Source organism: Neodiprion virginianus, chromosome 1, assembly GCF_021901495.1.
Source record: "Neodiprion virginianus isolate iyNeoVirg1 chromosome 1, iyNeoVirg1.1, whole genome shotgun sequence".
Lineage (NCBI taxonomy): Eukaryota > Metazoa > Arthropoda > Insecta > Hymenoptera > Diprionidae > Neodiprion > Neodiprion virginianus.
The window spans coordinates 21633368-21774549 of NC_060877.1; the positions used below are offsets into that span (position 1 = coordinate 21633368).

Here is a 141182-nt window from a genome sequence, read left to right on the forward strand (position 1 = left end):
TTAAACAAAGACTAGTCACATTTTGTCTGAAATCATTAATAAGAACATAACAGTTTTAATAAGTATATGTATAATTATAAAGGGAAAAAAACATCTACGACGATCAAATTTATGTAATGAAAACGTGGTACAACCGTCTGACAAAATTGTCACCAAAAAGTCAGCTTGCTTCGCTACCAAAGAACTCCAGCACCCCTTTCAATAATAACAAAAAAAGGTATAGGCTGGGTAAAAAAAAAAAAAGGGAAATGAAACTATTATTACGTTAAGAAAGACTAGTCACAAAAAATTGTCGATTAAAATTGAAAAGAACACTTATATATAATCATCCGTATTTCAATCACGTGAACGATGCTCTTGAAAATAATGGATGTTTCCAATTTCATCTTAACAAATATATATACACCTCTGAGTCATGTATTTATTTAACATAAGAAAGGAAAATATACATAGTTGACTGAAAAAGAAGGAATTTCACTCTAACTAGAATTAAAACAAAATTTGATCAGGGTTACATCCATCGATTTCATGCCTAAATAATTTTATTTCTCGTTAGAACCCTATATCCTTAATAATAATAAGTTTTCTTTTTCTTCTCTTGTGTTAACGGAATATTTATTCTGATAGATAACAACCGGTACAAGTAACAATTTTGAAAATTTCAATGAAGTCTCCCTCCAAATTCGTAAACAGAAATTATGAGACTTTTAGTAATAGAATTTTTGTCCTCTTTAATTAATCCGTGCATTCGAATTTATACGACCCGAAAGAATGAATATTCTGGAAACAAAGAATGACGTTCACACAGCTTATGCGATTAATCAAAACAATATTGTAAAGATTCTTTTTGCTTACAGCGTACCTTACAAAAAACAGAATTTTGGAAACATAGTAGGCTATCTTAATATATATAAATCTCGTGTCACGATGTTTGTCCTCAATGGACTCCTAAACCACTTAACCGATTATAATAAAATACGCACACCATGTGCAGTTCGATCCAACTTGAGAGATAGGATAGTTTAAATCTCAAATTATAGTCGCAATTTTAATTTATTGCTAATTATTTGTCTGTTATTATTCGACAGTCACAATTATCTGTTAACTCCGAATGATTCTAACAGATGTCGATACCTTTCGACTGGGTTGAGTAAGTAATCAATAGATGGCGCTGCTACGGTAAATCTACGAACGTGTCATATAAGCTACACTAGCAACCCATCCCGGCTTCGCACGGGCATATAATAATATAATAAAAGAAAATACACAATGTTTACAGTGAGTTTCTAGAAAAATAACATTTATATTATTACTTAATATTATTATATGCCCGTGCGAAGCCGGGATGGGCTGCTAGTAATATTATAGGTTTTAGTGTGTGTATCACATACTAAGACGATATATTCCACAAAGATAAATAATATGAGCACATAAATAAATGAAAAAATAAGTGAATAATCATGTAAATAAATAGGTGACACATGAACACATAATGAATTGCAACCATTGAAAACTGGGAATATCAGAAACCGTAGGGTACAATATTTCCATCCTTCATGAGCCTTCCGTAAGCCTGATGATTCCGTGGGTACTCGTAGTTGATGTCGAACGAATCTTGACCGGGACGTTCCACTTGACCCGTTCCCACGGGATATTGCTGATTAGCCGTCCATCGTTTAGCAAGTTCAAATTTCTTCCACTCATCAGCGTACACAGGATTCGAAACGCTGTCCTCGAGCAAGGCATTGCGGGTGTTCTTGATGGGAGCAACGCGGTAGCTCGACCGCATGGTAATAAATTTGCTCTGTTGCAATGGATCCGTTATGGTTTTATTTTTTTCCGTTTTGCGAGGCGTCGACTGACTTTCCAATGTCACCTCTGCTGAACCGTTACCAACGTTGGGCCTGTAGATGGGACTGACGATTTGATACACGGGAACTTGCACGTCGGTTCTTTGCGTCTTCTGGTGATTCGTGTTATCAGAATCTGGCTTATCGACCGTAGCTGCAGGTACGCCACTCGTTTTAGTGACTCCTGGAAGCTCTATTTGCGAATCGGAATTTGAGGTAGATGGATAGGCGTCGAGACTACGACCCCATCCTCCTGATCCACCGCTACCCCCACTATCCCAGCCTCCAGCTGGTGCTCCATAGCCACTCGACGGCGGAGGGGCACCATAACTGTCCATCGGAGCTGCGCCGCCGCCGCTGCCACCCGCGGATTTTGTTAGTAGAACGATCTCCTTTAGCGGGGCGCTGCCTCCTGGGAGAAAGTAAACGATGAATTAAAGAGAACTGTTTGATCGAATGTCGGTAAAGTGATTGTTCTTGAAGCCGTGAAAGGCAGTTCGAGGACAGCATTTATATACAGCCATCGCTGAGGTAGGAGAATGCGGTGAGCATTGACAATGTCAAGGGACGGCGGGCAGTTGTGCCGATAAAAAACTAATTATATAGCTTGGTAACTGAATATCGAGGGACAGTAGGTCACTGGGTTAACAAAGATTTAATTATGTGACTTTGCCGAAGGACTCAAATCTCTTCACAGTTATTCATATTTTACTTATGCACATAATGTGCGTTAGGATTATCTTGAATTTCGTCGAACCTAATCAGTTTGACGAAGATGACAAACCGGGTTTCCGCTGGCAGTGAATTATTGTCTGATCATGTGACATGACACTTGCGGGAAGTGAAAACGACGTGACATTAAATTTTGGTTTTTTTAGTAAGCTTACCACCTCCACCTCCCCCTCCTCCTCCCTGCCATGGACCACCACCGCTTCCCCCACCAGCACCGCCCTTTTTCAAGTCCATCAGCTTCTGAATTAGCATCCATTTTGAAATCATCAATGACATTCCAGCCATCATCATACTTTTCATTGCCGTCATACCCATCATCCCTGTATGATATGAGTTGTTATACTTTGGTTCAAATTGAAGATTGATAATGTGATTGAAGAATTCATACCCATCATTTTCATCTTCATCATCATCAGCATCATCATCATCATCTTCTTGCATTTACCACCGCCACCCTTACCCCCTTTGCCAGCTTTTCCTCGACCTGGTCGTGTGAAGTCAATAATATTTTTGGATATTTGAGTAGCGTACAACACCCAGCACGTGACATTTCAAAAAAGTAATCGTACAATAAGTTATACACGTCTTTAATCATCCTTACGCGATTTTTCATTTACTAAAACCTAATTAGTTCCCTTCATGACTAGTATGTACTATATGTGTCAGCTGTAGTTTACGTACCTTCGACCAAACCAGTCTCATCGAACATCACATCAATCTGGTTTTTCTTCTTATTTCCCTGGATGCTCGGTAGATTGATCCGTAAGGCAAAGACGTCAAAAAAAGAATCGATATCCCGGCTAATAACGTCACTCATCTCATGGTTGAGATCGAACGATCTGCTCTCCCCAATTTCTTCCGCAACCTCCTTAGTTCGAACAAGTTTTACCCAATTCCCAAGCAACGTGATCTCCTTCAGACGTCGAATTTGGTCCAAGAAGTTATGAAATCTCTGCTGAACACAATTCAAAGATAGGTCCAAAACGCAGATACCAATATCTTTGGCGGGAAAGCTGGGAAAATCGTCCTCTCGATCGGTATGATTGCGAAACGGAACGATTTTCAGGTCCAGCTTGATGCCGTTCTTCTGGTATTTGAATATCGGTCTTTCCGTGGGTACCGGTGAATCATAGGGTTCAATATCTGGCTCATAATCCAACGATTGTATTTCGTTTCCCGTAATTCGGCCAAACACAACACCGTCAACGAAGAAAAGACACGCGGTAAGGAAGAGAATTTTCATGTTGTTTTCCGGTGACTTGCGGGCGACTGGAGCTGCTTCAATGTCACGGTGTCACTAGCGATCTTTACGTATTTCATGACCATTTATATACAATGGGATTTATGTCATTCGGGCATCCTCCTTGATTTTTTCCCTCGTTATTGTCACGATTGTCATTTGCTTCCTCTAAGTGAGCCGTACTTCGTACAAACGGGCAACGGTTTCGTGCGCAGTTAGCGTTGGCGGTTACTAAATTATATGACCTTGCAAAAACATTGCGTACAACGGCGCCGCTATGGTTAATATATTATTAAACATCATTCGCCAAGAACGATTCGCGCACAATAGCAGGCTAGCATGTCATCAGCCCATGATACCGCATTGTAGTTGTTTCCGTGAGAGTATTCTCGTAAGTTCGCCAAATAGGAAAGAATACATGAGGATTTTATTAGTAAAATAGTGTACAAAAATGAATTATCGTAACAAAACTATTTATATGTATTTATAACATGGTGATAACGATCACAAATCTATACAACAATTATTATTACCGTAGGCAGAGAGTCCTCTGTAATAAATAACACTACAATTATACATAAATAACGGGGTATCTTAAACTATTTTTGGTCATTGAGCATTCTTTTCGCAATTAGTTCTGAATCGATCGACGATCCCTGACATTTCCGTACTTCAACACGGCGTCCTGCAGGGAGTCATGAACGGTATCGAGAGAGCGTCCGTATCCGGAGTGTCCGTAACCATGGCCATGGTGTTCCTCAGAGCTGTGAGTATGTGCTGACGAATATACGGGCTTGCTAACGATTTCGTATGTCGTCTTCTTCTCGCCACCGCCAGCAAGTGATTTGAGACCAACGATTGCTGATAGCATAAGTGCCATGAGACCCGTCATCAAGGCCTTACCAGCGAGCAGAGCCAGAGCGCCGAATCCAACCGCACCAAGGGTTCCCTTCATCATGAGAAGACCGGCCATCAGGCCGCCCATGCCACCCTTGTCCTTTTTACGACCTGTAATAGAAAAATGATACCGTTGAAATCAGTTGCGAACAGTGGAAGGCGATTCATGAACATGACTGTATTTGCGACTCATACCTGTTTCGACGTTCTGATTTCCGCCGAAGCCCAGCTGACTAAGAGCCTCTTCATTAAAACTGCGAGCAGCTTCGAAGGTCCTGGGGTCGAATAGTTTGATCGAGATCGCATGACTGTTTAGGTAGCTTCCGACCTTGTGAACTAGAAACGCGTCAAGTCTCTTGTCGACGTCATTCGGAAAGTCCCTTGCAAGATTTGCGACGACTTCCGAGGCCGGAACATCCTTGGAATTAGTCTCTTTGACCAGAGAGACCCCTGGAAGTATTCCAAGGTCCTTGGTCTCTGATAACTTGTCCACGAAAGATACCACGTCCAGTTTCAAGCACGTTGCACTGTAGGATTTGTTGCAGTCCTTGTTCAGGGAGGAAGATAGGGTTTCCGGAGATTCCTCGACCGATTGTCTGGCCGTACGCTGCTCAATTTCCGCGTACGAAGCACCAAGGAGTGCCAGGAGCGAAACCACAACTAACCACTTCATCGTGAGAACTCGATATATTTACTATTAATGATATCACCGGATTGGGATCGGTATTGAATGATGAATGGTTATGATCGGATGAGATGCGTAGAGTGCACTGAATATACAGCCGAGTACTTGCCAGTATATATAGCAAGACTGACTGTCTTTTTTCTCGCTTTTGTCCGTTCATACATTCTCTAGAGCAGAGCACCACTCTTGCAACTCTCTTCTTAGCCACGCCGTACCGAGGCGTAGGACGCGATAGTGGGGCGTCAAATAGAGCGGAGAATTCAAATCTGAGTCAAAATTACAAAAAACGTGACGCGTAAAAAGAAAATGAAAACAAACGAAACAAAGAGAACTCTTTCAAGTGCTCGAACAAGTATTGTCTGATTCGAAACAGGCGCTGAAGCCTTCCACAAGCGAATTCCCTTCAATTGCGCCTTTGACTATACCAGGCAAGCTAAGTCGGCGATGCCAAGTGAAAGAGGAAACTATGGCCCGTTGCCCATGTGATTCGAGACGCGTTGACGATGAAACGCATTCCATAATTAATTACTGCAAAAGCAATGTCCGCATTTCCGTGAAACACAAGCATAAATTTATTGCTTTCTTGTTTTTCCTCCCTGTAAATCGTAACGGGATACGATACCGAGAATTTTCTTTCGTCCTTTTTTGAATTATGAATCACGAAACCGGGCACTGAAAATAGCATCGTCGCTTTGGAAGGTGTCGAATAAAAAGTAGGAATAGCGACGAATAGCGACAAAACTTTTGACGGGTGACTTGCCATACGAATAACATAGCGCGCTGCCAACTAACAGGCTGTAGCGATACTCTCATTGTCAAGGTTTAGTGAAATCGGTAACAATAAGGTGACTGTTCCCATTTTCTCCTAATTCCACATTTTTCCACTGACCGAAATACTGTTTCATTTGCGTCCAATCACTTGGTCCACAACTCACTTTCTTACAAGTTCGGAAAAGGCTAATAATGATCCGGTCCATGCATATCTGCACGGTTGTAATTGCTGATACTGACATATGACCAAGTCTATCGTACAATGAGAAGAACACAGAAGAGCAAGGAATGAGATCACGTGGAGAAAGACATTCTTAAATTATCTTACTTCCTCTCACTGCTTCAGACATGTTTAACGGCGATCGAGTTTTTGTGCAAATTACTGCACAAAGCAAGCGTCTCTCTATTTTTCAATTTTAGTTTATTCGCTATCGCGAAACGTTAGGAATATGTTAAGCACGATAATAGCGGGAAAGTGTGATAAATTGCGAAATATGTTGTCTGGGTTGGAAAAGTGCTCATGGGAGACAGATGAGGGGAGTATATGACCCTAATGATACTTGAAATTAACCCAGTTTCCGTGGAAGCCCTCTCTTGTGTATTTTGGCTGATCATCGAACCGTTGCGAGCGAGAAAGTGTACGATTTCCACGCAAACAGAGAAGTGCAATAGTTGTACAGCTCAGCAGTCTTCCTTGTTCCTCGGTCGTGTTTCCTTGACCACCTATTTCTGAACGCTATGTTCTTTTTGCGATCATTCTTATTTCGTCAATAAACGCAACTGGGTACTTACACTACTTACAATTGATCTAGTTGCACATAGATATGTATATCAAGGCTTGGCCTTCACCGTCTCGCATGGTCAGTGACAGTAGCTGCAAAGGCAGCCACTGGCTCGCCGGCCCCGTCAGGCCGTCGGGCCCCTTCAAGTGAAGGGTAACGCAACCGTCTCATCGGACTCTCTTTGCGCTCATATTTCTCGCAACAACTGGGCCGATCTGTCTTTCGATTCAAGAGACTCTCAGTCCTTCCCATGGCCCTGTTGTTCGTCGTAAAACTAACTTTCAGATAAAACCTAATTGGGAACTGCCGCGACTCTGATCACCTTAGTTTCTATGTTCACTCGAAACGCTTTGTGCGGAACCCCACCTGATCTCTTCTGTAGTCAGTCAATTTTACAAAACCGCGATTGTCTCGTTACGAGACTAGTGGGAAGATATCGTCATAAATTTATTTCTAAGTTAATCAACAGGAATATCATGAGCAAACTCCAATTAATTCTAAAAAAGCATATGGATTCTTTACTCCGGCAAAACGATGTCTGTAAAACAAATAGATATTTAGGTACTGTAAAACATGCTTGCATTCGTTTATCAACGACGACTCAGCATTGTTATTTCGATGAAAGACTTATAGACAGCAAAACGTTGCAATTGTTATTTCCTTGGTACCTAACCTCCGGCGATTTCATTGAATTTCGTTGCTTTAGAAAAATACAGTCACTAACTAACTTTGGTAATGTCAATGTGTTATTTTTGCATCTATTTGATGTACTCACAGTGTTTAGGGACGACATGATACAACGCGAGCAGTTTTAAGATCAATTATAAGCGCTTAATGAACACTGGCATGTCGGTGAGAGCAGCTCTCTATGATCAACGGAAGTTAAACCTACCCTCTCCAAGTGAATTAAACTCGCAGAAGCGTGAAGTTATAGTTTTTGAACGAAGCACACGCGAGCCATGCAATAACCGCTCTATTTACCGGTAATTCAGCTTTTCCTGCTAATTAATCAGCGATTCAAATTGTTGGCACGAGTCCGCGTGCTAAATTTCCAACGCTGACAATCTGAATCTATCTTAAGAAAGCCCGTTTTCCCGGCAGAGATTCGTTCTAGAGATTCGGTGGGGCAGAAACTAGCGTCGTTTCTTCGGCGATCAGTAATCTCATTCTTGAACCGCTAATTCCGCAGAAACAAGATACGTGAGCATAGAAGATCGGGAGCACGCGAGCTTATGTTTCCAGGATGCATATCTAGTGCAATTCCAAGGTCAATCTGAGAGATGAAACCGAGACTGCAACGGACCGTGTAATCAACCACATACAATAAAATTGTAGTCCTGTATTGTGATATTGATGCTGGATAAGTTTTTTCAAATTTCAAGTCTGCTGCAAACAGTGCTACATACGATTGCGGACAGTGTCAACTCCTGATTGATTCAGAAAGTAAATTGCTATTTGAATCCGTGATGACTGATAATAATTTGATGAGAGAATGTAACAGCCGATGCACCTTGCTTATTTGAAGATGGTTATTTATAGCTAAAGCACCATTGATGGACGAAGTTCATTATCAATCATTAAAACTAAAATGAATTGACTGTATTAGCTCGATAAATTACACCTTTCAGTCCGTCAATAGCGGAAGGACATGCATGCTGTCATTCAGTCTCAAGAAAAATCTTGCAACGTGCAATGCCAATTATATAGCAATGCATCTTAAATGGTCGCTGGTTGATTACGCTAATTTTTGGTACTTATGGAAATATGTAGCATTGTGAATTTAGATCCAGACTTTATGAAAATTGTCTGAGTTTATCGATCATCGGCAATTAATGGTAATTGCCTGGATATAAAAAGACTGTCAGCCGATAGCAGAATTCCTAGAGCACGGCACAATTCGTCTGATTGATCGCTTTCAATTCTTAGGATTTGGCACACTTGAGAAAAAAAATCACGATTGCATAAATCGAGAAATTGTGGAAGCCTAGTTGCTTTACTGAGAATTGGTCACCTCTTCATTTCTGTAAAATTTCCATTAATTTATGGTAATCGACCAACTAAATCAGGTTTCAGTATTCTGAATTTATGTTCTTACAGCTATTACTCTTTTTTCTACTTAACTTGAGGCGGGGTGCTAGAAGGCTGAGAAATAAATTTTTTAATCATTTTAAAATGTGACTGAAATCGAAAATTTTGCTTTTTATTAGGTTAACTTCTGTGTCATTGCCATGAAAATGTATTTCTGCCAAACGTGAAACACAAACTGGAAAATTTTCCCCTCGGCTAAAATCTCTTCGAATAAGATCTCTCCTTCCTAAAATCTCCTTGGAAGATTATCCCTGGCTGAAATCTCCAGGATATTGAATAGTAAATTAATTAACATAAATAAATTAGACTAATATATATACTTAGTGTACGAAAAACCTGATGAAATCTGAAATAAATGAATAAATGAAAATGAATGTCCGGGGAAATTCTATGTTGCCGGGCATCATGTCTGGGGGAATTTCCGAGTGGGGCAATTATTACTGGGGGGGGGATTCATTCGCTTGGATATTGTCCGGGAAATTCGTCCAGGGAGCATCAATCCAGTGGTGTTCAGTCCTAGAACCCCATATTAGATATACAATCGTAATTTTAAATTTAATGGGGGACTTCGGTGAAATTTTTGCCAAAAATAATTTTTTATTTATCAACTTATTTGAAAAAGACGTATAAGAAAATCCGTGACCCAATTTTTAACTTGTGGTAGTATAGGCTTTGAAAAAAAATTGTAAGCCTCCTGCGGTAAAACTGAGGTTCTACCCACCGCTGTCAAAAATTCCTTGCGTATACACTTTTACTGCAAAAGAATAAAAATTTTGTTCAAAGTCTGTTCTGCCAGAATCTCAAAATTGTTGTAAAGCTTATCTGATACGACAATTTTCAACCGATAATGAAAGTTTCACCAAAGTCTCCTCTTAAGACAATAAAATTTTTTCAACAGAGCCTCAGTAATTAGTTTTACTTACGTGCATGGTGGCAATTGCATGGTACGACATGTTTTCATGGTAAAAATTGCGGCAATGAGGGCCTTATGTACCCAGAAACAGCATATTCCTGTAGGATAAAAATGTTTCCAGATAGCTACTTGCAATAAAGGACATAAATTATTTTTAATTCAATAGAATGTCTGCACGTTGATCAATACGTAGACGTTTGAATCAAACAAAATATTTCGCGAAGTTATTAATTATTTAGCTTATACAATGGGAATTGGAACAATTTCAAAAGTGTATTTATCATTATACGCTGAGTGGCCTGGGAGGTAAGTATTTTCGCAAGACGTTAGTAAAAATTAATACCAGACAAGTCGTGTTTTATGGACAATATATTTACAACAACAATGAGCTCGAGTGTCTGGTGAAAAATTATAAAACAGTATAGAAACTCATTAGAAATTGTTTTCCACGAAAGAACTTCAATTCAAAGCCCAAAGAAATTAGTTACAGTAATCAAAACGGTCGTTAGAATTCTTCAAAAGCCGCTTATTATTGTGTGATGCTGACAAGTAGGTAGGCGTGCTTAGTCGACCGTGAGACAAGCAGATATCACGTGCTCACAGTGAGAATGCTGAAGTTACTGAACACAAAATACAGGATTCTTGATGAAAAATATGGTATTGTTCCTAATTTTTATCTATCAATTCATATAAATGTGTCTAGAACAAATCTTTTTGGTTGCTTTACGACGTCTCAAAACAACGTTTAGAACACCTGCTCAAGTATGTCATTTGGCCTATCAATTTAAATTTTAGTTTCTTATCTCTTCGGCCATATGACGCGTATAAACAGACATGTGCAATCGGTATGTCATGGAATTCGTCAAATAGCGGGTACAATTTATGTCAAACTCTCAGAAGCTAGAATAAGTTGCACATAAATACAGAATTTGTACGGAGGCGGAGTGTATGAAAAACTGCTAGTATATTGGGGATAACCAAAAACCGTTTGAGATTCATGAGCTCTACGTTTTGACAAATTGTTTCATAGAAAGATTAGAAAGTGAATAAATTTGCTGAGTAATTTATAAATCAAAGCAGTCAGGCACATCTTTCGTAAATCAAAAAAAAAAAAAAAAACGGGTAAACGCAGGCAAAGTATTACAAAAATTGTATGTTAGATTAATGAATTCTCAATGACTTAAGAAACCATTTTGAAAAGAATTATGATTGAGTGAGTAAAATAACCACCGTTTTATGAGAAGCCACCACGTCATTCGCTGCGGTACTTCAGATATCATTGTAACTATAGTATATTAACTGGTATAGCGATTGTGGATCTTCTCCGAGAAATTTGTGTTTGGCCGCTACCTTCAGATCGTAAAAGAGAAACGCTTGCTGCATCGGCAAGACCTGCAGATGATCGAAATGTTCGGTAAGTTACCGACATCTGGTTAAAAAACTGATCACGAAAACAAGTTCGCCACAGTTGTTCTTTTAAATTCGATTTCAGCAGCCTACGGCTTGGAGGTAAAAAGAATGCAACTTCATAGTGATATGATACTAAGATTAGTAAGTACAGGCAATCTCTCGATCTAGTTTAAAGTGCGTACGACGGTACCGGAACATGAACCAGTAACAACGGTCATTTTTAAACCTCCATGAATACCCTACATATTCTCATCCCACAAGATAAGGCTCCGATCATAATTTCATATGTAGGTCATCGGATTATACGGCTCTTTCCAATTTGCGGAGGATACGGTTGAAGTGAACTTGGATTCTTATGTGTTGCGGTATGGCATTCCTCGCTTTAAAGTGACTTAAGAGTAGGTATTTTACAATGTAGACCAAGTATAAGGTCACTGAACACCAAGATCAGGTATTGATTGTGATTTTCACACTTGATTATCATGATGAAATCCCACTTCTCTCTACGTTTTTAACAGATTCATTCGTATTAACGATATTTCTAGACTTGCTGATATCTGAAAGGGATAGCAATCATGATTTTAGATGTCTTACAATTATTATTGGGACATGACGATGACTGCTGGTAATACATTAAACACAGCTGAATCTGTTTGTAATACCAATAACGAAGAGGTGCAAATTTATTTGTGAATTTCTTCTTTCGTTCTCTACCAAACTAACGGCTAATAGTACCGCAATTTTACGCTACGAGTTGTAAGCATATTTTCTTACTTTCAACGACTCAATTACCACTTAGATTCACTTTCTGTAAGTGTTCCAAATTTCAAAGTTAGTGTGATATGTAACTAGCTGTACATGTTTCTTTGCTAGCTGACAAGTTTCTTTTTCAATGTAGTGACAGCGTCAAATCCGGTAAGTGTATTTCTTAAATCCTAATTTGCATATTATTGCACAGTCACGTACACATATTTTTAAAGTCGGTATCATCACTTTTGTATAATCTAACCTGCCATTATCTAAGTTTCACAGATTAGGTACATCAGTAAAAGGTTGAAACAATAGAGACAGCTTACAGCATGCAGATATTTCTGACATTCAGGTCGCAAGCATAAATCAGAATCGAGACTTACAGGTCGAAAACTAATTCTGGAAGAGGTGCTTTAATGTGTTGCTATATTTTTTTTTTGTAGTTGTTCCAATTTCAATTCACACTCAGTATCTTACCAGATTATATTCAGCCAGAGCCTGATGGGAATCAAACGTCATCTTCAGACTAGTTATCCCCACAGGCTTGTTTCTCTATACGATACTTTGTCTTTCTGATACGCAACACGATCCACTTCAGAATTTTGACTGCTTATCATACTAAAGGATTATAATGTCAAGTAATTCTAATATATTACTCTTTTAATCACACAAAAGTATCGAATTTCATGATAGTTTCGTATCTGTGTTTTGCCATTGAATATCATTCATTGTCAGTGAGGTATCATGACAGGTTTCTACACAATGTAAAGACCGATCGAAATAGCAAAAATTGAAAATATAATGTGCTCATGACTACTTATTCAAGTTATATGAAAAAAGCTAAAGCGAAGAGCCTGGGTAATGAATCCCCGAATGTCATGGTATGATAATATTTGAATAAAGTAAGAGGCAAGAGTGCAGCGTAGGTACTTTTATGAATTATAGAACCATCGAAATAGTTTTGGATAGTGCTCCCCACCTGGGCATCGTAGATTGAATAAAATGATTAAGGCCTTGATAAGTTGAACATAAGTCTTCAATTTTACGAAAAAATCAACAACTTGACTTTGTTTCGTCTTACTCATAATAATTCGTTATTAAACAACCGTTGGCCATAGTAGAAGAATGTAGGGCCGGGAGTTGATATTTTACACGCTGGCAGAGTAGGTGTAATAAAGTAGTATGAATATCTGATGTTTGACCCTGAATCGCTAGTATGGCTGGTGCATTGATCTCGAGCGCGTGAAGTGGTGCCAGCACCTGTCGTCTCCGCAGGTATTATATACCTGCGGATCTCCCACAACTACAACCAATTCCGTTAGGCGGTTGTATGACGCAGCAGTTACCCCACCACAGCCTGAAACCTGTTCAGTGAGCAAGGTGGAGAAGTAGATGGAGTAGGAGAAGGTGAGGATGTAAAAGGAAATGGTACGAGCTGCTGCTCCGAGGCAACGACCCAGTGACCCTCATCACCGAGCTGACCAAGACTAGGGAACGTAGAGTACCAATGAAAACCAAGGAAGCTGATCGTGACTTCACTGAAATTCACTCCCACCTTGGGTTCCAGACTTGTGGCGTTCCCCACCTTGAGACGAATGTCCCAGTGACCCGTTTTCCGATGCCTACTCCAGGACGTCGTCCGGGGCGCCAATGAGAACCTCCGAGCACTCACACCACCGCAGAAACCCCAGCCAATTATGAATCTCTGGAGCTAAGACCCGCCTCCAGGTACTGAAAGGGTGTTAGTTAACCCTTACTTTCACGGTGATCAACGGAAACAGGACTGAAATAGCTGCTCGTGGTGAGAAGCCAGGCTTACGTGGATTCGCTAAAAAAATTGGGATACCGTTCCTTTCCATACTTTCCAACCAATCGGACGTGTGCTGAGATGACCTAATTAGTTGACCAACCACAAGGCTTGAGTAAAAGTTCTTGACTTTTCCGACAGAGGGTAGAGTCATCAGTACCTTCTTGCTACTTCTGAAGAATGACCGTTTCTCTGGGGAGCGGACCACAACAGTCAAGACCATAGAATCCCTCGAAAGAAGCAAATATGGAGAAAAATAAAATAAAAGGACTGCACTTTTACACAAATCTCTTTATTCTCATATTCAATAAATATATCATAACTTAGAAAATAAATAATACAACTGTGAAACATGATAGGTACTAAAAGAATGTCTTATATTGAATTGGGGCACTGATTTTTTTAACTACAGTGGTCGAAACTACAATCAAGTAACGCAAAGGCGTCTGGGCTCACGGCACACCTTGGTAACCCTGATAGCCCTGGAACTGATCGACGTATTCGGGTACCCAGCCTCGGTAGGGCTCGCTTACTTCTTCCTGAGACCTGTGCCAATGATCGTGTGTATGTATGTCGTGTGGCTTTATGATGCCGTAGCTGACTCTCGGAGGCAGTGGCGGAGGCGTAAGGAGAGCTTTGAGAGCTAGAGCACCGGAAATTAGAAGAGCGGCGAGTCCAGTACCCAAGCCCTTAATGCCAACAAGACCGATCAGGGTGATGACGATTGGTAGAACAATCATAGCCTTCAATTTCAGAGCCAGTAGAACAGGAATCAGGATTTTCTTGAGTTTGGAACGTCCTGAAGAAAGTAGGGAAAACAGATATTATCGTAAAATGCAAAAAGTGAGTAAAGATAATTTCGAACCACTATGCATATGGGGTACAATGTATCGGGTATATCCTGGCTAGAAAACCCATAATCTCATCCCCACCGTCGCTCTCGGAATCCTGAAACCTACTTTCTTCGAAGCATGCACCAGACCTCCACTCTCTACGGCCAAGGTCAAGTCGCCAGTATTTTCTCTCTGCGTCTCTATCCTCGAGGCAGTGGTAATCGACCTAAAAACCTACCTGGAACGCGTACCACACGTCCCTCTACCTGGAGAACATGGTAAAGCATGCTTCGCCAAGAGTTTCACCCTTCTTAACTATACCGACGACAATGGTGGGAGCGCATGTGGGTCAACGTGCCGTTACCACGTGCCCGGAGCATCGGGGCTTACTTCGGTTTATCTTTCTCCTTTTTCTTCTTTTATACTCTTTACCATTTTTATCTAGTATCGATCCCTGATCACATACGCGTATGTCTCTACATCTTAGCGTCACTCTGTTTCGGCTGCCTCGTATATACTTTGTCGGTAAAATAAGAAGATGTGGATTTGAATACACACAGGGCTAATAGAGCAGCAGCCTGATCCACGTGTTAGAAATCGATTGCAGCCCGGTCTTAAGATTCTAAGAACACATCTCATGGGATCCGATGTGATGGAGAGTAGGAAGAAAAAAAATCTTCTATATCATCTCGAGGCACATATTAAAAAGGTATTATCCTCAATCTTAGCCAACCAGAAAGGAGGATGCGGGAGAATACACTTGTCAGCGAATTGTTTCTCAGGTCGATGACATACTTACTATTCATTGGACGATGCTTTAGAAAGGTCTAGTATTTAAGAATACGATTTAAAGGGTTCTTTCTCATTCCGCGCTCGGCAGTCGCGGCCATAACTATGTTCGTAATGATCGAGGATCCTTTAAACGAACATCTAACAAGTCTGATATTAATCTATAATTTTATAGGCCGGTGGAATTTCATTTAGACGATGATGCACCGACGTTTTATTCCTTTTTATTCTCTCCTCGTCTCCGTCTCTTGCTCTTTGCCTTACTAGAGCATGTATGATATGCAGTCAATTTATACCCTTGGAAAATTTTTTGAAAGCTGTATCGATTTATTTGATATTCTTTTTTATAGGTTGTAGCTTTTTTAGTTGAAAATATAGTAATAAATGCAATAGCTCGTAGGTACTTTTAAGTTAGCTAGTGAAAAATTGGTGCTTTCTCTTTTGCTAATAGATTATAAACTCGGGTCTTGACGCGATTGAATGAATACGAACAGTAATTGTACGATTTCACACGCTAGCCATGCTGGATTGTTCTATATTTACTAAGGTCGCCGTATGCTTCAAAATATCATTTACCATGCGCCTGTTCTGCAGTCTTTAACGTCAGAAATTTAGTTAACTATTTTTTCTTTTATACTTAACTTGGACTGTTCGGTTAATAGATCCGATTTGACTACTTCTACATTTGAAGCTATTGCAAACTTATCCAACTGTTACATATACGAAGAAAATTGAGAGTATTTTCATATAATCGATAAATGGAAAATCTTACCCTCTGAAGCGCCTTGAGTGAAGCTTCTGAGTTCTAATTGAACGTCTTTTTCGCCAAGAGCTCTTCCGAAAAGATCAGCAGACGAGCCGTCATGGGGAAAACTAAGATGAATTTTGCGGCTTTGCAGGAATCTGTCTACGCTGCTGAGAAGTGGGTCTGTCTCATATTGACTGACTTCAGAAGCGTCGACTGGTATTTTTTCCAATGTGATCATGTCACCGTAAATACGAATGGTATCTTCGCCATTTAGTTGGTCCATAACTCGGGTTAACTTGTCTTCGGCACAGCGCATGTCGTTCTCACATTCCTTTTTTGTCTCCGCATTGACAAGGGCAAGGCTTACAGTAAGCAGCGCGATTTCCCACTTCATTTTTGCTAGTGTGATAATTTTCTTACTTATTTGTTACTGAATTAGACTAGAAAATGAACCGTTAATGCCGGTGACAATCGATGGTTCTTTTTGACTGTTCTGCCTTCAGGGCAATTTTTTCTTATATATCGCAGACCGGACAATAGTGGGGCTATGGTGGACTATTTGGCAGACGCTACCGACAACCGTGGTGTCAAGAATTTTAATTCCTATACGTTCTGTCCGTACCGCGATGCATCACAATGTGTCGGATTTGTAATTGATGCCAAATTAACCACATTTTCTTTTTTGCTGAACAGTCGATGTTCGCAAATATTCTATACAATTCTATTCTATACAAAAATATTCTATGCGATTCAACCGGTAACAAAATAAAAATAACCGATCTTCAGCAGTTCGAAATGTATTCATACTCCGATTTAAACTTCATCGATTTCCTCTTGACTTCTTTTTATTATGCGCATTTTGTTTCTTGAGATGAATCAAGGTGTCCATAACAGTAAGAAGACAAAAATAACCGATCTTTAGCAGTTCGAAATGTATTCATACTCCGATTTAAACTTCATCGATTTCCTCTTGAATTCTCTTTATTATGCGCATTTTGCTTCTTGAGATGAACGAGCTGTCGTATTAATGTATGGTAATTATTCGGATGATAGAGAAATAATGTCGTGTAAATGTGTGAAAATTTTTAAATCGTATCCGCTTATCAGTATTACATTTTTGTGACGGAAATTAGTTTTCTGTGACTGTCGTGACATGGTATGCAAAACGTTGGCCCGAATCTGATAGTAGGAGGCTTTCAGAGAGAGCTGTACATATCCGAATTGAATTGCTTATGAGGCAGCTGCTACAAGCTAATTAGCATAAACATATTAGCCGCTACAGATGTACGGGTGTCAATATTACATTATATATTAATAATACCGCGCTGTGTGGCAGATTCTGTAGATGACAAATTGCGACATTTAATAATTTTAATAATTTATTAAATAGTATTTAATTACAAATTGTCCCATAAATAGTTATAATATATTATGCTAGCAGTCGAGGGTGTAACCTAAATTTATAATTACAAATTATATTCGTGTATACGTGTTGTATAAATATGAATGAAATGACATTAGTTTTATGGCCTCTCTGTTACATGGCATGCGTCAAAAATGTGAGGGATGCGGCAGTACTGTTTTTCCTCCGGACCCATTGACGCCGTTTCGTTAATTAAGAATAATATAAATATAATTGTAACAATGTTGATGCTAGAACTAATTATAAATTTTCACGTTTAAATATTATTAATAACGTATTCCTTTCAGTCCACTGGCAAATTTGAAGAGTTTGAGGTCTTCGCCTCTGCTCTGTACCAAACTATGTACCAATAGTAATTCCTGTGTTCCGATTTATCGTTCCATCGTTCGTTCTTTTGCTTGTCTGTCATTCCATCCGTCCATTTATTTTTACATCCAAATAGTCGAGCGGTGGTTGATATAGCATTTTTACTTAGCTTCTTCGGGAGCTTGCCCACCGTAGGCAAGATGCTGAGCATCATTAGAATCGAAACTTCTATAATAACCCTGAGACTGAGAAGATGAGGGAGCTGACGACCAACTCTGAGAAGCCGGGGCTGAAGCCCAGGCAGCAATTGGCTGGACTCCCTTGCTGAAGATGTTACCAGTCGAGCTGCCACTGCCAAAGAGCTTTTGGAAAGCCAAGATACCGGCGAAAAGCAGAGCGATTTTACCGACAAACAGGGCCTTCGTCACGAGCAGAGCAAGTCCTCCCAATGCAATTGGGATCAAAGCGAAGATTTTCAAACCAGCGGCAGCCAGCAGGGGATGGATCGATTTCTTGGTTTTAGCTCTTGCTGTAAATGAGTAAAAACGCAGCTTTATCATCGGCGTAAAAGAATCCTTGTGCAAATAATTCGTATCTAACAGCATTGCTGTCAAGTAACTAATCGCTGTGGCCATTTTACTGATAAACCTTGACTTTGACTTTAGGTATGGCAGGTGAGAAATATTCAAATACTCTCTCACGGGTTCAGTGAGATTGCCCCGAGCGATTCGTACCTACGAATTTCTCAAGCTCTACAAACTCAGGGCACGGATTTGCTTGTCTATATCGCTAACTGTCGATATTATATCAGATTATGCGTTATGCAAAAGCCAGCAAAGATTTTAACATCAACTTGTTACATTTACTCTTGTCAGGCGAAATGATTCGTGAATCGATTACCACGTCCTGGAAATCGTGAAGTTGATAATGGACATTATTCATCTTGAGATGAACAGTGATTAATTTACAGTCGCAAGAACGAGCCGCTTATTTGCGACAGTAAAAGAAAATAACCATCGCAGTTTACGCCTGACGCTAAGGAAAGTGAAGGCCTCGGGACGTTGTGGCCATTGAGTCAAGTGGTAGTGAAAGGCCCACTCGAGACCTCTCCACTAACTAATGCCGATGCCGCAGCATAAGAGGAGTTACACAACGGGTGGCAACTCTCTGTGGAATCAGGAAGCTCAAATTCACCTTCTTCGATGGTGCGGGCGATCGATCCTTCGGGCAAGCTCAGCTTTAGACTGTGGCTCTTCAGGAAAGACACTACAGACTCGAACATCATGCTAGCCAGCTTGAAAGTCTTGTCGACTACTTCCCGAGGTAGTTCATTCATTAGCTCCGTTTCCGTTTCCAACATCTTACCACCTCGCTCCACTGAAACAAGACCGTGAACTTGGTCGGTTAGTTGGTTCAGCTGATCACAGAACAGTTAGACATAATCGTTCCTCGATACATTGTTCCGACTTAATGTATTCAAGAGGCGACATCTCTACGTACTAATTGGTAAAATATGTCAATGAACGAAATTGCGACGTGTGATATGGTTGACGAATCGTCTCTAGTATATTAGTGAATTCACTTCAGCTGCAGCCTGTGAGATATGTAGTTGACGTTGAATTTACTTTAGAAGTGAAAGGGATTGTTAATGGATAGTGTGAAAACTCACTGGGTACATCTCGCACAAACGTCACGCCATCGATCAGTTGGATGTCACTCGATCTTGCAGCTCTTCCCAAGAAATTGATGCTCTTTACCGCGATGCACGAGAACATATCTTCGTGATTTAGACAATCCAAATTTCCACTGGATCCAGGCATAGGCACGGCGAACGCGGAAGTGGCCAAAAGCCCGAGAACGATAAGTCTGTTCATGTTTAGTCGATTTTGGATAATTACTCGCTTTATCGGTAGAGGTCTGACTGAGGTGGCACTAAACTTCACAGTACGTTGAAAATTTTGGAGCAAAATGTGAACCAGCCCTGTGTCGCTTGAATCTTTATAGGTGCGCCCCCCACCACCTTACCGCCTCCTCATCTCGGTGACGATGCTGCCCCTCAAGAAAACTTTCCTCGATAATTTTTTAAACAAACCACTACCGGCTAAGAATGCGTTTACGCGGTCTTGCGGCCTGGGCGGACCCTATTGATGAGTCAAAGCGAGATTAGACTCCGTCGCCCCAACCCAGGGCTGGCTCAGCAGAATTTGGGTCAGCTACGGGAGAAGTGCTGTGTGGGTCTCGTCGAAAAAATGTGAAGAAGGTGCCGGTACAGGCTGGCTCGCACAGGAAGTTTTGGGGAATGATCCTGCATATCCAGAATTATCGGTGGATCAGAATGGTATTCCAAGAGTTTATTTTCGCTAGTACATAACGATGTAGGAAAGAGAATCGCTGTCCAATTTCCAGATCTATTTTACATGAAAGGTTGCTGTTGGAATGAGTATACAAAAATTTATATATCGTTCCGAAATTCATCTCTATTCCTGTCGAACAGTTCTTGAAGCCGATGCCTTTACATTCAGCAACGACTCGTATGCATAGGTAAGTAAGCGAATAGCCACGTATGAAACTCATAAAAATTCAGAAACACATCTCTTGTGATATTTTTGTCATTGTATGTATGCCGGCAGACCACACCTATCACTCAGCAGCAGGTAGACGCAAACAATATGCTAGTTCGTAACAGTTTCTACACGAGTTTATGGGTTTGGAAATTTGCTAAGCAAAGCTACGCAGATGTGTTATAAGAGGTTTTTCTCCGTGCCATTGGTACAGGTAATGAGAAAGTCGGCTGTCTTTGTTCTTTTGTGGATATGAACCGCGATCCAAATATTTGCTACAAACAACTCTTTCACCAAACAAATACTCAGTACTCGTGTATTTGATAATGTCATGCACCAGCGCACTGCTCTAGGCGAGAGCTGCATATAACATCCGCTCAAAATCATAAGGGTAAGCTGGCCAAGCTTGTCTTGATTGCCTTGACCCAGAGACGGCAACCGGTATCTGGTAACGCGTGGACCTTCCAATAGCCACGACTGGTTTTCTTACGTAATCCACGCATATAATGCAGCCGCATTCTAGTGCCTAAAAACAATTTTTGTTCGCTATGAATCCTGCGTTGTTCTACATATTGCTTCATCGGAAAAATCGATAATAGCGCTGTTAAATATCCTTAAAATTAACGAATTATCGACTCTTTCTTCAACGAAACTCAGCCCACCGACAGGAAATGCTCGAACGATACGTGACGCAGTGAAATTTGAGATTCATATATTGGCAGATCGGAATTTTCGATCCCGCTCCAAATGAGGATTCATGAAAATAGGTCGGTATTAATTTACCTATGTTTAAAATTCCGTTACCCTATTAGCAATGGTGACAATGGGAGGCATCTCATTGTGTGCCGAAAGATGGCGAGGTGTTTAAATATTTAGTATCGGTTTTGCATTACTTAACGGTAAATTGTACGGCAAGAGTATATCTGTAACTGCGGGCTCGAACTGGGCCTCAATTCGAGCTGTCTGACACTTTGCACATAGAATCGTAAGCGAAATTTTTTTTTCATATCAGAACAAGCAGGCCGTTCAAAATCCTGCATCCACAGTCAGTTAGGATCAATGGAAAGTGTCTTTGAATGAGTTTTTGTTTGCCCGAGAGAAAACGAGATTCTTTATTCAAAAATTACAGTCGCTTAATCGGTGCTAAATGGTAAAATTATTTATGTCACTTTAGCACGCTCCCCAGAACAATGTTATCTGATTTTTAAGAATGATTTCGCTTATTTAAGGATGTGACGGTACAGGAATCGTGTAAGATGAGCATATTACTTTGAGGGTTCATCACGAATAATTACATAATTATTCCTAGACGTAAGACTCTCGTTATTAGAATACCCTGGAGGACGGGTCCTGAGGGTCGGTCAATGCCCTGCGGGACTAGGTCGAGGCTAGCCACGTGCAGCCAAGGTTTGAATTTGGTTGCATTTGGACTCACTCTAAACTTCCTCTATTCCCGGTATGCATAAGTAAAGACTGACAATAATCTGGTATCTTTAACCAATGAGCGCATTTTTGCGAAATGGTTACAAAAGTTTATTGACGGGTTCATCCAACCCTTGAATCTTTTTCTCTTACAATGAAATATAATCAAATAAATTAAACCTAGACAAACAACAAGATAAAACTACTGACAGAATACTTATTGAGTTTCTATACAATTTAATCTATCACTTATAGTAGTCTATCAATTGGACTACGTGGCGCACAGGTATTGAGTTCGCAAATGGACTCAGGTCAGCAGTCCGTTTGCGAAGTCTTTAGGATGTTGAATAAAATGAATGCGGAAATGGCAGACCCCAATTCTGGTGAATGAGTCAAAAGGATTACGTTGAAGCCGGACTTGAGAGTGATTTCATTAACTCTTCGCGTCCGGTAAAAGAGAAACTTTCTCCCTCGGCATCTGACATAACTTTTGTAACTTGCGTCGTTTGGAATGTCTACAGATTTTGTAGAAATATTCTTCACTACCAGTTCAAGCGCGGTCAAGATCGTTTATATGATTTTAAAATGGAATTTCTAGGCACTTCATTACAGCCTAAAAGGTTCAAGGTGAGTAAGATTTCGCTTTTCTAGATTCGTGTTCATTTCTGCCCGCGTTGCAAAGAATTGACAACTTTCCTATGAGCACTGCCACTCTCGACTTTTATTACTCAACATTCTGCAACTGAAGACTCAACGAATCGCTATGTGAACTAATCTAAGCGTCCCATTAAAAATTTTCATCAGTATAGACTGCGATGTACTATAACATGAAAAGCAATTCAACGTATTAAACGCAAACTAATGAAATAATCAATAACTTGGTTAAAACTTTTCGTCTATTCTTCTTTAAGTATTTCCAATCTTACACTTTTCAAAACAAAAATGACCTTCTGAAGAAAATACTCAGAAAACAGGTTACTAAATATTTCTTGATTAATTGATTTCATTTAACATTGCCTAATTATTGTCTTAAATGTCAATCATGTCTGTGCAGATCCATGCGTGATGAAATTATCACTTTTGTTTTCAATCTCGATAATATTTGTAGGGTAAATCGTCATCGTCATCAGGATCAGCTCGTCTGTAATCCTCGTTTCGCCTATACTTGCTCAATGGGACGTTTACAACTTCATAGTTGGCACTGCCTGATCCCTGAGCAACCTTTTTGAGCCCCACAATGGACGCAAGGATGAGACTCATCAAACTTAGTATCACCGCCTTTCCGCTCAGTACAGCTAAAGTCTTCAAGGCAATCGGAAGGAGGATTGATTTAATGAGCAAAAAACCGACTACCAAAGGCAAAACGTACTTGCTCAATTTCGCCTTCTTTTTGCGACCTAGAAAAAAACAAGAAAATATTACTATCGGCAAGATTCACTTCACGATTGTGGGGGTTGATCATCTTTGAATCTATGAATATTTTGAATTCACCAATTGTTTGGATTGGTGTAATAATGTTTAAGTCCAGAAAAATGGTCATCATTTGTTCACTCTGCAGTTGATAACTTATAGGATCAAAAATAATAATTCCGATGTATTGTAAAATAATTTTAGTGCGTGACTCCTTTTTGAGTTAACAAGTAAGATGATACAACTTTTACAACACGTGTACACGTGCTGTACGATATAACTCATTTGCCTGAGCATGGAAAACTGAAAATATAGATTTATTGCTAACAAAGTTGATCAATTTTTTTTTAGCATTTGTTTAGTTTGAAATTCCACTGTGTATGGGGCGTTTAAAGCCAAAGTCAATTTTTCTTTGAATAAAAAAAGGAAATTAAAATAAATATAACAATTATTCTTATCACATTTTCAAACTATTATGGAAATATTTCTTTTGATCTTTGATTTCTGTAAAAAAATTCCACTCATCTGAAAAATGTCGCTCTTCGTGTTTTCAATCTTATAATTTTTAAGCTCACGCTATCCCCAAAAAATGGATTAAATTTGAGGTTAAATTTGAGATTAAATTTTGTACTAAAACAAAAACCAAAATTCATTGGACATCAAAATCCAACGGGGTCTGGCCGATGACCCTGTGATTTGATACAGGATGCCCCATATATAAATATGAGTTCTGATCGTGGTCATGGCTTTGTGCTTGGCGAAAAAAACCCTTTCAAGTGAAAAATCCAAGCATTACAAATGTGTCTAATTGATTTTTTGATTTTTTTTTTGCAGGTTACATGAATCAAACTTAGAGCCCAAGAAAAAAAATTTTCTTGGTTAAATTTGGAAGCACGTTTATCCAAGATGTCGGGTCGTATAATTCCAATCTAAAAATAATAAAACTGAAGTTTCTTTGTGACAGTAAACCAAACCATCCCTCACCTTCGACGAGATTATTTTCTGGAAGAAATAGTTCGAAAAAACTCATGGCGCGGTCTTCGACCCATCCGCTGATACCAGGAGAACCATTTTCTTCTATTGCAGTACCTTCAATTGGAGTCTCCTGACTGCTGACTTGAGACAACAGAAACGCCAAGTAAATGCAGCACAACGATAACATTTTGATTAGTTATTATTTATTGCATTAGCGATTTTCAGTTCAAATATAAAATATAATCTAATCGAAGAACTCGCGAGACGTTCAATATATCGAGTTCGTTATGCACAAAGAGAGCCTTGAATGTAAGCTTTCATCTTCCGAAAATTGTAAATCACTTGTCCTCGCGTGAAACATACAAAAAAATCGGCGACATATCGACGAAGCGATCAACCCTCAAAGAATCGGACAACTGGCTCTATTCCGAGGAAGTAAATAACCTTATATAGACTCTGTGGAAACAGTAAAAAGAGCCTTCAATCATCTGGGAACTGACGCGTGACGATCGTGCGGTTCCTCCAGTTCCTCCGGCTGCCGTTCGCGATTCTTCTTCAAGATCAAGCCTCTCGATTGGCCGTGACATTCTGTATTTGTGTGATGATTGGCCGATCTAAAACCCGATGCTCAACGCTCACCGTGGGAGAGTTTATCATCCATTAGCGCATTATTTCACACTTGAGTTACTTCACCTGACTGTTTTATTACAGACTGTCCATCCCCGTCATCCCGTTTCTTTATTTTCGTTCAATTCGTTATTATTTCTCCCAACTTTATTTAGGTACAAACTGGTCACCCAGAGTACTGTTTTTTACCTTGCAGCTGGGACAATTTTTCGAATCAAATAAAACAGACAAGGCTTGTAATAGGACAGAATTTAAGCATTGAAACGAGTATTAATTCATTACTCTGGACGTGCCAGCATAACTCTGGCGTGAAATTGGATATCGTGATCACTGGTAGTATTGGTTATGTTAGTTAAGTCGATTGTGATGAAAAAGTAGAATAGTAGTGGCAACCAGTCAGATCGTAAAACCAATTGCAATTCAACGATCTTATTACGAGCCGTTATTAATTAAAGCAAATGAAAAGTCGTTGGTAAAAACAAGTATTTATCACCAAAAAACGGTACACTGAAGAAAAACCGTAATGATGACGTTAAATCTAACAATCGTGACGAATTGTCGGGTCGACCGTAGACCACGTCCGATTACAGAGTCTGAAGTTTTAGAATATAACAAAGAGGCGGATTGAAAGATTATTATGAAATCTCATTCGTATTGTGTATACGAAGTAAGAGACGTCAGCCTAACTCTAGCACTTGAATAAAATTGCTGTAACTTGTGGGTCAGTCGTTTCATACGCCAAGAGCTACGGTAATTGGGTGAGGGAGATGATGGACAGAAAAATTATATCGATGTCTAGGGTATTCATGTCATCATTCCACCTTTCGACGCCGTTGAAGTCAGCTCGTCTATCTTGTTCAAGGAAATCTAGCTTAGTTACATGATTCGGATTTAACTTATTTCGCCGTGTTATACTTTTGTCAGTCAAGATTGTTTCAATGTCAAGGATGAAAATGAAGATAAGTCCCCCAACCGTTGTGGTAGACTTGAATATGGAGAACACAAGATGCGATAAACGAGCAAAAACTTATTAACTATCAATCGATCGGTCGTTCCTTGCCATTGAATTTTGCCCTCCAACTGGAGCAGCCTACGCGAGGTACCGCAATGCGTGTGTTTTCATTCGTATCTGGTAATTTCTTCATGAAAAACATTAGGACAGGAAAAAAGATATCCGAAGAACGATACACTGCTTTCTCGGAGATAACGTCACGTCCAGTAGAAGAAGATCATCTTGACGAAGAGTAGAGTAGCTCTGCACATGTCTTCGAGCTGGCGTTCTTCGAAACGGCACAAATCACATCGTGACCGTAACCCAAAATGCACCGCACCATTATTACCTCCAGGTAGACAAGCTGCCACCGTCTATTACGATATCCTGTCGTAGAGACATATACTTTTCGTAATTTTTTTTTCACAGACCGCATATTTTCCCGTCAACTGAAGCGTGCCCGTCTTGCTGTTCCCCTACTAGCACCACACTGCTTCGGGCTGGTTAGTTCGTCGGCGTCCTGCGCTCATTGCGGATCTCCGATATATCATATCGTAATTTCTAACGAAACCGATCGCCAAACTCGTAACCATGCACTCAAGCTGTTCGTGAACACTGGTCAGTTCTTCCCTTACCGTACGTAAATCGAGTTCCGGTGTTTCCAGTTCTCTAACACGGAAGGCCACGGAAAGTATATTCGGACTTTGATTCGTATTCCATCAGTCGAGTATGGTCTCGTGGTTGCTACAGATTCTTCGGTTACTTGATTTTGAGTTTGAAGTTTTCTCAATCCAATTTACTCTTAGTTCAGTAACGCACAACCAGCAACTGCATCAGTAGACAAAGGAGCAATGGGATACATCGTAATGAAGTAAAAGCCCAGCTGGAGTTAGCCAGAGATATTTGAAGCCACAAAATATGAAGATAAGAGTGACCTTGATTATTTTTATGTGCACTACCTTTGCTGCGAACGCTGATAAGTTTCCAGAGACAAAAGATCTGGCGAAGAAGTCCGAACCAAGGCACCGAGTGTACGAGTATTCAAGAAGCATCGAAGCCGTCAGCGTAGATTTCGGTAATGCAAATGGCGGAGGTCGAAGTGAAGTTACGAAGCATGTGCGCCTCTCCTACACCCCAGATGAAGAAGATATCTCAGACAGTATGGTCGGAAATCATATTCAGAAGGGATCCGAGAGGTCATTGCAGGTGCTGACTAGTACGAGGAAGAACTCTAAGCAGCCATCGAAAATTCTTGACTCTGATGGCTCGACCTCGAGCGAGAAAGGTGAATTCAATCGATCATTTCTCTTGATTTACGAATTAATTAAACAATATTTATACCAAAGTAACCAATTAAGGGTTCTCTTGCAGTTGTGTCGAGGAGGAGAAAGGACAAGATGGAGGATTTCATGATGCCACTCTTAGTGGCTTACAAAATGAAATTTGCTGCATTGATACCAATACTAGTGGGTGGGATGTCACTGCTGGTCTCAACAACAGCTTTGGCTGGATTCTTCTTTTCACTGTTCGCGGCCGTGCTAGGACTCAAAACCGACTAAACATGCTATCCAAGGAAGGATAGCTCTAACGTAAAGAGAAACTGTATATTTTCAACCTGGAGCATCTTCAATTGTGCAGAGAGAACTTTGCAAGAAATGATCGATCGTGCAGCTGGGCAATGATTATATTTTGTCGATAACCCAAATGTGTAGGTTTTATTTACGCTTATTTCTACCTACCTTATGTTAGCTCGATATACTCGGAATAGCCAGATAAATCAAGCGCAAAATGTCTGGGTAAACGGGCTATCATTGACCATCATCAAGCTGCTCTAAGACAGCACTTTATTGATGCAAACAAGTGCATCAACCTGAGGTATTATCTGCGAGGTTGAATCGTGTGGCGAAATAACGGGAAAATATTCTATACGCATACAGGCGTACATCAACTGTTACACAATAAAACAAGTTCAATATTATTTTAGATGATAAATATTTGTTTAATTTAATTGGCTTAACATTAGTACATTTGTTTTGTCGCGTTTTACATGTTTCGATCTGGATTAGGTGTATGAATGGATATGGCTTTTCATGATGTATCCAGTTATAATTAATCTCTTATTAGCTAATTTAAATATTCTTCTACAATACACGCTTGTTCCCCGGATATTAAGATTAAACGTGTTCGTAGTTTTGAAATAGTTTATTTCAGGTAGGTATTTATTATATTAAATTAAGATCTTACCTACTTCATCTCATGACACTGATGACATTAAAATTTCTTACGCTCTGTAATAAATAATTCGTTATATTCAACAAAGCCTAAATCTGACTTTCTGCTTCGCCTATCCCGCAAATAAAATATTAGTGACATGAACGCAATGTAGGGAAGTGTGGAGTAGATCTTTGTGAGCCAGGGGCAAAGCGAATTCAATACTAGCAGTATCGCAATTCTGCAAAGTGTATGAAGGTGTTGAATTCAACCTAACCTCTGCTTACATAATTTCTATTCTTCCCGACAGGCCTGAAAGTAGCAGTGAATAATCTTCGAAATAGTAATGTATTGGAAAAAATGTAATTAATTATAAATCGTATAACGAGATGCTACGATCTATAAGTAACGTTCATAATAAAAAAAACTCATCTCTTCAGCTATCTAATCTCTCTTTAGTTGTGTTGAAAATTATGTCGCGATATCAGAATTGCCGGATGTTTATCTTTTTCAGGAAGAAACTGTCTTCTATACTTGTAATTTTCGCCTTTTTCACAATTAACGGGAATCGTTGATTTGTCCTTTGTAGGCTAAGCTGTGAGCGAAACTCTCATCCGTCTGCTTGAAGCCTTCGGGAACAGGTACAACGGCGTCTAGACCCAGACTCCTCATGCTCCTATCCCAGCCTCCGCCGCCGCCGCCACCGCTGCTCTGCCAACCCCCACCGTGGTGCATGTCTCCTCCTCCACCTCCTTGTTTCTGCTGGAGCAGCTTCTTCAAGGCAATGATGAGGGAGAGGACCAGAGCTATTTTAGCAATGATGAAAGCTTTTCCCGCCAGCAGGAACAGGCCCATCATCCCCAGTGGTACCATAGCGATCATCTTCATGCCCATACCCATCATCATCATGCCCATCATTTTCTTCATTTTACCACGACCTTCTTCGATACTTCTTTTGAGGTCAGTAGACGTCATTTTTGGCAGACTTATTTGTAGATCAAAACCGTTCATTAGAGAGGTGATCTTGTTGAACAGGATTGTGTTCAACGTCTCTTCTCTGAAAGATCCGGCTCTGCCTAGAGATTCGAGATCCTGTTCAGAGTAGCGCTGTGTATCTACATGATCGTTCTTGATCAATTCAACGTTTTCGGTGATCGGTATGTTGCTGTTAATTCTCCCGAATCTATCGAGAAAAGAAATCGCCTTCTTCTTCAAACATGGCGAGAGACCGATGTCCTGCTGCTGGCATTCCTCGTACACACGAAAGGCGGTTCTATAGCCTTTTTCAATGATATCAGCGTCATCCGCTGCCCTGGCAAGCTTCGACGTTATCGTCAACACCAAAAGAAAACCGAAGCTTTTTGCGAAGGTCATTTTCTCGCCGTATTTAAAGACTACTTCCACAAAATCGAATCACAGTATTCCAATTTTCTCCTACCACACTTAAACTGAATTGCACAATTAGTTAAATTTGTACCGGTAAAACTTCGAACAGTGAAAACTTCGTTGGCACACAGAGCGTTTAGTACCAGCTGACCACAGTAGGGATAACTTCAATAACTGACTTTTTATGCACTTGGCTGGGCAGAAATTTGTCGTTGAACGAGTATATGTATCCAGTATCCAGATTCGGTACAGCGACGAGAACACCGGAACCCTATACCAAAGGGATCGCAACTTCGACTGAATCTAAGCAGACGTTCGGCGAAATATATACTGTCAGATCGTCGGAGGGGTGGCATGTATGTGTTTGTGTGCCTCGAAACCATGCCGAGATAATAGTTCGTTCGTGCTCTCTATGATCGAGCGGAGGTGCGTGGGGATGTGACCCCAAAGGAGAATCTCGGGACCCTCTTGACATAGAGACCCATTGAAGGTAATTCACGTTTGCGTATGCTTGTGCCTGCAGCTCCTTCATCCCGTACTCTTCGTGTAAACAAAAGAAAGCGTGCGATCGACGAGAAGGACGGTGTACATGAGTTCGCGTTTTACACCGACCGACCCGCCAATGCGGACCGTAAACCTTTTTAGTGCCTCTTACAATATAACTCCGTATGAAAAAAAAAAAAACTCATTCCCACATGGCAAATGGCCATTCGGGTAAGTAGGCACAATTTCCGGGTCGAGGGGTAAATAATTGTCATATAACGGATCGACGTATTCTAACGGGTAAGTGAAAACATCGATCGGATCTATCGGTTCATACTTATGTATCGCTTCAATTAATGAATGCATGTCACGTTAGAATTGGTAAAGCTGCGTGGCGAGGATCATTCCGTGTCAAATCTTTATTACCGATAATTATCCGCATACATAGGCGGCTTGTCTTATCCCTATGAGAAGAATTTCTAACTCGCGGGTTGCCGAATTTACCGTATATGTATTCAACAAGGTACACGAAGAATCTGTAGTTGAAAATTGTGACGGATTTCACTTGAAAGTTGGGTCATTGTATGCGTATATATGTGGATTAGCAGGGAGCACGAGGGTACGTTAACAAACCCATTACCACAGTAGTTAATATCCTCTGTTTAAAATTAGCCACGGGAGCGAGTACGCGATGATTGAGGTGAATCATTCCAGCCGTTTCCCACGGGACCATCGTTATAAAACTCATCTAGCGTCAACGCTGTGCAATGTATACAGTAATTCCAGGCCAGGTCAGGAACATATTCGCGTAGGGTCACATGTGCCATTATTCCGCGCCTTCGGCGGAAAAGAGGCCGGTTTCTTAGGACAACGGAATTTTTTGACACCCGACGCCATTCAACGACACAGATCTGCGGACGTAGATGCGCCTTCTAATGCATTCTGCTGCACCAGCGCTGCAGGCACTGCGATACTACTGATGATACTTTGACCAAGGATCTGAACAATTCCCGCCTCCAAATAGACAACACTTTCCCAGTCGAACATTTAGCTCGCATTACCTTTCAAGGATATGTTATGACCTGGCTTGGCTGAGGATCGACTTGGTTCATTGGACAATATCATATCTGCATGCTGTACACCGAAGACTGCTAAACTCGGGGGAAGCACTGCCTACCACTCGAGTTTGAAATCTTTAACCTAGAAAAATTGAGATCTAATGTGCCGTGCCCGATTATCGTGTACATCGTGCTCATCGTGTCGCATGAGCTGCTCTCATTGTAAAACCGATATGCTCTAGTTTGATTGATTATAAATCATTCGTATATGTGTGACTTGAAAACCATTTCGAAAAGCTTCTTTCCTCAACTCCATATTGTGGTAGATGATGCTATTCTACGCTTGGCAAATACAAATATGTGTGCCGAAGTCCGAGTGGTCAAAACAGAAAACGCTTCCGTGTGACTTGAGTGTCGTTGACCAGATGACATCCAATCGAGGCTACAGCACCATCTGTAATGCTCTCAAACGAAACCAGTATTCCAGTCACAAAACGAACGCACTCGTACTTGTACGACGCGGAAAAATCTTCATTCCCACTCTTCGTTTACAAACCAACATACCTATTTGTGAAACCCGGAACTATGTCAAGTAGCTCTTAGGTTCGTATATCTAATAATGTACATAGATATATTAATAAGTAGTAGAAAATTTGAAAGAGACAAAGTCTCTGCCGTACTTGACTAGCGGGTATTTGGATGAACCTTTCACTTATAAAATGTGATATAGGAATCTTATAATTCAGTAAGGTAAGAATTGTGATCATGATCCGGTATCTTATCGCAATGCCACGCGAAACAGGTCTGGTTTTCGCGCGTTCTTGCAGTTTGCTGAAGTAACATACGGTCCTGACTGTCTGCTTACTATGTATCAATTATGCAATCACAGATATTTGCACATGAAATGAGAATAACTTGATTGAACGTTGTAGTAGATTAAGCCTTTGCTAGATATTGTTAGTTCGTATGGTAAACATAAAAAAACGAGCTTAAAGTTACTTCAACTCATTTTAGAAAATGTGAACTGTACAGAAAATTATTTTCTAATAACTTAAGGAACGGTAAGATTTTTCTTAAAAATATTCCGCTACGGTTAAAATTTTCAAAAAGCTTCTGTGTGTAGCTTCTTTTCGTCTAATATTTCAGTCCGATGAATTACGCAAAAGATATGATACACTGCTGAATGAAACGGAAATTAATTTGCGCTACAAGTGAAAAGCATAATTCATGTTTATGATCTTAAGTCGTGAGTCCCACTAATGCTGCAATTATGGAAAAGATGACCGAAAAAGAACAAAGGTATATTTGATGACTCATCGAAAGTAAAGGAAGTAGTCCAAACGAACCACGAAGTCAGTCGCTATTACATATATACCTTAAGCTAGAATTCAGCCTTCTATTCCTGCAAAGTTCAATGCCGTATACTTATAGGTATATAGTTATATACCGTAATAAAGCAACATCTTTTCAGTGCATGGCAGAGTTCAACTGGTAGAAACGGGCTGGCGTTAGGATAGGATGTGGAGGCGGCCCAGTGGCACACAAAAAGAGAAGGTGAAGTTGGCAGATGCTTCAGATCTCGAGATAATTAACATATTTGACCCTTTTCTCCACTTTGATCTTACTATATGAAGTCGCGCACAATAAATACCGCGAGCATTCGTTCAACAGTATAATTTCAATAGTAAAATATAAAATCATTGCAATATAATGTATATTAGGGTGGTCCTCCAAAACATTATTTTTTAATTTTGACCCCCAAATCGGCTCCACGTAGTTCGAAAACGATTCCCTAATTTTTTCAGATTTTTATCCCAATTCTAACCCGTGCCCCAAACAGGGTGGATTTCCCCATTCAATCCTTTCAGCGGCACATCAAATCCACACCATTCATTTGTATGAAAACTGTGTAGGGGGGTTTTTTGCGTCGCTGATTACGAACCTGAATTAAAAATTTGAAAATTCAAAGTGCCACATCCAATATGGTGGACCAAAACCCCAAAAAGTCACTCGATATTGCCATATTGGATCGACAATTTTGAATTTTGTGATTTTGAGTTTGGATTTGTAATCAGCGACCTCGAAGACTCCCAAGTACCAAGTTTTATCAAAATCAAAATAACTTTTTGGATTTCGCTCCATCATATTGGATTCGCTATTTCGAATTTTCAAATTTTAAGTTTAGATTCGTAATCAGTAATCCAAGAAACGCTCCTATACCAAATTTCATCTAAATCCGTTCGGAAGATTTGACGTGTCCATGAAAGGGAAGAATGAAATCCACCCTGTGTGGGGCACGTAACATAATAGTGTTGACATAAAAATCTGAAAAATTGGGGAATTATTTTTGAATTATCTGGAGCCGATTTGAGGGGCGATTCGGTTGAAATTCAAAAATGACCTTTTTAAATACAACCTTAAATTGCATATATATATTCCGTATGTGCCTTGTGGTTAAATATGAAACACAAATAATAGACATTTTTTTTTATCATTACATAGCATCAATATAGGTATTCCTGGGGATATTTACATTAAAGCATACATCGACTATAGACATATTATAAATATATTGAAAATACGTATTTACCTGCATCGACAGTATGTCACTGTTCCTCAAGAGAAACTAGGATAGTGCTTTTCGATACAGCATGATATTCTGATCTATTTTCGTATTTGGACATTCCAATACTAAGATTTTTAAAAATCACTTAACGAGAAGAAAAGTATTTGTTCCAGCTGAAGAACGACGCTTGCTAATTTTGACATATTTTTACCTTTCGCGTCTATGACAAACCAAAAAATAGGGTCTTATCGAAGTATCGGTCAGTGAGTGCAGATATATATTTAAAATATTCACGGTATACTCGGTTACCGTTTAAGATGAAAACGTCCCATTTTTGGGCTGATCCGACTTCGTGTTATTTATTTGGCACCATCATTTGGTTCGAGCGTAATGTCAGACAGTCTTCTTGATTGACCTAGTGTAAATTCTACGGTGAACTGGCTTACTCAAGGTGTCAGAATTTTGACGAGGCTCATTAAAATCAATGATAGAGAAAAATCAAATATCCGCATATTTCTAAAAATATAACAATCGGTAGATTGTTATTTGAGCAACCCTTGTGAGCCTTTGTGGATTCACTGAAATCCAGAATACTTCGAATAATTTGAAAATTAACATTAAATTACTATGCAAATCCGTTCGGTTTAAGGTTCGACAAAGCTATTGGATTTTAAATAGTTCACCTGAATTTATACTCACGCATACACGTGAGATAAGTTGAATGAATTCTCTCGTTGAAGAATTTTTCACAACGATGCACTTCTCACAAAGAAAAACAATGAAGAAGAAAATATAAAAAAAGCTCATTATACCGTTGTCGAGGTCACGCGCCTGCTATCGGTAGTAGTGAGTCATCAATGAGTCTTGGTTACCACGCATAATTAATGATCTTGCATGAACGATTAGAAAAATCAGTAAGTTTCTCAAGAAACTATAAATCGGAACCGAAGTCATATCATCTTCAGTGTATTTGAAATTGTGCGATTGATTCACCTGATACGAATATCGTGTGCGATCTAGCCCATCAAATTAAGTTCACCAATCAATTTTCAATTCAATTTGTAACTACATTTTTTCATTTGATTGCGTAAAACACTGTGAGCAATCTAGAGACGTGAAAAAAAATTCCACAGAAAACCTATAGAAAACTCATTCGCATGACATTCAATTGAATAATATGCATTCAAATTGAACAAATAAAGTATTCATGTCACCGGAATTTGAGAAATTCTCTTCATTAGTGTAAGTCTGAAAATTTAAAATCGTTACACGTTCCGTCATCGCCGTGCAAACGGTTTCTCGGTGCATGAATAAAAAAACGAGAAAATGAGCGGCCGTGTGCAGTAACGTTGCGCTTTACCAGATGGTGTGTTATTTACCTGCGGAAAAATCGAGTGCAGAACCTTACTTGTGCAACGCTGCGCATCGATAGAGCAATATACCCTAGTTTATAAAAATCAAGAACATGCACTTATTCATGTATACATGTATACAATAATCTGGTTACATAACTGTCGTATGTGCGTTTGCTCTCCTTAAAATAGCCATAAAAACTGGATAGCAACCACAGCCTATCAGTGCAACGGTTCTTTGCCGTAGACTTGAACAATCTGTCTTAAGGATACGCACACAGCAATCCAGCTTCTGAAATTTATTTGCGATTAGTTTCTATCCCCAATTCGTACGCAGCCAGCATTTGATAAATTCCAAAAGGTAATAAGAGTTTTGTAAAGCAAATACTTACCGACTAATTAATAGACAGTTGTCATACGCATCTAACGTCTACATGCCATGTTCACGCTCTGTATGCTCCACGCTACTCTATATATATGTTTAATTATTTTCTCAGCTATAAAACAGGTTAACTTTTTATTGACTGGTCAGTCAGTCAGCGGGTCTCGCAACTTAGAAGACAAAGATTTCTTTAATTTTAGTAAAATGGACAGAGGAGTGTTCGTTATTCTGCTACTCGTTTGGGCCAAAGTGGAAGCCTCGAACACGACGTCAGGATCCAGCTGGACCGTAGTATTGAGAGTGTTTGAAAATTGTATCGACAAAAATGATTCACTCGGCTGCTTGCAGCAGAAGGTACTCAACTTTGCAAGCCGCATCACACAGGCAAAGAGCCTGGAGATTCTCGAAGGATTTAAATTCGTACGAGACGAAAACTTCGCCAGAAGCACCAATCATGCAGAACCAACTGATCCGGAGAGCACAGCCTGGAGTGATCAAATCTGGAACAAGATTTGGACGTTCTTTACTACCCACAGTGTCGAAGTGAACATACCAAAACTCTATGAGTTCAATCTACATGAAGGTAAGTTTACGATTCAAATCACTACAGCCATTGGGAACAATAAAAGGACTTGCAATGAATAAGGCTTACCAATTTCTTTTAGCCCGCGGGAAAAAGGATAAAGGCTACGGCGGAATGCTGATGATTGCTGCAGCTGCTAAGGGTGCCATGATTTGGATGGGGATGCAGGCGATCGCGGCGCTCGCTGGCAAAGCCTTGATAGTTGCTAAGGTAGCTCTAACCATCGCTTCGGTTATAGCGCTGAAGAAGCTGCTTGGTAAGCATGAACCATAATTGCAGAAATTTCTATCCCTTGCATCTGATTTCAGTCTTCCCGGGAAAGAATGAATATATCTAATTTGATCTAATGAGATCGAGTTACACCTGAACCGTTACACATAATCAGATCTAAATTTGATCTTTATCTAACCTGATCCAACAAGGTATAATCTAACTTATTTGACCGAACTGCAATTTATTTCATCTTAAAATGTACTAAATATTACATCTGACAAGATTTAATTATACTTTAGTCACAGCCTTTGGACGGGTTCTTGGGTAACTTGAAATTTTCAAGATCGTTTCGAAAACATTTGGCTCGACTCCTGGTACACTTTAGCAAGCGACAAACCCAATGTTCTTAGCTGCAAATGAATTTTCGATATGACGACACTTCCCCTAACATAGAATGTGACTAAATCAAATAGACACAGACAGATAGTGTGATTATAGCCAAGCAGATAAAATCATATGTCTATGCATATGATTATGTGTACAGGTAGACATACTTAAAAAAAACAAGATATATTATCTAACTTAACAATATATGAGATTGTGTCTGGTTAGGTCTGATTTAAAATGATGAAATCTAGTTACACGTAATATTAGATCGGCCCAGGTATGATTGTATCTAGTGAGACAAATACCAGGACCAATTATATCTCCTATTCCATAATATTATGTGTATTTGGATCTGACAATATCCCTTACCTGATGTAACCATGTATAAAATATTTGATATAACATTATTGGGTATAATCACATCTAATTACGTCCAATCGGAACTAAGATTTGTTATGACAAGACCTATTTAAATAGATCTGAATTTTTCCGGATTCTATGAGGCACGTATTATTCTTCGCACCTTGGGCCATCCCTTTATCCGTTTTCTTTAATTTGTCGATTTCGAGGGTCAAGACCAAATGTAATTAACGAAACTTTAACTTCTTCAGAAGGAAGTGGTGGAAAAACTTCGTACGAGATAATTAAGCACCCTCAACACACCTATGTGCAGACGCACAGCTCAAGCCACGAATACGGAGGTGGAAGTCACGGCGGCGGAGGCGGAGGCGGCGGCGGAGGCGGAGGATACGAAGGTCATTACCGCAAGCGAAGCATCGCCAGAACCAGGCTGAACAGAAACCCGGAACCGGAACCGTCTGGTGAAATAACTGGGCCATCAGATGCCTGGAGATTTGAATTGTCAAACAAGCATCCCAATGTCGGCCTTTCGAGTGCTTCAAGCAGCCCGAATAGTGACGCCCTGAATTATGAGGGTGAAAAATATATTTTGTACAAGCACACGACAGATCAGGGTCAAAGCGGGAATTCCGAACCCGATCGTTTTGGTTTCGGGACAAAAAACACGAATGATATTACGGAATTGGAGAAAAAAACGTTCGATAACAACGATAGAGAGTTTTCCCCGTCACAACTGAGGAGATCGTTGTTTACGAAATTCGTTTGAGCCACCAGTTTGTTGCTGATATTAACTCATATTTATATTTATATCGATATAGGTACAATTATTGTTGAGAGAAAAAGGCTTTTTAAGAAAAATTTTACATGGACATGTAGAAGATTAATCTATTGTTTTGTCATATATGAGATAGGAGAGCTGAGGATGATCACACTGATCATGTGTACACATATTCTGTAAGAAGGAAGTCGCAATTACATGATTCGATCACACTCTTCCTTACGTATGATTGCCACACGCTAGTTAGTTACTTGATATCACACTTCGACATGATATTAAATTCATATTCGAATATACCTACTTTTCAGATCAATAATTTTATCCCTTTTTCAATTCAGATATATTATCCCATAAACAAGAAATGCAACCCCTTAAAACTCCTTTAAATAAAAGAGCTACATTGCTGAAACCTTGCCGTAATGTATCGATAACGCGAAATCAATCGTCGATTATTCCGCAGTTACATTGCTGCCAAAATTTTAAACTTTGCACGAATGCGAATCGAAAATTATTCAGTAGTCTGATGGTTTGCGTTTGACGCGACCATGTGACCTGTTTCATAAAGTATCGGCTCGAATGAAGTTATTGAGTCCATTTTACAGTGTAGCAAAGAAGAAAACATTCAGAGGCAGCTTCGTCACACCAATTGTGATGATATATTTTCATTCAATTTATGCAAGAACGTTCGCTTCCAACTATTCACTTAGTAAAGGATAAATATTGCAATAAACTCACTGACGTAAGTTTTCGGTAAAGTATTGAACTTGTTTTATGAAAAAAAAACGTAGATAAGTCCCTTTTCGTAACATTACTTTATTGTAAGCTGAAAGATTGGATTTTGCTCGCAAATCCGTTTCTCCCATTCGATACTTCAACTTGAATATGTGTACTAATTCACTGTATATTCTTACCGATTAGGTAACCTCTGAATTTTGAGAAGTAACAGCGAGAATGACAAAAAAGAAAATATTCCCCTTCATTAGTACAGATAGCAAAATACGAGAACGCTCCGGAGCTTTCTGCAAAGCAGCACCCTGAAATTTCTGGCAGTCCAGTGTGCGGCGCACTCATAGAAACTCGTTTCACCTTTCAATCGTAACTATTTTTACTATTGTTTTTTTGAGAAACCATATCATATTGATTCGCGAGTGAAAATTCATGAATTTTTTCGATGAAGAACATACTAAACCGTCATCGGTAAGTCTGAATGTTATTATTCACCTGTTCATTCACATCATCATCGTATTTTATTGCTGTAGCAAAGTCGAAGATGTGCAAATTTTTTTAACCGTGTTCAATATGTATATCAATTATATGCATTGAAACAGAAGTCGAGTCGTCTCACGCAATCATAAATATTTTCGTGAGGATGAAGTCAGGTGCAATCGCTGAGCAAATTCTCAACTTGACTTCGGCAAAACAATGTTTTCATTCAACTCATATACAGTAAGGTTTTTATTCATGTTTAGGTGATTGAGGTTCTAGAACACCTGCTAATTGTTGAGCTTTGATAAACAGTATAAGAACACGACTAAAGTCTCTGAATGCGAAGTAAAAACGATGCGATTTTTCGTAAAAGCTAAACATCTATTGGTACATTAGCCAACTTGACAATATTAGTCGTACCTGCGAATGAAATAATTCACCAAAATTTAACTGTCTCGAAATATTCGCACAGAAAGCAAAATCAATTCGTTAAGACAATTACTGATAAGAGGTAATTATTTGTTATCCAGTCGAATTTTCACTGCGTATCGTATATTTGTAATGAGCTCACAATATAATTGCATTTGTGCTGCAGGTTGAATTACGTACGTCATTAATACAAATTCTTGACCATAGGCTTATGCCGCACTCCCTGCAGCAGGTTCAGTGAACAAAAAATTAACACAAATGAGTTCCTTGTCCCGTTAGCTCCATAAGACGTTTAAGACCTTTCAGCTAATATCTGAAACGTACAAATTATATATAATTCGGACCTTGAAGCTTCTTTGAGCTTCACGGACATACCTCGAAATTGGTATCAGAATGTGGATTGAACTTGCGCTTTAGAAACTGGGAATCGTGCCGAATTATGGAAGTGTTTTTCCAAGAAGGAATGAGTAGTTGACAAAGAGTACTTTTTAAGTATTCACCGCCAATAATAAATGAGTGTACACTCGTATCCGGTAAAACTTCCTAAATAACGAAAAAATTTCCCACCTTATCCAATTATTTCACTTTTTACGTCAATTTTCGTTACCACCAATTTCTTAACCTAATCACGTACGTTGTTTTGTTAGTTTATGTCTACGATTTCTTAACGCAATCAACTTTTGAACAAGTAAACAAGGAACTAATTTCCGCGATAAAAAAATTGTGGTCAATTACTGACTCAATGGTGTGAAACCACTGTGTTACCGACCACTTTTTTGCACACTGGTCGACTAAGTCAGGCTTCGAATAAATATTGGTCCCAGTTTTGAAAGAGTCTCAGGATTCGTTTTATTTAACATCGAAATTTTTGAAATTTTCTTGAGACGTGGAAAAACTTCTTCACCTGCTTCAACGAAATAAAAGCGAATGGCGTTTTGCAAAACAATCTGAAAGACGTTTTAAATGGATCAAAGACGCAAAAGTCAGGTCGTTAGACAGTAATGAAGTAGGCATGGAATGCACTAATATTTACTACGTGTAACGCACAAGTGGTGACAGTGCTATTTAATTATAAAAACCCACGCTTGGAGAAATTAATATAATATTAAAGTACTATACATCACATTTTGGGTGAAATTTCACAGAGTTTATTGTTCAATAGCTGCCAGTAACCATTACATTTTTATATAATACATAAGTTTTCAGTGTATCGGAATGTATTAAAAGGTACTATACACCAATTTTATTACAAATTACTGCACAGTGCTTTCCAGAATACGAGATCATCCAAGAAAGTAGTACGTTTTGTAGTGTCGCGCAATTTAGTTAAAGCTATAAAAAACCTTGGCCACATCAAATAACCACTTTCATCACTGACGCTGATTATACCCAACGAACTGTTTAGCGAAATGAGAGAAATGATGTGATTTAAGGCCATTATGTTTATACGTATTAAAACACTTTATGAAACAAAGACCGCGCGCGACTTGATAAAACAGAGGACATGAGAATCCACTTGATTCAGAATAGTGTAATCTAGGATTTCAAACGAATGATTTTCAGGTCACTCAAACAGACGTGAACATACAAAACTTGACATCTGCACCCATAGAAATAAATTACTAAAATAATAAATATTAAATTAGGCGTAACAGTTTACCGCTTATAATCTACGTATATCACTTAGCAATAGAACGTTTCGTATTTCATCGAAACTATAGCCTTGCTTTCCACTAACATTATGCATTATTCCTGCTGTACGTTCGTCAAAAATGTAAACGAAGATGTATCGTCGTACATACTACACGGATTTAGAGTTACTTCAACTCTGAGACCTTTGGCCACTGTAGGCCAAATCATGTCCGTCGTTTACCGCACCCGTGTACACTGGGTACACAGCGCTGTTTCCGGTCAGATTGGGTCCTCCAAAGGATCGTTGCCAGCCCCCGCCATAGGATCCACCACCTCCACCCCCACCTCCATGGTGTTCCGTAGCTGTTGCGTAGATAACTTCGTGTCCGCCGCCTCCGCCGCTGGCCAACTTTTTCAGGCCAATTATGGCGCTGATTACAAGGGCGATTTTTGCCGTCAAAAGTGCGGTTCCCGCAAGAAATGCGATCTTGCCCATTGCCAGCTGCGCCATCATACCTGAAACGGACGGATCGTTACGTTTGAACGGGAATTTAGAAAGATGCTTACTGCACGCATCCGGGTAAACATCGTATCGATTTTCGGTTAAATGATTTTTATTCCACTCGAGATCTTACCAGCCATTGCCAGTCCACCCATCATGAGCATACCACCATATTTGTCCTTCTTCTTACGACCTGAAACGAAAAAGGGTGCAACGAATTCGTCATTGGACTTGATCGAACCCGCGTATTCTTGTTATTATGATGTTAGTGGAAGAAGAGAATTTTGCTTCACCTTCGATTATGTTTCCGGGAATAGTGAACTGAATGCTTCGCGAGGAAAGGTACTCGTAAAATTTCCTCTCAAGCTGATCGTCCAGCGTGTCGTTCTCTAAGCTTCGCGAGTCATCCGATATCACGACGAACTTTGGATCCCTCTTTATCGAGATCAAATCATTCAAAGTGTAAACTGAGTCTTCCTTCACTGCAGAATCGAGAATATTAAGTGCCTTCCGTTTGAGACAGTCGAAGGTATTCTTTTCTTCGGCACATTTGCCAAACAGCTGAGTGTATTCGTTCTGAGCGGCAAGCGAGAGACGCGAAAAACTCGCAAGCATGATAATCAGTGTGAAAACAACGGCGTGCCTTTGCATCATTGCTATTTGGCCGAAATAAATTGACACAAAAATGTATAAGGTTCAGAACCGAGTCACATATAAGACTGAAATGTCAGTGTTGTTAGTTCGGATCGAATACGGACTGCGAAGACACTGTAATAATTCACACGAGTAAATCACTGCGATGAGATTTTTGTCCGTTGTGTTGATGTTTATGACGGCTCTGCAACGTGACTGACATGCTGGGTCTATCGAAAGAATCTTATATACCCATTCGTTGTATTACATGCTCACATCTGATACACATGTCTTTAACGCTCTAGCAAAAATCTTCTGAACCAAAACATAGCAGTACAGTCCTTTGGAAAAATATTCTCGTGACCCGGTTGCCAAACGAGCCTTAAAAAGCCGTTGCACAGAAGGTGCAGAAGTTAATTAAAATGAAAGGGTAACCCGTGCGGCGAACAAGTAGATCGAAAATTTTCAAGGAGACTGTAACGGAAGCACTCATGGAGTTGTTACATTTTCGCGGCAGCAATTGCGGAAGGACAGCTCCTTTCAGAATACAGTTAACTAGATGGCGTGTACATGTGACCTCGTCCGAAAAATAGTACGTGAAAGACGCTTATACTGTAAAGCACATACAGCACGCTGCAGTGGGTTGCAAGAAGAGCTCAGCAGAAAATTCGGGTAGATGGTCAACTAATCCTATAATAATTGATAATTGAAATGTACGCTAACAGAATCTTTTCTCATTTTAGTAAATCCGCGTACGCTGCATTAACTTGGAGACTACAACGAATCGTTATACATAAAAATATAGCTCAAGTGAATGGTTGATGTAAATTTGCCAATGTTCGCAAGTTCACACTATATCTGATAATTGCCAGCATTACAAGTCTAACACCACAATACGATTGTTTGCTGGAAACAGTTAAAAAAATGGTATACGGTCCGTGAGAACTACATGACATGCAGTCGGTACACGAACACGCATGCTAGTGAGAAATAAGCAATAACATAAATAAAGTAACTATATCCACTAAATGTTCTGTAAATTATTGTTCATTTAATCAACTGACTGTTTTATTGTTTCAAATACATTGCTCCAAAAAATTAATGAGCCACCCACTTTTACTTGAAAACATGGATCATTCCAAAATTGCTTAGCATATCAAAAATATACTTAATATATATAATATATTAAATCAAATTTTGAAGTTTATATTATCAGCTGTGAGGTGTTTTTTTCAGATCTGATCATCATTATTGGACATATATTTTATGAATCTTAGTTTAAACGACATATTAGGTATGTCAAATTTATAAAGTGAGCTCCTTCTTTGAAGTACTGCACAAGGAAGAATAATAATTAATTTCCTTCGTTGCTGGAATAGCTAATTTGGAGTGTCAAGTAGTTTTTCGGAGGACTTTAATTTATTTTTCACTCACTCTTCAATGACCAAAAGTTATCTAAGAACCTTGATTAAAGTAAACATGCTAAGAAACATCCGAGATGGATTTTGTAAATAAGTCTTGAACCGCGAGTCTTTCTGACGCAGACCACAAATGAGCATAGCTTTACAAAAAAATTGATAATTCAGAGTAAATATGCAAAAAGCATTTTGTGACTGATATTTCTGGACCTGAAACCCTTTGTCAAATAATATTTTACATTCTGTAGGAGCGAAGTTAGACAGCCTTGAAATGATACAATCTTTTGTGTAAAAATGTATCCGCTAATTTTTGTGAGCCGTGTATAAAATACTTCCAAGGTGTAAGCATTCAGCGAAAATAGTGACAGACAAAACTGCATTCCCGGTAAATCGTGCGTTTCTCATTCGAAACTTTTATTCAAATATTAGTGAAATCGTTCTGTACAAAATTACAAAATAAGATGCCTTATAGAAATACTTATTATTAATTATTAGTTACTACTGATCTCTACCCCATGCAAAGTTTCTACTCTCATCCAAATTTTGCGATGCTCTGTCCCTCTTGTATACGTTAAGTGTCTCTCTGATTACGTGCTGAAACGGATTGTAATCGGGGATCGTGGTATACTCCTTATAATTGTAGTTTGGTACGTGGTTGTAATAATCCGATCCAAAACCGTATCCCCCACCGTGTTGCGGCCCTTGTTGTCCACTCCCATACAGGGAATTCCATCCGAAAATACCACTAAGGAAAATTGCAATTTTTGCCAGTACAAAAACTTTCTTGGCGACGAGCAGAAGGACCCCAAACAAAAGTGGTATTAAAGACACAAGGTTGAACTTGAATCCCAGAAGAAATGGCAGTATGAGATTCCTTACTATCGCTTGACCTGAAAAACAACATCGGTTTGAGTTGATGAAAAAATTAATTTCTACTTGGTTGTATGTACTTTAAAATGAAAAGCTTGTATAAAAAGGACGTCATTTTAAAAAAGCATATTTATCAAGTGCATATATTTAATTTATCCAGAGTATGAAAAAAAATATATAATTGACTACAAGCCAATAAACTTTTGTTCTTATACCTATTGCCAGTATATTTTCGCAGTACACTCCAAGATTTTACATAACGGTCGCGTGATACTTTTAGGATAGCCTTTGCAAACGTCACCTCAACTATGTGAGATTTTTTCATCATTTAATCTAGAATGGTTATAATAAACAGAATTCCGTGAGAAGAATCGTTTGATCATAAAGTTATCTACGAAGAAAAACGATCCTATTCGATATTTGACAATTGTCAATTTACTATTTTTCTATGAAATCTTCTTATCTCTAACTGCAAACTTCCTAAAATAAATTGAATCGAGATTAAACATCTGCCCATGTCTCTAATCGCTTCTCTGAATCCAGAAAGTTTCTGTTTGTATTCAGTTAAAAAAATCACGTTGATTTATGATGAACCAAATATTCAATATCAGTGACATTCATAGTCAATAACTTGACTACCATTAAGGAAAATGGCAACTCATTTAGAATTTTGGAAACGCGTAGAAAAAACTATTCAAAGACCTAGTAATACATTAAACTTTTCTTTATTTCGATAATAGTTATTACACTTTAAATAGCAACTTTTGGTGTATTCAATACGTAAAAACATACGATTTTTGTGAATCTTATGTTCAAGATTTTTACATTATTCTACTTTTGGACCAGTCACAACAATACTTAACGCTTCTGAACCTTTTTTATAGTATACCTTACGTTTATGCAAAAATAAAATGAATCTTTTCAAAACCTTTAACATCATGTATATCAAATTAAAGATTTAAATAGTAGTTCTCGCACATTCAAAGACATTTTTTAGAGTTTCTTTTGTCAAGAAATCGTAATTCACTTGCAAAAATGTTCACAGTCTACGGACTCCAGAATGATAATACATTGTCCTTCTTCAGACCATAAAAGTTTTCAAAAAAATCGATGGAAATATCACTAATAAGGTTTTTGTTCGTTTACATTGTTACGTGGACACGCTCGGATCTTATAAACTCAATGGAAGTTCCCACATTATAGCGCCGCCCGTGAAGCACTCGAAACTAAGTCGCAGTTTGGAAACTTTCATGGCTCTTTACCATAACTTGGCTGTTAACATAGAATAACGTCCGAAGTAATCGACCGTCGGTAAAACAGTTGTGCCGTGCTGTGTCTTAGTGGCAGATCACTGAAAGAAGTGGCGCGACGATTTCACAATTTCAGATCTTTGGCCCACCTCCGATGCTTCTGCGCCCCGTAAAAATACCATAGCGACATGTACCTCACGTTCACGACCTCAGTACAAACAGAATTGAATAGGACCAAAGAAATGGAATTGAAAATCTTGTAGCCAATTTTGCACTTTGTTTGATGTAGAACTATTCCTGCTGTTCTACATGAAATTAAGTGAAATATACTTTGATTTCAACGACTGATGATGTTCAAGATGACTTGGAGTTTATGGACCGTACCGATCAAAGTTAGGAATAAAAAACGGGTTTGAAAAATTACCAGCAATGTTATTTGTGCGTGTGATGGTTAAATCAAATGAAACCACATCCCTACTATATAGTAGAAAGGAATCTAAGGAACATCGAACATCACAAGTTAAAATATGAACAATTTAGTAAAAGTATTTATAATTAGACCGCTTAAAATTATTAAGCTCTGGTGCTATTCATCCGATCGTAATAGTTTTTCATATTTTGAACACCGTGGATATTTTCAGAGGTCACCTGAAAATATTTAGTAAATAAATACGTCCAAAATGGATGAAAATAAATTTGCATAGGTAAAACTATACTCTAAGGTGAAATTTCTTGAATTTTTTTCCAGAAAATCTATGGGGTGAGGAAGAGAGACGGGGTTCCATGAGCAGAGATAACGCAAAAATTTTGAAATCATACCAAAAACACTGAAGTTCGACCATTTTAAACATTTTATTTATGAAACCTTTCACTCAAATCATTGATATCTTGTAGCTCGTGTCATTTGAATTTGCTCGGACTAACTTTTATTCCATGATAGGGATATTGTTCTGTTCGTATTCATCATCATTGGGACAAAGAACATTGCAGAAGATATTTTGAATCGATTTTTTTTTTCTTCTAACTTTTTATCCGAACAGTACGGCTCATTCATCTTAGATCACGCTATGCTCACCTGTGCCAAGTCTTCTTTCGGAGTATGACTCAGTCCGTTCATCCAGAACAAACTCAAGAACACCCTGACCATTGATCATTGGTCCGACCTGCATAACCAGGCCTGGATACAAGGTTGCAAGATCCCATTTTAACCCCCGTTGTTCCATCAACCTCGCACCTGCCTTCAATATATTCCCAAAGTCCTTGGGATCATAGTCTAAGTCCAGCAAGTCCCGGTTCTGACCAGTGACTCGTTCCAAGTAGAAGTTGTCGACTTTAATCTCATCCTGTTCGTTGATGGACTGAAGGGTGCTAAGAACCCCGCGATTAACGCATTCCATGGTGCCGATTTTGTCAGCCAGACAACTTCCCAAAGTTTCACCGAACGTCCCTGGCTCATCGACGACCAACTTGGACTCCGCTTTCGGCTCCATTATCACCGAAACACTTTTTGAAATTATTACACAAATACACAGCAGCGACAACTTCATGATAAAGTTAGGGGCTGTTTGTCTGATTTCGAATCAATGATTTTTCGTGGAATTCTAATTATCATACAGGTTAAACAGATTGAACTGCTGCATAATTTTTCAACCGATCTTTACGATCGTTGCAGTTCAGAGTGAGCCTCAGCTCTACGCTCCGACCAAAATTTTTGTAGCCTAGTTTTCTCAGAGTCACAATAAGCACTGCTCATTCTTTGAGGAAAACGAACCCTATATATATACAAGGACAATGGATTTTCACAGACGACGGAACAATCGGTTTCACTCCAAGGCTTTGCCCCTGCGAACCAGGGAGTATAAGCGTGGCAGCGAAAGTACACCATTTCATTCCAAACGCCGGATGCGATCTAAGAGAGCAAAGTTCCGGTAAGGATCCTCGCTTCGATTGGCCTGCAGGAACACGGTTCGCCGATTTTCATCTTAATCACTTTCCGCCTCCGCGTATGAAGTACGAATGTATGTACTAGCCACAGACGATTATCGTTATCCTTTCTTCGACGAGCGATACAGTCAAAATAACTCTCTCGCGAGTCCACCTACTAAACGTACGATACACTATCTTTACAGATCGATACCACGTATGAGAGAGTAGCCAAGCATCACCTTGAATAACGGTTCTTATTTGAGTACAATGACTGCATTTTTTCACCGCATATTTAGGCACTGACGATTAAATTACAGCATGGAATATAAAAAAAAGTTACAACCGAAAAAGAGAGGAGAAAAAAAAACGTAAACGAAAGAGTTAAATAAAAAGCAATTAACCAAATTCGTGCCATTGGCTTACTTCGTAAGGCGCGCGAACCGTGCTAAAGGTTAATACCGACTTAATTTGTGGTGTGGTAGAAATTTCCACGGGCACCGTAAGTTTATTTACATCGCTTGCGGTACTGAGATGTCGGTTGATGCTTATGGGACGCGAAAACATAAAGCCGATTAAAAGGTAAGTGTCGATCGTTGCGTTATACTGCAATAATATATCGATATTTTGTCGCTGTTCGATATTTTTCATATGTTTTTTTCGTTTTACTTCCTTTCATCAATCGTCTACCGAGCAATTATCCAACCTTTAATAAAATGGGCCATGACGGTAATCTCAAACTTCAGCTGCACATGTCCCGCTTGGCTCGTTCGACTTTCTCTATATTTGCGCAGACGGACAACGTTTCTTTAATTACCATAAAGAAAGTGCATATTTGTAACATTACGCCAGTAGAGGGTCACCATTTTTAACAGTAAACGGAGAAGAGGAACTAGGATGGTTGTACAGAGAGTCAGGTATGATGATGAGAGATTTTTTTTTATATATAAAATGAGTATTTATTCATAAATAATATAAATATGGCAAATGCATGGCACCAGGTGTAACCTGGCCAATGACATGTACACGATACAATAATTAATGATAATATAAATTATTAAATGTAATTAAAAGCAACCGGTAATGCTAACCAAAACCGTCTCAGAGTTGAGCTATTGCGGGCTAAGGAGAGGAGCTAACGATTGATTAGCCCGTGCCAGCTGATTCTTGAAATTGATTATGCTACGGGATTTAATTATCCGTTGCGTTCTATTTTGATTTGTAGCATCGTCCAGACTGGTCAAACTAGCTAAGTGCTTTTTTTCAGTAATGGGAAATACTCTAACGTCTAAGCTTCGTGTACCGTCAAGAGTTTGAAAGTCGCGTGTTTGTACGTCTTTAAAAATTTGCTGTTACGTATTTACTTTTTTGGTGTAGCTTCTCCAAATCACGTGCAGGTATAGCACATGTTATGCGTCGAATATGATTTTATCATATTTTTATGTACACAATGCACGCTTCGCGATGGAAGTATGATAATCGAGTCTACGTTGAGTACAAGTCGTCATGTTTAGAGGTATTTTTTTTTTTCATACGAAGTCTGACAGCAAATGCTGTCTACCCGTTTTAAGTATCCTCAGAATCAAGAAATTTCGTCACTTGCCTGTATATGAGTGTAATATATGCATGCAAGCGTGACTTTCGCGAGTTATAATCGCTATGAAAACTATACATAGAAATGCCTCGAAAAATATAATTGTTTTTTTTTGTACTTAAACATGGATACCGTGATTGAGCATCCGCAGGTATGTGTCTGTGTGATTATTTTGTGGTCTCTAGGTATCGTCTGAGCGTCGTAAAAGTCTCAATTACCGTCATCGTAATTGTCTCGTCTTAAGTCGTACGGTGCGGTCGTCTTAAGTCGTCAAAATAGCGCATTAATAGTCCGATTTAGATAATTAAACGATGCAAAATATAATCATAATTTGATGCACCTACGTCGTTGAACGTGGATGTGACGATCCGCGATATGTAGTTATTTTTCATCGGGCATTTCAGCTCTGTGATGATTTTTCGATTTATATTAGTGAAATCTTGATGAAGTTTATTTATCGTCGCTTTCTTTGAATTAGTTCTCGGGCTTGTAAGCACTGTAAGCCAGGTCGGAACCTGCGGACCTGCTGGACCAGCCGTGGTGGTCGTGGTGAGAGTCTTCGTACGAGTGGACTGGGTGAGCCACCACTTCGTAGCTGCTGGACTGTTTCTGCCCCAGGAGCTTCTTGAGGGCAATAATTCCGCTGAGAACCAGAGCGATCTTGCTGATGATCAAGGCCTTGAATGCCAACAAGGCAAGAGCGCCGAGAGCGATTGGGATCAAAGCAGCAGCCTTCAGTTTCAACAGCAGAAGGATTGGCAGCAGGGATTTGACGATTTTCTTTTTCTTACCACGAGCTGAAAAAAGTAGAAAAAAAAAACTTAACAAATGGACGCACCTCAGGAAAGCCCGCTAAGGCATCGTTCATTAAACCCGCGCTTACAACACAATCAAGCATGAGCCGTAATCTGGGAACGTGTTTGTTAACCGGCTGATGATCTCGAACGATTATTGGGCTCTTTCTTGATCGTTGATTCGTGGGAAAATTTACTAAAAAATCGTGGCTTCGTTAATAAATTCGACTCGTTTAGTGCCAGTATGATTAATCGGAATCGATATTCAATCACTAACGACCATCGCGTATCGTGCCCCTGATGAGAAAGTCGCGAGACGAAGAAGTGTGTCGATCTCTCTGCAAACTGAGACCTGGATGCATCACATACAGATCTGAGCGAAATTAGCTTCAACTTTGAATAATTTGCTTCCTTAAATTCCCCGTGTACTACAATCACGATGAAAGGGGAACCTCGGAACGAACATAGGTCACGGGAAGTGATTACGGCTGAATGACAAAGGTGGAACTTACCCTCGTCGAATGAGCGAGAAACTTCTTCGGGAACTGAGAGTTCGACGGTATGGCTGGCGAGGAACTTCCCAGCACGTTCTAGTAGGGCTTCGTCGATGGCAGCTTCTTTCGCCTCGGCTTCCTGAGGAAGAGATGCTTCGATGTCGTTCAGAGATCGGCCGGAGTTTGCGCGGCTATAAAACAGATTCGTTCGTCGTTAACGCTGCTGGTTAAGTCGCACGTGAACAAATACCAACACAGTCGTTCTATCAATAAAGGAAATATATATACTACGTAGCGTGATACAGGATTGTTTGGTAAAATGGTATCGCAAAGATGAATGGATCACGTTTCAATAAAATTTGAACATTAATTCGCACTTTCGTGATTGTTATTTCACTTAGAACTTGATAAAATCATGAAGGGTGAAACGTGAATATCCAAAGCATCTGTGATCGTTTCGGTACAACGTCAGTCGATAGTTGTTATTTAACAAAGAGTAGATCTTCTGATCGAAAAGTAATATTGGAAGTCGTAGTCGTAGTCGTAGTTGTAGTCATTGTCGTCGTACACTGTAATCCAAGTTTCACTTCACTTTCCGTTTGAGAGAAAAATAAAAAAGGTACTCATTTTGTTTAATTCACCACACGGAATACAGATCCGCGTTTTCACTGTCCATGTCGTGCGTGGGTCTATCAGTCGTTCGTGTCCTTACCTGTCGGCCTTAGCTTCGTCAGTCTGTACAATCCGAAGACCGTCACCGATGACGAGGTCGGCGGATCTAGCGGCACGATCGACGAATCGCAGGGCCTTGAGCTTCAGACAGACCGTCAGGTCTTGGTCGGCACAAGAAGAGTACACTTGAAGAGCATCACCGATAAGTGACCCGGTAGTTTCGGTAACAGCTTCCTGCTGAGATGCCGGGGCTGCGACGGCGATGGCCAAGAAGCCAGCCGAAAAAACAGTCAAGAGTTTGAACATCGCGAGTATTTGACAAAGTCGTTTATCGAATCGAATCGAATCTGATCGAGAGGATGCTCTTTTGCTCCTGACCTTCTCGTCACGGTGTTTGTATCAATACTGCTAAAAGGGGGCCGGCAGCTTGCTTTTATCCTCCTCGCTAAAGGGGTCTCGGTACGTTTTTGAAATTTTGATGGCCCCCACCTTTGGCACAGGCTATTGGTTCTTTACGAGGTTCGGCTCTTCCTCATTCCTACATTCATGTTTGCCAACAGCAAATGTGTGTGAGTCGGCTTCGCTGTGAGCACCACGGGCGTGGATGTGTGTCGCCTGTCTTATTTATGTGAGCAGAACTCATTCTCGTGCGTGAGTATGCCGGGCCCGCCGCAGCGTCTCTTGTCGCCGATTCCCGAGCCGGGGGCCCTGTCTTCGGTTAGCAGTACCTCACGTATACGAACAACACAGTTTTCAAGGAAGCTCACGGTAGTCCATCTATCGCCTCGTATGTACGATAGCTGACAAGGTCATAAATATTCAAAGGTAGGTTTCATTCGCAGATGGACCCAGCTGGCCAATAGCTAGAGTATCAACACCATGTATGTCACGTTCAATCTGAAAAGAATCGCTCAATCGCCACGTGGTCCACTCTTCATTCTCGTTGAAGCTCAAGCAAAATCAGTTTGTTTTTGCCAACTTTCATTTCTCAAGCATAGCATACTGTTCTTTCCGTAACTAGATTTTTTTCATGGTCAAGAAATAATCAGTCACTTTCATTTGCAAAACGACAAGTAGTCATAAGTGTCCCCGATAAATGGCCGCTATCTTCAAAAACTACTGTAGTACGAGAATCTACATCAAATCAATCTCGGAGAAATTTCCGGATAATCATCTGATAAAATAATAAAAAAATGTTAAAGAGAACTTTCTTTTCGTATAAAAAAGCTATTTTGACAACCGTGAAAGGAGGTACCCAATGTTTTGAGAAAATTCTTGTTGAATATTACCTTATCATTGTTCCTATAATGATATTATATGAAATTCAATTTTTTCTTTAAATAGTGAGGTAAAACGACGGTGTGCTCGAGGTCCGTAATCAATCGATATCTGAACTTTCAATGCAAAAATTTAATCTGAGGAAGTGTGTTGTGAATCATTCACACGGGCAAAAATAATTTTTGACCTTGAATAGTGAACGGTAAGGAATTCAGCTGCTGGCACCGAATACGTTAAAGTATAGGGAGTAGGCCGTACATCAGGACATGTATATTGGCGTGTATGCAGAGTTATTTTGTAATTTTTTTTTCTTTTTTTTTTTATTTTTGTAAAATTTTGCGGCTCTCGAATACTGAGACCTGATTATGAACAGGTAAAAGGGTTTGATCATCAAATTTCTCGCGCAAAGAATTTAGGTTCTTCCTAACGAGGTGGTTTCCATTAACTTGAAATGGTAGCTAACTGCTGATGTCAAACACGTGGCGAGTACCACAAGCATTCGGCTTTTTCTTTCGTACACGAGACCTAGATCATATTTGTCACTTTGTGTGATGCTATCTTTAAGAATACGCGCAAAATAGAAATCTTATTGATTTTAACACACGAATTAAGGAAGAATTAATTTATTCCATAGGCTTTCGGAAAGTTTAACGGTTTTTTTCTAACTGGAATGTGCAAGCGATTGAAGATCGTGTGTATTGGGCTCGCGCCAAACCTCCATGGTGCCACTCCTCCCGCTGACCCCGAAAACCTACCGCCTAGAAAAGCAAGAGAGAAGAAGAAGAAGAAGAAAGGAAAAAAATATCGGAAAAGGCTACTTTTATACGATGGTTTATTCGGAGCTCGTATCGAACCATCGCCAAGGTAACAACGTGCCCCACGTATTATAGGACAAAGACAGACAAGATCGTCCCAGCCTTCCTGAACGAGCAATAGCAATCACTGCTAAATGTCAAAGTCAAAGTCAAACTCCGGCGTTCACACACATAGAAAGATCAGCCTTCGACAACTTTCACCTGGAACGCGAAAGCCATACCGGCATCGAGCGAAGAGCTCGCGCACAGAGTTTTCTTATTACCGATAAATGTACCGGTCGTTTCCCATCCTTTGCAGGACGGCTCGAACCCACTCCGGGTTTGCAAGAGTAATAAGGACCGATCTGCTAACCACAGAGTCTACACTCTGGTCCCAAGTCAACTCCTCGCTACAGAGGGAACACTTTCTTCTTTTCATCGGCGGCGAGAGTGAACCCGCAGAAGATTGAGGTCAGGTCAAGGCTCCCTCGAGGCACAGGCTCCCACGCGGCAGGCCTATATTCCTTCTTCGGTCTGCTGCGCAGCTTCGGTCCTGACGTAGTCATGGGAACCTGGTCAAGCTCACGACTGAAACTCTATCGAGTCTGGCAGCGTCTCCAAATACTTCGAAAGTGCCAACGGACTCTAGTGGTCAGTGCGTAATGATACAATTTTTGGCGTTTACCAATGCATACGAAACCATTGAGGGAGTTTTTTTGTTTTGATTTTTGTTGGTACCAAGGACTTACTGGATTGGAAGGAATCTTCACAATTCCTGAACTCAGGCATCCCGGAACTTGACGCAAATAAAAATTTGAGGTTACATATCAAGGCAGTCACCGATCACTGTCTGGGGACTCGAAGTTATCCTGAACTGACTGTAGAGTATGACACGATATCTTTTTCTCTGGCGTAGAGAGTGTTAGACGCACCGCAGAAAAGATGCTGCCCGGACGGCCTGGTTTACTTATTCGGGTAGCGAGCGCGTCACGCGTGCAAGTGCGTAAGGTGCGTGTGTGCGGTGCAGAGAACCGACCCAACACCATGTGCGACGGTCGCGTCGGCCGGTTGCCGTACGCAAGGAATAGGAAATGCGATGCTCCCGACTCTCGTACAGTGAGTACACAGCGGTCAAAACTGGGGTCAACCAAGGCGTTTGTGCATCCGGTTTCACATCACCATCCTCCTGCATCGACTTCCAGGCGTCGTTAACGTCCGACACCAACTCACACACAACTGGATACACTTACAATTAGAGATATACCTACGAGTTGAGTAAGTAAACGAGGAGTCCATGCTTGGGCCCGGATGACGCGGACGAGACACTTGCTGGTAATGGTGGGATTCCTTTTCTCCCATACATGCCGAGAGTCTTTCTTCCAAAAGACATTTGAGCCACCCAACAGTCACGATCTAATCTCTTGTGGTTTTTCTACGCTTAAATTATGCCTACAGACGCGGTACAGAGCCGTGGCTAACAGAAGTGGAAAGACTTGTTTGAGATGCGACACGCGCATATAATATATATAATACCTACGCGTGTATATATATATGTGCTGAAGATTAGAACATGTGAAAACGGAAACCGGCTGTGTTAGTCCCTTGGCTTGTGACCTACTTAAAACGCAACTGACAGTATCCGATCAATCTTTTAATGTGGATATACCCTGCAATGCAGATTCATGTACATGTTCAATGAGCACTGAATTGCAAGTTCCCGATTAGCTTATAGAAACGTCTCGATATCGCTTCTAGATGTATGTCTACTAGGTGCGCACCAATAACCCAGATCGAACGCGTTGGCGACGATTCAGCCAAGCTTGGACGGGAATATAAATTCAAAACCTGACTTCCAGTTACATTTACTTGTGTATATCTGTGGGTATCTGTCCAGCATAAGTTGTTTTCTTCGTTCCGTTGAACGAGGATGTCTGAGATCTACATCTTTACATGCCACAGTAGGTATAGACTAGTTATTTCTTTAATTGGCGTTTATTTTACTTTTTTTCCTCTTCTTTCTTTGCTCTTGCTCTATTATTAGTTGAATGCATTTGTCCTGATACAAGAACGAAAGGTACAACGTTACGAAGATACACAGGTACATTTACAAAATTCTTCAATTTATTAAACATCTACATCGTGTGTGTGTATATCTATATACATATCCATATACGTATAATTAGACGGTCATAGTTATAAATTAATTAATTAATCATAATTAAATACTGAAGGCGTTTGAGCATAAGAGTAGTTTCAACGAATAAAACAACAATGATTAAATACAAATATAGAATATGTCAACGGAGCAGGAAGAGAAACGCGAGAGAAATTCATGAGAGTAACGTTGAATCACAGTGCTTGAAAAAGCACAATTTACGATAATGATAATGAAATATGCACAAGTATCAAAAGAACATAGAAAAGGCTGAAATGACGAGTGAAGTAAATCTATAAAAGAACGAATGAGTAAATATTTATTGCTATGTGCGAAAGTATGAGATAACAAAAGTGAAGGTAATATAAGGTCTTTTTCATAACGTTTATGGATGAAAGTCTTATGATCATTTGAGTGAGAATAGTCTCTAATATAGTCGATAGAGTATTTCCAGCGAAGGATAATTAACCTCGCATTTTACACTTGCGTGTCGAGAACGAGGAATGTACCATCTTCTTCTTCAGGCACGAAGAATTTCGGAAACTTTATGAATGGTCTAGGCGGAATGCGGCTTGTACGCTGAGTAGGCGATGTCATGGCTCGATCTTGCCCACCCACTGGAACCATGACCTCCAGCTACTTGCACAACTTCGTGGCCACCGCCATCACCGCCGCCGGAGACGAGCTTCTTCAGGCCAATAATGGATGCAAGAACGAGGGCGAGTTTACTGACAATTAAAGCCTTTCCGGCAAGTAAAGCTAGAGCACCTAGAGCCAATGGTATCAGCGTGCCGCCGATGAGCAAGGGGATGGCCATCAGTTCACCCATCTTCTTCTTCTTACGACCTTCATAATATGAAAAATGAATCATCAGCGAGGTTTAACGCAGAAGTGATTAATTGCCTCACCCAATGGCAATCAATTATACCTAACATCCGAACAATCTGGGCCTCCGTGTGATCATATTATATTGTGTTTTCCGTTAGCGTCTATTGTAAACGGGTGATAAATGACTTCAATGGCTATCGTTTTTTATCCTTTACAGATGATCAAGAATGGTTTGCTTATGGTCAGTAGCGTTTTGTGTTCTAAATATCGTGATATTATGCCAGATTCTAGAATACAGTTACTAAAATTACTTTCATGGTGTGTCAAATTCTTAAGACCTAAAATTAAAACCATGAAATGAAAATAAAATCGTTGATGATTAGATTGCTTAAACCAATGCTAAGCTAGTCATCCTCTCCCACTCACCCTCCTCTGTAAAGCTCCTCTGGAGCTCATCGATGTTCGGTAACTTTAGCTTGAGGGTGTGGCTTCGGAAGAAGTTTACAACCTTGTCGAGGATTATGGAATTGAGGGCATCTTCTTTCTCCTCAAGTGCTCTGGGAAGATCTGCTTCAATTTCCCGTTCGGATTTCGTCAACGGCTCCGCGTCCAATCCGTTGTCCTTGGTCAAAGTGATGCCGTCTGACAGATTAATGTCCAAGCTCCTGGAGATTCTATCCATTGCACCGATCAGCTTCAGTTTGAGGCAAGAGCTGAGGTCAGCCGAGGAGCACTCCTTGTATATTTGGTACACATATTGAATGTCACCGAATACGCCGTTTGAAGACCTCCCTGAATCTTCGATCGAGTTGCCATCCAGTTCTGGTGATCGTGCTGATGCTATCGCGATGAAGAGAGCGAGGACGACGTAGCGCGGAAAGTGCCCCATGCTTGACGATGAGCGATAACCTGAAGAATAAGAAATTTTTGGGGTATATTATCGCTATACTCACCTGACACTCACGTCAGTGGGAGATGAACATAACAAATGGTCACTGCGGTCTTGGTAATTGAGGAAATATATAATATCGATTTCACTAATTCACTATGGGGGCAAATAAAACCTCCCCTAATTTCAAACGAAATACTGGTTGTACCTTTTTTCTAGTGGCCGGGGTGCTTGAGAAACGTGATAAAAAAACTACCGACTCCGACAAAGTTCAAATAGCCTCAAATTTGAAAAGACGACACTGGCAAGATGCGTTCTTCGGAGCACTAGTAAGACTGTACGTAACACGAGCCCAGCCCTAGCTCTATATATCTGTCCGAGTGTACCACCGTGGCAGTACCTGGAATGCCTCCCACTCCAGATCCTGTCTTAGAGATGCCTGTGGAGTATTTTCAGAGAGCGAGCAATGAGTTTATATTTCAACAACAACCACCGGAGCGAGGCAAGACGGGTGTCGATCTGTCCCTACCATTATGTATCCCCCGTCGCCCCCCTGGACCTGCGTGAGCCACGCAGGTGAGTCGTTGCCAGGATCATGGCGGACCGGCCAAGCAGCCAGGCAGCCAGACCAGATTTTATTCCAGTGTTCTTTTTACCGAGTACCTTTTTTCCCGCAATGCCTTTCTTCGTGGTACCCCCAGCCCGCCAGCCGGTCATCCAGCAAGCGTAGCAACCCGCTGTCCAGATCCACGAGGACCTCTAGATGACGGTAAAACAACTGGGTCACACCAAGTGAAAACCGCAAAGCTAAACGTGGCGCAATGCGTCTCGTACATAAAATTGCTGCGGAATCGGTCAGCCAGCTCGGAATACCCGTGCGTGGTCATGCAGCGCCGATTCGCGGTGATTAATGTTTGTTCTAACAGCGTACAGTAAACTCACATATGCATTACAGGCATGGTATCGAGGTGGTCATACAGGTAGGAATTTCAACCTGATCACAAAAGCGGAAAAGATGGTCGGATAGACCAAGGTTGGGTCGCGTCTTATATGATGTCGGTCAATTATCGTTCGAACGAACGAACGAACAAAAGAACGCACGAAGAGGGGAAAGAAATGGAAGTATAATTGACCGGAACACGTTGCGTTGAGCTTCGCGTCCTTAATTCCATCCATCGTCAGTGGTTTTACTCCTTAAAAGAGCGCTAATTGTCCTTAACAAGTATCGTGTGCCGTTCATACAATTTCCACGATTACATTATTCGCACTTCGGTGGGTACGTCGAAGAACGGCGCACTTGAACTACTTAACCAATCGCTGATTACCACCAGTTCCGTCTCTTATTTCATTTATTTTTTTCTCCGTTCGTCTTCCTACCTCCTCTGGGCCCTTCCGCGCAGAACATCGCCAGCTTCTTGCCCTTAACCGGTATCGTGGTTATATAGTCACTCTCCACTCGGCCCTCGAATACCAGTGGCGAGTCCTAACTCTATACAGCCTCTGGCATTCTCGGTCCAAGTTACACTATGGAATGTACGTTATCCGGTCACAGTCTGGGACCGAACCCAAACGTGAACGCTCTCGTCGGCTACCTTGGCCTTGTCGCCTTCCTCGCACCTTCTTCCTCTTTCTTGTTTACTCGCCGATTCTCAGTCCTCTGCCTCTTTCTGATGCTTTCATCTATTCATGCGTAACTCGAAAGACCAAACACCCAATACACGAGACAAGTTTTTGAGGCGAGGCTGACGACAAAAAACAAAGTATACTGTCGCGAGCATGCATACAAACTGGCGTATTTTATACATAGAGAGCAAATTTTCTCGAAAGAACAGAATTATTTCTGATCATATGTTCTCGAATACTGTTCGGTTCGACATTTTTTAACTCAAACAGACACCGAAAGTTACGAAATGTTAGGTACGATGCATATGATGTTTTCTGGGAAAACTGGGAGCTGCCGTAAGCATTGCTGCTGCTTTAACTGTCCATTTTACCGTTGTGCAATTCGGATCAAACGTGACAAAAATTGCAATAGAGCCTGCTCTATTCGGCACTAGTCTGTAAACTGCGATCAAAATTCAGAAATTTGAATAAACGGTTATCTAGTATTGAGCACATCGTGTTTATGGCAGTTATGGCTAAAGTTCATCTCCTTTAGAGATAGTGAGGCTGTGTACTGGAAAGAAAAAGTACAACGCCGAAAGAGCAGCATGGTAATGCTTAATTGAAGCACTTGTAAGAGATGAGCGTAAAAACGTGCGTCGAAAATTCGAATGTCATTTCTGGTATGTCTAAAGAGCGCGGAGTTATGCAACTTTCTTTTTTTACTGGATTAATAATTGCCTATGTACTATATACTACATTGTAGTAGCGTTCATCATTCAGAAAACCGGAAATGCCTAGCAGAGAAAACGCAAATCTTGTAGGACAGACAAATAAGCAACCTCTTTACTTTCATAGCCGAATGTAGCAGAGGTCATTCCGCTTCTAATGGTCACGTGTTTCGTATTGTGGTTGATTTGATGAAACTACACTTCTCTTGAAAATCAACAACTTAGATGGTGATTCAAATTATTAGAATTCTGTATATAATTACAAGACGCGTGGTAGACTGGGCAACCTTGAATGAGACCAAGGCCGTTCGGCATGAAAAGACCGCGAAATGGCCGGCAATATCCCTCTGGCATAGTGCATTTTTTCCATAAAGTTTCTAATTGCGTGACCCATACACAGAGAGGAAGTTACTTGCATTAATAAAAGAATAATAATAACTTTATTACCCTTTTGCGTGATTCGAAAGACATTTAAATATTTCGTTCTTATTAGTCTTCCGCTATAGTTGTACTCATGCGTAATTGCTCTGTTTGGTGCGAATAGAGAATTGTTCTAAGATACATCCTATCTGGTGTTGCATATATCGTTATTATATCTCTGGCCCAATTTGCATAAGACTTGCGCTACTTATGCAGCATCTATGGTGTCAGCGCATGCGTACAATGGTTACGTCACTATGGATATTGCGAATACCTGACAATTTTTTAGAAAAGTCGTCTGAATCCAGACACCCTCCAGATAATTTGAGTCTCATACTCTATTGAACCACCTTTTAAATCATCGACAACTTCCGTGCCTAATACTGTTGCTTGAGACATTGCAGTTACCATATGCACGCATCCACGATCAATGCGTGATTCATAAATATAGGAGGGGGTTCAGAAGTAAAATACCGTTATCTGGGGAACCTCAAATGCGATGCTAAGGACCGGTAAAGAAATGAAGAATCGTTCTAATCTTTCACGAATTATCGTGCGGACCATGTGCGCCAGATTAAACGCACGCGTATTATCATCGCATTTCATCGTAATGCATCTGTTTTAATTATTATAACTTGAAAACTATTGTGTTTATCGTAAAACGAGAGATTGAGAATTTTCATTGGAAATTGCTCTACAATAGAAGGTCATTGACGCCCTTACGTGAACACAGGCTAAAGTCAAACTGATTGAATAAAGTGAATAAAAAATTGTATTCGTGTTAAGATTCTGTGTAGTCATACATAGCTTGCGCTTTAAAGAATGATCTGAGCTCCGGAAGTGAAAAGAAGTTGAATAATTCCCGCTGCTCCGCATCACCCGGTTCTCCCTTAATACTGATTCCTGATCCACATGGATTCAATATAATCTGATGCAAAGAATTACTAAGGTGCATGCTATTTGGATGGATGGCAGTTGGGACACTAACAAGGTTCCGAAGTGACTTCACATAGAACTTCAAAAAATATGCTCAACTTTGTCCATGTAGAGCCATAAGATAATGATGGGGTACAAACCCTGACCGATAGTTGTAACGCATTGATGTATGCGTTCCGTTCCTGGCTTATAACTACTCTTGACTAGGTGCGTTTTGTGTTTACGATGTTTATTTTGAAAATATAAATACACAGGATGAACGGAAATGTCAGTCTAAGTCGTAAGTTACAAGCAGAAAAACGATCGTTGAACCCAATAATGATGAACCCCAATAAAACAACATATGTAGTATATAATTGAAATAATTCTGAACAAATTCGAATAACACAAGCTAATAATAATAACAATATGAGAAAACCATTTATAATTCGGAAGATCAAAATGCCAAGGCTCTCGTGTTTTTTTTATTTTATTTTAATGTATTGGGTTGATTTCGCTCGCTGACCAGATAACCATAATTTTTGTGGAACACATTCAAGAAATCTTGCATTATATTGTGGTCATAACGTACAAACGTAATCATTCTACTGATAGAACCTTTTTTTCAAAACTGTTGATATCCTAGCGCATGTTATTAGAATTTCCTCCAAATCATGTCTATTATATAGTAAGAATGTTATTCTTAAAAATAAATATAGTATAAATAAAACACGAAGTAAAAATATTATAAATTAAATATTATAAAAATGTTTATAAAATGAAAGAATATATAAAATTAAAAATATTAATATATGAAGTTATTTTAACCATATATAATATTTTAACGTATATTTATGTACATATAACTAACCAATTAACTAAAAGTTGAGAAAATAATGACACAAAAATAAATGTAAATAAAAATTTGATACACTTATGTATCCTGTTGACCCGTTAGTCACTTCTTTTTAACCTGCTAAAACATCTAAAAAAAAAAAATTAAATTGGTAGGTCCAATTATTTGCTAATAAAAGCTCCGTGAACAAATTATGATGTTGATTGTCCGTAGGATAAGGATATAAAAAAAGTTATTACGCTTAAAAGCATTGATCCCTTAATTTTAGAGTTGTTTTTGTTTGCTACTTTTTCATTATACAAGTTAGAAAAATTACGAACAAAAAATGCGGATAATTTCACTATCTACAAAAAATCTCTTTGTACATTTTTTTTAGAAGTTATGTCACAGTTAGACATAGGATCAACCCCTTCACATAGAAATAAAATGTCACACATAAAATTTGTGGTGCGATCACGGATATACTGTACACATATAATCTGACGAAGTAATCTTGGTGACTGGAGTAATACTTTGTGGAAATACTGAATTGCACATTGAGAACAGAAGCTATATGTTTTTGGATGTTTTTTTTTCCAGTTCATAAACAACAACGAATTCCAACTTGCCCTATCAATTCGGTCAATACAGTGTCAGTCTTACAGCTCTTGCGTGAAGATGGGATTTACGTGATGCCGAACAATTCACAAATGAGGAATAAATGGTGAGCACACTCATGTGCGTGTGACTTAGGTTGTCAAGGCACCATGAATCACGAATGAAATTCGTGTATCCATCGTCGTGGTAACAAGAGGATTGAAAATTTACAAAAATTAATCGGAGCAAATTGTGAAAAAATTTATCCGAAGGTAAATTGTGCGGCGTAAAACTTAGCAAGTTAATACAAGCAGCTTGTTTATTTTGACCTTATTAAAGCGCATTTGCTGCAGCTAACGGTATATATTATTTTGCTTGCACACTTACCACACTTTGGTCTTCCCCAGCATTCTTTGGCACTAGTAAAACTTTCACGCAATGCTGCAATTAATTTGACGACAAGGATACTTGGAATTATTTTAGTTGCCCAGAACCGCATGGTATTTGATACGACGTGAATAATATTAATGCTGCACATATCATACGAAAAATATGTGACGGGAGAAACGGGTAGAGAGAAATAGAATTGGAAACAGCTGTAGGTTATTTAACGGTAAACGATATCTTCGTCTCTAGGCTGGATTCCGTGGGCCGGAACAAGTAAGCAATATAACATTGCAGGTAGCATGATTACATATGTATATGCAATGACGCCTTATCAAATGACATGATTCATTTTTAATTTTTTCGTTTTTATTTATTCATTTTATTTTATTTTTGTATTATTATTACGCTTTTTTGTAAAAAAAAAAAAAATTACACTACTACATTTAGAAACGTAAAACACATTTATGGTGACACTGGTCAGGCGTAAAGTATTGAAGGATTGTCTGTCTGTTTCATAGAAGAGTCTCCTCTTAAGAGATCTCAGAGAATGTAAGAAGAGAAGAGAGGAAAAAAGTTTCAGTAAGGATGTAGTCAACGTATCTGTCTGTTCTGTAAAAAGAGAGAATTATGTACAGTTTGTGGCGAGTGAATTCATTCTTGCCATATTGTTCAACGTATTTGTCCGAACATATCAATGAACATGGGTGGATGTAAGGCTCGCTAAGTACTTAGAGTTAAAGTCAAGTCCAGTGTTGAATAGTCAACGTAACTTGGTGTGTTTGATTTAAAGTCAGAAATTTTTAAGCTAAAAGTCTGTTGAGTGTCGCATAAATTTTACCTGTATAGTTCATCAAACTTTGTCTGATATCGTCGAGTATAGTAAAAAACCTAAAAACGTTGGTCAGGACAGCGTCATTGTACTAACTATATAAGATTAAATAAGAACCTAGTACAGTTCCTTATCCTATAAAAACGTGAAACACGTTGTTCGTTTTCAATTTAAAGAATAAATAGTGTTCATTTGATTAAATAATAAATAACCATGTATAATATTATTAACGAGTATTCGAGTGGTACCGGTTATTGTGACCAGCTTAGAACCTGCTCAGTTTTCGGTGTTCAACACCTGAAGTAAGTGAAAATTAGGATGTTGGTCAAGAGAAAACATGCATCCAGCAAACAGAAAATAGGATGATGGTTTCAGAACGAAAGGAGATTTACACGCGATCAGTGCTGAGCGCCACGTCGTGAACTGTCCGGAAAACTAAGTTCTCGATGACGGTGCTTTTATGCTTCGGATGAGCTCGCAAGATGACCTGAAACAAAAGAGAAACGGTTTGAACTCTTGCATCAGAATCCGACTTTCTTTGCACGTGAAGGGGGGAAGGCATTAGATTCTATTTCTGACTGCTACTTAATACTTAATAAAAGGTTATTCTTACTTGCAGAATGGCCGATTTAAGGTTGGTGAAATTAAATTTTTCTTTCAACATCATCTCACAAAAATATGAAGCAGACCTGCGTTCAACGATACGAATTGTAAAAAATGAATTATACTCACTGGAAAAAATAGAATCCCTAGGTAATTATGGCGTGTCCTTATTGCGCAGGCTGAGGGACGTACGCGCGGTAAGCGATATCTTGCGCGGTCTCAACATCCTGAGGAAGACTTCTGGCCCATCCGTGGCCACTGCTGCCACCACCACCTCCGCCATATCCTCCAAAGTCGGGACCACTGCTATATCCGCCGCCGCCACCGCCGTGAGGATCGTCGTGACTTACGTGTGAGCTGCTGTGATGAGGATGAGAAACTACCTCGTACGTGACCGTCTTCTGCTGACCACCCAGAAGCTTCTTCAAGCCAATTATGGCCGATATGAGAAGAGCGATCTTGCCGATAAGGAGAGCTTTACCAGCGATCAGAGCAATTGCGCCCATCGCCAGTGGGATCAGAGCCGCCATTTTCAAGGCCATGATCATGAGAAGTGGTCCAAGAATTTTCGCAGCCTTCTCTAAAAGTTTGGAAATCGGGTATACGTAAGCGTGGAATTCAGTTACGGCATCACGTGATGATATATCATATCCCTAAATTTTTGTCCGAATAAAATCGCTTCAGCTTCGATCGTCGATACTCCAGTGTACGGAGACTGAACACGCCCCCGGACATGATCGTAAGTGTGTCAAAAATCGTATGGAGGTAGGCTCCGTACAGCTTGACAGGGTCAAGGGGAAGCGGAACCAGTTCCTCAGTGGGTCAGCATCTCTGGCAGCGTAACGACTAACTCTAAATATGCTACAGTCTGGTCAAGTCAAGATTGAAGCACATTATAGCTGTGCACGTCTTTTCGTGGGAACCCTATGGGAGCACAGTAAGAGGGCGCAAAGGCCAATGACTTTGAATTCATTTTCCCTCCTCTCTAAGAACGCTATATACCAAGGTTCAAGAAGGATAGAAAGAATGATAACGCGCAGCTTTTGACCTGTTTAACTAACTCGAAAATCCGTTTCACCTTTCGCGTATTGTCTACGCTCAACGTACTCTCAAGCTAGATGGTTGTTACCGGTCTGCCGTTGAACTCTTGCGAAATATCTATTGGACAAACATATGCTCGGAAGCTAAATACAAACATAACCAGTCGAGCAGAGTAGTGCCTGGCGAACATTGGGTTAGTGTCTGTTGAACTCCGTTATTTACAGGTTCTCAGCACGCGTGAATCTTAAATCTTCATACCCGCATATTCGCGAAGGCACACTTAATATCACGGAAATTAATTAAATGCCGGTATTTTTCATGCGATAGATTTATCTCATCGGCTGATTTCACGGACTAAGAATATGTTCTTTTTGCATAAGTGCGATACCGACTACTGCAGAAAAAACACTACCTGGTACTCTCTCGACGTGCATGTATCGTTTCGAGCGTAGAATAAGTCGTCTGCATTTTCGGATCGTTAATCGTTAGAACTTCTGGCATTCTATCTGATAGCGGTTGTTACTGAGTGGTACTTCGGCCGCGAACTCTATCTCTGTAAAACTAGCCCAAACTTCCGGCATTGCTCTCCCTTTATTTCGTGGACACGGATGCATCAGCCCGTTACGAATGTAAACAATAGTTGTTGTAAACTTGATATACTAACTCTTTTTTCCACGGGCATCACCAACGCTGTCGCTGATGTCTTCCAGACTGCGGCCGGCCGACTCAACGACTCCGAGGATATCACTGCCCTTAAGGTCAACCTTAACGGTATGCGTTCTCAAAAATCTTCCCAGCCGGTCAAAGAGCAAGGTATCGATGTCAGTTCCTTCGATGTGCCTGCAAGTTGAGAGAACAGTTGTAAAAACGACGTCGAACGGTGTTTTACCTTGGCGTTAGTCATAATTAATTTCCATCTACGGTACTCCAACGAGTTGAGAGTATACTACCGTATGTTTGAACTTTAAAAACAAGTTTCTAGAGTCAACGAACGGCCAACCATAAATATAAATTCCTCGTGATGAGCTCAAAGACGTTAGTAGTTCTTATTGTGAAACTAAGTTTCATAAATGTTACGAAACTACGATGATAAAATGAAACTGACCTTGGAGCACCCTCTTCAGCATTCGAAGTTTTGATCACGGTGACCCCGTCACTTAAGGTGATGTCATCCTTGTCGGCAAGCATCTTGTCAACAAAGCTGAAGACCTTGTACTTGATACAGCTGACCGATTCCTTTTTGAGACAGTCGGAGTACATGGTTGCCATCGGATCATCTTCGTTTCCGTTTTTTTCATTGCTTGCTGGCAGAGCCGTGACGGCCACAACCGCAAAAACTAGCACTAAGACTTTGTACATGGTGTTCCAACCGAAGCCGACAGAATCGGTAAAAGTGAATTCCTTTTTACGTAGTAAAAAAAAAATGTGGCAAGGCCCGAGCAGACCTTCGCCTGTGACACGTGTCGACTTGTATGTGCATCTAAAAGAGCGAAGATTGCTTTTATACCGACGGGGGTACGTACCAGCCAGTCTCCCCCACCTGTATTTTGGCAAGGTAAAAAAGCTGCACAACAACGAACCGAGAAAAAAGACACACACGAAAGGCCTTAGCTCTGGCCACTGCCATAGTCCTACTTCGGGCCCCATTAAGGAAGGGGGCTCCAGCACCGTTCAGCGAGAGGGGATCAGTCCATTCTTGGGTGATACATACACATACAGTAATACCGGACGTGTCGGGTATGGATCGCAATAAAATTGATCGTCAGACGGGGAGCTGAAGTGCCGGGTGAAATATTTAATTTAGAAACTTTTTCACAGCGAGCGTAGATGGTCCTTTCCCCGCCGTGACACTCCTCGAGATCTCGTTTGAGCAATGAAATTCCACCGTCGGAGATTTGGCACATGCAAATTAAACGCCATTATTCCCGAGGGAATAGCGCGCCACCCGGAAAATAATCAGCCAAATTTCTCAAACGTCTTCTTCGATTCACGGTCGTGGGAAATGGGCCGTGAGCTCGTGTCGGCCCTCACACAGGTGCCCATTGTATGCTGAGTGGATGCGTGCCTATTACTCGTGTAATCATATCATAGAGCAATAACGTCACGTTTCTTTCAGCAATAAGAATCTACGGGACTGGTGGCCTTCTGATACCGAGCCGTTGCTTATAGCCAATTATCTACCGGACGGCACCGACGGCTACCAAAAATCTAAAAGGACCAATGTCCGTTCAAACGGACAGTCGGTATTCTAAATCGCAGAGTTAGTCGGTTTGTGGGTTAGGCGACCACGAGACGGCTTTGCGGTTCACCGTTTAGCCAACGTGAGCCAACCGATAAAAATACCAATTAGAGTGATCCGTAAAAGTAATTGATGGCCTTAACCAGCTTCTAGTGACAAGTGCATTTCTCTCCCATAGAATCGGTCGAAAAATTTCCAACAATCCACCACGGCCCGTCAGATGGGTAAAGCGCACCTGCAATGGGTAATGCCGAACCGTCATTTTGCACTCATCAATTCCGATCAACGTTGCTTCCTAATTTCAGTGTTCGGTCTCCCTCGCAACCAGAGTTCACGTTCCATCTTTGCAGTGATCATAGAAAACGGAATTTCTACGCACATTATAACGTTGAATCCATAATTATGAAGTTGTCTGTCTTGTTTTATCGAAGTTCAGTAGCTGTACGGAGGGGCTACTCAGGCGGACATATGTGTAATTTTCTGCCGCCCCAATGCTTCTGTGCCGGGATCTTGAACGACGTTTTAATACAGCTTAGCACAATGTTATGCCATTTTATTTCAAAGACAGCTACTGCAATGCATGCCTTTTAAACCAGCTAATGCAAATCGTTCCGCTAAATTTAATCTTCCGGTAAAAAAACACCGTAGAGACATGACCTTAGTCTGGAATTCTGTGTATCCTGATTAACCCGTCGTTAAAATTTTGCGAACTTACTGGCGATCCTGGTTCAATTCTTTCCATAAATTTGGTATGTAACTTCACAAATCATGTAAGCAATACTTGTGTTAATTCATACTCTGTAGAGAAACCTCGTAAAAAAATGTTTAACCGATTTTTGGATATAAACTCAAATCTGATTAACGTTTTTTTCAAAAGCATTCTTATGGTATAGTCTAGGTATTTTTAAATATTCTCATTCAACTTTGCAACTTTTCAAATTTCATCGAATGATTTCTTTTATTTTATAGTAATTTGTTTAAAAGAAAATTGTCCATTCGACCTACTCCAGTTGTTTTCACTAGTAGAAGAGAAAACTTGATTGAGTATATTAGAAATATATCAATCTGAATAGAAACAATATCTCCACCTGAAACTTATTTTAACCATGTGAATGGAATAACTTGATTCTAGTAATTTACTTCGAACTGTACTGCGTGTAGTATGCACGAACGAAGAGCAAAATTGCTTTGCCGTTAAAACGAAATTGTCGGTTTCTGACATATATAATGCAAATTCATAGCATATTCGCTGTACAACGTTGAAATTTTCCATACAAACTCAGAAAACTTTTATGCAGAAACACTGGTCACAGGTCCTGGAAAAATTAGATGCATCTTGAAAAACTAACGTGACCAATATTACGACAAAATACCTCGCTGGATATTAAAAAAATTCTGATGCACAGAACTGGAAATAATCCCGTAAAAAACCATTAACAATTTATTACAAAACTAACAGCTGATCCATGCAAGAACATTTTATTAAACAAATGTACGTACGGGACGTTCCATCTCAACTCGATCAATTTTTAACCTCATCATTTTCAGTTTTGTTAAAACTTTTTCAAGCAATATTAACTTTCTGATAACTTTACCGTTTTATAGAATAGTTTTGGAATTACATCAGCCATTTGTCTAGCTATATGATATTTTTATATAGGTGTTTTCTCCAGCCAAAACTAATTACAATTTTTTCAACATTCGAAATATTTAAACACTGGTTCTTATAAATCTACGATTTTCTAAGTACCACAAAAAATAGAAACAGAAATAGATTCTGTCGCAAACCCGATCTTCAAATAACTAGAGAAGAAAATAGACATTTCAAGAATTTTTTGAGATTTTGTATTTTTATGTTACAGACTGCGGTCACGCATGATCGGAATCACAAATTTTCAAATTGCTACAACCGTGGTTACAGAAAAATATTTTTTGAGCTGCAAGACTTGTTCTGAGATAAAATATTCTGACAAGTCGATTTGCAATATCAAAATTCACAAGTAATAATGGTTTTCTATAAAGAAACGCTTCTATAAAAATGTATATTTCGCCGGTCTCATTAAAAAAAAAAATGATTTTTCCTTGGATGAGTTCACAAAGGTGTGAAAGATTACGGGTTGAAAAAACATTAAACTATAAAAATGTTTCAATATTTATAACTGGAAAACTAGTGTACAGTAGTGTGCCCTACTCTGACGTGAAAAAGTTCAAACGAAATTGAAAACAATGGGATCACAATCTGATCAAATGAACATTCAACGTCACACATGAATAATTGAGAAACAGTAATAACCATATTAACAAAACTGAAAAAAACCTACTAAATATTGACAAAAATAAATGCTCGCAATGGTTCGCAATCATAATTTCCGGTTTAATGTTTATCATTTTCTAAACTGCAAAAAGGCACGTCAAAGGGAATCAGGCGCGTAACTAGAATATACTTTTGAGGGGGGGGGGGGGGGGGGCGGGGGCCCAGGCCTCCTGGTTACGCGCCTGAATGGAATTCGACATGTTCGGTGAAACTGATCCGCGTGGAGTACCTCGGGCCCCTCGGTTATTATAATTACCCGGCCGAGTATCGACGGGTTTCGAAATTCATCGGAAGATGATGGATGTGTGCACGCGCTACGAGAATTGGGCTGTGGCCCTATTTTTACTGGGTCACTGTCCGTTGAGACGTTCGGGGTCCAGCGTTGCGGGGATCCAGCGGAGATCACGTGGGGACAAGGACCCCTGACCGATCGTAAATCGCTCGAGGCGATCCCCGTCTTAACGGCACATCGGTAGCCGCATCCGCCCGCACCGACATGCCGATGCAGGTTGACAGGAATTTAAATCCTCCTAATCGTGTCTCGCTTGCGCTTTTCACGACAGATCGTACACGGTGTGTCGTCACACGGTCAAACCGTAACTTTGAGCAGAAATTTCACCGATACATACATGCATCTTCATCTTTCTCGCATCAACCTGTCTGTTTCTATACATGCTGAATAGGAAGCAGAAAAAAATCATCCCGAATTCAAAACTCGCTGTTTATTAGCCTCGCAATGGTCTTCTTTAATTACTAGAATGTATATTCCTGCTGTGATGCAATCGATTTTTATATTTATGCCCTGATGCACGTAATATATACTTGAAGTCGAACCCCGCGGCTGTTACTTTGATCATTTAATTCTCGCCCAATCCTTAAAATATAGTAATGTGCATCTAGGTATGTCTGGAGTGTAGAAAACAGTTTGGTTTAATTATGAGGTCAACTTCGCATTGGCAAAGAAAACTCAGAATATGCTATAGGAAATGATTTTCAGTAGATAGTTCAGTTGTGAAAAACAAAATCGGGGTCTCGATGGTTATTTAAGTATCATATTTCAACATTATAGTAAGCATAGATCAATTCTTGTTCGGCGTATCGAGCTACATTTTTTGCGCTACGTACCAAAAGTTCAAATATGCAAAGTGATAATATTCAAGAAATGAGTTCGATTTTAACCATTCCGAACAGAATGAATAATTGAACATTCTAGTTTACGGTATCATTCACTCCTTATACTATCCAATCCGTGTACTTGAAACTTAGAGCTCACTTTCAACATTAGCGCGCAATAATAAGCTCGAATCATATCTACCTTCCAATACCTCTGTTTGGTAAGAAATTTGTAGTGAATTACGCTTTATGGCTAGATCTACTTTGCAGATTCTTCAAGTATATTATAAGTCTCAAAATTTTTATTCTCACAATCAGCACGTCTGAAACGAATCGCTAATATCAGATGCACAGATTGATGAACTAAACATAATGTTTTTTTTTTTTTTTAAGCCTCTTACTGACAGAAAATTCTAGTCGGCAGCTCAAGCTATCGTTAATACCGGCCTTTGAAACTCTTTTCATAAAGATACCATACTTCTACCTTTCTCAAATATGAATTAAGAAGATTGTATTTTTGTAAGTAATTATGGCATACAAGTTTTGCAATCGAAGCTGTATTGAATCGAATAAAAAACATTACGTTCGGACGTGAGTAACAAATATTTCGGCAAACAACTTTTACCACTTGTAAATCCAAACCCGAAGATTTTTGTCTGATACTTCGCTGGTGGTATTTGACGTTTTCGGGTATCAAATATTTGTGCATCCTTGGCATCTGAGTTTGAAAAGCGTATTCCCCAGAAAACAATTCTTTTGGACATTGTTGGATCAAAAATGATTCTAAAAGTTGACACAGATTGTTTGCTCGGAAAGAAAAAAGTACGAATGAAATAGGTATATGAGAATCTATACAGAAGTGAGCGTTGATTGCCGGTCGAGACCTACCGGAATGTCCCAAATACGTTTGTAATAAACAGACACCGATCTTGACTGCGGGTATGCCTCTGTATAATCCTTGAGTCACGTGACTGCCAATGGCTAACCAAATGCGCGTAGTGAGCCAAGTGAATCTCATCACGTAAAATTCCATACTCGACACTGGTCTTAGGAATGCGTAACCGGCAACACCGCAGCGTTAATTGACGAGGATCTAACAGTGTTGAGAGTAATTGTTCTAGAAACGAGTTGTCCGTTCCCACACCCTTTTTGATGTGGTCCCACTACTTGTATCAGATTTTAGACACCTAGAACGGTTGATAAGAGGAGCCGCTGGTCGTATAGCCTTTTTACGATCGCATTGTCCAGTCACCGTCGACTCGTTCGCGACTAGCACTTCGCCACGCCATGCGCCAGGCTGTGCACCGCAAACGAAAGTGTGATTTTCCTTTCGAAGTAATTTAGCGTTTTTTCACCGTGTTGTCCTCTTTGACTATTATTTCATGTTGCTCTTGTTACCCGGCTGCTTCACCCCGCCAAGGAGAACGTAACGGTTACCCGTAACTGACGGTATTCTTACTACTCGATCCTTTGCACGCTGCAACTTTTTTACCATTCTTGATTCTTGCTACAATGCCCACATTCGCTTGGTACATATGACGAGTAAATTACGACTCGCGCGATACTTTTATTCCAGGTCTATCCAAGCTCTTACCGATCGTATCATGGATGACAAGTGTTGAACCGACCATATCACGCCCAGAGCGTCGAACCTCGTATACCTATACCTGACATTGTCAAGCTGAACTCACCGCCTCCGGGGCTAAAGTACACTAACCAAAAAGAAAAATTTGTTATTCTTCAGCATCACGGAACGGCCGAATTTTTTCATGTACCGTGTTCACCACTGAATACAAATCGGTCGGTAGAAACTTTCTTACGCGTCACGTTTTTGCGAGAATTCGATTTAAGTGAGACAAAACTGTCTCCCCCAGCCAACAGATGACTACGTTTGGTCGACAAAAGTGAATCCAGTCAAGGGCAGCCCAGCCCAGAAATATGTGATCGCATGGTGGGGAATCGTCTGGAGTGTTTGAAAACGAAAATTTGAGTAACCGTGGACATCTCGCCACGGTGATTTCTCTGAGCTCTAGTTTTCAGACGCTCGCCAATCACGAGTGGTGAACCTCACTATCTCCGACAGCGTCTACTTTTGAATTCGAATCCGGTTGCAAAACCGGCTTGTCACAAACATTTTACCATGCTGTCCGAAAAACGGCTGAGATGCTTATTTTCAATTAATTTAAATCTAACTTTCTTGAAAACGTGACTAAATAGAAAGTTTCTGTTGACACATTCGTCCCGTTTATTGTATCCGTATGGAAGTTCATTATCGCTTCTGGTACGCCATCAGGATCCTCCTCGTCAACTTCTCTACCCAGTTTCCAACTCATATCATGTGTAATTGTCGAGTCGTGGTATTGAAATAAGAAACGAAATGTTTGTCTTTGTGCGTTTAACAACGCAACTAAGCTTTTCTGGGACAAATTTCTCCAGCGGCCCTTCTCGGAATCTCTCGTACATACTTCCAACAGCCGCGCTTTTGACCCAGTTCTACGTGGTTCTCGAAAACGGGTTCGGTTCTTTGGAATTTCATACTCGGATTCGCTTATTCGAGGCTCATTGTCGGAGTCTGTTTACGATTAGAGGTACATGCGGAAATTTTACGATCTTTCAACAAACCACTTGCGGTCTGTGTAAATTCTAGTCTCGACTCTGCGCGAAAAATAAATCAGCCACATCCGTCTCTCTACTACCATGAACTCTGAGCATCTTTCGCCAAGCAAAGCACCGTTCTCGGTAGCACACATATGGCGCAGCAGTATTTGCCACACAGGGATTCCTGCGTGGGCACCGGACGTGTATTGCGAGTAAAACTGTACCGGTTAAACAGGACTCAAAATATTAGTCGCCTGTATAAACTTCGACGATAGTGATTATTTTGAACAGAGATATCGAAGAGAATATTTTGCTCTTGGGTAATTTATTGGCTGTGATCTTGTTTTTGGCATTCGGAAATAGCTATTTCCATTGTGTGGAAACAAATGCTTGTATCGCAAGCGCCGATTGAGAAATTGAAGATTTTCAACGATCAACGTCTCTATTTTTCAATTTCTACTAACGAATGTGATTTTCACGCAAGGTTTGAACGGTAGCGATTTCTTTGCTAGGTGTTAATTGACGGAGGAAGAGAGTAACATGTGTGGTACAGCCTCAATTTCTCCTGAGAAGTATACGCTGTTTGTTGAAGCAAAGGAAAGAAGAAAAAAGAAAAACGAGAGTCACGATGACCCGCATTTTAACACCGCGATTTCGAACTTGGATGCATGTATTATATATGGAAAGTGCAGCTACTCGATGTGAAATTCGATTGAAAGTATCAAGTAATGAAATTTTTCGCCATGGGAGTATGCCGTATTCGAGGCACACTTGCTGACACACTTCGAACGAAGATTATGAATATTTTTGTAATATCTTTTTACTACTGCGACGCGGTGACCCCGTATCATCTATTAGAAAACAGGAATTGGTCGCAGTAAGGCGTGAGTGATGCTCAACTTCCAGTAGTTGAAATTCAAATTCGAATAATTCACATCGTTTGTAAGCTTTCCGTTGTACTGGCAACTCGATTCGAACACCCTATAACGGTTTCAATACACGAGTACGGTTTTTGCATATGAATATCATGCTTATCAGGTTCGGATTCGATGAAGATTTGTATGCTGCCTGCAGCCTCAACTCAATCGCCGCTTGTTCTTGTTAGGGGGGAAGCGAGACACGTCCTTCTCAAAGTGATTTCTTTATTTCTTCGATTCTGCTTTTCGTAATTTTTTACTGTTTTAGGTTGCATTATTACGTCATCTTTCTTGCTTCCTTCGTTTTTAACGTATATAAAAACTCTGTATTTGGTTTCGTGGGATGCGTGGTTATACAGTTGTATGAATGAGGTTCATCGAACATCATAGACGAAAGATCTGACTCATACATCATATAAAACTATTTGAAAACATTATGGCGACTAGTGTGAGATAATTGATTGAACCATTTTTATACATAAAGCATAACGATTTGGACAGAAATATATATATATAATATATACATAAATTATATAAATTATAATAAATATTGTTATTCATCTCTGCGGGCTTCGCGGTTTGGAAATTCGCTAGAGAAGCGAATACTTTTCTCAGACCATTCAGTCCGTTGGGATTTTGGCTTCTTAGCCGTCGATTATTCTCTTTGCGTAAAACCAATCCCTATAGTCATGGTATGCGATTAAGAACTTTAATGCTGATATCCGGAGTACGCCTGGCTCTGAGCTGCCTGACGATCTTCCCAGCCGCCGGAACCGCCCGAGGATGACCATCCACCTGGAGATCCACCAGAAGACCAGCCGCCGCCGCCACCGCCACCGGAAGACCATCCGCCACCACCGCCAGACGACCAGCCACCAGAGTTGTAGGCTGTTGCAGACGAGTGGTGGTCATGACCCTGCGACATGAGGGCCTTGAACCCGATGAAGGCGGATATGGCGATCGAAATGAGAGACGCAATGATGGCCTTCTTGGCCAAAAGAGCGATTCCGAAGTAGGCGAGAGTGGCTAGGGCACCGATCTTCAATTTTGCGGCCAACAGAAGCGGCAGAATCGACTTGAGAATCTTCTTCTTTCCACGTCCTGAAACAGGTAAGTGCAGTGATTAGGAAAGAGTGTAAGCAGAATAACAATGTTACTCATCAATCCCGTCGAAATTTCATTCGTCCAATTTTATTTTCAACGAGCAAACTTTCGGTTTCCGTTGATTGTCTTATAAATTGACAGTGCCGACTGTGTAGACAGAGAGCCCAAAACGGCGTGACACCTAGCTTTTCTTATGCACAATGAAAACGACTCGTGATTGTCTCGCTCGTGTCAACGACCTTTGGTTTCTACTTCGGCGTTGCGGCAGGTCACGTAGTATGCCTCAACAATGACTTTCTCGGAGTTCGTTTTTAGTCGCTAATACGCAAAGCTGACAATATCTCTGGAGTAACCGAGTCGCTTGTGGAATGGAATGCGTCCTTGCCACGTTAGACTAACGGGACCAACTTTTTAACAGCGGTGATAAATAACATGAGAATTTTGTACCGCCTCACCTTCAACGACCTCGTCGACGGCTTGTCTCACTTCCTCGGGTACCGAATCGGTCAAGGCGCGTGCGGAGTTACTGACCTCCTCGATCATCGGCGAGAAGTTTATCTGCAATAATTAAGCATCGCAGGGAATTACAACAAGTTCGTTTTTGTTAGATTCTTATTCACCTTCTTCCTTTCACTTTTGCGAGTATACTATGAGCAACGGTTGAATCGTCGACTCAATTAACTTGACCACGCACTGAAGCGAGAGAAAATATTTTTTTACTTTTTTGATAACGTCATTACAACTATGAAATCGTTTATGCAACAGTGAAATTCACTCAATACATCAAGATCCAGGCGTCTCTCATCGTCGGCCAATGCAATTGCCAAAATCTTACTGAATAATTGCATTGTGTTACAGAAAATGCGTATTGCTTATCTATCCTGGCTTGGCTGATAATAGCTAACGATAAGTAGCGGGACTCTCACCTGAAGGCTGCGACCACTAACGAAGCCGCTGATTTTATCAGTTACGAAATTCTCCAGGGAATTTTGACGCTCGGCGACGGTGCTCTTCGTGACTTCGATCTCCTGATCGTAGACAACATCCTCGCCGGTTTTCGCGCCGCGGGAATCCTGGGACTTGACAAGGCTCACACCGCGCACAATTTCGAACTTATCCTGGCCGAAGAACTCCTTTGCCCGACGATAGAGGCTTTTCTGCACGCATGATATGCTGTCCTGCTGCAGGCAGTCGTCGAGGGTCTGGGCGGAGGCAACCGCTGCGACGAGCAAAACGGCGAGTAATTTCATTTTCGTTATCGAAACAACAGTACAGTCACGACCGCAGTGTGCGTCTCTTCTTTTCGCGTTGTTTTTCTATCGAACCTGTCACGGTAGGAAGTGAATTTTAGTGTGGTCCATTGGTCAGGCTCTTTAGCTTATATTTGGCGGGTCCCCACCTGAAGTGACGCTCCCACCTTTTTTTCTATTTACCTCGTGTGTCATCCGCGTTACCGTGCAGATCCAGAGGCACGAGCCAACCACGCCACACGAGGGAGGCGAGGCCGCCAATCGAAGCAGGGTCTTGCGGAAGGGGGCACAAGGCGTGCCGCTCACGTAATGCCCCGACGGGCCCCGCCATCGTTTGTGAGTTTACCGTGTCGAGTATAGTGTCGATCTAAACCTGTTAGAAAACTACACTTCATATTTACGAGGCTCAACGTGAATTAATTGTCGGGGATATTGGACTGCTCGAAGTTGAACCTTAGATACACCGATGGAGGAATCGTAACACTTAGCAGGCAGGACAGGCAGGACAGGCCCACCCAGAGTATGACTATCGAGGCGTGTTTTGCCTACGTGCGCTGATTTATGCTAGAATTGTCCTACCTGAGTATCGCATTTCTTCTTCCGGTGCCCGGGAACTATTCATTTCCAAGTACGCTGCTTTTCCAGTCTACTATCTTATCACATTCTCGTCAAAGGAGACGTCCGCTTTTTCTCCACGAAACGGCTTAGCGCCTTTCAAATCTTCCTATCTAGCAAACAGTGTGCATCGCAACACCGAGAACACTGTGTTGACAGAAACTTTCTATCACTTTAGGATTCCGAATGAATTGAATGTAGTTTAATCGAAAAGTGCTATTCCGGTATTATGATGTACAAATTCTGACAAGATTCTGAATTACTTTGCTTCATTCTTGGTGTTGCAAAGGTGAGACCAGTGGAGGGCTACGTAGTCCAATATTCTTTGACAGCAGAGAATTGTCCGAAAGTTTAACGCACAATAAGTGAGTAGCTGCGAATATTTATTTTCCTCAATATTTCGTTTTCGATATCCATGACGATTTTAAACTATTGTAGAATGTCGAGCTCACTCTTCTCAATCGTCAGGTCCCTAACCAAGTCAAGATGCCGTATCTCTGATTACGAAAGTTGTTTATCATTATTGCATCTATGCTGTACCGAAACCCGTTCAAATTATATATGTTTCACGTTATTTAGATCCGGGCTTCTCACAATTATCAGACTAAATAACTTCCTCGAACACGCGATCCCCCACGCAAAAAACCTGCAGCTTTGGTGTAAATTCGTACCTCCTACTTATAGATGATGCTAGTGCTAAATTCCCATAACAAAAAAGTTGAGGGTACGAATTTACACCCAAGTTAAGGGGTTTTTCGCAAGAGACAAGTCGCGAAGAGTAGCAATAAGATATTGAATAAAGTTATTGTAGAACAGGAGACAGAACCTTAATAAAATACGATTCTTTTATTCCTAAGGGTCCACGAGGTCCATAATTTTCCACCTTAACCGATCTGAAATCTAAAACCATCGCACCGTTTTAGATTCTAGCGAAATGCCGATGATTATCGATCAGATCGTCGAAGCATACCAAAGGTAAAGTGTACCATGATGCGCGCACCGATTTTTAGGATACGGTGACATTCTATGTCAGTAGGGCAGAGTGTACCAACAGAAGGTGAAAAAGTTGCTCATCACACGCGTCGCTGTCTCACGCACAATATTTCCAAGAATTTGTTCCGAAGTTAAGTCATGGGAGTGATATGCGAACAGAGAATCCAGCGTCGGATCCAAATGCAAAATTCCACGCAGCGGGATTATTGACGATTTCTTCTTCCCCCCCCCCCCGTCTCAAGCATCCGTCATTTCCATCATCAAGGTCCAATCTACGCTGCTGCACGTTTGGCATGAATGAAAGAAAACTAGTATCAAGCTCGTACATCCCGGATACGACCTTCATTGCCCGTGACCACTTTCTATTCGAAGTGCCCCACTCGATTCACTGTATCATTTTCATTTCGTTTCTTTCGGTTGAGTACCGGCTGTACGAGGCCTTGCCCTCGCCGTTCTTTCGCCAGTCGGTCTACACTGCACGTGAGCTCAATTTGAGTCCCTGCAATCCCTCTTACGATCAGCTTGGCTGCAGCACGGATATCAGTCATTGTTTACGACAGGTTTCACTTCCTCATTTTTTATCATCATTTTCATCATTTCAGGTTTTATTTTATGCCTTGCCGCACCCCTCTGAGTTCACCAAAAAACGTCGCACGCCTCGGATTGAGTAAAAGTAAACTCATTTTGCACTGGCCAACCGATCTTAAGAGGCAGATCTTGACATTTCCAGAATTTGGTTCTAGCTATTAATATGTGCGTAAGGAAGATGGAGGTGATCGGTAATAAACTTATTCGACGCTATCCCCTGTAGACGATTAAACTTTCATTAAGCACATGATCGAATCAACGACTGAATAAATTTCGTAATTCGCTCACGAGTTGACATGAATCTATCAGAACGATGATTTTATTCTTCCAATTATCTGATAGTCAACTAAATGTCTGAACTGAAATACTTATTACGGTGGGAATACCAATTATATGCAATAATAGCTGTGCCAGAGATAGGATATGCGCAGATCCTTTATCTGTTTTACTTTTGGCACCTACGCTCTGTCGGATAGCTTGTAAATCAATATGAAGAATCATTCACGCGAGCCAATTATTCGCACCTGGCTCCAGGTGCTGTATTCCGAGTTGTACCACAATGTCGTAGAGCTGCGACTTATGCAACTTAATAGCCAATTTGGCGAAGACAAATGTTTTATACAATTTTCAGAGTTTATAACAATGCACGTGCGGAAATTACCTAGATTTTAATTTTCTGCCTTTGTCTAAAGTGAAAAAATGTTTATAATGAGTCCTTTTTTACTAAAATATATGCACTCGATGATGCATGCTTAATTAGCTTTCACTTCCATTGGTACGATATAATAATTGAAAGTGTGTTTGCTTGTGTGTCATATCCCATGCGCATAAGAAATAACAAATGAAAAGAATGGCTCATGGGAGCTATTTTCGCGAAGTTTAAATTCGAAAAATTTATTTCAAAGTTAATATTTATCCTGTGAAGAATTTCGCAATACTGTGGATATTAAGAAGTGTTCAAAAATGCGTCGTGATATGTTTCTATCTGGAAGCATATAAACATATGCATCCAAACAGAAGTTACCATTGGCTGAAAAGGATTACCAACGGTCACGTTCGCCAACAGTTGTACTAATTATCAACAAGATTCCTGTGAATTGATTAATTTGTTTATTTGAAATTGATATTTATTCGATATTCTGCATAATATCATGTTTTTTATATTTTTGATGAGTAACAGGCTGTCCGAAATGAAGAGCTTGATAAAGTATTATTGAAAAATACAATTCCCCATCCACATAATACAAATTATATACCAGAGAAAAAAAATGTCTCATTGAACTTTTCTTTCAGAGCATTCGCTTAGAGCTTTAAAAAATCCGCAATTAGTTATTAAACAAGGAATAACGATCAACCTTTAAATTCTCCAACAGAATAACAGTTTAAAAGCTACTGCTTGCTAAAGCTTATATCCGGAGGTGCATAAATCTTAAAGATCATATCATTCATGCTTGGGTGAAGAAAAAAATATGTCCATGACAAACAGTTTGCAAGACATCGATGAAAATCGATGTTTCAAAATACATACATAAATAGTTAGTCAGCTATATTGGTAAAAACATGTACGTCGGTGTCGTAAAATCACAATCACGCTAGAATTTTCCGTCAGTGCCTGAAGCAACAACGTTTATCTTAATTAACTAGCATCACATGTGTCGTTGTACTTAGATATCATCAGTGACGCGACGGTAGTATGAACAGAAACAAGAAAGTGTAAATAAGTCTGTCTTCGTGAGATGATAATGATGAGCATAATGTAATCATAAAATTATCGTAGCTACTGGCAATTTGAAAATCATAAGTAGGTACCATCATGATGTTTCTATACGTAAAAAAACATAATACTGCTAGAATTACATCGCGGCTTGAGTAAAGCTATTGGTGTAGATAATTCGGCATCAAATACCGCTAAATTTCGAGTATAATCACTCTGCGAGGTGTAACATTGATACACTGAGAAAAATTTCATTTGTTATAGTAACTAGAAAAATTTAGTAAAACAGGTATCGTTAAAAAAAACTGTTTCAATATTGTTGGAATTACGAAACACGAGGTACACGTAACCATTTTGCGCTATTGTCGATCCTTTTTTGGTAATTGCAACGCAAAATCAGTTTGTGAGGTTTACTCTACTTTTTTAATCAAATAAGGCGTTAACATCAATTTATTGTTGCACAAGCATCAAACTTTCGCAACAGTTACAAGAAAATATAGTAACAGTGATCGTAATGAGAAAGAATAGTAACGGATACTAGTCTTTCTGGTAACAGCTACAAAACTAATTTTCATTTCGTACCTCGAACTATATTTTTCGATTGTGGTAAAAAATTAAAATAGTTGAGGACTGAGCGGTAACCGGAACTAAAAATTTCTCTCAGTGTACCTGGACTCTGATAACGAACAATGAATTGCAGTAGACTCTATAACAGGATCCAGGATACTGTCAGCGGATGATACGCAACGCATATTTGATTGAACAAAGCATTTTATAATCTCATCTATCAAGTTCTAATTTCCACGTTATTTGAGTGGTAAATTGGCAGATCCAGCTATGCATATTATGCTTTGATTCCATGGGCCGCCACCGGGTGTGCTAGTGAGGTCAGCACTCTCGTGAGAAGAGTATACAAGGGGGTATTTCAGATAGGGTCAGCTGCTTTCAACCAATGTTTCGAACAAAACTTAATTGGTAAACGTCGTTCTTACTCTTCTTTAGCCAACGAAACCTCAAACAATCAGCCAATACGAACTGTGACTTATAGGAAGTGTAACTGAAACTTTTGGGAGTATTTTTTTGGGCCTAAATAGTAACATTCAGATGCATGGTTCTATCCACTGGACCTTCCTTCGTTCAACTTATGTCAAATTAAATTGTCAAAAATTCGCAGTTCACGATATCCCTCAAATATAAAATATTAGTTGAGTTTACATTTGAATCTATGAAACCCTCTCGTCCAAACTTCAACGAAGGATAAGGAAAATTAATATTCACGACAAAAATACAGAAAAGATTTCATTTTTTATAGCATCTTACTCATGAAACTACTCAATGCGATCAACTTCTTCAACTGGTGTAAAAAAGGCCAATTGGATTAAAGTACATATCACTGGCTAAATGCAAAAAAACGCCCGCATGAGCTACTGCAATACAAATATTCTTTCTGTAGAGTACATGAAAATACTGTGACTTTTACTTGACTGAATAAATATCTTTTGGAAATCTTTTAGAATTCGTTATTTTCTGTGTAGCTGTGAACTTAAGATTGTGAAACATTAGAAATTTTCGAGACCTAAGGAACCGAATCAGTTTCACAGCAGCCCTCATATAGCATGAGTAAGTCAAAAATGATGGTGCCAACATATAATTTGTCGTCCATGGCTGCGGTAAAATGAGTCATAACTGATTGCGGATTGTTCTTCAATAATTTGCTTGCAGGTTCTTTATCTGGCAGATTCTCTTAAGGAACAAGATCGACAGTAGGAAACAACGTCAATTGTGACACTTCAGCGTACCAACACACTTGCGGTATAATACATATGACGATTAAAATTCTTGTAATAACGGTCAAAAGGCGGAACCTGAAAGGGTGAAGGATGATGGAAATATCAGCATCGAAGTCACCGATGCCTAAATCTCGTAGCGGGGGGCCCGGCGCACTGACATACATACGGGGTTCAAAATCAACATAATATGCGATTTAAAATTCAAATTTCTTTCTCGGACTGTAACGAGTTTGGAATGTAACGGGCCCCGTCGCTTCTTTCGGATCGGTGGGTGCGGACCTGCCCATGCTGGGCGGCGATACCGATCATGTACCGATTTTGAGCAATCAACAAAGAGAAATGCCCGCAGACGACTCTCGACAAATCGGTTGCCTTGCATATGCTCGTCTGCAACTCGATTAAAATATGTGATCAGCTAGTATGCCGATCTTGTTTTTTTTTTTTTTTTTTTTTTTCATTAAGCATTCTGTCTAATCGCATTAATCAAATACGCTACGCGAAGATACGGCTCCTGCAATTTGTTATTTCGCAGTACATTGATGATTTCTGTTTGACTTTCATTCACACACTCTTCTCACGTATCTACGAAGTCGAAATTTTTTCAACAAACAGGTATTGTTTGCACTCTCACGATGCCAGTGTCAACTCGGAAGGAGGCTTTATTAGGACACACGCACGTGTTTCTGTCCGAGCTTTCAACCGGAGCTCGTTGGTAGATTTGTTTAGAGGATTTGCATGCGATTCCAATTGACAGTTTTCACTGGCTGACGTTAGACGACAGTCAGCCACGGTCACGACCGCATGTATAAATAGTTTTACTGATGTAGAATCTACGTCCATTCAAATATCATACGGTTATTGGCAATAAACTTTCTCTGTAATACGTTCTCGGTAGTGAAGCATTCAACGTTCGAAACTCGCGGTGAATTCGACGCAGAGAATTCAACAGAAACTGAAATTCATTTTGTCTGTACGGAATAACCACTACTATGCGTTACGCATTCATGTATATATTGTAGAGCGAAAGTTGGCCAACCAGTTTCAAAAAAGGCGTGATGATACTTAGGGGAACAAGGTAATAGACAGTAGGTATGTCTGGTAGGTAGGAAAGTGCATTAACTTCGAATTACAAAACTCGAATCATTAGAAGCGTCCATTGTGACCCGTTCACTTTGTCCCAAGACCAACAAGTCTTCGATCATTTTAACCACTTTTTGTTTCTCCAAACTATAATTCAAACGCGAAGGCCATAGTTTTACTGTCGCAACACGCATTATATTCCTATACTAATATTTTATGTTCAGGTTTATTTGCTGGTCAATCAGGTTTTCTTCGTGAACTCAAATCCTGAGTACCTTAACCTAAGTCTACATGTATTTGCAAGATAATGAGTAAAGTATGGTTAAAAAAAAAAACTATTTTTCAGAAAGCATGCCAGGATGATTCTTGCCTGTTATAAAATCTTAAAATTCAGAAAAATAACGTATACTTACACGATTCGGAAGGTATTTAAGACCAAACTTCAATTCTAATTAAACGGAAAAATATCTTTTACGAAATTGTAAGCATTTTTTTTCGTATGGATAAGCTGATTAATTATTCTATTGCTCAAAATTGAGACAAATATCGAAGAAATCACATTGCATTCACAATTACGAATGTGCTGTAAAAATGCGGGTAAATATAGAAATTTTGTCTCACATGATCCAGGACTTTTTCAAACCACGTCATAACGAGTTTTCAATAAGAATTTATAGCAAATCACCATCATATCTGCGCTTTCTAAGCGTAAAGAAATTTCAACAGCAAGGTCGACACATCGCTAAATTCGAGTCGAGAATTGATATTTGTGCAAATTAAGGATTATCTTCGTCTGCAAAGGGGTGGACCCAACAACCCCGAGCTGGAACATGACGCCAAAGGCTTGTGCAAGAATGCTGCATTCGCGTAGAGCAACGCAAAACCGTCTGCATCCGTTTGAGAGCGGCGCATCTCGTTTTATGATATTCCAATCGGAAAAAAGGAATGCCGTGGTATGTGGGTCAGTCGGTCGTTTCACCGGTGATCCGATCTGCCCCCTCCCTGTACTCCCCCCCACCCCTTCCGCTCTCTCTCTCTCTCTCTCTCTACCTCTTCTCGATGCCGCTCTCTTAGCGCCCACTGAACCCGGTAATACAAGATCCTATCGACCCGCCTCTAAAAGAGATAGGCTCTACGTAAACAGGTACACAGTCGGAATGGAAAGAGGTACGTACATGTGCGAGAGGAGAGGCACAGGCTTCTCTCTTTTCCTCCCCAAAGCCACGGTACGCGATGTTAAGAGTCTTACAAGCGACATACTTTCTTCTCTCGCTATTTTCTTTCTTCTTCTTTTCTTTCTTTTCCACTTTTTTTACTCGTATTTTTATTTTCAACGTGTTTCTTTTTTTTTTTTTTTTTTTTCTTCGTTCGTTAATGTTTTACTCAGTTAACGCCGTACGCTGCAGGTTGTATATAATATCGGGCTCCCTCAGGCGGTATCAACAAACACAAGCTACGCTGACCAAGTAGCCTCGATTCAATTCGTAACGATTCCGACAATTTCTCGTTAATTGATTGGAGATCCCCGATGAATTAATATTCAGTAAATTGTGATGAGTTTTTCGCGAGTCAGCTCAACCTACTCTGAACTTGAGTGGCTGCGTATTTGCGAACTCGATTACATGATTCCTCGTGTAATATCTACTCTTGGTAATCTTGGAAGGTAAAAGGAAAGACAAAGAAAAAGTCGGCTTATCTTATTTTTGAAATTTTTTTATTCATTTATATCGAATGATGTGTCTATTACATCAGCATACAAAAAATAAATATCCAGGCAGAAAATCTCTGCAGTATAAAGATACATACGCTTACAACTATTAGTCTGTTGGTTAATAAATATTTAGGTATATATTATATACGTCTGCGTAGTTGGTAAGGGTATCACCGTTCTGAGCATGTCGAAAGTTGGGAAAATGGGAGGCGGAGTGTCTTTGGTACCGTGGGTATCATCATTGAGGGTAGATTTTCATTTAATAATCATTATCGTCTTCTCTTCAAGCAGAGATAGCATTCCGTTCGTGGTAATTGTCGCGGCGATGAAGTATGTCACGTCATTTTTCGATACGTCAAAATTTTGAAGGGGTTACGATTGTAGCCTGAAGCAACTGGGGACCAGCTGACCATGATAGTATATTCCAAAAGTCACTTTCTACGAGCCTTCCTTCACTGTCACGTGTATCAAAGTCGTAACCCGTGTCTCGTTGATCACGACAGTTCGTCGCTTCGTCGACGTCCGTCCGTTTGTCACCGGAACAGGAGGAACCTGTCGGTAGTCTCATACGCGTATTTGTCACAATAGCTTTTTTACACTTTTCTTGTTTTTCGTTCACTATATGTAAGTAGAAAACTTTCACATACTTTGTTTTCACCAGGGTCTCTGGTCCGAGTGTTTCCTCCGTTATTTGCATTGAGCCGAGAGATCCGTGCTTACTGCTCAGTCCTCGCTCACTCTGCAATTATTTCTGTCAAAGGATGAGTCAGTCGGCTATTCGGGCGAGAAAGCGTCCTGCGTCCGTGTAGGTATCGTTAGGTCTCTGTCAAGGATTGGGGTTGGCTACTACTAGGAGTTTTTAACCGCGTAATCGATCGAGTATCCCCGGTATGGTAGATCGCCAAAATCGGTATCGTCCAGCGATCGTCTGTGGCCATGACCATGGCTCTCCTGAGCGTAGATCACGTGGTGACCGCCACCGTCGTCATGACCTCCGGCCAGCTTCTTCGCTGCCACGATCAGGGACAACATCAAGGCAAGACCGGAAACCATTAACGCCTTCATCGCCAATAGACCCAAAGCTCCTAGCCCCAAGGCACCCATCATCTTTCCTGTTAAAAAGAAATTACTCGTAACAACCGGCACGCGTTGACCCAAGTAGAATTATTATACACTTGAATACGACTCGAAATATATGTATACATAGATATACATATATTGTAGTTTCCAGGTCTGGGTAATATTCGAAGTGGCTTAATTTTAAATACGCAATCAAAATGCAAATGGTATTTTGCATTTTCTGTTTTCTACTCTAAATAGAAAAATTGAAGGAAAAATGTACGCATTTAACTGTTTTGTCAGATGCCTCTATTCAAATGAGTTTTGAACGTTTGAAAAAATTCCGTAACCAATAATTTATTTCGGTATTCGCTCAGATGGGAATAAGTAGTGTCAGAATTATCAGGTTTTGACTTAATTTTTTGCTTAAAAAGGTCTATTTAGTAATGCATTATTCTTTCGCTCGAATAAAGCAGTGATCTTGCATATATTGTATGCGTAAATACGAAATATCTTTATCTGTAGTCTCACATTTCAGTGAAATGAGATCGTTTTGAATGAAATTCTACAAATAATCCACTTGTGATTTCAATGTTAGCAATATTTTTTGAACAACTAAGACTACCCACATTACGATACTTGTCTATCATCGTTTAACCATTTGCACGATTATTTTTATACGGTGGAATTATAATGTGCCCAGTAGAGGGCACACCAACAGAATACAATATCAACAAGTGAAGATACGTATCAAAAATATTATTCTCGTACAAACCAAAACCATAAGCCTATGCACGGCGTATCTCAATTATTAGAAAAAGTTTAACTATTTACGGTATATAATAAAACATTTTACATTTTGTAACTAATTTTAAATACCCTATTTTAGATTTGTCAATTTAAATAGAATTTTTCAGAGCATTTCTCATATGCTATTTTAAATGCATTTGTGATAGCATTTTACCCAGCCCTGGACTAATTGCAGGCTTAGCTAATCTCGTGGGGCAACCGTTCCTTAATTCCAAAAAACAGTTCGGTTTATAGCCCCTACCATTCTTTCTTTGGTTGTTCACCTTGTTCTGCTAATATAAAAATCTGCCGACCTGTCATTTTTTAAATATATCAACCTTCGGTAAGTATGCACAAAGTTTCGTCGTCACAAATTTATCCAAAAATTAAAAGTCAAAAGTGCAATACTTTTCTTATCTCACCAATAACCAATATATGTATAACTCGCATAGTAATTACATTCTTACCGCTATTTACCTCTTCCTAAAAACAATTTTGAGAAGACGAAATATCATTGCAAATCTATTTAATTTTCAGGTGTCGCAAGGCACCCGGTAAGAAAAGCCCCAAGTTTCGGGTCGCTAAGTATAATCGAGCAAGAATAACGTGGTACCAACAGGGTGATACTGGCATACCAAAATAATGAAAACAACCGTGATAGTCATTCTCGATTAAGACTCTTCTCAGTTTTCAACTTTATAAAGACTCATGTCATTGTATCTTCTAAAAAGTTGAATAATATCCAGAGCCTTTCGCCACTCATTTGCACCACAATTAAGGGGCAGTCCATAAATTACGTAAAAGATTTTCAGAGGGAGAAAGATATGTTTTGAAATACATGTCTTACATTAAAGTTTTTTAATCTCAAATGTACCGGGAACGAATGGAATTGTTTAAATCTCGATCATAGCATCATCACCGCAATCTTTCTTTAAATAATATTTTACTTCGTCTCCAAAACTCAAGCAGTTAGTTATTCACGTTATTTTGCGTTTGTAGCGTTATTTTGAGAAAAAAAGTTTTACGTAAGAATTACATAAGAAGGGCGGGGAGGGGGGCAACTAGCGCTTACAATGCATTAAACAAGGAAAGAGGAAAGATGAGATATCTTGGAAAATAAACCTACGTATATTTACAGAGGTCCCATTAAGCATACACGTAGATTAGTCAGATTGGTCAGATAAGTCAGTGTTATAACACAAGTCTTGGTAGTCACAAAGAATCTCCAGTCAATGTTTCTGGCAAGTTACTTTAAACTTGCCGATCCGTTTTGCAAAGTTGGTCTAGCAATTAGCTATCACTTTTACATTGAAGAAGTGAGATTAAATCGAACAATGTTCCATACTACAGGAGTTCATATATGTTGATATATATTTCAAAAAAGTCTTATTGACCAAGAATACTATTGAAACTGATACTAAAAGCTAACTTGTGAGTACAACTTGAAAATCAGTACCATTTACTTCAACGATACTCTATTCCTTGATTACTTATTGTACATCACTGTAAGACGATTTGAATTCTTTTTTCGTCCTGATATTTGGGTTGTTGTAACTACCTATTTGATTTATCGTGTGTTATTTTCGTTGTTTAATAATAAATAATCAGCATTCTAATCTGAACTTCTTCGGATGTAGCTATAATTTTACGCAATGCTTTCACAGAACTCTATTTGAATCTATTATTCTCAAAACGAGATAATTACTAAGGAATATTAATTGAATAATAATAAATAATAAATAAAATGAATAATTACTAAAGAATATATTTGAAAACTTTGGTATGTCACCTAACAATTTCTGTTAATTACAAAGTATGATTTATGGGAACGTCTTACCCATCATCAGTGCCATCATCATGACGCCTCCGCCACCTCCTTTACCGCCGCCAAAGCCATCGCCTTTTTTCCGACCTGAAATCAATTGAGACATTATAATTCCCTGATCGATTTTTTCAGAGCTTATATAAATCAGAAGCCTGCGAAGATCAATACCTTGATTAGCGTTTGGTAGCGACTCCTTCAGAGCCGTTTCCAGATTGTCCGGAAGAAGACTTGGCAGTTTCACCCTCAGCTCACGTCCTTCCAAAAAGTTGACGATCTCCTCAACTACTCCAGAGTTCTTCATGTTTCTCGCCCTCCGAGATAACATTGGAGCTGAGGTCTCAATCAATTGAACACCCTCGGATAGCTCAAGATTTGGAACCGCCGCTGACTTTTCGAGGAACTGTTGAACCACTTTTCGCACAATTCGAACCCCGTGGCACGACACGGATACGTTTTTCGGATCCTCCTTTGCGCACAAGTTGGTGAAACCTCCTAACACTCCACCCGAACGCTCCACCCAAAGTTCATCGGCCGTCGTAGACCCGATGAAGACGAGGACAAGCATCGGGGCGATAAATTCTCGGTAACTTGCCATTTTTTTTTTATTTTTCGTTCAGTGAGCTCACAAATCACTGCTAACCCAGAGCTACCAGCGCTCCGCAAAACGCTACACTTACTAAACCTTTGGGTTTCCCGTGTTTCGCGAACGGGACCCTGGGATCACTCACTATCCGAGGTTTCGATACCTTCGATGTTTTAGAACCTACAGTAGAGGCCTGAATGATGGGCAAATGAGCTGGATTCTGTTTATATACATCATCCGAGGGGATTGCACCGCAAAAAACAGACAATCCAAGCTCCAATGTACCGAGTACCTGACGTTTTTCACCGCAGTTTCGTTCAATTCTTATTTTAAAGGTTTCAGAGCGTTACAGTTCACCATTGTCGAGAGGAGGCCAATGCCTTGCTATGTTACCTAGTCAACCTTTCCCATACCATCCAACCACTGGACAATCACGTTATACTTTCGCAATTTACCGGACTTTGCGAGACAATCTGTTTTAGTGGAGCATAACCACGGTGAATGTGCCACTCGCGACGTTACGTACATTCTCTTAGTCCGTTTTTCTTCCATAATTACCCGAGAATATCGCGACGTCGTCAAGTTACACCCTCCGCGCCAAGCTTAATTGTGGCGGCAATAGCATTATCTCAAAGCTTACGCTGTATACTCACCAGGTGGAGAAATTTCTCATTCCAGCTGATCCATACACCTTGTTACTTGCAGGATGCGGCAAATTGTTCGATTTGGGCAGCGTTGAAGTTTCACCCTTTTTCGCTTCCTATAACTTTACGTCAGATAATTATACTAATTAGTGTGGCATTCACGTACACGTTTCAGTGGTCAATACAAAAATGAAGGAAACGGTCATTACATTTTCAATTCAGAAAATCGCAGGAGTGAGAGGAGCCGATCGAGAGAGAAAAGCGTAGATGAAGACAGAAGAACCAAATGTAGATCATCTCCGGAGAGACCTTTCTCTTCTGCTCCACTTTTAGAGGGGTCTCATTTACTCGCCGACTTGCTTCCTCACCCAGTCACCCTTTCCCCCCGAAATCTCGAGAATCGAAATCAACTACAGACTGTAGAAAATTATCCTCGTACGTACGGCTCATGTCCGCCGTCAATATGCAACGTTTGGTGAAGCGACAGTGGTTCGGAACAACAATTCTCCACGAAACTTTTCATCTTGTCCGTTAGCATTGTAGCCATATGTATATACCCACTCTCAAGCGAAAGCTGAAGAGTTTTTAAGATCGTTAAAGAGCAAACAGCCGTTCACTCGATTGGAACTCATTTTTCACCGGACTTCATAATCCGTGTCACTAGAACAAGTTTTTCTGCCAAGTTTAGAGCCATTTCGTCATAAAGAGATTTGGTACACTTTTAAAATTGTCTGGCTTTCTGTAAGTTTGATCGTGCTAACCCTACCCTATTTCCACTTACCGTTTTCTTCTCTTTCCTTCCCTTCTTCGAATATTGCTTAACAAATTCACATCGGTTCATTTACAAATGGATCAATCACGTTGCGTGGTGGGAACTATTCCCGTTAACTAGAGCGGTTACAACGTAAGCTGATCTTTAATTCTGAACCATTCAACGGAAAAAATTGTACACGTATGTCTCCAGGGACTATTATCCACTTCACTGCTGAGGAGGAGAAAATTGTACGCCTAATGTAACAGTATATGTCGGGAGGATTCCTTGAAGGTTAACGATGCGAACGACGCCTCGCCGGCAGATAGGCAACCGAAGTGACACCTGCAAGACATCTGCAATAAGTACACCAGGTGTAACTTTAGTTGCATAACTGCAAGCGAGGCGTCGTTGCTATCGTTAACGCTCACGGAATCCTCCCAGTGTAAATGAGATCAAAGCTGAACGTACCAGATTTTGGCTTCTCACTTTGTTTCAAGCTTCGAGCCTACTAGGTCAACTCATGCGTTTCGCCAAGTAAATCTACTCGCGTATAATCATTAGGAACTGACAGATTTCTTATTTCGTAGGTTTATTATAAAGTACGTCACAACCTGAAAAAGATTAGATATTCGTAAACGCGAAAGTTTGATCGTTACAGGAAAAAGAGTTAGCATCTTCAAATAAACATCATGAAAAATGAGGCAATAACTTTATATTAAATTTGCATGTGATTATAAAAACGATAGGAAGTCTCGCTTGGAAACAATGAGTAACATTTATTTCAAAGCTATACAATTTTAACGGTAATCAACTGACACCAAGTGGCATAAAATATGAATCATCAATATTTGTGCATTAGAAAGGTATCGAGACGATGGCACATAAGGCTACAATGATAGGTCTGCAGTAGCAGTCCACAGCTCACACGTTTTCACTCGGTTGTATTCGCTCGCGGTACAGTGTGAAATCGGTAATCTTTTAGTCCGTGGCATAGAAAGCGACTGGTGAATCGGAAGCCCTGGTTTGAGGATGAACGCCCAATACGATGAAAGGTTCCTCGAGTATAGGGTCATTTTCGTAGACCTGGTATTCGGTTGTGGTCTCGGTCAGACTCGAACTATCGTGCATCAATTTTCCAACGTCACCGATCACCGTCGAAATTTTTGGCGGGTCTTTTACCGAGCCTTCTGTGATGCTCAGAGGATTCTTCCGAATACTCTCACTCTGTACTACACGACTGCTTTTGATTTCACCTTTTTGCAACCCATCCTCTGGCACTCGGTAGCTTTCAAAGTATGCATTTTCCACGGATGGTCGATGTTCCGGATGGTGAATTGAATAAACAGGATTCGGGTACTTTGCTTCCCGCATTTTGTATCCGGACCCTGGATAATTTCCACTGTAGTCATGCGAATGATACTTGTGAACATGGTTGAAGTCATCATAATTGTAAAGACGGTATTTTTCCTTACGATCTGACCCAGATTTGTGGAAATGGTCTTTTATCGCATCTTTGATTCGTCCAAGTAGGCTGAATGGTCTAAACCGCCACTTTTTCGATTTATGATCGTATCGGTCACTGTGTCCCGAATAATGTGGATTGTATTCGGAATGGAAAGATTCGTAGTCTCTGTAACGATGCTTATGTTTGTCGTGTGAATCGTAATTGTCCTCATGATCATAATTATAATGACCGTCGCGTATATCCTTATGACTAGCGTAAAGGTCGTGTTGATTTTTTTGTCGATAATAATCGTCGTAATCTTCGTCATCTGATTTCTTTTCAAAGAAGTAACTTCTGAGTCCAAATATAGCCGAGACAAAAAGACTGAGATTCGAAGAAACGAAACTGAGTATTCCCAATATAGCAATTTTTGATAAAATGATCGGCAGCAGGATCAGGAACTTGACACCTATGCCCGCTAAGAGAGGCAGCAGGACGAGTTTGCTGATCATCAACGTTCCTGCAATGTGCATTATAATGTCAACAATTTTTCAGAGACATGCCGGCCGTGGAGGCAGAAATTACCAATGAACTTACGTTTACCTGAAGCGTTTTCATCTGAGTTGAATTGAAAGCTCTCGTGGTGCAATTCCTTACACTCGCCACATGCCGCCCACGCAAGAATGAGAAGGTAAATCAAAGCGAATCGTAACATTATGAGATTGAAAAACTTTTACATCTTGGTTCTGTGAATCGTACTCATCAGGGATACGAACCAGAAGCAACTAAAGATATTAGACAAAAAAGATTTTTATATAAGGCGATGCCTATAAATCTGATACGCGTAATTGTGGTCGCTGGTAACTTACTGTGACAAATAGAATTAATGACCGGTTGTAACATCCTCAAAACTCTGCCCAGTCAATTACTGAAACATATTTTGGCGATACTATGGAACGGAACGAGTATTGTAGGAAAACTGTTCTAGTTACTCTAATGAAATAAATGGTCGACCATTACACGCTCTTAACATACAACTGTTTTTCCCGCAGAAACGGGCCACGTGAAAACAAAATTTTTATTCGATATCACCCTTATTGGATAGCGAAGCTGAAGCTCTTCTTTTTTGGAATTTACTGTGATTAGTTTTTCGCAACCAATTCAGTAAAAAAAACTACTATTGTACATTACAGGAGCTACGTTTGGCGTGAAATGAAAAATCCGGAAATTGATTGAAGTGGGAAATGGTGAGGTAGTTGAAGATTTTTCTTAAGAAGAAACATCTTACTGACCTCGATCTATTTTGTGCAATAATAACGGCGTCAAACTGCATTCATAATAAGATTTTAATCATGTACGTGCGTAATAACATTTACAATAAGGTCCGCTGCTAACGAGATAGCGTGTTAAAAGTACACTTAGACACTACGCGGATGGCTGGTTAAGCATGAAACTTCATATATAAACTGATCTCTAAAGCTACTGGTGACTCAGTTTCCGCGAGTCAGCGACACCAGACAAAATGTCTCATGTAAACTGCGATATCAAATTTTGAAACACAAACGAAGAGCCGTTTTCGTTTTTATTTTTAGGATAAATAAGGACTCAATAGTCATGTTCATCTTGCGGTACGTCACTGTTTTCATATCGATACTTATTGTTAGCATGGCCAGAGTCACCTACTGCACTCCTACGCGATCACACGATACTCTCAGTAATATCTTCGACCTTAACAGTGTCGAAAGATTGTCTGTTAAGCTACTTGAGAACATTAAAAAGTCTAGAGTGTTACGGTTCAATGACTTTGTAAGTATAGGTACGATTCGTAGCCACACGGAAAAACGAACGCAAGGAGATGCAAGCTTTTTAGATATATTTGAAGACGTTGTGAACACAAAATCGCTAAACCTAGACCTTGGTCTCGTAAGCCTCAAGCTGTTCCGAGATGCTGGTGTATTTAACGTCGACTTAAAACTCGACCCACAAGGCTCCAGAGGTGAGTACTACGTAGAAATAATCATACGATCTTTGCTTCATATGAAAACGCGATTCTCATCACCAATTTTGCATTACTTCAAATTATTATTTGTTCTTCGCGGTCATTGCTTTCACATCTAAAGTAAACGCTACGTTCTTAACAAATTTTGTGTAGTACTCGATACGGTAATCTGCAATCTCGATAATTGATTTCTTTTATAAGGCGAGAAGGAAGATGGTCAAATGTTACCTCTACTATTGATTGGATTGAAAACGACAATGTTTATTATTGGGGTGGTATCATTCGTTGGATTACTGACGCTTAAAGCGTTTATTGTGTCAAAAACCGCAATACTAATAGCGGTTATCTTGGGTTTGAAGAAGCTCTTTGGCGGTCATGAAAAAGTAGCATATGAGACGGTTTACGATCATCACGCTGTTATCCCAGATCACCACCAATACTTCGATCATCATTATGAGCCAGAAGTTTTCAAAGGCCATCCAGGAATGCCTGATCAAAAATTAGTTGGCATCTACAATCTGCTAAACGATGAAACGCAGATTTTTCAGGAAAGCCAGGACGTCCCAAAGTACGAATTTTTAGCACATGAACCCGACACGCTCCAGGGCCAAGACCCCAATGGACTGTTTGACGATGGTCTAAAAGAGTACAAGCTCGAAAGTCATCAGAAAAGGAGAAGTAGAGACTGATTTGAAGAATTGAACTAGCGCCCTGCCTGTAATATGTAATTATTTTATTACCCCGAAAATGTTTTGTCTTTCAGGCTGGAGTGACATCGGAAAACGAAAACCATTTAGCCTTGTGATTGGCAGTCCTCATTACGAACCGCTAGTCCTCAGTTATAAAAAAATCGCAGGAGGGAAGAATTTGCAATCATAGCTATAAATTTTCAACCGTTTCGCCAACTTGTTCATCTTCATCGATCAGTACTCACCGCGGGGTAAAAAGGAGATACAGGACACTTGAAAAAAAAATATTTATTCATAATATAACAATAATCTTACATAGTTAGGATTCATTTATATGACATGTAGAATGAAAATAAATTAGATAATAACAGCATGAATGTGGGTCTTGCGCTGGTATGGTTAGAACTCAACAATTTTTCGTTGTGCTGCATCCTATTGTACAGAGATCCTACATAAATATGTTTAATGTCCCGTTCGTCCTATCGTAAGTCCGTCAGTTTTGTCTGGTTCAATTGGTACCCGTGCTTACCCAATTTAACAGCATGTAGCTATATCCCTTTCGGTCGACGTCACAGTATCAAGTTTAAATAGTTATCACAGTATTCACCAGAAGTCTAATATTCACCGGCAACGAAGTAATAGATAGCCGTCGCCATGTGTAGTCTGCGGTAAACGCGTTGCTTGTTTTAGGTTCTCAACCTGTACTTCTCAATTTCACCTGGTAGTTTCTAGCTTGTCATATTGTTTGTCGTGTGTGGGTGGTAATCTTGAATGACCAAGGTGCCTTGTCTATCAGTCTGTCAGGGTCAAATAATTCCGTTAATTTTGTCTTTCGATAGTCATATCAAATCTCACGTACTGATAACGTGAATCTAGTCAATAAATATAATAAAATCAATAAATAATATAAATAAAACTATAACATAAGACAATTATGAACTGATTTTACCACAGAATCAAGAATCTCAAACACGTTATACTAGCTCAGGAAGTTGCGTTGGATGCAACTAAAATAGCGAATGAAAACCCTTGCTATATGGATGGATGAAACATGAAAAGAGTAGAAGAGCCGGATTCTTAGAAACGTTGTGTGATTTAAACATTACGAGTTTCATTTAGCTGGGGTGAAATTAGGTACATCAAGATGATGCATCAACTATTGGAAAATGAAGGTATGGTTAAAACAATCGTAAGAATGGCACAAATAAATCGTCAATGATGCGAGTCGTAGTGGTTTGAAACCATTTGAAGCGATCCCAGTTCATAATTCTTATAAGTAAACGTGGCCAATTATCAATCAAGAATAGTCTAGTCAAAATCTCTATCAGTATGGGATTTCAATTTTTGCAGTTAATATTATGCAAGGACTCATCCAGGCATTAGCTTGTGAAAATTCTTGTTGGTATGAGCTCTTAAAATTTGCCGCAGACCCATTGTAACACTTCTACGGTAAGTGGAGGTTATAAACGATTTTCTTAATTTTTGTGGGCGCTGTAAGCCAAGTCTTGAGCGCCGCTCACTCCTTCCGAAGAAATGGCCACAGGGGAGACGTCCAGGTTCCTGCCCCATCCGCTAGAATAGCTATCCCCATGGCCATGGTCAGAACTGTAAGAGTGGCTCGAGGAGTGGTGCGGATGTGCGACTACCTCATAGGTAACGTGCTTCTGCTGGGAGAAGAGTTTCTTCAACCCGATTATACTGGCAAGAAGCAGGGCGATCTTTGACAGAAGTAAGGCCTTGCCGACGAGCAGGGCGAGACCCTTAAAAGCCAGACCACCAATCAAACCGATCTTGAGGGCTGCGGCAGCGAGTAGAGGCCCCATGTTGTTTTTTTTCCCACGACCTTGTGACCAAAAAGAGATATAATTAATTCATATGAACAGCAGAGACGTCGTTTTGCGTAAAGCATATTTTTCTTGTAGATAATGTGGCATCCATTCATCAAAAAAAAAGTACGGGTAAATAAGATTTTGTATTCGGTCAACGAGCTTACAGTTAAAGAGCAAGTACAAATTTGGAATGACTTATTACCAAGAGACAAATACGGGTAAACAAGATTTTGTATTCGATCAACGAGCTTACAGTTAAAGAGTAAGCACAAATTTGGAATGATTTATTTCACGCTATAAACGACCAAGCTGCCCAGTACATACAAGTCGATTATATTCAATTCATATACATGAGAATTATAGCAAAGTAGATACAACGGTAATAGGCCGTCAAGCATTCCAAAGACGTGGAATTTTATTTCAAAATGGTGCAAGAATCTAATGTTCCGGTTCAGAGATTTTGAAGTAATCACAGCAAATGTAACTTACCATCCTGGACAGCTTTGTCGGAGTGTTCGATGGATAATCCAAGATTCAATGAACCTGTTTCATCCTCGGAAGCGGAGACAACCACGTCATCTTCTGGAAGTATTCGCCATTTGATACTCCTCGACTTGACAAACGAGTAAATTTTATTTGTTATGAGATCCAAGACTTCCGAATCTTCATCGTTGCTTCTGGCAGCGGTAAACATAGCCTCCTCCGTTACCTGGCTCGTCTTTCGAATTTCAATATCGTCAGTCAATTCGATAGAGGCCTTTTTCAATAGCTTGTTCATGTAGGTAACCAACTTCAGCATCACGCAGCTGCTCACTTCGTTCTGAGAGCACTTGGCGTTCAACTTACGGAGAAGCTCTTCTTCATACTTAGCCCTGTCGGTCATGGTCACCGACTGCTGCTGGTGAATCTCGACCTTCTCTACCTTTTCCACCGGATTGGCCAATGCCATGGCCACCATAGCCAGAAACATTAAAGCTGCCTTCATTTTTGCTCTACTGCAAAAACGAGTTGCGGTTATAATTTATTTTTCAGTTGCATATTCGGTGAGTGCTAACCTCTATTTTCACACTCCATTGACCATGCGTGACAATCCTAACAATCGGAATTAACTGAGTTAACGCAAATATATTAATACATATTGCTGATAACGACTGAAACCTATTGATGCAGTTAGAGGGAAAAATCTTGAGTGTGTAATATATTTTCAATATAGGATAACAGGTCTTCACGTTTTTGAGTAGCGCAGTTTAATGAAATGACACCTTCCGAAGCTACTTAATCCACAATCCGTTAACATTATCTATTGCACCTTATTGTATACCTGTAAACAAACAAGCCGTAGCGTACAAGATTCAAATTACTGTTCGCTTTGAATGATAGAATAACGAAATGGCAGGGATCGTTTAAATTTCATTAAGTTTACGAGTTTACTCAGTGACAATTACCGATTATCACATGAACTTGGCAGTGGAATATGAATGCTTAAGAGGCTTCCCTGGCCGATTTCAACGTTAACGTATATATCTTCAAATATTGAAGTCCACGTATCTCAAACATGAAAGTGGGCTTAGCAGTCCCGTGCTATACATAATTCCTAACAAAAACATTCAAACGTATTATCATTTCACGCAGAAATAAAGAAATCGCGCGGGTTCTACGAAATCACAATAGTAAATTCGTGGAAGTTCTTCATTTCTGCGTCAGATGAAAATGTGTTGAAATGTTTTTGTTCTGAACAGCATATAGAATGGGTCTGTTCAGCCCTTTTTCACATTTGAGGTGAGTGAACTTTTGATATTTGAAGACATATACGTTACGTCGAAATTGATTAGTATACCCTATTAACCATAAGAATCGCGCAACGATATTCACCGCTTGTCACTTGCCAATGGAAGTTGGCACTTGAACAACATGTTCATTTTGACTTCACTTCGTCAGAAAAATGGTCCGCACAAATGAATTGATAATGAAGGTGTCACTCAAAGTGGTACTAACCTCTATGACTGCACGACACGTCTTATGAAACGCTGGACCTTCTCGATTAATGACGACGCTTGCAGTGATGACACTTTTTTAATTTTGAAATCAGCCCCTGCGAGCCGAAGTGCGTGGTATGTGCAAGAGCTCTGAGCCGCGTATAGGCGAGGCGACTTTATATAGGTAGATCGTGTTTGATAGATACCACCACATGAGGAGTTTCCCTCCTCCAGCTTGATGCTGGGTTCCAGAAGCGGAGAAGATGGGATTGGGCTCATCTTAAGGTAAGGGAAGGAAACCAAAGTGGTTCTCGTGCACAAACTGGTTCCCGCGCTATTATGATATACGTTGTAGTGGACAAACATTATGGACCCTGACTCGAGCCCGGCCTAGCGGGAAAACCGTGTCACAGATGTGGAGCACGCAAGCCTATCAACGCACCAACATCGCACTATTCTCTACTCCCGTATATCTTGGGACGTATAACGTTGCCCTCGCCCAGTAGGTGCTTCCCGTCGAGGGCACATGCTGGGAATTTTGCTCGACGCATCTTTGTTGCCGAAGGTCAGGTTCTGACTCTAGAATTCCAGAAGCCCGCACTAGTTTCACAGGTTCATAATTCATGTATTTTTTTTTTTTTCTGTCATTCTTTCCAATTTTGGAATACCAAAGACTTTGACATTTCAAACGGTCATCATGTTATCGGTGCGTGTCGCAATTTTTATTTCTTGTGATAAACTTTAAGCATGTTACGTTGTATAACTTTGTACTGCATTCTCGTAGATTGAACTCAATGAAAATATACCATGCAACTCAATTGATCATACTCTTTTTCCGTTTTAGCCCCGGTAGAAAATTGCCGAGAATTTGGAAAGAGGTTTCGTTGTGAGCCTCAGTCTCATTTTAAACCATCTACATTTTTCCGTGAATTTAATTCGCTGTCAAGATTCTCACGGTTCTGATTACTTTTGTTGGGAATTTTACCCCATATGACAAAAATTTGTAAATCTTGCGAGCCATTGCCCTAATCCAATCACATGCAAAGTCTGCAAAAAGTGATACTTGGAATCGAAAATAGAAATTAAAGTCAAGCGATTTCTGAGCTTTTATAAAAATTCTTAAGAATTTTCCTTTATTCGTGAAAAATTGATTGTACATAACTATTTCACTAAGCCTTTGTTGTGATTAATTTTGTGGTCAGGAATCTAATCAAAGTTTGCCGGAAAATTCATAATACTAAAATTCCGCGTTGAAGCGTATCCTATGATACAGGCATCATCTCGTTGTGTAACCATGAGGTTGTATGATATATAAGCCCAATTCTCATGATAGAGGAACAGATTCACCTAGTTATAATATGGATGGATTAAGTCAGTCTTGTCGAAACATCAATACGATAAACAAGATACGAGAAAAATTTCAGTATCGTAATTCGCGTCACATTTTTCTTTTGGTATAACTTCTACATTTCTAATTATGGAGAGACGAAATTTTAAGGCAAGCTTTATAATGTAGTTGATTAATTGAAGCCGTCGTGAAAGTTTTCCAAAGATGGCATAGCTTCTTGCCACTCGACCCGAAACGTTGAAGTCACCGAGACAGTTCATCGCGTCGCGCTTGACCTTCAGTATATTGCACTTAATGTCCTACTAACGCATGTGGCCTATAATTTGTTAACTATGGTGCACGATCTCTCGCCGGACACACCTTCAGCAATTTTGTTGGTTCTACGTTGAAGCGTCTATCAAACAGCAAAAGACATTTCCAATTGCCGTTATTTTCACCTCAAGCAGGCTCCCAACTTATTCCGAATTCCGATGTGATGTTGGAATCGATGTATCGATAATACGTGAGTATGCAGTGCCGAATACAAAAACTCCGTAAATATACAGCGGTACGAAGAACCATCCCACATTCGTGTTACTTCGCTAGTTCTACTCGGGCGTTTAATCAACCATTTTCTCAAAGATTTTTTTCTCCACAAAATCGGCAGAAGAAATCAGTCGCATATATTTATGTAAACTTGAATACATTACGAAAAATGAAACCCTGTAAACTGAAGTCTCGGTGAACAAGATATGGGATGTATTTGTCCGTCAATTCATCGATCCACATAAATTTTTCAGTTCAAAGCAAACCTCATACGAATCCCGTACGTGGAACGAAATTTTTTCTGTGCACTCTTCTATCCAAGTTAAATATGCCGCTTCAAAACATCATAGCCTAGGTAAACAATTCAATAATAAGTATCTCACAAGCAGGTATGAGCAACATGAGTTGTGTATACATCAACCATAAGTCACGTATGGAACTTACATCGATATCTTCCACGCTTCATCGGAAAGCTAAAATTATGTTTATTGTATTGCAAATTCGCAAAATCATTGAACACTACTGCAATACGAGATATCATCTGGTTTGTTTTTAAAATTAATTGGATACCACATTGCATAAAAAATCATCGTTACTCAACTTGCAACGCTGCTAATCATAACATCCCGGGGCTAACGAATGCTGAATCATTTATCTGGGGCTTAGCGAATCTGGAAACACTTTCGGCTGCTATTTGTTAATTGGCGAAAGTCAACAGTGGCGATCGCGAGTCCCGTTGCGATTCAGCTCTTTTGATCCACACATTCTGTGAACGGATTCACAAACTACCTCGAATTCGACATCGTTTCAAGACGACGTTCTAACTTCATTGTTTTGTTTTTTGTTAAGTTCATATACAATATACAAAAATTTTACATTGAGCACATGAACGTAAAATACAATATTTCTTTCTATCTTGCAAAGAAATTAGATTTCCACTACATGTCAGGCCTAGAATTCACTAATTCACTTACGAATGGAAATCTATGCGGAATCACTATAGTGAACGCATTGGTATGATCCTCATTGTCGCATTAATACTAAGAGTTCATAGCAACGAACAAAGCTAAGACAATGTTGATCTGATAGTTGGAAACCATTTAGGTCTTCTGCCCTAGTTAAAGGAGTTATATTAACAAATTTCGGTGAGATATTTCTTAATTACGACTTGCTTTCAAAATAACAAATAACAGAGTCAACCACAACTCGTGAGATTCGCTTGGATGCGAAGGTTTCGGGACATGGGATGATCTCTTGTGCTTTTCTTAACTCAATAAGTAGTCTTGATAACTGCCCGAATGAGGGAAAAAGTATTTACTCCACAAAACGAACTTACTTCGTGTGAATTATTGGTTTCATCTGAAGAAATATCATTCAACTTGATATGATATGAGGATTGACACATTGGATCACGGAATGATCAAACAGATCAGAAATCGTCATACTATTTAATAGAGCAGTGAATCGGGCAATATAATGTGGCATTGTAGTTGCTCAAACAAATTGTTTATGGCGTTGATTAGCATAAAAGATGTTCGCCAAGTAAATAAAAAAAAAATTAAAATCCCGATCCAAATATTCTGTATGAATTACTGATCACAAAACACATGATTTTCCACTCCAGAATGCGATAGACACTGACATTGTTTTACTGTGATTCTTATCAACATAGTTCTCGATACCTTCCGTGACTCTACGGGAACTCTGAGTATCGTCGGTGCTCACTGCATTGAAATAAAAGACAGATTTTCAGGTTTGATGAATTCGTAACAGAACGATAAATGTCAAATCGTATAATTTGTACATGGGTACTGCATTCCGCGGATACGTCTCATAAGAGGAAGAGGGGAGGGCCCGCCACTTCCTAGTCTGGTAAAGGCACGATATGCGACAATGCAGGAAGGGGGCATTCGGTCAAGGCTATACTGCTTTAACAGGTTTCGAAGCCTTAAATTATAGTTACCATCTGGGAGTAAGTATGCGAAATCGAGACAGAGCATGAGATATAGTAGTGACTGGTGGAGTGGCACTTGATCCGGACCATTCATGAAATTGATCATGACGGTCACGGTCGCGTTTTCGCGCCAAGCAATTAGGCACCATATTGGTAAAGATCGTTTCACGTGTGGATAGGTTCAACCATAACGACGAATGCGTGCTACAGATTGAGACGACTTTCCTCTGGAATATGAATTGCGACAATTACAGAAGTTGTGAATTACATAGCAGCCCCAACGCGACATCCACTATCAACAGGTCAACTCGTAGCCACATATAAAATAAAGCACGACAGTTTCGTGTCTCCAGGTGTACGTAAAGGCGCTGCTTCTCCAGGTACCTACTTTCCATTGCGTTTCTAGCTAGAGTAATTTTCTACCGTTTGATCTGCTGGCAAACTGTATATATCTATGCACGCACGAGATATCGTGGGCGATCAATGCATCGTGTTCTATGTGTGTGACCTCGATCATCGCACAAGGTCGATACGAGCCCACCGCAAGGAATGTGCCACGATTTCATGCTCGTCTGATTGTTGTATAGCTTGGCACCGTTACATTATAATATGAAATGAGCATTTCAGCCGAAGGAGCTATGCGCAGTTGTGGCCTGCCTAAATTCTCATTGGTAGGTAGTTACGGTAGGTGGTACAAAGATGCTGGCAGTACAGGCGCACAGTGAGAAACGCCAATTTTTCTTACTTTTACATAACAATTACTGAAGAATTACGCGAAATACTGATTCGTTATTAGGAGAGCGAAATATAACGAATTTCTCTCTGCGAAAGCGCTACATAGGCGGTAATGGAATCTCTTTAATCGGAATCAAATGAAACAACATCGTGACGTTTCCTGTTTTCACAAACGAGGGCACCTGGTCAACAGGTTTGTTTGGTTCATTTCTCGGGACTCCGGTAAGAAATCGTACACAGCATCCCGCTGACCGGTTAGATTCATTACGCATACTTTTTTCTCTTCTTCTTTCTCCTAATGGAAATCGTCAGCTAGTGTTGGAAATTATCATTTATCGCATAATACGATTGAATCGTACTTCGCTGATTTATACCTATAATCGGATTGTCTTTCCTAAGAGTCCGCATCCTCTCAATTATTGTTACTACTTTATTCGACAATTCCTCTAAAATGAATATTTGACAGCGAAATGGTATTGCAAAGTCTCTGGACTCAAATCGGTTACAAAAACTTGAACGTCAAAACACAACGATTTTCAACGTGATTTGATATCGGAACACTCGGTTACCTTCCAACTGGATCTGAGCAATTGAATGAATCATCATTGATCGAATTGCATGAAAAAAACACAGTTTCTAAACATCTATGTACTTGTCAGGTCTAAATGTCATTTTGGGTACATATAAATATGTGATTCACAGGTTTTTAATTTAGCGTTCCAATAAATGATAGGGTGAACACTCTTGATCAAAATTAGGTATGAGCTATAAAGACGGCCCAGATGAGCTTACAGAGGATACATCACGTTTCGAATGCGATGATTTTATGGCAGTGATTAGTGAGAAGGCGCAATTTTTACTGAGGTACTGATGAGAACTACGTGTATTTTATACGTCCATAAAAATTGGGCATCCAAATAACTAAGACCAAGCAATGGTCAATTAACTTACGAGCTCGAGTCAACCATCGTCGATAATATTTTCCAAACTCCTTAAGTTTATGAACAATTAGAAAATAACGTAACGAAACGAGTCAGACTGAGACTGAAACGAAAAAATAAATTTAACGGTAGAAGGAGGACCTGTTAATTGTAAGTGCAGCAACGATAAGAAGAACTTTTTCCCTATTTGCGTAAGAAATATTATATACAGATATTTATTGATAATTAATATACACATAAATACAGAGAGATGACTAACATCCCGTGGATTATCCTAATCAATTTCAGAAATTAAGGCTTATTAATACCTACTTATGTACTTGTGTAGGCATCGGCAGTCTTGACATTACTTGTAAATTAATATTAAACGGAGTAAAATATAAATTAAATTGAAAATGAAGATGAATGCTAACAAAAAACATGAGAAGCCAATGACTTGGTCGAGTGAGGTATGGCTTTACCGGTCAACGTTTCTACATTTTTCTTACGTAAACTGAGTCACAGTACCAAGTCGAGGCAATAACACTTACGTTTGCACAATAATCTTTAAAGTTTGCCTAATCACGTACTACAACTCGGGTCCTTGGCACTGAATATAACTTTCTCATGAATATTCTTCGAGTTGACCTCGGGACACGGTCTATTTACCATACTCTCCGTTATAACCTTGATAAGCGAGATCTTGACCGAATGATACTGGCGGTCCTCCCTGATGGCCATGGTAATCATTTTCATGATAATCATTGTGATTGTAGTTATTGGCATTCTCTTTGTAATACGGAAATCCCACGCCACTTTGGCTGTACACTGGAGGGTGATAGTTTTGCACCTGAGGTTTGCAGAGCTTGAAAAATCCTATTAGGCCTGGTATAACAATCGCTATGAAGCCCAAGAACTTCTTGAACGAGGCCAAGCCCAGAATCAAAGGTAAGAAGAGCAGTAACTTTAATTTGAACAACTTTAAGATGATCAGCATGGGAATCAACAACTTCTTTAGCCGGATTCGAGCTGGAAGAAATTAGAATACCAATTTTTTATGTTCCGTTATCAGTCAAACATCCTGTCGTAAAATGATTTAAGTAGCTACCAGAAGTGGGGTTTGGCATCCATAGAGTACTTACAGAAATGAGTGTCCTTCTTGTTTTCAATTGTGTCAATCTCATCAGCAATCTCGTCCAAGAACCTGGGTGCATATACCTCGTTCTCTCCAACAGCTTCACTTGGTATTTCAACCTCGAACGCAACGGTCTTCACGAACTTCTCGGCCTTTCTGGCAGCAAATTTCACCAGTTGATCCCACTCACTCTCTTCGCTCCTGTAAAACGCAGGAAGATAGGTTTGATAAAGACGGCACGCATAAGTTCACGTGAATTACGGGACCGATACATTGCTCTAGCTTGAAATTCTTGTCAAGCTTAAACTACCAAAGACTACCAAAGAGCAATTGCTAAAGTTAGCAATGCTGAGATGAAACTTAATTGCAGTTCGCATGCTACATTCCGACTTGCTGATTACTCAAGTACATCCAATTCTATGTGAACTATACCATCCCTAGCTGATAAAGGATTTATTATACCTGGGAGCACTGGAGAACTCGTAAGGTTGACGGCTAACCTCGCGTACAACGTCCCTCGACATCCTAACGACCCTGACGTTGCCGTTCAGGTTATATTCTTGCTGGTCAAAGAACTCTGACAAAGAATTCAGCGCTCTGGACTTGAAACATTCGGCGAGATCACCATTCAGACAAGCAGTGTTGGTCCTAGCCAGAAATGGATCCACGTTCGGCCCTGCGCCCAGGCCTATCCAGTCCAAGAGATCCTTGCCCTGTCGCGTTCCATTTGGACGACCTTGCGGAAATACGGGAGGACCTGTAGGGCCCTGAGTTTGAAACTGCTGGAACTGCGGTCCTATAGGAATCCAAATTGTCATCAAACGGGATTAAACCAAACGATTGTAATTCATCTAGACCATTTTACAATTTATATAATCTACTACTTGTTGTGAAATATAACGTAAAGTGCATTAGCTGGCCGGATGTTTGAGCTACTATATTGCCAAATGATTCGTTACATTACTTGCAAATAATTCAAGACAGCCTGATCATAAATATTGTTTTAAAGCCGATGAAAAGTAGTCGCAGGCACGAAGTAACGCTCTGCTCTTTATTTACTGACTTGCTACATTACAATATATCTGAACTCAGTTTCAATAGATCACGTTAAGCTGGCTGTTGCTAACAATCTTCATTCAATGTGTACGATGAGGTACCGATAGAATCCTTAGATCCTCGGTCGGTAAGATAAAACCTAGCAGCCTACATACGATGAGGTCAACTTACCATCCTGACTCTGTCGAGGCTGGGAATCTGAATCTCCAAAGCTGACCCTCCCACTCGACTGTCCGTAGGAAACCGCCACGGCACAGCTTACCAACAGTAATAATCGTGGCTTCATCATCTCAGAAGGTAATGTTTCAACTGTAAATGAACGTACACTATCATTAAAAACTGTTTGAACCACGCTGCATCTCCGCCATTCAAGTTTAGACATTGTCTCTCGTCCATTGCAGGTATTCAATACGGCACAGACTTACGCAAATAGTTTCAACTCGATTAAACGCGATATATTATCAAATGCACATTTTACTATTACGAACTTATGTATGTACCTTTACATGTTTCTTGTCATGTTCTCACCACCGAGATGGAAATATCCGATTTAAGAGTGTTTCACGTGAGATATTGTTCAAAAATGTGATTTGTTAGACAGGTATTTTAGGTTACCTTTAATCTCTCAAACGTTATTCTTGCCCTACTTTGTACAGGGATAATACATAACACTTATTGATTTTCCATGTTTATTATTGTGATTAGGCTTTCGTCTGTATGCAAAATTTTCAAAGGTTATCTAGTCTTGAAAAAGATCTTAACGCATCACGCGCAAATTTGTTTGCACAATCGGCTAAAAACAATATTTCTTGTGATGCTATGTAAGCATCCGTATAGAGTACAAAGTTCATATCTCACCAGTGAAAAAAGTGTCTACTAACTGTTGTATAAATTCCACTTCCATTGGTATCCCGGTCAATCTATTCAACTGATTTCATTAAAAAGCGAGAATATTGCCAGAAAATAAAGGAGAAATTAATAGCAATAAACATCACATGAATGCACATGACTTGATTATGCCTCAGGATTCGAAAGAGCTATCGGAATATCTGAATGTGACTAGCATCGTAAAATATCCGAAATAAGAAAGAACAAAAATTATACAGTTCCGAATATCCGAATACAAATGTGCCATCGAAAGTTCCGGAAAATGTTTATTCACGTTTCTTAAATAGTATGACACTTGGAAAGTTAAACGGTAAGTACAGGGACGACTTACCAAATATGACTCTGGCACTAACACCACTATACGCACAACATCCCAGAGGAATTTTCACAAACGTAGTGATTCATATCCGTGGAATAGGATCTCAACATTAGTCTGGCGGATTGTGTATTATAGTTCAGTACGGTCCACCAGCGACTGTCGAGGATCCCGGTACGACTACAGAGTTCCGTTATATGAACGGTCCAACACCAGCTCAGAATTTTAATGCCGGTCTTCTTTATCAAGTTTACTGGTATCGTGAAATGACATGATTATGTTGAACTAAACCCGTTTCGAGTTCAACCCAGACCCACGAATTTTTGACATACTAGGTAAGGCAACGAATATTACGGCCAGTAATGATCGGATGATAAATGGAAATGTCAATATTTACTAATTTCTTGCTACTTGTAACACTATGTGAAACGATACTTCAACAACCGTTTTATTAATCTGTTTATTTAGACCTTAAATACCACACGCCGATTTTTAGATTCCATCGTGTATTTTGACGTACCTATACTTCCATCTAAAGTAACCGCCCAAACAAGTCAAACAATTGTACCATGTTTAAGAATCGTCATAGAACGTAGATATGCAGATCAACTTTCTGCACGTACCGTACGACATACAATGATAAATATCTGCAGTTATGTATTTAGTTCCATTAAATAGTGTAAAGGAAAAATAACACGTTGTGATGACGTGCACTGACAAGCGAAACCACTTACCAAGCGACGGAGCACCCTCCAAATGAATACGTTACACCCAGGAATTTACTTGAAACTTTGACACTTTCCGTAAAAACGCTTAGATCGCACTCATTATTCGATCCAAGAACTTGAGACCCTTCGGAAGACACCTACAAGAGCGAATTGACTGTCCTTCACGTATTCCGAGGATATATATGAGACTCCAGGTCCTGGTAGGCAGCCACGTGGGGTATTATGAAACAAAAAGCGCAAAATCGAAAGTGAAAGTGATCACACCGGATGCAGGATCGGAACTCCACGCCCACTGGCTTCGAAGATGTGTATCCGACGTCAAGATGCATCATGTGGCCCAATCGCAACTTCTTCCGCATTTCTTTTTCTACCAGCATCCAGCCTAACCTAAGTGCAATTAAATGAACCACCGAGGATATAACCAGAGGTGTTTCGAACCATTAATCCTCGCACCCGGATTCTCAGCTGCTTGGTTGATTTACAAATTTCAGTTCTTCACGAAGCCCTGAATCACCTTAGAAGTGGTAATTCGAAAGTACAGTGACTCAGTGAGACTCACACTCGCACGTAAGTGCGGTCGGAAAAGAAAGGTTCATGACCTTGCTGCACCCGGCAGACTATATCTGTATATGTTAGCATTCAACTTTCGAGTTTGTGGTGGCAGTCGTGATCTTCCAAGTATCAACTATATATATTACGTATGTAATTGTTATACGTGCATATGTTTAAACAGTGTGGGAGAAAAATTGTGATTAAAAAACTTATTTTACTTTCGGACAATACGTTAGACGAATTGTAAACATTTTTCCACCTCCAGTTCAGTACGTTCTGCGGAACTCGTGTCTTAACAATAGTTTGGGTTTCTGAGTAGATGTTCTGTAATACGTTTTGTAACCTGTTTTCATCACTGCATCAGTATTGGCGCCGGATCTTCTCGCAGATTCACGTATTTGAAATCGATGACTAAATATGCTGTAACTAACTTAACTGCGTTGTGTGGTAGGCGACGGCAATTGGCAGCTACTTTCTACCGGACCTGAAGCGCCCACTTGCAAAACGGGGCAGAGCAGTAACAGCATTGTTTATATAACGGATGCGATATCTTCGTAGAATAACTCTCGTGAGATTATACGGTAAACAGTTGTACGAAAATAAACTGAACCAAATATGTAAGATGATTTTAGTGAAAAAAGATTTTTTTTATTCGTACACTTCATATACATATATATATATATATTACATATTTTGCTATCAAACAAAATATAGTACATCCGCTCGCAGTATACGTATTAAATATTAATACAGAATTTCACTTCACACTCTGAAAACTATCATCGATCTATGGTTTGCAATGTGTCTTAAGATAGATATAAATATAGTTACGCGTATTATGTTACAAATAAATAAAATAAATATGGACAAATTAATCTAAAACATTTTCATGACACGTCATTCGTGTGATTTTTGAACACGTGATGTAGTCTATCTTTTTCTACATAATTACGTATATTGATTGCTATGATTACCCTGATTTGGTAAATCACTTTCAACGAAAGTCAAGTAGCCACTGATCGCAAAGATAAAATATAATCTTCGTTTCTGACAATGTTATTCCAAACTGGGCACAAGCAATCGAGGGTTATTCCGTCACCGTCCAACGCTTTCTTTTTCTTGAACACCGTTATTTTGGCTGATTATGGACCGTGGCAAGGCGACACCTATAAGCTACCAAATTGGAACAGGTGTGGGACATGATTGGAAAATGTTCAATACAATACATTCTCAGATCACTGGCCTTTGTACATCCGCGAGAAAATAAATGGAAATATCTTTCTTCCAGCACATTCTTGGAAAGCTAGTATTTTCGAAGTCTGTGAAGCGTGTGTGGGGTGCCCAATTTTTAAACAGAACTGTAAAACGACGCTGGCGCATGTAATTGACTGAAATTCTCAATCTTACACACTGGCGCATCCGAAGTTCCCGATAACAACATTTTGCGCATGGACTTTACGCATCACCAGTGACGTCATTGGGCTGAGTTCAACCTAAAGCTTGCGCGTTTAGGTTAGGTTTCATGAAACCGGGCCTACACCTTTGGACCTCTTGATTGCCCTTGATCTACTTTTTTTAAAATTATTATATTACATTTTTTTACTTCTCAAATCAAGCTTTCCTTCACAGGTATTGGACAAAATACATGTGTCACGCATGTGGATGAGCGATATCTGATTCGTGTAATTACATTGGCGCATACGGTAAACTTCACTCTTATCAGAAATCGCCAACCTCACTCACCTTTAACTCAATGTACATACTATTTAAAGAAAATACGTGAGTGATATCCCGTGTCTGATCGATCTTATACCCTTCTCTGGCTATATATAATCATCTTCAATTTCTTCTTCTAACTTATAACAGGTAAAGCATCGAAAACTGACAGAATACGCGGATTTTCATATTTTACTAATAGCTGGCGGCCACGGTAAAGAATATCATCTACAAAACTGTTGCTTGTATAATTGAACACAGCGTTTAAAACAATTTACGTTGATACATTTTCCAGTAACCCTCATCAAAAATCTTTTGAATGTTTTGAAGATGTTTTGAATGTGCTAAGATAAAATGAATATCAAAAAAATTCTTTTGACGATACTTTCTTCTCTGTTTTGCACGAGAAAATCATACTATTTGAAAGAATATAATCGAGCTCTTAGAAGCAATACTCTTCCTGGAATCTTGACTAGAGCCATATCCACATTTTGTATGGCCCTTATATATTCGTTTTTGACTGATAATTTCTTGAGCAAATTTGAAAATAGTCCACATAATCGAATGGTATGGAAACTGCAATTTGATTTATAGTTTTTGCTAGATTCCTACTGATTGTGTAACCAAAGAATTTGGCAATGTGGATTTTCGTTTCCACTTTTAGAGTTCACAAATTTTTCGCCTCCAATTAGCGGGGTCTCTGTAGCTTGACGATAATCTCAAGGAAAGTAGCGTTTTCAGTTTGCTCACTAGAGCAATCGATAATCCAGTCGTAAGTAAAAGCTACAACAGATTTTCTTTCGGTGACATGTAAGCAGCTCTACGACGTGCTAATAAAAAGAGACGAAATGGAAGATGGTGTGAGTCACGAACACGTCTAGCTAACACGAAATTCTCCTTGTAGTTTCAGACTTCTCTGATTATGAGAGATCCGTAAACCCATTGAGTAAACCGCACTGCTCAAAGTGTGACCAAGGAACGCGGATAAAATTAAATTCAATGAAACACACCTGTTCCACATATTTTTCCTGCTTTCTACATACATCATCTACATCCTATGTGTTACGCATGACTGCGAGTCGGTTATATTTTTCGAGCTTGGACTAGCTTGTTTATATCCTGATACGTGGCAAGCATCGCTTGATTTTGCCCCGAAGAACTTCCTCGGCTTGCGCATTCCGTGTAAACTTCTTCGCACACAATTCCATCCTGGCCGTCTTTTGCCGCTTTCATGTATTTGAAGAACCTCAAGACATCCGGGTTGTCTGATGTCGGTTTCCGCAGCTCGTTCAATTCCTTCGAGAGCTGGGCTGAAACGAGGTTTGAGTACGGCGCGTATCGTGCCGGACTTCTGTACATCGCACAAATCGCGTACTCCCTGCACGGTTCGGTAGAATGCCCCAATCTACTGAAGACAGCATCCAGTCTTGACAGAAGCGGTGAATAAAATGGATCGTAGTTTGTCAGTAGAAGAGAACTTGTGGGAATCTCGTGGAAAACCTGCAAACAAATTTCAAATAAAAATAATTTATAACTCACTTGAGTCAACAGTTGATATAATGTCACAGAATTATAACTTCATATCTAAACGCACAGTTGTTCTTACAATGAATCGTTTCTTTAATTTTTTGCTCTTGCAAAAAGTGCAAGTTATTATGATTATCCCAGAAATGAAAAGTTCAATTTTCATGATATCTCCACGATTTGAGGTCTAAACATCAGCTCCGACCGTTTTCAGATGGATTTCTAGGTGCGTTCGTGATCAATTTTTTTCTGATGATAATCTCGACAATGAATTAACCGATTTTGACGATTTTGGTCTCAATCAACGAAGTGCTTCTTAACTCAGAACTGATTATATTTTAAGTTGGATCGGTTCAGTAACTTTCGAGTTCTTTAAATTACAGAAGCAAAGATAAAAACATTTTATTTAATAAGGTTTTGATCTCGAAACGCACCTGAGCAAAAATTTCTTAAACCGGCCCACGAAGGTCAAACGGATTAATCAATTGTTTTTAGTGAAATTAGTCAAATCCTCAGGCTAGCTCAGCAATCGAGTAACAAGACAGAATTCAAGAAATATGACGTCTCTTTTACTCTGACGTTGGGCTAAAAATTCGGTTACGAGTTGAAGATATCTTCCGTTATTCAGTGGAGGCTTTAACCATCCCAAAAAATCCTTGATTCCAATGTTTGAAGCTCGCATTTAGTTATAAATGCTTCAGCTTTGCAGAAAACGGACATGCGTTGAAGAGGTGATGATTTGTGATACAAATACGTGAAGACTTTACGAATTCGTACATATCAAAGAAATACAATATGAAACACCGAAAAGTGAAAGGTAAATCTTTCTTTTCAGTAAATGTATGTATAGTTATTCGCAGAAACATGTATACGTAATGCGCAAATCTACTTGCCACATTCGACAAAATTTTTTTGCTCTTTAATTCTTCCCACTCACTAATATTAAACATGTCAAATTTGACGATCGTCCCGATCCGACAGTGACTGTCATAGACAAGTACTTCAATGTATCTCATGTCAGTAACGATTAAAGTTGAAATCACGTAAAAATTCGCTTTTTTCGAGATTAACAGCGAAAATACTAGACTTATCACAAAATAATGTGAACCTTTCGTAGATAATTTCATCCGCTATAAAATCATGTCATTCAATTCATTTTCAACCAAAGCAAATTTATTCTTTGCTAAAAAAAAGCTGCTTTCAAAGTAGAATTATATGTATTACATATTGTTCCTTGTAATAATTACAAAATAAATTTTCTGAAGTTTGAAATTAATTGAATCGCATGATTTTATAGTGGTTGGAATGCTTTACAAGAAAAAACCCACAACATTTATTAATAAGTCTCGTATTTTCGCTGTTAATCTCGAAAAAAGCGAATTTTTACAAGATTGCAACTTTATCCTTAAGTAACTTTTGAAAGAGTCGAGTTGCCAAAAAATTATTGATGACCTTTTTTGTAAAACATTGAATTCCATACAAAAATATGCATCGGACGTTTGTGTACAATGCCTCGTTACTGAGCTACAAGATTCAGAAACAACAAAAATTATTTTCGAGTATTAATGAAATGGAAAATTGCGTTTAGGAATCACTAAATATTAACATTGAGGGCTCAATTTATAACATGCGTCTCATTTTCTCTTCCTTCAACTATTAAGCGTGTGACTTTGGAAAAAAAAATACAGTCCATTTTTTTGGACCATCCTAATATGTATATATACTGTTGTAAAGTGAAAATGATGTATTCTTGAAGTCTTACAAGTCTGTGTTAATAATGCATGAACCACCAACATCGGATTTATCTAGATAACGAAAACTGTTTACATTTTGTAAACCCAATATCATCAAAACTACCGAAATGTTCAGAATTCACCACCTGTTGAAAACGGGTCTAAATGCCAAAGACGGTCATAGTTAATGCACGCGTGCCTCAAAATTGCTCACCAACGAGCGTGTCCTAGCATCCATTTGCTGAGCATGGCGTACGATTAAACATCAGGCGAGTAAGGCGATGTTTATTACACATTTTAACAGAGTCTAAAAATTACATGACTCGCTTCAAGCGTCGCGTCGTCAGCGGAACGATCTCGGGTCCTACAGTAACCCGCGTCCTGCCGTGAAATTAGGTTTGCCAGAAAATACTTGGCCCTACACCTGAGAGATGCAGCAGGCCTTACAGACAAAACCGGTTCCCAGTCCGTTGACACGTGTTTTTTTTTTTCCTCCAGATTCCAAGTATCGTCAGGCAGCGCCCACAGTGAAGGGGTGCGCATCGACTGAAGTTTTATACATGGACCCAAGACGACCTAAATACCAAGCGAGTGAAAATCACCAGCTCAAACATCCCGGCAACATGTATCAAACCTTCGTTAACGTTCAAGAAACATTTGACCATGAACGTAACTGCCGGGGTTACTGTGATGAAGAAAAACTTTAACGCGGAAGGAATTTTCGTTTCAGAAGCATATTACGGTACGAAAACATCCGTCGTGGACACCCGGATACGACTCGAGTGACGGTGACTGTGAATACGTAAAGAAGTAACTGAATTAATATTAAAGAACCAGTGGGGGCTCGACCGGTAAATTCTCGAGGATGTGTCTGCGATTGAATTGCGGAGTACGTCGGGCCATTCGAGTGATTGAACCGCTGCCCACTTTTATTAGGGAAAGTGTCCCACTTCAATACAACGACGTGCCGCGATGCTCGGTCTTGAACTTTTCGAGCATCGCTAATTAGCCTCGGACCGGCATAATCTCGATGTCCATGACTTTGATCCCCCAGATCCGCGGAAATTGAAGTTAAAATATTCACCCACCGCGTCGCTAGTCGATTGAAATTTAAACGGAAATGATGAATTTTGTGGTCAAATGATTCTAAAGGTGAACGCTGCGGCGTTACGTTTCACCTGAAATTTCAATCAGCGACACTTTCGTGCCACTTACAGCAATTATCGCGAGTTAGTTGGCCGTTCAATATCGCGAGTGAAGTGGCCGCCGACCGATTGAGAGTAGTCAGTCGGTGCAAAAAAATACCACACAGTCGCCGAGTAGAACTTACAATGAACCAATATGCTCGTTGAAACGAGTACAGAACGTCGCCCATAACTAGAGCATACAATCTCCATCGTTATAATTTTCTTCCAAAACATACGATACGCGAAACAAAACAAAAAAAAAAAAACTATAATAATTTGGACGGTTTTTACTAGCTATATACATATTAACTATCTGTTACGAGTAAAATTGAAGTCTCAACACAGGCGTGCTCTGTGAAGAATACAGTCCATGACCAGACAAAATTACAGCCTTCGTTTGGTAAAATTGAGCTATAACGAGATAATGGTCAAATCTAACCTGTAGAATCGTCGTGATGATAGTAACTCAAATTACCTTGTAATCTTGCCGCTTGGTAGTCCCCTGCATTGAATTCCTTGAGTAGTAATTATCCGACAAAGCGTTGCCATACGATATTCTCTGATTTGCTCCGGGAATACCCATGTACTGGGTCTCGCTCTGCAGCACACTCGGATGACTGTACATCGCCGATGCTGGCAATGTTCCTATCGGCTGATTGTTCATGTAGTCAGCATTGTAGATGTCCGCATTATCCTTGAACTCGAAGCTCTCTTCTGGTTGATTTGTGGGTGTCTGTGATACCTGCGAGAAGGTTGACACGCCTAGAACAGAGCAAAGATATTTTAGATTTCTGGAAAACAATCGCTTGATTAGATCGACCCTTCGATGGATGGAAGTTTATTTCACATACGTTCTAACGAATCGATGCAAGATTTATTTGCATGAAATGTTATAATGCTATTATAATTGTAATAATGCAAGAGATTAGAAAGGCTTGAGATCAATCAATTTCTAAGGTGTATTTTGAATTTCGCATTTATGTAAATTCTCTAGCACCTATTGAATAATCAATTGAATAGCAGCTCGTTAAGTTTCAGTGACACTATTCAAGTGAGAGCATATTTTTACCGTTAGAAGAATTTTAAATCCCAGTACTTCGTCGATACTGATCGAATTCTAAACTTTTACTGGTACAACGGGTTGCAGCTGAATGTCACGCTCCCGAAAAAAAGGTTAAAAACTTTTGTAACCTCTGGGAGCTCGAGTGCTCAAATCATTCGTAACTGCATACACGATATTTGGTTATACAAGAGAAATTTCTGATTGAAATTTATGTACGGTTTCTATTGATAAAAAATAAGGTACCGGGTACAAAATAAGAATGAAGTTTGTTGCTGTAACCAGAAACCTAATGTGTGTCACTATTCTTTTTGATTCTAATCAGTCATACGATATTTCCTCTCACTTTCGCGATAATTTGATGGTAGTGTACCTAATAATAAATTGATGCTGAGGATCTAACTGACGAAATGTAGTAAACTAAACAAACGCATTTAATATTGCAACGACACAAAAATTAGTATCAACAATTATAACCACACTAAAACATTTTTGTAATTACGAAAAAGACATTCGAAATAAGGTAATATTAGCAAATTATACTTAATAGTATACAAGTGTAAGAGTTGTGGACTTGCCTTTTCCGACGAACTTCCCGATCGCTCCAATGATGCTGGGTAAAAACATTGCGATGAGAACGCTCTTAACGATCTGCATCCCAATGAATAGCGGCATCATGAGCTTTTTGAGGCCAAATGCTAAAAAACCAAGCCCGAACCCTGTTAAAAACGAACTCTTTTCCTGAAAAAAAGCTGAAAGCAGAAACACCAGCCAATTATAGCCGCTGTTAGTCCATAAGCCATGCGCCGCGTGAGGTAGGTCGATATTCATTCGTTTCGCCATACCATCACTCCCTTTGTCCCTGTACTTGGATCAACGTTGTATGAGTTTTTCCGGGTTTTGCGTATGATAAGCTATAGCGGTGCAGCCATGGGGTAAATTTTAATGATTCCGCCAAAAATTGATGAGGTTTTTGAGATGTCCATGTGATTGTGTCAAAAATGTTGTGTGAATGCATAATTTCCATTTAACCTCAAACCCTGTAACCATAGTCTAAGGCGTACGGATCCAAGCTATTTGCCAATTGTGATAATATTACCAACTTCTGATAACGCTACAAGATGCTTTGTCATCAAGTCCATCAAGATTCAATACAACATTACTTAGTTATGTGCGAATGAATGCGGGCATGTGTTACTTTTTGATAATAATATTCATTATTTAACAAGTGCACACCTGATGTCCAATATGTGAGCCAGTTAAAGATGAATCAGATTCATTCGCGTTACATCCAAAACCAGGAATCTTAAGTTTTTACATGAATCTTAATTATACCACCTCCGTTTCCGGCCTTACACGACTTAATTATACACCATGCAAGGATGGTCGTTGCAAATGCACAAATAATATACAGAGACACGGAACAGAGTAGGTTGCACATATATTGCGTGGCTAAGGCTGACAAAAGTTTGCAACGGCCACAACCATTGCTATGGTGTTACACTTACCACCAAAAAATGTTCGCGAAGCTCTTGCTAACGACACGTCGGATGGCATTTTGAATTTCAACACATGCTGCCTGGCATACCGTGAAACCTTGTCGACGACCGAGTTTTCATTGCCACGGACATCACTCGTCTCGACGGACCTCGGATTTCTTACGATCTGAATGAAATCTGTGACGTTGTAAACTTCAAAGTTGGACATCTTCTCAATCAAGTGTCCAAAGTCCGCCTCTAGGCAAGCTATTGATAGCGTCTTATTGCAGCGCTGATTATTTTTGTCACTTTTATCCTGAACCGTTGTTTCTTCTTTGCCTAAATAACTGTCCGTCCGTCGGAGGGAATTCCGAAGATCATCAGATAAACCGATCGTTTCTGCTCCACCCAATTCACTTTTTTCCATAATGTTGCTCTTCTCCTTCTGACGTTCAGCTCCCAGCCTCGTGGCCTCACTTTCATGCAGTGACTTGACATCGGTAAGAATAAGATCCGATACATCTCTGTCAAACTTCGAAGGCTTCCACGGTAAGGAATGAAAATCTGACTCGTTGTGATCTGAAGCACCATCAAGAGAATCTTCTGGCGACGGCGTCTCCTCAGCTCTGTGATTAGCAAAATACTGATCATTGTGAATTACATTTTGTTCCAGTTTATCCTGGTAACTAATGCTCTTTGGAATTTTCACACTGCTCTCTATTGAAGCCTTCGAATCGCGCAAGGTCGCATCTTGGCCGCTCACGAGAAGGGCTACCACTGTCAGCACAACACTCACGCTTAGTCGAAATGCCATGCCTCCCTTTATTTCGCCCTTGACGAATTAACTAACAGCTAATTTTCCTCCAAATTGCGTTGTAGCATAACTACGATCGGCAGATCTTCTGCAGTATCTTGAATGGGGTAAAAAGTAAAATATACACATCGTGATAAACGAGATATTTTGCAGAGATACGAGAGAAATTTTTGTCGATTGAATACTAGTGGCTTCTTGCTTACCTCTCAACCTCGTGCTGTGGGGAATTCCTTGCTCACCTCCAGGCAATTTAATGCCAAACTGATGGAACCGTTCTCTGTATCAGGGAGCTCTGTCTGAAATCGGTTGAAAAATAACAAACAAAATGAAAAACAACAGGTCTGATCGAATTGGGGGACTTGCGAACCGGTCTGGCTCGACCCAGAAACCCGAAAAAACAAAAGAGCGACTTCACCAGTAAGTGTATGGTGGCTGGTATGTTGTATAGGCGATGCTTCCTCGTGGGTCGTTAACTTCCGCGACACGTTTTGATTCTAGCGAGGAATAGCTTATGATATAAACTGGAAGCTTCGTACTGGTAAGAATGAGCGGAAACCACAAGACCGGAAAGAACTGACGGTCAAACTATTTGACGGGGACGGTTAAAAACGCGAGTAAGCTTCTTTCGCGTCAAGTGGGGGATTATTATAGGGTTCATGATGCCGCAAGAAGAGACGTGGAAAATTATTCGCGTCTGAACGTGGCAGCAATAAAGGTAACCGAAAGTCTCAAAGTTCATGTGTATAATTAGCAAGTGAATAGATCAGCTTTCCAATTGCATATATCATTTTTATTTTGATGCAGCTCAACCCGACAATCGTTTACTACTTTTACCGTGCTCTTTATGTTCCAGCCACGGTGTATGAGTCCATTGAACCGTAAAACGCTAGAGCAATGAGACTGCAGCTTCGAAATATATATTTAACCCTTTGATCATTTTTACGATCTTTATACAAACCGTGATCGCTGAATTAACGAAACATTTTATACTGCCGTTATTCGTGCCAGATGTTTTTATTTATTTATTTTCTTTTTCAGAATGCTACGAAAAGAAATGCGTACAGAATTTGAATTGCCTGTGGTAAACGGAATTCGATTAATAAATAAGCAATGGCGAGGTTAAGGCTAGAATCCGCAAGCCCTCCAGCGATTTGACGTCGGTAACACCGGTCGCATTATTTCTGGGGCACTCGCCCAAACCACCTCTCACTTGATTCTTTCGAAATTACCATTAATTATGAGTATTCTCATTTCTGTTCCGCCGAATAACCGAACTGTATTAGATACATTTGTTAACTTCTGGGTATTTCTAGGTCGTCATAATCCCGGCTAGAATAGGTGCTTCAAATAGTTTTCACGTACCTATGCAATATTATGCGGATAGTAATTGGTTGAAAGAAAAAAAATGGTAAAGCTGACCTGGCTACTGAATTACCCACCTTGCATAGTATGCCCAAACATGTTGATAAAAAGAAACCACACCGCGAACGTAACCATGGTGGACATAAGTGATTTTTGACTAAACACTGATCAGACAATCGCGAGACCGATCATTCAGCTAATCAAACATATTTCTTGGAATTAACGTGATGTTGTACTTACCAATGATGTTTTTATGAAGAACTCTCAGCAGCAACGGAACACTTTTCCACCGTGCATGCCTCGCACCGTCAACCGGTCAGTGAGGTTTTCTCGATGACACGCGAGTCCGGTAACAGTAATAATAACTAAGTTATTATTGCTAGCTGATAAAAATCCGTATGATCACGTTTTGTCGTCGGTTGAGATTCGAAAGGCTTGGAAAATCGGCTGATTATGCTCGGCGGACGACGCGGCACTGGCGAGTGGCGTCAGGGAATTGACTGGATTGGACGCTTCGGTACGTCCGATCTGGGTTACCCGGCCAGCCACCATCAGCGCTGGATCTACAAGTTTGTTCTCCACTTGTTCCGGCGCACCGGTGTTCCTCGGGTGCTCATACACACGCGCATAATTGTCCCTCCAAATAGAGAACCCCGAAAAGAGGTCCTAGGTATCTCAAACTCGTCGTTAATTCGTGTCTCGGGCGTTGCCTGACTCAAGATCTCCCAAACTCAAGAGATGTCTTTAAAACGTAAGAGGAGATGGAAGGAAATGAGCGTGAACCCAAGTGCACACATTTTGGAAACCTCCTGATCCGGCAATGTCCAAGTTGTAGGTAATTAGCGTTGTAACAGACTCGTTCCTGCATTGCTACCCGTGTTTTTATATACTTATCGTGTTATCCACTATTCACGTGTATTAGTATCGAAAACAAAAAGGACACTCATCATTCACCTACACTCCCACCAAAGCCGTGTAACATGGCAAGCGTTTCCACTTTCCTTCTTACCTGTCTATCCAATTATATAGATTGATGGCTGGAAATGCAATTATCTGTGTATTTCGTAACTGGCATTACATCGTAATCATTCTAGAGTCAGTCCTCTAACAATATAACAATGTTAATAGCCTGAGTCTTCCCTAATCATAGTACATAATTCATTGTAATCCCTAACGGAACACCAGTATAGGGTCAAATATAACCTATTTGGAGTATACAAAATACTTCAATAGATTTCAAGGAAGCGTCATAATTTGAAGAATCCCATTTGTCCACAACCGTGACATGAGCTCTAAAAAGGACATGGAAAGAATGTCAACTTGACCTTGAATTTCTTCTTTACACCGCTCATACCTAACATAAATACAACTTATTCTACATTGTGAATAGGCTGCAATTATACCGATCCGTATGTTATGTTTCATAAAGTACCAAGTGTACAGCAAAAACCATAAATTGGTAGAAAAAAATTCTATCCACAGACTATTACGAAATTATATATTGCTTCGTAAGAAGACGACGATGTTATGGACTAAGAAAATATATTAAGCGCGTCAAATATCCCAGCACTGCAACTTTGTAGTATCCTGCCGAGTAGTGGTGGAAAACTGGTTCTCTAACGTCGTCATCCTCTCCTGTTAAGTTGCAGGATAACTTCGACTGATCAATGACCTCATCAAACTATACGACGAAGAGTGAATCGGAGATTGCTTGGAATGATGTCACGCCACCGTATCCTGAGGACAATTCTAACCAAGCGAATAATTCTATTTCATTGAAGACGAAGAGAAGCTTCGATTAACTAAAATTGAATTTCCAAGTTTTTAGAATAAAGGCGCTGGTATTATAACAATAGCTTTTGACAGAGATGCTGAAGCTTCGCGTGTATCCCGCTTCATGCAACTCGGTTACAACGTTTCATGAATTACAAAATGTCAAACATAATATTGTACAGTAATTTCCACTGTATTTTTTAACCTGACCTGTTCTCCGCGCATATGATGTATAATTAAAATAATTCTAGTCCCGATGCAGCTCGATATAAATAAAGGAACTGTGGTCGACTCTCTTGTAACGTCTTCATAAAAATGTCCATTGTTCAAGAAGATGCGGTGACGAGATTTGGGCTCACTTATCGCGAGCGTGAATCGTGAAAACAGTACAAAATAAAATAATTAACACCAGTCAAACACACCGTGGGTAAGTTGGTGCGAAAGTATTCGCTCGAAAAATACAACTGATTACCCGCAAAAACGGTTTATGGTTGAATGATACGACCCCTTACGTGGCTCGGTCAGGCCCTTAGTCATTGCGGTATTTAGGTATTTTAAAGGGTCGAGAGAAATAGATCCTTGAAACAATTGACTAGGTTTTATTCATTATTCGTATCAAGTACATTCAAATCCGTTATGATAATTCCGCTTGTCTGTCGGTCTGCTCCTCCTCCTCCTCCGCTGCAATTGATACGGTTGAGAAAGTTTATGAGTGCTAGTTATTACATCAATGTCCAGCAATTCCTCGGCATATATATGCGAGCAAATTATAATTTTTATTATCCGTACCTGTAGTCAGTGGAGGGTAATAAAGTACTCTTCAGTCCGCACCGAGTCGAAATACGACACGATGGTCAGCACCATATCACCAAATGTGCCCAATCCATTGGGGGAAATCAGGGTAAACTGCAGTCTACAGGTAACAATATTGAATCGATGGATCGATGGACGGGTTGGACCGATAACTGTTTTTTGCATCGGCAAAGTTCACTCATGCACGCAATCACCGGTGCAGGTGCGGAGATGCGTACAATAGAAAAACACGAATGACCACACCGTTTTCAGTGGGACTGACAGCCGGTCGAATCTGTTAGTAGGTCAACCGAGTTAGAGACCAGCGAACGATCGACTCCACAGAATGACCTTGACCTATAAGTGTTCCGGCTCGTCGTTACCGGTTAGAGAAATGGCCGTTGTCTGTGATGTCTACTGTGTGGGCGGTTCCCCAAGAAGATCCAACGATGAGTATTCATGATGAATGGATCGGTTATTTGTGACCGCAGTTGGTCTGAAAATTGAATTATTCGATCATCGACTTTCAAGAGTGCAATCGATCTGAGGAGAACCATGTCAGAGAATATTATCCGACAAATTGCGTGCGCGCATGGTTATTCATGTAGTGATTATACCGTTTAATTCACCAATTTCGAATTTCAAGCGATTGTGACTAAAGTGGAACACGTCGTGGCATTCGAATGTTACTAAGACTGTAGACGTTCTTCTCAAAAATGGTTACCAGGTCAGATATTTTAGCAGATGCGTCAGTGAACGTGAAATGTATAGATCTAACAGGATAGTACAGCTCGGAATTCCAAGGCTTTGTATAAATTAACAGAATGGTTTCCTCTGATTGACGACTCTCGGCAATTCAGAGACTACGCACACATTGTACATACACGGTATGTGACATGCAAGACGAAGCGAGTAGGTTCTTCCTGTTATAGGTATGCACACAGCGCAAGGCAAGACAGGAAATAGTGTTCTCTTTCTCTTTATTACTTATTTGACGCATTTCAAACAGTATTCGACATTTCTTTGATTAAAATTTTACATTGTAAAAAAGTATAACGTGAAATTTCATCTATATTACAATGTTATACGCTACACGAGTAAATACCACACGAGAATCAGTCAAGTTGTACGTTTAAAAAATCACTGTACTCATAATATCAAATACAGAGGGCAGTCCACGTCAACACAAATATCTATAGCCTCCAACACTTACATCGTAATTTTGTCTAGACGTAAATACTGACATAAGAACTAGTTAAAACTATGAATGATTGGTCACATACGCGTCAAGTAAAAAACCGCAACAGATTTTTTGGGTCAATCCATTTGTGAAATTGTATCAAATTCATTAATGGTTACCTAACTATTACTATTTAAATAAGTATTGTTGAACTCTATGAATCAATAAATTGGACGAAAATCACGTACCTTACATGTTTTCTCCGATTCACCCCGCCCGAACTGAATTAAATCTAGCGGTGGAAAAAATTTTTAAACATATTTCAATTCTGTATCTTTAAACTAATTGAAAGTTATATTAGTTTTTTCGATTTTTCCTAAACCTATATCAAAAGTGATACCTAGAGATGCATGTAAGAATATCATCAAAGCACTAGTTTAATCGCGTCATATAAATAGTAAGACGCATTTCTGAACGCTTTATTTGGTACGAACCACATGCAATCGAGTACTCTAGCATGTTGCTCTATTGCTGTGACTACGCCACTGTTAACCTTAAATTACGGTAGGTTGTTGCGCTCACGTCACAACAATAATTTGTTTTCTTTCGGACGCACGATACTGCTAAAAAATGATACGGCCAGTAGGAATTCTATCGAAACTGTTCATCAACGATAATGCAGTAGTGAGTATAAATGAATGTAGCGATGAGGATTGAAAAGCATCGTTATGAGTATTACGACATACACGGAGCTGGCACTTTCTGCGGATTGATTGATCAAAAGCAAGTAATATGTTATATTCGTATCGTAATTTAAGCTGAAATAATTGATAATCCAAATAAAACAATTGAAAAATCAACGAACGAAAAAAGTTTGATATATTTTTCCCATATTAACGATTGAGCCATGGCCTCAAAAAAAATCTCAAAAGAGGCGGTGATCAAAGTACGAGCAAAATATGTATGTCGAAGTAAAAGCGGTACCTGCTTCTTTAACGTTACGCAGCGCTATATTGTTTGTGATCGATAATAAACGAGTTTGATTTATCCGTTGAGAGTTGATTTATTGTGAGCAGGGCTATACACAGAATTGGGTGTTACGGGATAAGCACCAAACGTAGTCGCAGTCACGGGATTAAGGGAAACTTGTTGATAAACAAGACGGGTACCGATTACGGCAGCGGAGAGAAACGGCAGTCGAAGCCGAGCCTCCAGACAAATCGGTCTTGATCACCGACACTGTGATTTCGTCGATTCCGGAAATGAGATGGACGGTGTCACGAACGATGGGATGAACGAGTCTCCATTGGCTTCGACATGTATATCACTTGTTTCGGAACGAAGCGACGTCCGCGAATCATTTGGTGAAAGGGGAGTTTTGACAGGTCAGTTTTTGATTATTTTTTTTGAGAACGACGCACCATTTGAGAAAATCTGAACAAATTATGGAAAATCACATAAAAGCAGATGTTCATACTCTGAAAAAAAGAAGGTGCTAGCTTTTAAAAATCCGTCTGAAACCGGTGATCCGAATCTTAAAATTTTTTCATCGGATCGAGGTTGATATCAAAAAATCTTTAAAAAATCTTCAATATCTGCACAAGGATCTGCTCCATCTATGACTTTTTTCAAATTTTTTTGGGGAGAAACAACGGAGTTATCGCAAAACAAAACCGAAAGTCACGTTTTTTGCGATAACTTCGAGAAAAAATTTAGTTAGAAGGCTGAAATTTGCCATGGATTAGCTATTTATTAATACAAAATAGGCGGTCACTTGCAGAATCCGTTTCGACAAAGAGCACTTTTAGAATATTAAATAATATAATTTATCAAGCTAGAGACCTTAATTAAAGTATTAGATAATCCCAAAACATATTAGTCATTCATAAAAAATATTGAAATAGGAAAAATATTTGACAGTTTGCGGGAATAACATTTCTAACACGAGAGCTTACTCCTTTCAATTATATTCTTTGAATACATTGCTTTTTTTGCAAATATGTTGTACATATTAAACAAATATATATATATTTTTCATACACGTACGTTAGAGTGTTTCAGAGAAAAATAATTTGTGATTTGCCACCATAGTAGTGCAAATCTGTGCCAGGACGGCACCCCGTAAAAAGTGTTGCTCTTAGTTGGTTTTTCGCTTTTTGTTCCTTTTTTTTTTTTTAATCTGTGAAGTATCGTCAATAATCTTTTTCTTATTACTTACATCAATCGTAATATCAAATTACGTCACAAAGAAGACCCACATTAGTAATATTAAGTCTTCGTTTGATGTTTAGTTAGTGTATCTGACAACATTTCCATTATTAATTCAATCTTATAAAATAGTTCTTATTTGATAGGATAAGGACAATCAGATTACCGGTTGATATATTGTTATGTTATGGATCGTGATCTTTGGGTTGAATATAAATGTCAGGAAAGAAATAATAATGGAAGTGCTACAACGTGTTTTTTCGTAGATTCAAAAAATGTGAAAATAGTGAAAAATCAAATGAGCGCGATATTCCACATAACGCAGAACGCTCATCTTTTGACAGAATTTCTATTTTAATCTGAATAAACGTTTTGGAGGATGCCATGGTGGAAAATTATAAATTAATTTTTTCTGAAACACCCTAATGTACAGATAAACATATGCAATACTTCTTTTTTTTTTTGTCACAATAAAATTATAGTATTTTATTCTTCACAATATAAAAAATTTGAAATAAGTGTTAGAAGAATTCATGAAAAAGAAATTGTTTCAATTACGCAGGGTGGAAAATGAAAAAGCAATTTTTGACGTTAGCACGTGCAACGGATGTCTATTACAGTGGACAAGTAATTTTTTTTTTTTGAGTATACAACTTTGCAATAATAGGTGCCAAGCTTATCTGATTTTTCATGGCATTCAGGACTATTATAGAAATAGAACATTTCGTTCCAGAAAAAAATTTAGTGTCAAATAGCCTATAAAATTAGATATGAGAACTAAAATTACACGAGTCTTTTTTAAACCACTTCATCTGCACTTTTTCGAATAGGAAACATATTCAAGTGAACGGACAGTCTTCAGTATAAATTTTCTTTCAAATAGGTCTTGGAACTATTGACAGTCCTATACCTGAAGAGAAAAATGTGATGAGTGAAACTTTGGTTATAAATTTTCCAAATGTGTGTCCACTGAAATGGACAAATGTTCTGAAAGGGTTAAACTCCAGCAACTAATAATCTGTTTACATGCAGATGCACCAAATAGTATTACTCTCAAAATTGCAACCGCGCAATTTTCCATAAGATAGTTTTATAGGAAGAATATTTTTAATTTAAGCACCGCGACTATAAATTTCGATCGCAATTCAAGTCTACAAGAATGTATTTGAATGGAAGTTTTCATGGTTCTAAAGCATTAGGCGTGTGACGATATTATAAATTCAAAAGTTCCCGCGAAATTTTGCTTAGAACAGCCATCTCGATTCAGGCGTCAGGCGGGAGAAACGGCTTAGCATTTGAAAGAGTCTACGGGAAGACGCCCAACCAATCGGTTTATAATTCCCCGTAGTGATTGTTCGATCATTGTAAACTATAATTAAAATTCACTTAACACATCTACCTCGCCAGTAAACATCCGTACGAATCTTAACGTGTCAGTCAAAAATAAAAAACAAAGCTAAGTTACGAGATCCAAGGAATCAACAATTTTTACAAACTTCTTCGCATTACGGAATCGCCGTTAAGAAAACTCAAAAAGACCGTGGATTCCAAATTTTATCAAAAGATTCGCAAAATCACATGGACAATTACACGACGAAGCTGCTGCCGAGTATTAAATCAAGGGATAAGTGATTTTTAATACATTTATGACTGACCAACTTTTTACATCATCACTATAGACAATTTTACATCCCAGTGTGAATTCCGGCGTATATTATCTTAATTTATTTGTGAATGTTTGGAAAGAATGTGTAATTTTAATCGTTAGAACAATGGACAGGATTTAAAGAGTTTTTACATGGTATTCATATTTTAGTTATATTTCATATACATTTTATTTATATTCCCCTTATATTTTATTTATTTTTCATTCACGTTTTATTTATATGTTATTTATATTTCATTTATATTTTATTTATAGTTATTTTTTCCATTTGTAGTCCATGTCATATTTATTACCGTACTCGTAATTTTTTTTTTTCCTTGTAAGCCTGTCCATTGATTTCATATTTTTTCTTTTATGTTGACAACAGACTCAAATTCTTCACCGTCCCCTTATTGATATATGTTTTTGATCTCCCACGTCATTAATCAGGATATAGGCAAAAACAACAATAAAAACATTTATTTACAGGCGAAACGATTTCTTTATTTTTTTTCCTCCTTCGAATAGATAGCGTAAGGTTTAAAACATACTTTAACAATTCAAGAAATCTATAAAATTCGCACAAGCTAGTGCATAGATAACATCTGCGAAGTTTTCTCAAGTACTATGTAATCTGATCGATTACGGCCTAAATTAAGTCGGATATAAATTTGAGCATATAAGTCATGAGCTTTCCCTTGTGAGTATTGCCGTTCGAAAAAAGAACCATTTTTCTGGATTAGCTCTCTGGAACCTAAAACTTATCAGTTGTCGAATACGCAATCAGTTTTCGTGTGTGAATCTCCACTTATTGACCCGTTTCAATCAGTCATCTCCCTCAAGGAGTCGTAACGAAAACTGTTTCACACGAGAATGAAAAGCATTGAATATGAAAAAATTCGTAATTGAAAGCGACGTTTTTTTCACACCCAATCCTTTTATCCATTTCAATTGACAAGAACATTTGAAACCTATCACAAAGTTGCCCCATCTCGAAATTCCAATGTCACTGATATTTTTTGAAAACGATACATGTTATAATATCGCAAACTCATCGCTGCATTTTTTGCACTCATCATTGAAAAAGTTTACGTTATCTTCGATAAGCTGTCTTAAACGAACAATAAACACGATTAAATGTACCCAGATTTTTATGTTTTTTAAAAATTATACCAAATAAGAGACATTTTCGTACAACTATCGCATTCTCCGACTCGAAGAATTATCCTCCCATCGCAATTTGGAGGAATCATATATTTTCTTTGACGAATGTGGCATCAAATCTTTTGCCTAAATTATACCACAAGTTGCTTCTTTTTGCGCACAAAAACTGTCGAACGAAGAAATTTCTCATACGCATGACTTTCTACCACGAATGTAAATATCATAATGCTGAAATTGTGACATCGTATTCATTAGGATTGAGGTCAAAAAATACGTTAACGGTCGCAGAATACAGCCGAAAATGTGTAACTCCCGCAGCCTTATCACACTTTGTAACAGCGTTACATGAGGCTGCACTATAATCTCTTTAAAAGAGGGTATTATTTTTACCAATTCGTGCCGATAGAATAAAATCAAGATTCGTGGTAATGAATCGTCCGAAAGTATGTACGCGTAGGCCAGCGAGCATTAGACTCAATTGCTTGCATGAAGTCGTTACCATACTTTACGTATGCAAACCATACATCGTATATTCCTAGAGCCATTTACTAGTTTTTCATAAAATTTATTCAGAATTCATGTAACCAATAACTTAAAGTGTCTTCTAGACCTGAAATTCGAACGAAATGGAACTACCCGCTTTTAAGTCAAGTGTAAAAGATGAAGGAAAGGGATTCTTCTTTCTTTTCTCCTTCTTCTTCGTCACAAAAGGTTGACCTAAGAACCACGATTACAGTTGAACCGGTTTACGAGTGGATTCGAATTGAAATTTCAACCTCTGTTAGTTTTGAACAAAATCTGACGGTTAACGATAAAATTATTGATTATATTGTAAGAATGGTGTCGATTACAATTTCAGTCTAACGCACAGACGTAAGTCATTGAAATTCAGCAAGTGGATTCGTCTTACGGAAATCTTGACCCCTATCGGGTCCTATTGATTGTTTAAAAAATCCAGCGGTGCATACTTATGATCCGAAAGCATGAAATATTTGACATAAAAATTTATTTATGAAAATGTTAGGCAGTGCGATTATAGTGTAAAAATTTTTGGTACAAACCTGAAACGTAGCTTCAGATGCTTAAATGCTATCGCTCAGCGGCAAATTTAACAGAAAACTCCTGGCATCGGTATATTATTAATATCTTAAACTGTGCGATGTTAGTCACATGTAGGTCTTATTGTTAGGTTCGTAGTACCTGGCTGTACCCCTAGTCTTGTCTAGAAGGCAATGCAATAAAAATACGTACGAGTAAAACTGTGTCGTTATGTGTTATCGAAATTAATCGACAATTCAATTAATTAAATATCAACCCTCCACATAAAATAATGAAACTTGGCGCAGTTGTGCAGTTAGTGAACGCGATAGTTTTGGGAGCGAGTAAACACAGTACCGAAAAAGTGTATAGTGAAATTTGTCAGGTTAAACGCCACAAAAATGGATACAATACTCGTATATTCTGTTAAACTTCCTCCAGACCTTGACCCTTAGAGTCAGAATGCAGGTACAAAGTTTCAGTCATGGTTAGAAACATTTGATGACTATCTGGCCGCAATTGGACACGACGAAGCTAGCGATAAAATCAAACTCTCCTTACTTCGCAACATCATGGTCGAAGAAGCATGCAGTGTCCTAATCACAATTCCAATGAGTGACCAAGAACGCAAGGTGCATGCATCAGTTACGAAAAAAACTTAATGAGTATGTAAAACTCAGGGTCAGTTTTGAGAGGAGTTTGTTCTGGGGAAGGAAACAAGCTGAAGGCGAATCCTTCGATCATTTTTCAACAGCCTATAGAAAATTGAGTAAAAATTGTAATTTTAATGGATCAAATGCAGCCACAGAAACACATGAAGAAAAGGCTTCACGAGATAAAGTTGTCAACGGCGTAAGAGACAAGTCACTACAAGACAGCTTGCTACGCATCGACAACCTGACACTTATCAAGGCGGAAAATTACTGTCTAATGGCAGAGTAGAGTAGACACCAAGCTAAGCAGACGGAGACCTTTGATGACCACGCAGCAGCAGGATCCAAATCCATTCAACAGACAGATGCAGTCAGAAAACGTGAAGGAAAGCCCCAAAACTTCAAGAATTTCAAACAGAAGCCAAAAACATTCGAGTGTACCCGATTCCAGACACAACATGCCATCAGATAATGCCCAGGGTTTGGTAAAAGACGTTCAAAATGTAATAATATGAATCATTTTGCTATTGCTTATCGTGTAAAAGCGAAAAAAGTTGTGTCAAATGTAGAGGAACATAACGGAAATGATTCCGATTCATCCGTACTGTATTGTAATACCATTGATAACGTTAAACAATTCGTGGTTATGTTTACCCTGAAAAACATAGTAAAGTATTAATAGGTGATAAAGATAAGAAAAATAATGCTTATTTCCAATCTAAATGGTTTAAATTAATGCAGGTAGAGGACAAACGTATAAAAATGAAACTGGATCCGGGATCAGAACTTGATATTATGCCACAAAGTTTTTTCAAAAAAGTGGACAAGCAATTCCAGACGAGGCCAACAAATCGGCAATTCAAAGGTTTTAACTCTTCGAAAAGTAAGCCAAAAGGTATTGTAAAATTATACTGCAGAACTGCAGATAACGAGACCTATTCAAACTTTCTGATAGTAGAATGGAATTGTCAAATTTTGCTAGGAACGCCTGGTTGTCGAAGACTGTATCTGGTACGTAGACTTAATCCCACAAAGAGATTAATTAATACAATGCAAGTGCAAAGTATCAACTCAAATAACTTGAATCAAAGACAATTTTTGTCGATAAATAAAGAAATTTTCCAAGGATACGGACAATTTTCGGATAGATGTATCATAATGGTTAGAGAACAGGTTGGAAAAATAGTCCATCCCCCTTCCAAAGTGCCATATGCGCTCACAGAACCATTCAAAGCTGAACTTCAAAGCTTAGAGGTTAGAGGTGCCAATGAAAAAGTAGATGTTATGGACAAAAAAGCATGCATCAATAGAATTGTGATCATAGAGAATCCCGATAAGAAATTAAAATCGTGCTTAGGTCCCTTAATAAAATTATTACACGAAGACCAATGGTACCATATAAATTAGCAGACGTTGCGCTAAAATGTAAAGGTAAAAATATTCTTACCACTTTGGATATGTCCGAAGGATTACACCACATACTACTCGATCAGAAATCATCGTGACTTTGTTGTTTTGCTACCCCATTTGGTGTATACAGATATAAGGTATTGCCCTATGGATTATCGAATTCTAGTGACCTGTTTGATGAAAAGGTATTGAAATATTTTGGCAACATTACTGATGTTATTGTGTATAGAGACACACAATCGATAATTCGATTAATTAAATATTGACCCTCTACATAAAATAATGAAACATAAACCTATATCGAGGGCTAAGAACCAGACAGGCATAATCACTGTTTTTTCAACCGAAGACAACTATGCTGCCATAAGAGTGTATCTGCAATTTTAACGTTGGAGCTTCGTAAGTCGCAAATTCAAACGCATTATACGAGGAGGGTGAAGGGGGGCGCAAACCATTCCATAAACACATCAATAAACGTATTTGAAAAATTATGCGATTCGAGGTTTATAATTTTTTCTAATTTCATTTCGGGTAAAAGGGCGCAACCAAATTTTTTCCAACATCACTTTTGATGGTGAAATCCAATTCTTACAGCACTTGTGGCAACGATAACTCATCATATATACTTGACATGGCGTAGTGTGAGCTCCCAAATATTGCGCAGCCATCACGTAGCCGTATGAAAGGATTAATGTCGAAGACTTGCAAAAAGTAATTAAATCCAAATAAAAAAACATTTGAAATGTAAAACAGGCCATCAAGTACTAAAATTAACAATGAAAAGATACGAAAAACATATCGTCAATCTCCGTCGCAAAATCAGGAAAGAATGCTAAGCGCTACGATCTTTCAACGCGTATACATCGTGAAGTCGAACCTCGCTGTTACGTGTAGCAATGGCAAAATATCGTTCCAAAATCTACGTGCTTCGTGAACGCATTTCGTTCTTTTAATTGTACGTTTTGGCAACCCTTTTATCTGATCTACGTAAACACCAATTCTCAAACAATGACGCGTACTATTATTAAGAACTTCGAGCGAAACTAGCTTGAAGTCGAGTTTTATATATGAATCCAGTAATTAAAGAGATTAATGGACAAATTAGTATGTCAAGTACCTACGAAATAAAACAATAGGCTCGAGACTGGCCATGAGTCAGCCCTCGAACTTGCCGTTCTCACACTGCAGGATCCAAGTTCATAGAGAATCAAAAGGAATTATATCAAATTCGAATTTCGAACTACAAATTCGGATTAGTGATTAACGATTTTGAAGCCCTGGGATACCATATTACATAAAAATATGAAGTTTTTTTTTTTTTTTTTGAACCATTATAATGGATTCATCATTGCAAATTTTTGAAGTCTGACCTTCGATTCGGTGTCGGTGACCCAAAAATTCTCCACCTAGTAATTTCTACAAAAATCGGAATATTTTTAGATTTTTTTCAAACATATTGAATCACCATTTTGGATTTGCAATCTGAGTTCAGATTCGTGATTAACGGCCCAAAAAACCTCACGGTACGAATTTTCATTCAAGTCTACTCATCCATTCTCATGATATCATTTTTGTGTGATTTCTTGGAATTTGATTATTTGAATAATTGAAAAAGTACAAAACAGATCAAGGTCAAAATCTAACAAGTTCTCAGTTCCGAAAAGTTATGTCGATTAAGACCAAAATCATTAAAATCCGGTAACTCGTTCTCGAGATATCGTCGTACAAAAAAATTAATCACATGCGCACACACACACAGACGTCCATCTGAAAATGAGTGAAGGTAATTCTCTAAACTTCAAAACACGGAGATCTAGTCAAAACTTAAATTTTATTCTGACGATCTAATAAACACCGATTGAAGTTATTAAAGTTATCCTTTTCTTGTAGAAGAGTTCTGCTGAGAGTTTCATGCCAGCGCTCTTTCTATCAATATTATGACATGGAACTTGGCTTTATTTTCGGATTTTACCGTGAAAAATCTGCGATGAGTTTCTATTTCATTTTCTGCCCAATCCAATGGCTACTCCATACTTGACGATTTTTTTTATATCTGTAATGATGTACAGTGTATTCAAATTCCTCTTCGCCTGCCGTACAGGCAATTTAAGTTACAGAAAAGCAACGCAGCGTGCATATCCTAGTATTTCTATACGTTACTTTGAACTTAAGGCTAGCGTCTCCATGTAAAATGTTCATTCTCCGATCATCCATTCTCTTATAATCAGTTACGCACGTGTTTGGCGTATGCATAACTTTAATACATGACTTCACAATTGATAAGCATATATTTTAATAAGGGAGTTAAGTCGAATAATTCAGCCTTGATATAAATCTGACAAAATTGAAAATAGATCGTTTGAAAATCTCCTCGAATATGTGTGATGCAATTCAATTTGCATACTATGAAAATATAAAAACTGCACAGCTTGTAAATTTTCAAATACCCTTACTTGAGAAGATAGAAGAATAACATTTGGACCTGTTGCATCCTTTCTGTAAGAACCAAAATTTCAAAGTCAAATAATTTCCGTGCGGTCAACCGACACAAGATGTTTAGGCGATTTGGACAACGTAAGAAACTGGAACTGTCAGGGAATTCCAGGGGGTGTGAAAAATTCCGGGAATTCCTCAAAAGCTGAAAAACTAAATTTTCAAATACATCATAAATCCCTTTGACAGCTAAATTAACAGTTCGATGTAAAAGCAGAACTACATTATATTTCAGGATTTGATTCAACGACGTCATATTTAAATTTAAGCTGTTTACTGGGTACCTGTAACTTTTTGAAACAGTATTTAGATTTATTAACCTACAAAATTTAATCAAGATTTGTTTTTACGAGAAAAAATATTCCGTAGTTGAAACAGATTAAATATATATTTATGACATTCACTTGAAAACAGTGATTCATTGATCATCATTATTCAGCAGTTTACGAAAATAACTGAACATGTTCTCCTATGTTAAACAGTAGATGGACATGTTTTGATACCTGTTGCTCACTTCGTGGAAAATTCTGTTATTGGCATTTTGCTACAATTTGTAGATCTTTTCTGCAGTTTGTGCTCGAGTATACCTCTTTTGAGTATCTTCGGATTGCCGCAGTTTCTTGGAGTTGAAAGAGTAGTTTGTTGTGTTTTTTTTTTTTTTTTTTTTATTTGTGCATTATGATAGACTATTTCGACACCTCTTACGAAAAATGGCACATTACAAATTTCTTTACGTGAACTAGCATGTTGTGGTTTTTACCGCGAAAATTATCACGCGTGGAGTAGAAGGAGACAAATCTCCCCCAGATTAAGCTAACAGAAAGTGGTACCATTTTTCAGGAAGAAAGGTGGCGCTGTTAGCAGTGTGAAACCGTTATATTCGGCCAGCGGCAACATTCGAATGGATTAAATTTGCAATAGAGAACTCATAAAATGTATGAAAGAAAGTAGTTTAGAACGCAATTGGTGTATAGTATGCAACTCTATTACGTATGATCTTATAATTTAACAAATATATGAACTTCTCTTTTACCCATTTTTCCGATGATTGTAAAAAAAAAGTTCCTTCCTACAAAATATACAGCTTAACGCATGAATATCGTAAAACTTATTATAATTTATGTAAAATGCTACAGCTGTCAATGTAAATTAGGAGCTAGCTGCAATGTGGATTTTTTTTTTGGTGATGCTCTGTGAAAATGAGAACCAATGAACATAAACTTGTGTTTATCAGAAAAATTAATTTAATTTACTATCGAAAATAAAATCATACTTAAGTTAGTAACGTTATCGTAACGATTCATACCGAGGAAAAACCGTTTTTTCACGATTTTTGAAATTCCTAGGAAGTGAAATTTAGTCAACTATAATAAAACAAAACACAATCATATTCTAAAATCTTAGTTCCTTAAAAATCATTTGAATTAAAAAAAAATAGTGATTTCTTCCCCAATGTTTCGTTACGATAACGTTACTAACTTCAACCTTGCTAAATAAAAATATACTTATATAAAATATACTTGGGAAAAAAAATACTTTATTGAAGTGTGCAACAGGCTTCACTTTATATTTTTATATTAAGTGAGACTAGACTGTTTTCGCAGCGGCCTAGCTTTTCCATTTTTGTTATTAAGAGTATTAAAATAGCATCGAGCAATTACGCACGTTTTACCCATTGTTTATCTTACTGACCAAAAGTTTCATTCATTTCATCAACACTTCATATGACTGAAGAACCAAAGTACAATGCAGCCTTCTTTAGTGCGGTTATGTTGCCCCGAGATAGATAGAGTACGTAATGACTGTAGAGTGTAATGACTATGTGACTATAGTCAACTGGAAGTAAGCGGTTCCGCACTGTTAATAGCGCCACCTATACTCTGGTCCCGTTTTTATTCCTACAGTTTTGTCTCCTTCTACTCCATGCTAGCACGTTTTAACATTCACCGCGAAAACTAACACATTTTAATACTGTATCGTGTTAGAATATACCCTTACAAAATGGGGTATTAAAATAAACGAAAGGGTTGATAGATATTTATTAAGTTCAAAAGATTATAATTTATAAAGGTAGTATTATACATTATATAAGGGACTATTTTATGCACGGAGAGCTGACGTAGATACGCGTAGTGATAAACAAGCAGGGATCATGCATGCTTGACGCCGGGCGATACACGATGCACGTAACAATGCACAGGTGCAGCAAAAAGGTATACATGTGCAATCACTTCATAGAGCAAATCAGTTTGTACTTCGGTTATTCTGACTGTTTCTTTAAATTCAAAGAGCAGATCTGTTTGTACTTCGATTATTCAGGCTGTTTCTTCATACTCGTTTTGCAGATGAGCATCGCTTGTAATACGATAGTTCTCAAGCCTGTTCTATTCTGTAAAAAGTATTTATTTCCGAGCAGTTTAGGTTGTACCTAGGTCTCCCCATGTGTCCTCTTTCAGCCACCCCTGCAATCAAGTGTGCACGAAGCGATATTTCCAAAATAGATTAGATTCGTAAATGAATAGAGGATTATTGGACAAGAAAGAAGTACGATTTAGGTTTCAGAAAATCGCAGGCAGATAAATAATAAATACCAAATCACTTCCAACACAAAAGAAAATCGACGATTAATTAGTTACATCATCTTTTACCTTATAAGAGCCCTGAATTCGGTAATATTAAATGAAAAAGAAACACAGAATCTAGCTAAAGCGTCTCAGTATAGATTAATAAGAGTGTAGTGTTGCTGGATATAAAAATCAAAATAGACTGATTTAGTCATTTCTAATAAGATACAATAGTTGTTACACTCGTGTAGAAAGATTACGCAGAGTTTAGGTAAGGACTACTTGATATAAATATAATAAGACTAGTTGATATTTATGTTAATAAAAATTCTGGAACAAATTTAGAACATCTGTAAAGAACCTATGAAAAAAGGTTTCATTTTTCTAAGATCGGCGTCGACGAGAAAATTTCGAGGAAATTTATAAGATTATTTTGACGCGAAAAAACGCACTTGTACGTCGGCCGCAAATTGACTTTCATCAAGATCGGCGGTCGCCGATCGCGCCAAGTTTATTAAAAAGAAACATGAAAGCGCGTGATGCCGACGCACCATCTTTTATCGCGAATGGCCACTTTTGGCCTACCCGGCAGAAATATTATCCCATCTCTCCCCTCTTACGGTGAATTTCAGCAAGTTTCATACGTTTATGGATTTTTAGAGCTTTCAGTTAAGCCCTGTATAACGATTTTGGTGGACAGAACAAACCTACAAAGAATTAATTTGCTCGTGTGCAGAAATTATTCTGCAAATATTTATTGAACATCAATTACTGTAATTTCGATATTGGGCACATCATTAAAAAATTAGTTAATCTGGTGAATAAGTGAAGTTGTAGGAAAATTGGACCAGTTTGACAAAATTTATTAACTATAATGTCAGGTTTGACTTGCAATCAATTTATCATAAATCAAATCATTCATCAGATGTTTTTGTTGAATCGTTGGAACAAGGAATGATTACTAATTACAATCAATGATTAATAATTACCTTCTAACAAAATAATGCTACATTAGTGATTTGTGTTACACACAGTTATGATTGAATAACGAATAATGAATAAATTAATGAGCAAAATCCTCGAATTAAAATGATGGATTACTAATAAATATTTTATTTAAAAATAATGGTGAGAAATCCAAGAGATTTAATTTTCGGACGATTGTGTTGGCTATTTTCAAACATCAGTCCCTCGATGAGTCTCGTCGATATGCTCAAGCCGCAGCGAAGCAGCTTTCTAGGATTGAATACCTCGATTAAAATCAGCAAGTCCCTCGATGAGATTGTGAAGTAAAAGTTCACAAGATGCGAGATAATTTTTACATGCTTACTCTTAATGATTTGTACATTGAGAATGCGATCTCATCTTTTATCCAAAAAGATTCTAATCACATCATACTGCCAAGTACATTCCTGTTAATTCGCTATAAAAACATGATTGAAATTTGACCGTTAGCGTGCACATCTCTCAGGAATCCCAGTGCTGCCACACTGGGGTGAGACTGACATTAAACTTATCCGACTACAAATCATCATCATACATTATATATACTTGGGATTGAAGTTCGAAACCAAATTTTCGATGTTCGGATGTTCGGATATTCAGAAAGTGACGTCACCCGAAATTTTTTTTCTTTTGACGTCATCGATCTGTAGTAATCGTCGACGATGAAAATCAGCTAGCCGAATTCCTCAGTCCAGAAACACCCGCGCAGTAGAGACGACGTATGAGAATCGCGTTCCGCAGATTTCGAGTACCGAGTTTTCTACCTCCTGGATCCTACGCTGCAGGTCCGCTACTTGATAAAACTTGACCTCCAGGACAAGCGCTCCGTAGTTCTGGCTGTCCAGGTATTTGATCTGGTAAGTTTTGACCTTCAGAAATAATTTTCCGTAGTTCTGGCTGTTCAGGTCCTCCACCTAGTGGATCTCGACCTCCAGGACAAGTGCTCCGCAGTTCCTGCGTTCCAGGTCCGCTACCTAGTGAAACTTGACCTCCAGGGCAAGCGCTCCGTAGTTTCTGCGCTCCAGGTCCACTACCTGGTGAAAATCGACCTCCAGAACAAGTGCTCCGTAGTTCCTGCGCTCCAGGTCCGCTACCTAGTGAAACTTGACCTCCAGGGCAAGCGCTCCGTAGTTTCTGCGCTCCAGGTCCACTACCTGGTGAAAATCGACCTCCAGAACAAGTGCTCCGTAGTTCCTGCGCTCCAGGTCCGCTACCTAGTGAAACTTGACCTCCAGGGCAAGCGCTCCGTAGTTTCTGCGCTCCAGGTCCACTACCTGGTGAAAATCGACCTCCAGGACAAGTGTTCCGTAGCTTCTGCGCTTCAGGTCCACTACCTGGTGAAACTTGACCTCCAGGACCAGCGCTCCGTAGTTCCTGCGCTCCAGGTCCGCTACCTAATGAAACTTGACCTCCAGGCAAGCGCTCCGTAGTTCTGGCTGCCCAGGTCTTTGATCTGGTGAGTTTTGAACTTCAGGAATAATTTTCCGTAGCTCTGGCTGTTCAGGTCCTCCACCTGGTGGATCTCGACCTCCAGGACAAGTGTTCCGTAGCTTCTGCGCTTCAGGTCCACTACCTGGTGAAACTTGACCTCCAGGACCAGTGCTCCGTAGTTCCTGTGTTCCAGGTCCGCTACCTGATGAAACTCGACCTCCAGAACAAGTGTTCCGTAGGTTCTGCGCTTCAGGTCCACTACCTAGTGAAACTTGACCTCCAGGACAAGCGCTCCGTAGTTCCTGCGCTCCAGGTCCGCTACCTAATGAAACTTGACCTCCAGGCAAGCGCTCCGTAGTTCTGGCTGCCCAGGTCTTTGATCTGGTGAGTTTTGAACTTCAGGAATAATTTTCCGTAGCTCTGGCTGTTCAGGTCCTCCACCTGGTGGATCTCGACCTCCAGGACAAGTGTTCCGTAGTTTTGGCTTCCAGGTCCTATACCTTGTGGATTTTTACCTCCAGGACCAGCGCTCCGTAGTTACATTTCGGTGGAATTGTTATTGTACATTCAATACCCACTAACAACGGTATTAACTGGACGTCGAGATTCATTATGTAAATTATTGTGTATGTATATTACGATACATACGAGCGGAACTATCAGGTAGTGAATTATGTTTTAACATTCTAGGAATGCACGCCAAAGTAATGGCAGTAACGCTTTATCTAAACGAGCACAAAAATTAGCCGCACTAGGCATCCCAACCTTATAGCAGCTTTCTCAACAGAGGTAATGATCGTATGTTGAAGTGAAAGTGAAAAAAACTGAGTTAATGATTGCAATGAACGCATAAGCACATCTTGAATTGTGTATTAGCACATATGTTGTGATAATGTATTGATTAACATTTAACACCCATTGAACAATCATCAAGCAGCAAGGGCGTGAGGTATCCGGTAAATCTCATGTCATCTGGTAAAACACTGACAACGAGTAAGCGAGCACAAAAACCAGCCATACTAGGCATCCGACCTCGAGCGCGCTTTATCGAGAGAGGGTTTTAAAGGTAGTAATAATTAAAAATACATAAAAACCTAGATAACTCACACATTGTTGAAAATCCAGTTAGAAAAAGAATCAAATTTTTAAGTAGTACAAAGCATATAAAAATAGGTTCATCAGAAGGTACTACTACGAGTTCAAATATGAATGAAAAGAAAGTAAGCAAATAACAGAGAAGAAATTCCATTCGCTGAAACAGAAAAAAAAACAGAATCTCAATATGTGAAAGCAAGGTCTGTAGTTATACAAAAGAATTATACATGTATAAAGTCCTTAGAAAACATGATAAATATTCAAACGGATAGTGTCAAGCCTGTTTCAAATACAAATTTAGAAAAATTAATTACATCACAAGATAAACCTGTGAGAAATTAGAATGTGAACTATGGAATTGGAGAGAGAAACAAGATGAATTGTAATAATAATGATAATCAATATTACGCAGGGCTAGTGACATTTTTATGCACTATTTGTGGTGCTAAACATTTCAAAGGAGATAAAGTATCCGACAAACTATCACTTGGAAACTACTCTGTGCTCATGGAGTTGTATATTCAAAAAATTTACCAAGTCCTCCTCGTGAATTGAAAAAATTATTCAGTAGTGAACATCCCAAGTCCCATGATTTTTTCAAACATATTAGATATTCCAAAAAATCCTTATCTCTTACGACTTTAAATGCTGATTCAGTAAATTCGCGAGAACAGCGATCTGGCTGGTATTATTTTAAAATACAGGGGCAGATATATTATCAAATAAATACATCATTAAATCCAGTTGGTAGCGAAAACCCAAGTTACGGTCAATTTTTTATCACAGACAATCGAGAATCCTTAGATCATCGCTTGCGGAATAATTCAGAACTTGATATAGAAACGATACAATTACTTGACAAAATGAGCCGTAGTAATAACATATTTGCCAAATCATATCAAATGTTACAAGAAGAGATACGGAATCAACAACAAGCTATTGAAAGTCTACTCGAATTAGATTTAACCGTTGCATTGAAAACCAAGGCAAGAT

At 39.4% G+C, this 141182-nt stretch overlaps 17 protein-coding genes across 22 annotated transcripts; 2 read left to right on the plus strand and 15 right to left on the minus strand.

Moving 5' to 3' along the window:
- Positions 1–1358: 1358 nt before the first annotated feature.
- On the minus strand, positions 1359–3922 carry LOC124305185 (uncharacterized). The gene is made up of 4 exons (XM_046764311.1): positions 3264–3922; positions 2971–3066; positions 2738–2902; positions 1359–2262 (listed from the first exon to the last, which is right to left on the minus strand). Exons 1-4 carry the CDS (start codon positions 3823–3825, stop codon positions 1523–1525), a joined length of 1563 nt encoding a protein of 520 aa, XP_046620267.1. The 5' UTR covers positions 3826–3922; the 3' UTR covers positions 1359–1522.
- Positions 3923–4278: 356 nt separating this feature from the next.
- LOC124305170 (uncharacterized) lies at positions 4279–5483 on the minus strand. The gene is made up of 2 exons (XM_046764283.1): positions 4915–5483; positions 4279–4830 (listed from the first exon to the last, which is right to left on the minus strand). Exons 1-2 carry the CDS (start codon positions 5390–5392, stop codon positions 4454–4456), a joined length of 855 nt encoding a protein of 284 aa, XP_046620239.1. The 5' UTR covers positions 5393–5483; the 3' UTR covers positions 4279–4453.
- Positions 5484–14213: 8730 nt separating this feature from the next.
- On the minus strand, positions 14214–16779 carry LOC124305510 (uncharacterized). The gene is made up of 2 exons (XM_046765049.1): positions 16320–16779; positions 14214–14724 (listed from the first exon to the last, which is right to left on the minus strand). The coding sequence occupies exons 1-2, from the start codon at positions 16687–16689 to the stop codon at positions 14378–14380; spliced, it is 717 nt and encodes a 238-aa protein (XP_046621005.1). The 5' UTR covers positions 16690–16779; the 3' UTR covers positions 14214–14377.
- A 297-nt stretch (positions 16780–17076) lies between these two features.
- LOC124305160 (uncharacterized) lies at positions 17077–20000 on the minus strand. Of its 2 annotated transcripts, none has more exons than XM_046764262.1 (3): positions 19694–20000; positions 19219–19419; positions 17077–18553 (listed from the first exon to the last, which is right to left on the minus strand). In XM_046764262.1, the coding sequence occupies exons 1-3, from the start codon at positions 19896–19898 to the stop codon at positions 18186–18188; spliced, it is 774 nt and encodes a 257-aa protein (XP_046620218.1). In that variant the 5' UTR covers positions 19899–20000; the 3' UTR covers positions 17077–18185. The 2 variants fall into 2 exon arrangements, with proteins under 2 accessions (XP_046620218.1, XP_046620226.1); XM_046764270.1 differs by having other exon boundaries at positions 19219–19401; positions 19694–19999.
- A 1737-nt stretch (positions 20001–21737) lies between these two features.
- On the minus strand, positions 21738–24789 carry LOC124310526 (uncharacterized). Its single transcript, XM_046774578.1, has 2 exons — positions 24402–24789; positions 21738–23404 (listed from the first exon to the last, which is right to left on the minus strand). Exons 1-2 carry the CDS (start codon positions 24577–24579, stop codon positions 23094–23096), a joined length of 489 nt encoding a protein of 162 aa, XP_046630534.1. The 5' UTR covers positions 24580–24789; the 3' UTR covers positions 21738–23093.
- Positions 24790–26552: 1763 nt separating this feature from the next.
- LOC124303882 (uncharacterized) lies at positions 26553–28568 on the plus strand. 2 transcript variants are annotated; one of them, XM_046761674.1, is made up of 2 exons: positions 26553–27295; positions 27369–28568. In XM_046761674.1, exons 1-2 carry the CDS (start codon positions 26929–26931, stop codon positions 27590–27592), a joined length of 591 nt encoding a protein of 196 aa, XP_046617630.1. In that variant the 5' UTR covers positions 26553–26928; the 3' UTR covers positions 27593–28568. The 2 variants fall into 2 exon arrangements, with proteins under 2 accessions (XP_046617630.1, XP_046617641.1); XM_046761685.1 differs by having other exon boundaries at positions 27382–28568.
- Positions 28198–29898, minus strand: LOC124303876 (uncharacterized). The gene has a single exon (XM_046761660.1). The coding sequence runs from the start codon at positions 29593–29595 to the stop codon at positions 28780–28782; it is 816 nt and encodes a 271-aa protein (XP_046617616.1). The 5' UTR covers positions 29596–29898; the 3' UTR covers positions 28198–28779.
- A 10642-nt stretch (positions 29899–40540) lies between these two features.
- On the minus strand, positions 40541–42375 carry LOC124300572 (uncharacterized). Its single transcript, XM_046754852.1, has 3 exons — positions 41832–42375; positions 41672–41731; positions 40541–41552 (listed from the first exon to the last, which is right to left on the minus strand). The coding sequence occupies exons 1-3, from the start codon at positions 42190–42192 to the stop codon at positions 41227–41229; spliced, it is 747 nt and encodes a 248-aa protein (XP_046610808.1). The 5' UTR covers positions 42193–42375; the 3' UTR covers positions 40541–41226.
- Positions 42376–43794: 1419 nt separating this feature from the next.
- Positions 43795–47466, minus strand: LOC124298031 (uncharacterized). The gene is made up of 2 exons (XM_046749590.1): positions 46785–47466; positions 43795–44479 (listed from the first exon to the last, which is right to left on the minus strand). Exons 1-2 carry the CDS (start codon positions 47254–47256, stop codon positions 44088–44090), a joined length of 864 nt encoding a protein of 287 aa, XP_046605546.1. The 5' UTR covers positions 47257–47466; the 3' UTR covers positions 43795–44087.
- Positions 47467–49121: 1655 nt separating this feature from the next.
- LOC124298039 (uncharacterized) lies at positions 49122–51593 on the minus strand. Its single transcript, XM_046749600.1, has 3 exons — positions 51227–51593; positions 50533–50705; positions 49122–50023 (listed from the first exon to the last, which is right to left on the minus strand). Exons 1-3 carry the CDS (start codon positions 51490–51492, stop codon positions 49701–49703), a joined length of 762 nt encoding a protein of 253 aa, XP_046605556.1. The 5' UTR covers positions 51493–51593; the 3' UTR covers positions 49122–49700.
- Positions 51594–55267: 3674 nt separating this feature from the next.
- On the minus strand, positions 55268–66571 carry LOC124310245 (uncharacterized). Its single transcript, XM_046774056.1, has 5 exons — positions 66196–66571; positions 65755–65930; positions 64222–64629; positions 56668–57150; positions 55268–56259 (listed from the first exon to the last, which is right to left on the minus strand). Exons 1-5 carry the CDS (start codon positions 66447–66449, stop codon positions 55970–55972), a joined length of 1611 nt encoding a protein of 536 aa, XP_046630012.1. The 5' UTR covers positions 66450–66571; the 3' UTR covers positions 55268–55969.
- Positions 66572–74479: 7908 nt separating this feature from the next.
- LOC124303969 (DEAD-box ATP-dependent RNA helicase 52A) lies at positions 74480–76733 on the minus strand. The gene is made up of 3 exons (XM_046761865.1): positions 76302–76733; positions 75831–75933; positions 74480–75372 (listed from the first exon to the last, which is right to left on the minus strand). Exons 1-3 carry the CDS (start codon positions 76623–76625, stop codon positions 74981–74983), a joined length of 819 nt encoding a protein of 272 aa, XP_046617821.1. The 5' UTR covers positions 76626–76733; the 3' UTR covers positions 74480–74980.
- Positions 76734–85118: 8385 nt separating this feature from the next.
- LOC124304517 (uncharacterized) lies at positions 85119–89581 on the minus strand. The gene is made up of 3 exons (XM_046762868.1): positions 88958–89581; positions 88802–88876; positions 85119–86228 (listed from the first exon to the last, which is right to left on the minus strand). Exons 1-3 carry the CDS (start codon positions 89382–89384, stop codon positions 85966–85968), a joined length of 765 nt encoding a protein of 254 aa, XP_046618824.1. The 5' UTR covers positions 89385–89581; the 3' UTR covers positions 85119–85965.
- A 4298-nt stretch (positions 89582–93879) lies between these two features.
- On the plus strand, positions 93880–95092 carry LOC124310246 (uncharacterized). Its single transcript, XM_046774057.1, has 3 exons — positions 93880–94210; positions 94415–94891; positions 94977–95092. Exons 1-3 carry the CDS (start codon positions 93880–93882, stop codon positions 95090–95092), a joined length of 924 nt encoding a protein of 307 aa, XP_046630013.1.
- An 82-nt stretch (positions 95093–95174) lies between these two features.
- On the minus strand, positions 95175–98856 carry LOC124304740 (uncharacterized). The gene is made up of 3 exons (XM_046763345.1): positions 98727–98856; positions 97221–97726; positions 95175–96745 (listed from the first exon to the last, which is right to left on the minus strand). Exons 2-3 carry the CDS (start codon positions 97714–97716, stop codon positions 96378–96380), a joined length of 864 nt encoding a protein of 287 aa, XP_046619301.1. The 5' UTR covers positions 97717–97726; positions 98727–98856; the 3' UTR covers positions 95175–96377.
- A 5545-nt stretch (positions 98857–104401) lies between these two features.
- On the minus strand, positions 104402–108474 carry LOC124300678 (uncharacterized). 2 transcript variants are annotated; one of them, XM_046755007.1, is made up of 5 exons: positions 108319–108474; positions 106552–106689; positions 105787–106120; positions 105332–105525; positions 104402–105218 (listed from the first exon to the last, which is right to left on the minus strand). In XM_046755007.1, the coding sequence occupies exons 2-5, from the start codon at positions 106667–106669 to the stop codon at positions 104851–104853; spliced, it is 1014 nt and encodes a 337-aa protein (XP_046610963.1). In that variant the 5' UTR covers positions 106670–106689; positions 108319–108474; the 3' UTR covers positions 104402–104850. The 2 variants fall into 2 exon arrangements, with proteins under 2 accessions (XP_046610963.1, XP_046610954.1); XM_046754998.1 differs by lacking the exon at positions 108319–108474 and adding an exon at positions 107600–107766.
- A 1038-nt stretch (positions 108475–109512) lies between these two features.
- Positions 109513–120298, minus strand: LOC124300663 (uncharacterized). Of its 3 annotated transcripts, none has more exons than XM_046754969.1 (6): positions 119979–120298; positions 118580–118672; positions 117593–118473; positions 116663–116836; positions 115500–115786; positions 109513–112080 (listed from the first exon to the last, which is right to left on the minus strand). In XM_046754969.1, exons 3-6 carry the CDS (start codon positions 118374–118376, stop codon positions 111664–111666), a joined length of 1662 nt encoding a protein of 553 aa, XP_046610925.1. In that variant the 5' UTR covers positions 118377–118473; positions 118580–118672; positions 119979–120298; the 3' UTR covers positions 109513–111663. The 3 variants fall into 3 exon arrangements, with proteins under 3 accessions (XP_046610925.1, XP_046610932.1, XP_046610940.1); XM_046754976.1 differs by lacking the exon at positions 119979–120298 and adding an exon at positions 118792–118999; XM_046754984.1 differs by having other exon boundaries at positions 109514–112080; positions 116663–116782; positions 119979–120293.
- Between the last annotated feature and the right edge of the window lie 20884 nt (positions 120299–141182).

Excerpts from the sequence above, each read along its gene's own strand:
- LOC124305185 (XM_046764311.1), bottom strand. The coding sequence starts at position 3,825 with ATGAAAATTCTCTTCCTTACCGCGTGTCTTTTCTTCGTTGACGGTGTT. Across the intron at positions 3,067-3,263 it reads TGAGACTGGTTTGGTCGAAG|GTCGAGGAAAAGCTGGCAAA; the intron begins GTACGTAAACTA and ends TCACACGACCAG. Across the intron at positions 2,263-2,737 it reads AGGAGGGGGAGGTGGAGGTG|GAGGCAGCGCCCCGCTAAAG; the intron begins GTAAGCTTACTA and ends ACTTTCTCCCAG.
- LOC124305170 (XM_046764283.1), bottom strand. The coding sequence starts at position 5,392 with ATGAAGTGGTTAGTTGTGGTTTCGCTCCTGGCACTCCTTGGTGCTTCG. Across the intron at positions 4,831-4,914 it reads AAATCAGAACGTCGAAACAG|GTCGTAAAAAGGACAAGGGT; the intron begins GTATGAGTCGCA and ends TTTCTATTACAG.
- LOC124305510 (XM_046765049.1), bottom strand. The coding sequence starts at position 16,689 with ATGAAGTGGGAAATCGCGCTGCTTACTGTAAGCCTTGCCCTTGTCAAT. Across the intron at positions 14,725-16,319 it reads CACTCAAGGCGCTTCAGAGG|GACGTTCCAAACTCAAGAAA; the intron begins GTAAGATTTTCC and ends TACTTTCTTCAG.
- LOC124305160 (XM_046764262.1), bottom strand. The coding sequence starts at position 19,898 with ATGAACAGACTTATCGTTCTCGGGCTTTTGGCCACTTCCGCGTTCGCC. Across the intron at positions 19,420-19,693 it reads GTTTGTGCGAGATGTACCCA|TTCACGGTCTTGTTTCAGTG; the intron begins GTGAGTTTTCAC and ends TAACCGACCAAG. Across the intron at positions 18,554-19,218 it reads CGCCCGCACCATCGAAGAAG|CAAGAGCTAAAACCAAGAAA; the intron begins GTGAATTTGAGC and ends ACTCATTTACAG.
- LOC124310526 (XM_046774578.1), bottom strand. The coding sequence starts at position 24,579 with ATGTTATCGTTGTGCTGCATTTACTTGGCGTTTCTGTTGTCTCAAGTC. Across the intron at positions 23,405-24,401 it reads AGAAAATAATCTCGTCGAAG|GTCGCAAAAAGAAGGCGAAA; the intron begins GTGAGGGATGGT and ends GTTTTTTTCTAG.
- LOC124303882 (XM_046761674.1), top strand. The coding sequence starts at position 26,929 with ATGAAGATAAGAGTGACCTTGATTATTTTTATGTGCACTACCTTTGCT. Across the intron at positions 27,296-27,368 it reads CTCGACCTCGAGCGAGAAAG|GGTTCTCTTGCAGTTGTGTC; the intron begins GTGAATTCAATC and ends TAACCAATTAAG.
- LOC124303876 (XM_046761660.1), bottom strand. The coding sequence starts at position 29,595 with ATGACCTTCGCAAAAAGCTTCGGTTTTCTTTTGGTGTTGACGATAACG.
- LOC124300572 (XM_046754852.1), bottom strand. The coding sequence starts at position 42,192 with ATGATGCAAAGGCACGCCGTTGTTTTCACACTGATTATCATGCTTGCG. Across the intron at positions 41,732-41,831 it reads TCCCGGAAACATAATCGAAG|GTCGTAAGAAGAAGGACAAA; the intron begins GTGAAGCAAAAT and ends TTTTCGTTTCAG. Across the intron at positions 41,553-41,671 it reads GGGTGGACTGGCAATGGCTG|GTATGATGGCGCAGCTGGCA; the intron begins GTAAGATCTCGA and ends CGTCCGTTTCAG.
- LOC124298031 (XM_046749590.1), bottom strand. The coding sequence starts at position 47,256 with ATGAAGTTGTCGCTGCTGTGTATTTGTGTAATAATTTCAAAAAGTGTT. Across the intron at positions 44,480-46,784 it reads CGAAAGAAGACTTGGCACAG|GTCAAGCGATAGTAAGGAAT; the intron begins GTGAGCATAGCG and ends GTTGTTTTTCAG.
- LOC124298039 (XM_046749600.1), bottom strand. The coding sequence starts at position 51,492 with ATGTTCAAACTCTTGACTGTTTTTTCGGCTGGCTTCTTGGCCATCGCC. Across the intron at positions 50,706-51,226 it reads GACGAAGCTAAGGCCGACAG|CCGCGCAAACTCCGGCCGAT; the intron begins GTAAGGACACGA and ends TCTGTTTTATAG. Across the intron at positions 50,024-50,532 it reads TTCTCGCTCATTCGACGAGG|CTCGTGGTAAGAAAAAGAAA; the intron begins GTAAGTTCCACC and ends TACTTTTTTCAG.
- LOC124310245 (XM_046774056.1), bottom strand. The coding sequence starts at position 66,449 with ATGTACAAAGTCTTAGTGCTAGTTTTTGCGGTTGTGGCCGTCACGGCT. Across the intron at positions 64,630-65,754 it reads TGATGCCCGTGGAAAAAAGA|AGAAGGCTGCGAAAATTCTT; the intron begins GTTAGTATATCA and ends CCAAACTTTTAG. Across the intron at positions 56,260-56,667 it reads GAGGAGCTTTACAGAGGAGG|GTCGTAAGAAGAAGAAGATG; the intron begins GTGAGTGGGAGA and ends CATATTATGAAG.
- LOC124303969 (XM_046761865.1), bottom strand. The coding sequence starts at position 76,625 with ATGAAATTACTCGCCGTTTTGCTCGTCGCAGCGGTTGCCTCCGCCCAG. Across the intron at positions 75,934-76,301 it reads TTAGTGGTCGCAGCCTTCAG|ATAAACTTCTCGCCGATGAT; the intron begins GTGAGAGTCCCG and ends TAATTATTGCAG. Across the intron at positions 75,373-75,830 it reads CGTCGACGAGGTCGTTGAAG|GACGTGGAAAGAAGAAGATT; the intron begins GTGAGGCGGTAC and ends TACCTGTTTCAG.
- LOC124304517 (XM_046762868.1), bottom strand. The coding sequence starts at position 89,384 with ATGGCAAGTTACCGAGAATTTATCGCCCCGATGCTTGTCCTCGTCTTC. Across the intron at positions 88,877-88,957 it reads GCTACCAAACGCTAATCAAG|GTCGGAAAAAAGGCGATGGC; the intron begins GTATTGATCTTC and ends AATTGATTTCAG. Across the intron at positions 86,229-88,801 it reads GATGATGGCACTGATGATGG|GAAAGATGATGGGTGCCTTG; the intron begins GTAAGACGTTCC and ends TCTTTTTAACAG.
- LOC124310246 (XM_046774057.1), top strand. The coding sequence starts at position 93,880 with ATGGCCAGAGTCACCTACTGCACTCCTACGCGATCACACGATACTCTC. Across the intron at positions 94,211-94,414 it reads CGACCCACAAGGCTCCAGAG|GCGAGAAGGAAGATGGTCAA; the intron begins GTGAGTACTACG and ends TTCTTTTATAAG. Across the intron at positions 94,892-94,976 it reads AAGTCATCAGAAAAGGAGAA|GCTGGAGTGACATCGGAAAA; the intron begins GTAGAGACTGAT and ends TTTGTCTTTCAG.
- LOC124304740 (XM_046763345.1), bottom strand. The coding sequence starts at position 97,716 with ATGAAGGCAGCTTTAATGTTTCTGGCTATGGTGGCCATGGCATTGGCC. Across the intron at positions 96,746-97,220 it reads CGACAAAGCTGTCCAGGATG|GTCGTGGGAAAAAAAACAAC; the intron begins GTAAGTTACATT and ends TTTGGTCACAAG.
- LOC124300678 (XM_046755007.1), bottom strand. The coding sequence starts at position 106,669 with ATGATGAAGCCACGATTATTACTGTTGGTAAGCTGTGCCGTGGCGGTT. Across the intron at positions 105,526-105,786 it reads GAGTTCTCCAGTGCTCCCAG|GAGCGAAGAGAGTGAGTGGG; the intron begins GTATAATAAATC and ends TGCGTTTTACAG. Across the intron at positions 105,219-105,331 it reads CAAGAAGGACACTCATTTCT|CTCGAATCCGGCTAAAGAAG; the intron begins GTAAGTACTCTA and ends AATTTCTTCCAG.
- LOC124300663 (XM_046754969.1), bottom strand. The coding sequence starts at position 118,376 with ATGGCATTTCGACTAAGCGTGAGTGTTGTGCTGACAGTGGTAGCCCTT. Across the intron at positions 115,787-116,662 it reads CGGGAAGTTCGTCGGAAAAG|GCGTGTCAACCTTCTCGCAG; the intron begins GCAAGTCCACAA and ends GCTCTGTTCTAG. Across the intron at positions 112,081-115,499 it reads CCAAGCGGCAAGATTACAAG|GTTTTCCACGAGATTCCCAC; the intron begins GTAATTTGAGTT and ends ATTTGTTTGCAG.